The sequence below is a fragment of the Staurois parvus genome, unplaced genomic scaffold (genome assembly GCF_062004578.1).
Source record: "Staurois parvus isolate SC_StPar_1 unplaced genomic scaffold, SC_StPar_1.0 ptg001008l, whole genome shotgun sequence".
Lineage (NCBI taxonomy): Eukaryota > Metazoa > Chordata > Amphibia > Anura > Ranidae > Staurois > Staurois parvus.
This window is the reverse complement of record NW_028318804.1, coordinates 1493101-1621763: the sequence shown is the minus strand read 5'-3', so window position 1 is coordinate 1621763 and position 128663 is coordinate 1493101. Positions and strand designations below refer to the sequence as shown.

Genomic DNA, 128663 nt, shown 5'->3' with positions numbered 1-128663 from the left:
CCGATACGATTCCCCACCTACCTGACCATGCTTCTGCCTACTCCACCACCCCTCATTTACCCACTTCGCCAACCCTCCACCTACCCCACCACTCCTCTATTTATTCTAATATTTTTGCAGCTTTCCTCACCTCCCCCATCTACTCCAATACCATTCTACCTCCCCCACCTTGCCTCTATATATCCCACCTCTCTTCTATTTACGCCACTATACCTCCATCTTCCCCACTACTCCTTGACCTACTTCAGCTACCCCATCTTCCCCACCACCACTCCGTTTCTTCCACCTATCCCACAATAAATCCACTTACACCCACCACTTTCCTGCCTTTCCTGTCACCCATCAACCACCCCTACACCACCACCTACCCCCCATTCCTCTAACTACCTCACCACTCCACCTATCTCACCACTCCTCTGCCTAAACTGTCACTGCTCCACCCACCGCCCCTCTACCTACTCTACCTGCTCTATTGCTCCTCTACCTACCTTGCCACTCCTCCACTTACCCCACCCCCCTTTTACCTACTGTGCTAACTCTCTACTTACCCCACTGTACCTGTTAATACTCCACTGTACTGATACCCACCCCACCTACTCTTCCCCTACCCTGCCACCCCTCTATCTATCCCACTACTCCTCTGCCCCACCACTTCCCTTCCTAATCTGCCATCTGTTTATCTATCTAACCCTCCACTTACCCCAACATTACTCAACCTACCCTACCACAACTCTACCTATGCCACTACCCTCTTACTTACCCCTTTACCTAACTACCCCACCACTCTTCCATCTCTCCTTCCACTACTCCCTCACCTCCCCCACAACCCCTCCATCATCTCCACTACCCCTTTACTCTTTCACATAATCCACCACTCCTTCATCTACACTGCTCCTCCTCTATGTATTCAACCACTTTTCCCCCTACCCTGCAACCTACTTCACCACTTCTCCAACTACCTCGTTATTCCTCTACCTATCTCACCACCCCTTCACATTCCCTACCTCTCCTCCACCTACCCTGCCAACCCTCCACCTACCTAACCAAACTTTTCTATCCTCCACTGTACAGATAACTACCCCACTGTACCTCTACCTACTCCACTTTCCCTTCACCCTCCCCACCACTCCACATTACCCTGTCACCTCTCCACCGTACCTCTTAATACCCTACTGCGGCAACACACCCAACATATCTTATTCAATCACTTATTCAATCACTCTTCTTGGTGAACTCCACCTACCCCTTACCCCTCTGTACCTTTAAAATACCCCACAATACCTCCACAAACTCCTTTTCTTTCCCATCTTCCAGCTGATTACAAAACATGAGGGAGGCTCACCTCCAGAGAGATACTTCCACATGGATGAGATAAGAAGAAGGCAGAGAGTAGAAGTCTTCACAATAAAATTAATTAATCACAGATAGCCTCAAGAAAGGAAAATGTGTGGCAATGTGTTTTATTGGTTAGCAGAATATATTTTATATAGTGAATATATAGTAATCTTTGTAGAACGTTCAAATCTGTGTGAGGAACAGTGTGCTGATCACCAAGAAATCACTGACTTACATACATACTGTAAGTAGAGTAGATACCAAACAACAGGAGGAAGGGAAAAACAAGCAGATTGATGAGATCAGAATATACAGTATACTATATTCATACATGGCTTCATGTACTTAAAACACAATATTATTTTGTAGGGTATCCGTCACATATGAACACCCTACAGGCACAGGGTACTATGTGCTCATCATATGTTATCCTTATATAAATCCCTGTGTTCCCAGCATCCATCATTGTAAAACAATATGGTACAGGGTAGGTGATATAGAGCAAGGGTGGAGCACTGCTGGCATTGCAGCCTTACAATATTGATGGCGGGTAAAGCATAGTGGTCTACGGCTGACAAGTATTACTGTCTGGCACTGGTAGGCCGCCTTGGACTCAATAGGCAAGGGGCAGCAGCAGGGGCGGACTGACCATTTGGAAACTCGGGCACTGTCCGAGGGCCCGGGATCAGTAGGGGGCCCCATGAGATGCCCCTGGTACCTTTTTCATAGGCTTTTTTGAGTTTGGGCAAGGACACAGGGGCCCCATGATCCTCTATTGCCCGGGGGCCCCATGAGTTGTCAGCCCACCCCTGGGCAGTAGCCATCTGTATCCTTTGCATTAGGCATTTCTTTATAGTACAGAACAGCTATTCTCAACCAGGGTTCTATGAAATCCTAAGGTTCCTCCAGAGGTTGCTGGAGGTTCCTTGAGCTATAGTTAATTGACCTTACATTTGATGATGCCTGCATAATTCCAGGGCCAGTTCATTTGTCAGAGCTGGCTGCATGACACCAACAATCTTTGTAGCAGTCTGTAAGGGTGGGCTTTTCACCATCACTGTAAGGAGCATTCTTCCCACTGTACACCAATGTAAGAAACATCCTTACCACTGTACACCAATGTAAGGAGCATCCTTCCCACTGGCCACCAATGTAAGGAGCATCCTTCCCACTGGCCACCAATGTAAGGGACATTCTTTCCACTGGCCACCAAAGTAAGGGGCATTCTTCCCAGTTTTTATTTATTAAAAGTCTTGCAATCAAAAAACATAACATCATATACAGAATATACAAAAATAAATCATTATATACATATTTGCACAAAAACAAAAATAAATATAGCAAAATCTGCTGTCAGACAAAAGCAAAACTCTCAGAAATAAACCTGTCATTAGTGGGGGAAATAAATCTTACTACCACTCACATCACTACACCAGACATCAAACCTGAGAGGTCAAGAAACAACCCCGCACCTATTATGCATGCAGCCCTTCTTCCAAAAGAAGATCTTAACCAACAAAAACTAAGGGAGTAAAAAGAACAGGAAAAGAAAAGAGTCCCTCACCCAGAGATGGACAGTTCACCAAAGGAAGGTCTGATATTCCTCCACGCCCCTATCTAGACCGCCCAAGGCTCTTTGCCCTTCTCAAGACCCCAAATCTTCCCAACCTCACCCAGAATATTGTGCACCACCACCTCAACAGGGAGGACTTTCTTCCGCAGTCTGAAACCATGCATTCCATGTGAAGTAACGAACAACTATACTAAGTAGAAAAAGTGTGTCCAAATCAAAGTCCCAGTGAGCTGGGAATGCCCCTTACACCCACTCTGCATAACTCATGCGATAGAGAAAGGGATGCCCAGAGCCCTCCCCACCCTTTTATACACCTCTATGTTAAAGCGACACTGGAGCAGAAAGTGGTCCATAGACTCCACTTTACCAACACACTCCGCTCTAGGACAATCCCGATCATCCACACGGCGATGCTTCGGGTTCCTCTCACATACAGCCTTCCATGGAAAGTGAGCCAGGCTTGATCCCTAAACTTCAAAGGGATTCTCTCCAAATTAATTAAACGCAACCTCTCCCTCATTACGGAGTCTGGGCAATCCTTTAAGGTCAGTGACACACTGAAAGCAGAAGCCAAAATCCTCTCCTCCAGAAGCTTCCTGGGAAAGGACCTGATATTCTCCACTGTCACCTGCCACTGCCGAAGTCATGTCGGACTCTCAGACTTTTCACTTGCCCGCCATCTTCCCAGCAACGCAGAGAAGGCTTAAACCAAGACTGAAAAATACCCACTCGTCCCAGCGGGGTCTCTGCTAACATATTACCAAGATTGTACTTTAAAAAGAGCAAAGAAAAGAAAACTATCGGGTTAACCATTCCAAGGCCACCCTCCCACTTGGACAGGTCAGTTACACTGCATTTGATCAGGTTCACCCTATTTTCCCATAACAGTTGGAAAAAGCAGCTATAGACCCTTGCATATAGAGATACCGACAAAGTGGACATATAAAAAGATCAGGATCAGATAAGTTTTGATTAAGTCAACCCTCTCCCTCAAGGAAAGCCTCCATCTCTTCCAGCTTGCTGCTTTGGCATTGGCATCTACCAACCTGCTTCCCCAATTTCGATGACCATAATCACCAGGACCAAATTTGATGCCCAACGCTTTAATTTCCTGCTCGGGCTCCAGGAAGGCATCCGGAATTCCGAAGCTTTCACCCTCCTCACCCATCCAGAAAACTCTTTTCATGGTTGACTTTAGAGCCAGAAGCATCTGTGTACTGCTCTATCGCAGAGACCAGCTCCTGCGCCTCAGAGATAATAACAGACACATCATCAACATAGGACACAACCTTCAAAGGCGGCGCACCAGCAATGCCCAGAGGCACCCCGTACAATGATGCACCCTCTAGCCTTCTCACAAAGGGGTCGATTGCAAAAGCATATAGCAGGGGGCTCAAAGGACATCCCTGGTGCACACCAAAGCCAACCTCAAAAGGCCCAACCATTAACAAATGGGAAGCTCTCAGCCCCTCTATAAACCTCCCTTGCAGGCCATATCTACCAAGTAGCAACCACAGATATTCATGATTCACTCGATCAAAACTTTTGCCTGATCCACTGCCAGCAAGTACTTTCTCCATCCAGCAGCCCTGCATCGTTCCAAAGCCTCCCGGATAGCCAAAACTGCTGAAAAGGTACGTCTACCTTGTACGGAACAGTGCTGATGGCTGGACAACAAATCACCTCCTACTGACGACAAGCGCCAAAAAAGAATCTTTGCCAAGATCTATAAACATTGAGAAGACTGATGGGGCGCCATTTCTCATTCATTGAGGGGTCTTTTCCTTTGAACAGAAGAATCACAGAAGATTGCCTCATGGAGGGAGGGAGCAAACCCTCTTCTAGACAGTTGTTAAAAACCACCACTAAAAAGGGAGCCAGAATGGACTTAAAACACTTGTAAAATTCAGCTGTCAATCCATCTGGCCCAGGCGATTTTTTGGTAGCCAGCCCGGGGTTTGTAGGGGGCACCATGAGATGCCCCTGGTACCTTTTATAGGCTTTTTTGAGTTTGGGCAAGGACACAGGGGCCCCATGATCCCCTATTGCCCGGGGGCCCCATGAGTTGTCAGTCTGCCCCTGGTTCCTCCTGTCCCTTGGCACCATCTATTTCACCTTCAGTGGGGCCTGGGTTGGAGATACAAGAGAGGCTGACTTCGTCAATTCCGACTTCTATCAGGTACATGACAATATTCCTCTGATTGTTTGGAAACATCTCTGTCAGGTGTTTTCCCTTCATGTCTTCAGAGGGTTTCTCTATAGCAGAAAGACTAACAGCCGTCTCCTTGCAGAGCTCCTTCTCTTTTTGGTCCTCAGTTGGGACACCATTCACCACAGCCAGTGGGGCAGACATGCTGGAAGCAGCCATCTTGGTGTAGTGGGACTTCTTCACCAGTACTGGCTTTGCTGGTCTATACCTCCTCTGTCTATCCTCATCGGAAAAGGCAAACTTGTCTGCTCTCAGGGGTGACTCCATCTGCTGGAAGAATCTTAAGTTTCCATGCTCACTCTCAACCCCCTGGCTGGTTGCCGGTGGGGAGAGACGGGGGAGAGCCTGACATGGGGGGAGAGACGCAGAAGTAGATGGATCCGGGTCATCCATTACATGAGGCTGCTGATCCACAGAACTCATTGATGTTTGGCAGGCAAATCTCCTCCCATTATCAAACTTTTCTGTAAATGCTCCACTTCTTGCTTTTAGCTTTTCCAACAATAAAGATTGTTTCTTTACTTTTTCCTCCATCTGCTGTAGCTCTGGCTTTATCGCCAATTGATTCTTACGCCAGGCCTGGCAGTATTTGGCTCTGAAGGATTTGTGTACAGCTTTCAAAATTATGTTTTTCCTCAACTCTATCAATCTTCAAGAATCGATCAATAATCCTCTGTCTGTACACATCCACATCCTCACCAGGGCCTGGACCCACAGTCAGGCCCTCCACCTCCTCCTCCTCACTAGGCCCTGTGTCATCAGGGGGATCCTTCCCAGGGCCTCCCCCTGGATCAGGTATGGTTCCTGGGCCAAGCTAGCAGGCAAGGCCCAGGCTTCTCAGGGAGAGCTCCTTCAGTGTGTCCTCCTCCTTCTCCCCCTGACCATCAATGTAAGGAGCATTCTTCCTACTGACCACCAATTGGAAGGATTTTCTTCCCAAAGGCCACCAATGTAAAGGAAATTCTTCCCACTGTCCACCAATGTAAGGGGGATTCTTCCAACTGGCACCCAATGTAATGGCCATTCTTAACATTGATTACCAATGTAAGGAACATTCTTCCCTCTTACCTCCAATGTAAGGGGTATTTTTCCCATTGACCACCAATGTAAGGGGGATTCTTCCAACTGGCCCCCAATGTAATAGCCATTCTTACCATTGATTACCAATGTATGGAACTTTCTTCCCTTTTACCTACAATGTAAGGGTATTTTTCCCATTGACCACCAATGTAAGGGGAATTCTTCCACTGGCCACCAATGTAAGGGGGCCTTCTTCCCAATGACCTTCAATGAATTGGTTTAAGCAAGACCTGAAAATTATTTTTTTGGAATTCATCTGGGGTGAAAAGGTTGAGTAAGGATGATATATGGGCTTTTGACTATGTAGGCCTGGAAGCCTAAGAACTATATAATCTCATACTACATCATAATTTATTCCATCCAAATTCTCTGATCTTCACCCCACCACACTGAGTGATGCCCCACAGTCATAAAACCAGAGGGCCCAGGATGGGTCACGTACATTCCAGGGTATACGTCTCCAGTTCCCCATCTATACTCTCTGCTCTCCATACAGGAATTCTCCATCTGGAAATGATTGCTCCTCATCTCCTAATTGCCAATAAAACATTCCTATAAAACCTGTCGGGGGAAATATTTCTCATATATCAGATTCGGTGTCAGAGCTGCTGAGTACAATGTGCAGAGACGTTGTTCGGGGGAGAGTGCGCCTTTCCAGACACAGCTCGCTGGAATGCAATTATTAATTTTATTATTAATAAATAATTGGAAATGGGAGAAATCCTAAACTCCATAACTTTTCAGATAAACTAAGACCATAACTCTAAATGAACTTATAGCTTCCCGTTTAGTGCAATTAGATTCAAAACATTAAATAAGTGGAATGTTGGAGAGTAAAGAGGAATGATTATTTCCTATAAGAACTATTTCTATGATATTACTATTATTATTATTATACAGTATTTATATAGCGCCAACAGTTTGCTCAGCGCTGTACATTACAATGGGAGACAATACACGAGACAGTAACAGTAACAATACAATACACGAGGGGTTCGAGGGCCCTGCTCCTTGGGGCTTACAATCTAGGAGGGAGGGGAGAGTGGTACAGGAGGAAATAGCTGTGGGGGATGGAGTGGTGGGGAGAGTGGAGGAGATCAGCAGTTAGGTGAGGGCAGGGTAGGCTTCCCTGAAGAGATGGGTTTTCAGGGTGTGCCTAAAGGTGAGGAGGGTAGGTGACAGTCTGGCAGATTGGGGTAGTGAGTTCCAGAGGATGGGGGAGGCTCTGGAGAAGTCCTGGGAGGAGACCAGGGAGCTGGAGAGTAGGAGGTCTTGTGAGGAGCGGAGAGTACGTTTTGGGTGGTAGATGGATATCAGGTCGGTGATGTAGTTTGGGGCAGTGTTATGAACAGCTTTTTGATATTGGATGTGATGCAGCCTGGTGCCTATGGTATGTATTATGTCATGCATTACAATGTTACAATGTATGTCGTGCTGTATACAGCAATGTGTGAATTATTGTACATTGTAGTAGGTTTAGTGGAGTACGCATCAGTGCCCCCCCTGCCCCCAGCATCTGGAAACTGTCAGTGTCCGGTACCTAAGCTTTTTCTGCTCTTCCAGCCTCTTCTCCTGGTTAAACATCATATATCCAAAGTATAAACAACCAGAGAGCCTACGGAAAAACAGAGCACCCTTCTCCTGTATAGAGATGCAGATCATGGAGCGCCCCTCTTCTGTACAGAGGAACAGAGAATAAAACACCCTCGTCCTTTTTAGAGGGACAGAGCATGGAATGCCCTCCTCCTGTACAAAAGGGCAAAGACTGGAGCACCCTCTTTTTTTGCACTGAAGGACAGAGATTGAAGCAGCTTCCTTCTCAACTGAGGGAGAGAGAATGGAGTGCCTTTCTCCGGTACAGTGAATGGAGCACCCTCCTGTACAGAGCATGGAATGCCCTCCTCCTGTACAAAAAGGCAAAAAACAGAGTGTCTTCCTGAACTGAAGGGCAGAGATTGAAGCACCTTCCTCGTGAACTGAGGGACAGAGAATGGAGCGCCTTCCTCCAATACAGAGAATGGAGGGCCCTCCTCCTGTACAGAGAATGGAGTGCCCTCTTCTGGTACAGAGAATGGAGCGCCCTCCTACTATACAGAAGGACAGAGAATGGAGCGCCCTCCTCCTGTACAGAGAATGGAGTGCCCTCCTCTGGTACAGAGAATGGAGTGCCCTCCTACTATACAGAAGGACAGAGAATGGAGCACCCTCCTACTATACAGAAGGACAGAGAATGGAGCGCCCTCCTCCTGTACAGAGAATGGAGTGCCCTCTTCTGGTACAGAGAATGGAGCGCCCTCCTACTATACAGAAGGACAGAGAATGGAGCGCCCTCCTCCTGTACAGAGAATGGAGCGCCCTCCTCCGGTACAAAGAATGGAGTGCCCTCCTACTATACAGAAGGACAGAGAATGGAGCGCCCTCCTACTATACAGAAGGACAGAGAATGGAACACCCTCCTCCTGTACAGAGGATGGAGCGCCCTCCTTCGGTACAAAGAATGGAGTGTCCTCCTACTATACAGAAGGACAGAGAATGGAGCGTCCTCCTCCGGTAAAGAGAAGGGAGCGTCCTCCTCCGGTACAGAGAATTGAGTGCCCTCCTCCGGTACAGAAGGACAGAGAATGGAGCGCCCTCCTCCTGTACAGAGAATGGAGCACCCTCCTCCTGTACAGAGAATGGAGCATCTTCCACCGGTACAAAGAATTAAGTGCCCTCCTCTGGTACAGAGAATGGAGCGCTCTCCTACTATACAGAAGGACAGATAATGGAGTGCCCTCCACCTGTACAGAGAATGGAGCACCCTCCTCCGGTACAGAGAATGGAGAGCTCTCCTCCTGTACAGAAGGACAGAGAATGGAGCACCCTCCTCTGGTACAAAGAACAGAGTGTCCTCACCTTGTACAGAGAATGGAGTGTCATCCTTTGGTAAAGAGAATGGAGTGCCCTCCTCCTGCACATTGCAGAGAATGGAGCGCCCTCCTCTGGTGCAGAAGATAGAGCGCCCTCATCTGGTACAGAGAATGAAGCACCCTCCTCATTTTCAGAGAATGAAGTGCCTTCCTCCTGTAAAGAAAGACAGAGAATGGAATGCCCTCCTCCAGTACAGAGAATGGAGCACCCTCCTTTTGTACAGAGGGGCAGAGAAGAGATTGCCCTTCTCCTATACAAAGGGGCAAAAAATGGATCACCATCCTCCTATATAGAGGAGCAGAGTATGGAGTGTCTTCTTCCAGTACAAAGGTGCAAAAAATGGAGCGCCCTGCTGCTGTTCAGTAGGTCAGAAGTGGAGCGCCCTCTCCCTGTACAGTGGGTCAGAAATGGAGCGCCCTCTCCCTGTACAGTGGGTCAGAAATGGAGCGCCCTCTCCCTGTACAGTGGGTCAGAAATGGAGCGTCCTCCTCCTGTTCAGTGGGTCAGAAATGGAGCGCCCTCTCCCTATACAGTGGGTCAGAAATGGAGCGCCCTCTGCCTGTACAGTGGGTCAGAAATGGAGCACCCTCCTCCTGTTCAGTGGGTCAGAAATGGAGCGCCCTCTCCCTGTACAGTGGGTCAGAAATGGAGCGCCCTCTCCCTGTACAGTGGGTCAGAAATGGAGCGCCCTCTCCCTGTACAGTGGATCAGAAATGGAGTGCCCTTCTCCTGAACTGAGGGACAGAGACAGAGAGCTTCCTCCTTTTGAACAAAGGGACATAGAATTGAGCACCCTTCCTCTGTACAGAGGGGCAAAAAATGGAGCACTTTTCTGTACAGAGGGGCAGAGAATGGAGCGCCATCTACCTGTATAGATGGGCAGACAATGGAGCAAAAAATGGGGTGCCCACCTCCTGAACAGAAGGATAGAAAATGGAGCACCATTCTTCTGATAGGTCGACTTGGGTACAATCAATCTGCCCATGCATGGACCGAATCTGGGCTGAACCAGCTGAATTTCGATCCATATATGGCCGGCTTTACTTTCACAAATTATTTTTACAGAACATCTGTGCTGACATGTACATCTCCACTGCTGAGCTTCCCATCTGAAAATGCCAGACCTGGCTGTCATGCTGATCCTTTAGCTTTACTAACCCTGAACAAGTATGCAGATCAGTGTTTCTGACTTCAATGGCTACATGCTTGTTCCAGCTCTGTGACTTAGGTTACCAAAGGTGTGCACGTCATTCAGCCCCCTCCTGGGTTTTCGGCCGGGTGGGGTGCTGAGTGATGAATTCTGGTCCTGGGTGGCTTTCTACAGGTCACTGCACTCATCCTTGTATACCGACCTCAGTATTGTGTCATATCCTTTCATGCTATGATTCCCCCATTGTTTCACCACCGAGAGATTTCACCAATTTCTTCTTATCACCATTTTCATGTTTAATTACAAGGTGTGCATCAACAGCCTGGAACCTCCCATGCTGCAGCTGAGCGCAGGTTTCCTCACCCCGGACTCTCCGTACCGTCCCTCGCCATCCATCCGGGAAAACTGCTGACTGGCTCATCTGTGAGCGGAGATGTCTGTACATTCCTGCTGAATACAGACTTTGATGTAAATACGCTCCATTTATCTCTGCCAGAGAAGCGTGTGAAGTGTGTGAGATCATTGCTGCCTCCTATTTCTGTTTTATCGCAGGACATTTACTGACGCACAGCGTCAAGGGACTCCCCAACAACTCCCTGTTACCTGTCTTCATATGATGAGCTGTGTGCCGCACTATGCCTGGTCACCTTTCTTTAGCGAAAAGCAAAAACAAACAAAAAGCGCAACAAACCTTACGCATTACCTCAGTAAGCCAAAATATATTGATAACAGAATAATACTCACAAACACGGAAGTATATCATGCATGTAAGTCCTCAAAAGGACTAAGTCCCATCAGAGGAGTGGACACCCAGGGAACAGCTGACGCGTTTCAAAGGACGAACCTTCTTCATCAGAGCTTACCTTTCTTTAGCACCCAAGATGGAAAGGCCACAGTACCTATCCCGAGACAAATCTTTCCCAAGCTGGACTGTGTGGAATCACAAGTCCGGTGTTCTGGCTACAGTGTCCACCCTTTGCAGTATAAATCCATTGATAATAGCCGGCAACTCTGCGGTTTGTTTTTAATGCATTACAATATCCAAAAATCTAACGCATTTCGGCTTACAAAGCCTTCCGCATAATGTACAGTATTTTAAAATAAAAATCCAACATATATAGTGAAAGAGACCACCAAACACAGGTGTAGCAATGCATTGATTAAAAAAACTGACAATGATTGGTACCACTTGGAGAAAAAAGAAACAAATATAAGCTCCCAGGATCAGGGCCCTCCTATCCCTCTTGTATTGAACTGTATTGTTGCTGTATTGTCTCCCGTTATATTGTAAAGTGCTGAGCAAACTGTTGGCGCGATATAAATCCTGTATAATAATAATAATATATAAATCCTGTATAATAATAAATAAATCCTGTATAATAATAATAACAAACAAAATAAGGGGAGCGCAACATAGCACAAAACCTGCTAAAAATGTGTGTGTGTGTGTATATATATATATATATATATATATATTACATATAGAATATAATGTATTGTATTTAGACATTTTATATATATATATATATATATATATATATATATATATATATATATATATATATATATATATATATATATAGTCTAGATACAATACATTATATTCTCAAATCGTTATGGCTATGTAGGTGTTTTAGAGAAGAATGAAAAACGACTATAAGCATATTATGGTCATTTAAGAAAAAGATTGATGTCCATTTTGACTTTGTAATTGTTTTTTAAGCAATGCCATGCTACTCCTGTGTTTGGTGGGCTGTATCAATATATATTTTGGATAGTTATTTAAAAATTTTGTATGCTGTGAGGAAGGTTTTGCAAGCCAAAACGCGTTAACATTTTGGATATTGTACCTGCATTTATTCTAACGCATTTCGGGTTACAAAACCTTCCTCATAGCATACAAAATTTTAAAATAAAAATCCAACATATATATTGATACAGCCCACAAAACACAGGAGTAGCATGGCATTGCTTAAAAACAATTACAAAGTCAGAATGAATGTCAGTCTTTTTCTTAAATGACCATAAAATGCCTATAGTCTTTTTTTCATTCTACTGTAAAACACCTACATACCCATAATGATTTGAGAATATAATGTATTGTATTTAGACACTATATATATATATATATATAAGCAGGTTTTGTGCTATGTTGCCGCTCCGCTTGTTTTCTGTTTCTTTTCTCTCCAAGTGGTACCAATCATTGTAATCGTTTTTAATCAAATCAACGCTACACTTGTGTTAGGTGGGCTCTTTCACTATATATGTTGGATTTTAAGGGTTAGTTCACTTTCAGCAAAAACTGCCTATGCGGGTAAAGAATTCCTGCAGATAAAAGTGAACTATGCAGCTTTGACTTATCCCTGGTTCACACCTATGCAGTTTGCGTTTGATCCGTTTCTGCATTTTTGCCATGTTTTTGATGCATTTTTTTCTTGTTGCTAGGCAGATTAAAATGCAAAACGCAGCAAAAACGCACTATATGCTTTTCTGCAGCGTCTCTATTAAAGTCTATAGAACAAAAAATGCAACTTTTTGCATTTAAAAAAGTCCCTGACCCTTTCCAAAAAAACACACCGGTTGAAAACACGGCAATGTGAACGTGTCCCATAGGAAATCACGTTAAATGGACTGTAGTGCGTTTCCGCAAAATGCTGCAGAAGACTTAGCCCTGGTTCACAGCAGTGCGACTTGTCGTGCGACTTGGGAGTTCAAAGTCTCATGACAAGTTGCTCCCCATTACCAGCAATTGAACTATTCCAATCGGTGCAACTCAGGTCGCAGCGACTTTTGAAAAAGGCTCCTGCACCGTTTTTGTGCGACTTTATTATTATTATACAGGATTTATATATTATTATACAGGATTTATATAGCGCCAACAGTTTGCTCAGCACTTTACAATATAACGGGAGACAATACAGCAACAATACAGTTCAATACAAGAGGGATAGAAGGGCCCTGATCCAGGAAGCTTACAATCTAAGAGATTTCATTGCGATTTGCATTGACTTCTGGTAATGAAGTCGTAATGAATGTCGCCAAGCTGCAATGAAGTCGCACAGCAAAGTCGGAACACAGAGCCACGCGACTGATGTAAATTGGGGCTAAAGTTGGATAAGGTCCTTGCTATAGGTTTGCCTACTGAACCTCTACAAGCCTGGCTAAAAAATTCCAGAGATGGCACTCACCCCTCCTGCCTCGTTGCTAGGATTTTTCTAAGTCTCTCCCAGTCATTACTGCTCTCACCCCATCATCACAGGAGTGCACTCTCAACCCTCCACACATGTGCTGTTCACCATCTCCTCCATGGCAGCAGGGCTGGACTCACAATCAGAGAGAAAGCTTGTACCTGTGATAGTGTGGGTGAGCAGTAACAGCTGGGAGCATCTTAGCAACATCCTAGCAACAAGGCAGGATGGTTGGACACCATCTCTGGGAGTTTTTTGACCAGGCATCACAAGGTAGGGAAATGACGTTTGATCCGTTTCCGCAGTGCTTCTTGCGTTTTTGCATGTGTTTTTCGTGCATTTTTTATGCATTTTTTGGTTGCCAGGCAAATTAAAATGCAAAACACAGCAAAAACACGCTACATGTTTTTCTGCAGCGGCTCTATTGAAGTCAATAGAACCAAAAACGCAACTTTTTGCATTTAAAAAAGTCCCTGACCCTTTCCAAAAAACGCACCGGTTGAAAACATGGCGATGTGAACCCGTCCCATAGGAAATCACGTTAAATGGACTGTACTGCTTTTCCGCAAAACACCGCAGAAAATGTTTAGGTGTGCACCCAGACTTGACCCTGGTTCACACCAGTGTGACTTGGGAGTTCAAAGTCTCATGACAAGTTGCAGAGCTGGGCTCACAATCAGAAAGAAAGCTTGTACCTGTGATAGTGTGAGTGAGCAGTAACAGCTGGGAGCATCTTAGCAACATCCTAGCAACAAGGCAGGATAGTGGAGTTTTTTGACCAGGCATCACAAGGTAGGGAAATGGCCTTCACCTATAACAAAGGGTGTTATTCAACTTTAGTCCTGCGGCTGTGGCTGCTTTTGGTTTTTGATGTTTTTTTTCTACAGCCAGTAAACCCTCCAGCATGTTATCCTATGTGTCCATCCCCGGCATGTTCTCCTATGTTTCCATCCCCGGCATGTTATCCTACGTGTCCATCCCCGGCATGTTCTCCTACGTGTCCATCCCCGGTGTGTTATCCTACGTGTCCATCCCCCGCGTGTTCTCCTGTGTCCATCCCCGGCATGTTATCCTGTGTGTCCATCCCCGGCGTGTTATCCTGTGTGTCCATCCCCGGCGCGTTATCCTGTGTGTCCATCCCCGGCGTGTTATCCTGTGTGTCCATCCCCGGCGTGTTATCCGAGGTGTCCATCCCCGGCGTGTTATCCGAGGTGTCCATCCCCGGCGTGTTATCCGAGGTGTCCATCCCCGGCGTGTTATCCGAGGTGTCCATCCCCGGCGTGTTATCCTAGGTGTCCATCCTTGGCGTGTTATCCTAGGTGTCCATCCTTGGCGTGTTATCCTAGGTGTCCATCCCCGGCGTGTTATCCGAGGTGTCCATCCCCGGCGTGTTCTCCTACGTGTCCATCCCCGGCGTGTTATCCTACGTGTACATCCCCAGCCTGTTCTCCTACGTGTCCATCCCCGGCATGTTATCCTACGTGTCCATCCCCGGCATGTTATCCTACGTGTCCATCCCCGGCATGTTCTCCTACGTGCCCATCCCCGGCATGTTCTCCTACGTGCCCATCCCCGGCATGTTCTCCTACGTGCTCATCCCCGGCATGTTCTCCTACGTGCTCATCCCCGGCATGTTATCCTACGTGCCCATCCCCGGCATGTTATCCTACGTGCCCATCCCCGGCATGTTATCCTACGTGCCCATCCCCGGCATGTTCTCCTACGTGTCCATCCCCGGCATGTTCTCCTATGTGTCCATCCCGGTTATGTTATCCTACGTGTCCATCCCTGGCATGTTATCCTATGTGTCCATCCCTGGCATGTTATCCTATGTGTCCATCCCCAGCATGTTCTCCTACAGTATGTGTCCATCCCCGGCGTGTTCTCCTATGTGTCCATCCCCGGCGTGTTCTCCTATGTGTCCATCCCCAGCATGTCATCCTATGTGTCCATACACACATAGATTGTAATCAACGTTTTTTGGCTGGGATGTGTTAAATTGCAGCAAACCGGCGTTTTTGGACATTTTCCTTACCAAAAAAAATTTTTTTATGGTAAAAAAACTGCTAAAAAACACAAACGCAAAAAACGGCGCTAATGCAAAAACGCTAAAAAACTCGCATTTTTAACATGACTTTACACAGCTAACATTACCAGCACTATTAAAATGCCCCGTGTGCATGGAGCCCTATGCAGGCCATACATTGGTCGAATTCCGAACGATTTTTTTGTTCGGAAATCGAAAACGTTGTTCGCTCAGTAATCCGATGGTGCCATCAATGATTTCGAAAATCGGCCAACCAAGTCATAAAGTTCACCCCATATAACAGGCAAAACTTCTGTTCCTTCCAGGACACGGCTCATGCGCATATTCTTTTTGGAAAACCGATCATACGATTTGACTATCACTGAGTCCAAAAATTGGTCGTTTTTCACGAATTTTCCAACATGCTTGATCACCGAAAAGGGGAGGAACCACGAAAACCGGCCGGTGCTATTGACCCACTAACAGAGCGAAAATCGGCTGATTATTCTTAGGTCCGATTTTCGGACGAAAAATCGGTTGAATTTCGACCCATGTATGGCCGGCATTAGTCAAAGCTGCAGTTTTTTTTTTATCTACAGATACCACTTACCTGCAACCTGGCAATTTTTTGTTAAAGGGGAACTAACCTGAAGGTTGCATTTTGCTCAGCAGTCGGCCCTTCAATGTGAGATCGGCTGGGAAGAGATGGGGGGGGGGGGGTCAGTGGATATTGTTCCTTTTCCTGGAATATTCTTGATAAGGCCGTCTCCTTATGCAGGAAAACGGTGAATGTTCTCAGCCCTTCCGTCTTCCTTCCAGCAGAATCGCAGTTCCTCTGGGGCTCATAACATCCTCCGCCGCTGTTTGAGTTGGCGGCGGGTTCCCCGGAATCAATATCAGCAATCCAGTTTTGTTGGTGAATGTCTTATTATCTGCATGGCCACAATTTCCTGCCGTTATTGCAGGAGCTCCAGAGAGAGGAGGACGACCAGGACACAGGTATGCGACCTTGTGGTTAGACTTGTGCCTTGCAGCACCGGGGTCCTTGGATCAAATCCCATCCAGGACGACATCTATGGAGTGTGCATGACCTTCCTGTGTTTGCACTCCAAAAACACGCTATAGGGTTCATTGGCTGCTAAATTGTCCCTAACATGTGAGATAGAGACCTTAGGTTGTGAGCTTCTTGACAGCAGGGATTGCGGTGTATGCGCTATGTATACACAGAGATGGGCTCCATGTTTGCGTCAAACATAAGTTCAACTCGAACATCGGCTGTGTGTTCAGCGAACGCATGAACAGAAAGGGCGTTTGGCGGGCTGTTTGCCCACCACGCCCCACAATGCACTGCGCCCCGACAGTGCATTGTGATTGGCCAAAGCAGTGCTTTGCCAAACAAAAATTATAACAATTGCTTGTGAGCCACTATAATAGTGATAACTATTAAAAATGAATAATTGTTCGTAAAAATAAAATTGGTCGTGTTCTATGTTCTATTATGGTTCGCTGATCGCATCCCCCTGACGAAGCCACGTGACCCGGTGGCGCAATGCGTAGGGGAGGGGCTCCGACGTCACCACGCACTCGGGAATCAAACAGACGGCGAGTATGGGAAGTGCGGTCAGCACATACAGAGGAAGCTACATTGTATATTTTAAGGCGTGATTTGTTTTTAAACATCGTAAGTACACAACTTGCTACAAATAAAAAGGTGTTTTAAGGCTAAGGCACTATATTTCTCTTTTGTTTCATGTGTACCATCATATCGGGAGAAACAAGGAGAGATGGAGAAGTAAATCAATAGTGCTTTGCCAATCACAGCACATGACGACGCCATCACAGTATTTAAGAACTGTCATCCCAGCGCAGCTTTCAGACAGCGGGAGCCAGCGTCGAGAGGGGAGCGTTTTTTTTTACTTCTTTCGGGTCGCCGGTGGCGGCGGGCATGATAGAAGTTGGATCTACTGAGGCGGAGTTTTTTAATTTTTAATAAAATTAAGTTTTTTCCACAACACTAATTTTTTTTGTGAATGGGTAGTGGTACCATGTACCGCATACTCATTTACATTGGGGGGGGGGATCTGGGGGCCTCCTTTTTAAAGACCCCCAAAACTACCAGCCTGTGGGGAAGAGGCTCTTATCCCTATCAAAATGGGGACAAGGTGCTTTGGCTGCCCCAAAGAACCCCCTCTTCATATTGAGGGCATGTGGTATGGTATAGTTCGGGAGAGGGGGGCACTTGCACATTGCCCCCCTTCCTGACCTGCATGCTCAGACAGGAGTCTGGTATGGATTTTAAGGGGGACCCCTGCACATTTTTTTTGATTTTATCATGGGGGTTGCCCTCAATCCATACCAGACCTGAAGGGCTTGGTATGAATTGGAGAGGGGGCTTGCCATTGTTTTTTTTTAATTGCCAATTCTTTTTACATTCAGCTGTCAGCAGGGAACCCCACTGACAGCTGAAATATAAATGTCACTAGTACAATACCGCATGACTTAATAATATAACTCACGCCATACTTTATTAGCTGTGCAGGATCATACTCGGATGCGGCAATATACCGCTCAATAAATTGTCCCTGTTCGAAGTTCTCAGTCGAAGTTTTGGTAAGTTCGAATGTTCGGCCCCGATACAAATGGGGGAGTTCAGCCCATCACTACTATATAATATCGATGGAGAAAAGTTAGCCTGGTGTCTGCCACAGCAGCGCCCCCTACTGCTTGCACTGTACTCATTGCAGGTTCTGGTTAGCCCTCTGTATGCAGCAGCAGCGCCCTCCAGTGTCCACACTTCATTTCTTGCGACTTCTGGTTTTCTCCTGATTCACACTGATTGTTTTTATATCTTGATTTCTTTTTTTAACCCCTGCTTCACACCTATGAGACCGTGCGGGCCACGTTTTGCACGGTCACGGGAGCCCATTCAGTTGAATGGACTCCCGTGCCCCTGACACGTAGGGAAAAAAGTCCCTGCATTTCTTTGGAAAACGCAGCCCGCACGGGAACCTCGGGTCCGCAATTCTTCTGTGTGGGTGGATTTTCATGCGGATCTGCAGCCGCACCACCCACACAGATGTGAACCTAGGGTAAGTGTTTTTCCTTTCACAGTTCCATGATGTACATGTGTTAGAATCACTTATGTAACATCTGACTTTTACTTTCCTGTTGAATTGCAGCATGCGTACAGAAAAGCTTTAGAATCGTCTGTTTCTGCTATTCTAAAAATCCTATTCCCAAATTCACAATGAAAACTAAAAATACACTATAAATCATGTGACAAAAATAAAAAACATAAAAAAATATACATAGAAATGCAAATTGCATACAGTGTCACAATTTTGAAGTGTCCAGTGCTAAATTCATTCAGATGAATGTTAAAAAAAAAAAACCAAAAAGCTTAACCCCTTCACGCAGGTGCCTCCCGGCCTTTTAAGGTTTCCAGAAGCTGGGAGGCAGGAAGGGGTTTAGGGTCATGTGACCGCCGTGATGCGCTGTCACATGATCAGGAAAGGTCCTGATCGAAAGAGGAGATCGGGACCTTTCCGTGAGTACAGGACATGTGTGCTGGGAATGTGCAGGGCACGCACTCTCGGCACATATGTCCTTTTTTAATAGAATGCACATTTGTTTGTGGCCGGCGTGAAGAGGTTAATAATGGCATGCAATTTCTAAAGCAAGCAAAGTCCTCTCTTGTATTAACCCACGGGTGTCAAACTAGCGGCCCTCCAGCTGTTGCCAAACTACAAGTCCCATGAGGCATTGCAAGATTGACAGTTACAACCATGTCTCCCAAAGGCAGAGGCATGATGGGACTTTTCGCAACAGCTGGAGGGCCGCCGGTTTGACACCCCTGTATTAACCAGTTGCCCTCCTAAAGATTTCCCCCCCTCCCTGACCAGGCCATTTTTTGCACTACGGTGCTGAGTTATTTTAAATGACAATTGCGCGGTCATGCAACGCCGCACCCAAATGAAATTTCCGTATTTTTTTCCCCACAACTGGAGCTTTCTTTTGGTGGTATGTGATCGCCTGTGCGGTTTTTATTTTTTGCACTATAAAAAGAAAAGGCCAACAATTTTGAGAAAAACTATATTTTTGACTTTTTGCTATTGAACATGTCCAGTAAAAAAATTTAAAAAATCAAATTTAGTCATAAATTTACACCAAAATGTATTCTGCTCCCTGTCTTTGCTAAAAAAAATCCCAATACGTGGAAATGAACAGGTTTACGTGAAAGTTATAGCATTTGCAAATGGTGGTATAGATACTGTTTTTTTTTTTTTCATTTTTACTAGTAATGGCGGCGATCAGCAAAGTATAGCAGGACTGCGGCGGGCATTCTAACACTGGGGGGGGGACTGGCTTCCCCAGTGACACCAATACAGTGATCAGTGCTACTAAAAAGCAATGACACTGTACTAATGGCACTGGGCAGGAAGGGATTAACATGAGGGGCAATCAAAGGGTTAACTGTGTGCTGGGAGTGTTTTACTATGAGGCTGTGTCCGTGTGCTTCACTGTAATCACACTGCTCTCTAATGTGCACAGCCATCCACAGCAGTGTGCCCGAGCTGACAGGGAGGAGGACTATTCGTAAACAAAACAGTCCTCCTCCCCATCGGAGATCCTCGGAAATTACTGGGTGCGAGTACAGTTGATCCAGGGAATATCCGATTCCCTCTTGGGGGATCAGGAAGGCTTTGCTGGTTTTTTACCTTCCTCTGGATCAACTGTGGGTGTAGGATTATAACTTTTTTTTTTTTTTATGGTTGAACTGGATGGACTTTTGTATTTTCTCAGCCAGACTAACTATGTAACTGTATAAAAATTGAATAAAAAATTATTTATTTTTTACATAGTATCCCGGGTCAGTATCCCTGATCACCACACCAGTCATATGATGACATTGCACTGCTGACAGTATTTAAAAATAAAATTGTAAAAAACCCCACAAATTTTATTCAATCTCGTTTGTTTAAAAAATTGTGACAAAAAGAAAATACAACTTTAAAAAAACTTGCCATGCCTCTTACTAAATACCCCAGACCGTCTACTTTCCAAAAAGGGGTCATTTGAGGGATATTTGTACTGTCCTGACATTTTAAAGGCCTCAAAAAATATCGGCTGTCAGTACATCAGGATTGATTGATTTTCAAATGTATATATCAGTTTGTAGACGTTATAACTCTCACACAAACCAATTAATACACACTTGGGATTTGAGACATTTTGGCCTAAATTTATAGAGAAATTTAGATTTATTTTTTACGTTTTATAACAGAAAGTATAAAATGTTTTTTTTTGTTTATGTAATAAAAACCTCAGTGGTGATCAAATACCAACACAAAGCTACTTGTGTGGAAAACAAATTATATAAATTTAATTTGGGTACACAGTTGCATGATTGCAAGAGAGGGGAGAGAGCCGTTACTGATGGGCGTGGAGAGGGGAGAGAGCCACTACTGATGGGCATGAAGAGGGGAGAGAGCCGTTACTAATGGTCGTGGAGAGGGCCGCTACTGATGGGCATGGAGAGAGCCGTTACTGACAGGTGTGGAGAGGGGAGAGAGCCGCTATTGATGGGCATGGAGAGGGGAGAGAGACGCTACTGACGGCATGGAGAGGGGAGAGAGCCGTTACTGACAGGTGTGGAGAGGGGAGAGAGCCGATATTGACAGGCATGGAGAGGGGAGAGAGCCGCTACTGACGGGCATGGAGAGGGGAGAGAGCCGCTACTGACGGGCATGGAGAGGGGAGAGATCCGCTATCGACGGGCATGGAGAGGGGAGAGAGCCGCTACTGACGGGCATGGAGAGGGGAGAGATCCGCTACCGACGGGCATGGAGAGGGCAGAGATCCGCTACTGACGGGCGTGGAGAGGGGAGAGATCCGCTACCGACGGGCGTGGAGAGAGCCGTTACTGACGGGCATGGAGAGGGGAGAGATCCGTTACTGACGGGCGTGGAGAGGGGAGAGAGCCATTACTGACAGGCGTGGAGAGGGAGAGAGCCGCTACTGACGGGCATGGAGAGGGCAGAGAGCCGCTACTGATGGGCATGGAGAGATCCGCTACTGACGGGCATGGAGAGGGGAGAGAGCCGTTACTGACGGGCGTGGAGAGGGGAGAGATCAGCTACCAACGGCGCAATCATCAGATAAAGTTAAAGTAACGCAGCGCCGTATCACAAAAAATGGCCTTATCAGGATGGGGGGTAAATTCTCTGGAGGGCAAGTGGCTAAATAACATACGTATATCAACTCACCCCCACAATAAAAAAAAAATTAACGTGTCTATGAGCACAATGGTCGGGGGGAGAGGTAGGTTCCCAGGCTGGATATATTTGTTTTTATACCTCGGTTAAATTTATGACAAAATTGAATTTTTTAAATTTTTTTACAGGACATGTTTAATAGGAAAAAGTCAAAAATATTTTTCTCAAAATTGGTTTTTTTGTAGCGCAAAAAATTTAAAAACGCACAAGCGATCAAATACCACCGAAAGAAAGCTCAATTCGTGGGAAAAAGACATAAATTTAATTTGGGTGCAGCGTTGTATGACCGCGCAATTGTCAAAGTAACGCAGTGCTGTAGCGCAAAAACATGGTCTGGTCAGGAAGGGGGGTAAATCCTCTGGAGGGCAAGTGGTTAAACTTTGACAATACAACATGGATGCTGATTGGTTTCTATGCAGAGCTGCACCTGATTATAAACTCTCCACTTTTAGTAAATAAACTCCTATTGGGTTGATTTACTAAAGGCCTCTTAGATTGTAAGCTCCCAGGATCAGGCCCTCCTAACCCTCTTGTATTGAACTGTATTGTCTGCCTGTATATTGTAAAGTGCTGAGCAAACTGTTGGCGCTAAATAGCCCTCAAGAGTTGGTTGTGGCCAGTTCAGTGGATTGCTGTAGGAAAGTCCTGGATTGTTTCTTGGATACACAGAATATAACTGGATATAACATTTATAGGTAAAGTTGATCCAGGGAATATCCGATTGCCTCTCGGGGGATCAGGAAGGAATTTTTTTCCACTGCAGGAGCAAATTGGATCGTGCTTTGCTGGGGGTTTTTTTTGCCTTCCTCTGGATCAACTGTGGGTGTATGATTATATTTTTTTTTTCTATGGTTGAACTGGATGGACTTTTGTCTTTTTTCAGCCAGACTAACTAAGTAACTATGTAACTATATAAATACTGTATAATAATAATAAATAAGTGCACAGAGCTTAGTAAATGAGATGAAGCTTCACTTTGCAAAGAATACCCAATCACTTGCAAGGAAAATTTAAAAAACTGAATTTTTGCTAGCACATGATTGGATGCTGCAAGTCAGCAGAGCTTCCCTTCACTTACTAAGCCCTGGAGCAAATGCACTTGCAAATTCAAAATACTAACATTGACGTACAAAGCTGTTCATAACACTGCCCCAAACTACATCACCGACCTGATATCCATCTACCACCCAAAACGTACTCTCCGCTCCTCACAAGACCTCCTACTCTCTAGTTCCCTGGTCTCCTCCTCCCATGCCCATCTCCAGGACTTCTTCAGGGCTTCCCCCATCCTCTGGAACTCACTACCTCAATCCATCAGTCTGTCACCTACCCTCCTCACCTTTAGGCGCACCCTGAAAACACATCTCTTCAGAGAAGCCTACACCACCCTCATCTAACTGCTGATCTCCGCACTCCCCACCACTCCATCCCCTACAGCTATTTCCTCCTGTACCACTCTCCCCTCCCTCCTAGATTGTAAGCTCCAAGAAGCAGGGCACTCGAACCCCTCGTGTATTGTATTGTTACTGTACTGTCTCCCATTGTAATGTGCAGTGCTGAGCGAACTGTTGGCGCTATATAAATACTGTATAATAATAATAATAAGTGCATAGTCTATTTGCCTAATGCAGGCCATAGACGGTTCGAAAATCATCCGATTTTTCGACCGAAAAACAAATCGGCTGATTTTCGCACTGTTAGTGGGTTAATTGGTCGGCCGTTTTTCGGGTTATTTGCACTTTGAGATTATCGGTCATGTTGGAAAATTCACAGCCGATTTGGACAGATTTTCTCGGCAATGATGGCTAAATCAGCTGATCGTTTTAACAATAAAAAATCTGCGTGTGAGCCGTGACCTGCAAGGGACAGAAGTTATGGGGTGAACTTTATGATATAGTCGGCCGATTTTTTTAATCGTTGGTGGTAACGTCGGTGGAACAAACGATTTTTCTATGGCCTGCATAAATGAACCCGGAGATACAAAAAAAAAATACACCGATCACCTGCGTCTTGAACGTCTTTATTATAAATGACAACAAAAAACTAAACAAACACCACCACCTCTGTAGGATAAATGGGTTCTTCTACAATGAGGTACAGACTTCCCACGCAGGGCAGCAAGACTTGGCTCCACGTATACTGAGCAACCATTACAGACGGTGCCATCCTTGGCACGGAGCTTCCAAACAGAGAGGTGGACAGAAATAAAACACAGGGATACATTGCAGGACGGCCAACCGATTACACGTCAGCCTCTTCCCATAACAAACCACTTAGGGCCCAATTACATTTGTGCGGTGCATCGGGACAAACATTGACATGCGTGATGCCACGTGTTATCCTGTATTGCATCAAGGCCACCCGTTGAGAATAATGGGCTACCAAAACGCCAGAAAAATCGTACGGGTCACACAAATCTTATAGAAATGTGTTGTTTTAGTGTGCTGGACGGCTGCTTAAAATGAACGGCACAACATCACATCGATGAACGTAATGCATCCTAAGAGGAGCGTTTCCGCAATGCGTAGATCGGCATGGACACATGCCCTCCAGAAGAAAAGCCTCCACCTCCCCACCCATCCACAGTTCTCTACTGTCCAGCCAGAAATTGAAGATCCATTTATTTTTACGCAACTCCCATAACATGCGTTTAGGCATTGTGGTGCCATTCACTCTGAACATACTAAGGAAATTCACGTGTGTTGCAGCCCGCTAACACACCATAACGAGCTGCGGTATTAATTTTCAGGCTTGTCCAATCCTTGGGACATTTTGGTGTGTTAGCTGCCCATTAGTTTCAATGCAACGCATGTGCATTACTGCACTACTTGATTGTAAATGAGCCCCGAGTGATAAAAAACCGCAAATTCAAAGTGCAAAAAACATCATTAAAACGCTATAAACAAACAAAAAGTCGCCGTCTTTCTGATCCAAAAGACCTGTCCTTTGGAGGTTCAGCTGTACAAAGTAAATGTTCCCAGAAATAGGGATCATACGTGCTGGCGGGTTTGGCGCAAGGAAGGAACGTGCCCATGGCCAGCAGCCTGTCAATACCAGTGACAGGCTGTAACACGCAGCTGTTCTGAAGAGTACTCTCGCTTAAGGCGGTATGCATTCTAGAAAGTACACCTGGAATGCAGGAATTCCACATTTCCATGTCGCACCCCAGAACGCATGCGGTCCCAAATGCGAGTACTGCTCAGAACTGCTGCATATTCCAGCCTGTTCTTGATTTTGACAGGCTACTGGTAACAGGCTGTATACTGCATCTGTGCGTCGCTTGCACCCAAAAATGCCCATTTTTTTGGCACCAGCTGCACGCGAGAGCCCTTAGCCCTGGGTCGCACCAAATGCGGCTTTGAAATTGTGCTACTTCATGCGATTTCAAGGCCACCAATCAGTGCAATTTCATGTGCGGCTTACGGACATCAGTGCGACTTCATGTGCGGCTTACGGACATCTGTGACTTTATGTGCGGCTTACGGACATCAGTGCGACTTCATGTGCGGCTTACCGACATCTGTGCGACTTCATGTGCGGCTTACCGACATCAGTGCGACTTCATGTGCGACTTACCGACATCAGTGCGACTTCATGTGCGGCTTACCGACATCAGTGCGACTTCATGTGCGGCTTACCGACATCAGTGCGACTTCATGTGCGGCTTACCGACATCTGTGCGACTTCATGTGCGGCTTACCGACATCAGTGCGACTTCATGTGCGGCTTACCGACATCAGTGCGACTTCATGTGCGGCTTACCGACATCTGTGCGACTTCATGTGCGGCTTACCGACATCAGTGCGACTTCATGTGCGGCTTACCGACATCACTGCGACTTCATGTGCGGCTTACTGACATCAGTGCGACTTCATGTGCGGCTTACCGACATCTGTGCGACTTCATGTGCGGCTTACCGACATCAGTGCGACTTCATGTGCGGCTTACCGACATCAGTGCGACTTCATGTGCGGCTTACTGACATCAGTGCAACTTCATGTGCGGCTTACCGACATCTGTGCGGCTTACCGACATCAGTGCGACTTCATGTACGGCTTACTGACATCAGTGCGACTTAATGTGCGGCTTACTGACATCAGTGCAACTTCATGTGCGGCTTACCGACATCTGTGCTGCTTACCGACATCAGTGCGACTTCATGTACGGCTTACTGACATCAGTGCGACTTAATGTGCGGCTTACTGACATCGGTGCGACTTCATGTGTGGCTTACTGACATCAGTGCGACTTCATGTGTGGCTTACTGACATCTGTGCGACTTCATGCGCAGATGTCAATGCAAATCGCACATGAAATCACAAAAGATACTTCGGGAACCTTTTTCAAAGGCGGTGCGAGTCAGTCACTATAGTCGCGGTTCCACGCAACTTTGATCTGCCAACTGCGAACTGGGGGCTAAATGTTAAAAGCTGCCAACACAAAACCGACTTAAAATCTATCTCTAAGAGCTGTAAAAAGGAGTCTGTAAAAATTCCAAAGCGTAAAAAAAATAAAAAAGGAAGGAAAAAGACTTCGAAAAATAAAAAGCGCATACTGCTGTTGTTTCGGTAACAATGCCGACTGAACAGCTAGTTTATGGAGTTCTGATTTGGAAGGTGCAAAACTGGGCAACTGTCAATGAATACCCATCACCCGCAGTACCAGGGGCGGACTGACAACTCATGGGGCCCCCGGGCAATAGGTGATCATGGGGCCCCTGTGTCCTTGCCCAAACTCAAAAAAGCCTATGAAAAAGGTACCAGGGGCATCTCATGGGGCCCCCTACTGACCCCGGGTCCTCGGGCAGTGCCTGAGTTTCCAAATGGTCAGTCCGCCCCTGCGCAGTACTTATAACAAGTGGAAAACAAAAAGTGTTGCAATTTAAAAGAAAAAAAAAAAGGAGACTGAGGCTTTACTAGTCAAACCATCAGACAACTGTCCGCACACTGCTTACGCTCAGCAAGTGTCAGAGGACTAGAATGGGAACTGCGTAAAATATTGGAAGGCAAGATATCTGCCTCTGTAACCATCAAGAGAAAAACAAATCCTCTATACCTGGGAGGAAGTCACTCTGCACAGGTGTTCAAAGCAGTGTATGACGTGCAAAAACGGTTGCAATGTTTGGCGCGTGCAAAAACGGTTGCAATGTATGGCGCGTGCAAAAACGGTTGCAATGTATGGCGCGTGCAAAAACGGTTGCAATGTATGGCGCGTGCAAAAACGGCTGCAATGTATGGCGCGTGCAAAAACGGCTGCAATGTATGGCTCGTGCAAAAACGGTTGCAATGTATGGCGCGTGCAAAAACGGCTGCAATGTATGGCGCGTGCAAAAACGGCTGCAATGTATGGCGCGTGCAAAAACGGTTGCAATGTATGGCGCGTGCAAAAACGGTTGCAATGTATGGCGCGTGCAAAAACGGTTGCAATGTATGGCGCGTGCAAAAACGGTTGCAATGTATGGCGCGTGCAAAAACGGTTGCAATGTATGGCGCGTGCAAAAACGGTTGCAATGTATGGCGCGTGCAAAAACGGTTGCAATGTATGGCGCGTGCAAAAACGGCTGCAATGTATGGCGCGTGCAAAAACGGTTGCAATGTATGGCAAGTACAAAAACGGTTGCAATGTTTGGCATGTACAAAAAAGATTGCAATGTATAGCAAGTACAAAAACGTTTCCAATGAATGGCAAGTACAAAAACAATTCCAATGTATGGCAAGTACAAAAACAATTCCAATGTATGGCAAGTACAAAAACGTTTCCAATGTATGGCAAGTACAAAAAGTCACATGACTTCCACCATCATCTCCTGCCAGGTGTCTTCATCAACTGACTCCTGCCAAGAAGAATTTATAAGTGCTCAGTGTACTGTCCAGAGGGGCCTTATCCTTTAATCCGCATATTCTGATTGGTAACAGTTGGAATCCCGCCTCTTCTAGTTGCGCATGAGCGGACAGTGGCGACGCATTACCTGCACTGAGTGCTGCCAGTGCCAGCAGGAACGGCAGAAATACTTGAAGCAAACCTTAAAAGAGAAGGGGAAAATATTACACTTTTTTGCAACATTGTACATGTGTTCACTGGGCTGAGGGTCCTTTCACATGGGGAGGACGCCTTTAGCGGATCCGCTTGTTCAGCGGGGTATTTCTCTGCTGATCCCCGCTGAGCAAGTGGATGACAGGTGGTGCAGAGCGGACACAGAGCAGCTCGCTCTCCTCACTGGGCGGTTGGATGAAAACGTACCGCCTGTCCGTTTCCATCCGACCCGATCCCATGGATAGAAGGGGAACTGGATCCCCATCCGTCCCTGTTTTGTGGGTCGGATCGGATGTCGACAGGTGTTTACACCAGCCACTCCATAGAGGAGAATGGAGGTTCCGATCGGGTCCGTCTGAAAAAAACGGGCAGGCAAACCCAATCGGAATGTCCATGTGAAAGAGTCCTATGTTATAACCAATATGTGATGCAAATAAATACATTTCTATAATAACAACAGATAAAATTCAAAACACTAACACTGATGTATAAATCCGTTCATAACTCTGCCCCAAATTACATCACCGATCTTGTCTCTAAATACCACCCAAACCGGACTCTCCGCTCCTCGCAAGACCTCCTACTCTCTAGCTCCCTTGTCTCCTCCTCCCATGCTCGTCTTCAGGATTTCTCAAGGGCTTCACCCATCCTCTGGAACTCCCTACCACAGGCTATCGCCTACTCTGCTCACCTTTAGGCGCACTCTGAAAACCCATCTCTTCAGGGAAGCCTACCCCGACTCCCAGCTAATACTGGAATCCACTACTCCTCCTACCACTCCATCCCCCACAGCTATTTACCTCTTGTACCACTATCCCCTCCCTCCTAGATTGTAAGCTCCCAGGATCAGGGCCCTCGAATCCCTCTTGTATTGAATTGTATTGTTACTGTACCATCTCCCTCCATATTGTAAAGCGCTGAGCAAACTGTTGGCGCTATATATGTCCTGTATAATAATAATAAGTGTTCCAATAAAAACTGTTGCTGTTCATTAATAACCGCTTCCATCCGACCCGATCCGACGGATGGAAGGGGAATTGGATCTCCATCCGTTACTTTTTTGTGGATCGGATCGGATCGGATGTACACATGTCCGTTTACACCGACCACTCCGTAGAGGAGACTGGAGATTCCGATCGGGTCTGTCTGAACGTCCCTGTGAAAGAGTCCTATGTTACAACCAATATGTGATGTAAATAAATACGTTTCTATATTAGTGTTCCAATAAAGACTGTCGCTGTTCATTAATAACCTCTATCAGATCATCTGCATGTACTAATTATTATTATTACTTTTCTTTTACACAGAGCTGTATCCCCCAACCATCTAAAATAGTGCAATTACCCTTAACATACCAAAAAACATATGAACCAAAACTAAAAACAAAAGTCTTTCATAAACAATTCACCATTGCACTCTTAATCCATATGTGGTGTTCTTTGTGCTCCATGCAAACAAACTTTGAATGCTCTCCCTGCACTCCCAAAGATGCTGATTGGATAAGCGAAACGCGTCGGATAGAACTTCCGGTGACATCACTTCTGGCCCGTAGAGCGTACACCGAGGCAGTGCTTCTGGGTCTGCATGCAATTGTATTCTGCAACTTTTTATCAAAAAAATATTGTACTGCACTATGGTGGTTCCCCTTTCTGTTGCCCTATTATCTGTTTGAGAGATACAAGAGAGGTACAAGTTCCCAGGAGGACCGTATTCACAGACAGTGGTGGAAACGTGTTGGAGGATAACAGTGGAGGAGTACAGATGTGGAAAGTTATTACACTCACATAAGTTGTATTACAATCGCATTTAGACCCCGAAACACCGCCTCGGCATGCGCTCCACGGACCATAGATGACATCACCGGATGTTCCGTCCAACACATTTCGCTTATCCATTCAGCATCTTTAAGAGCTCCTGCAGATGGTCGTACAGGAAGAGCACTCAAAGTTTGTTTGCATGAAGTACAGAGAAGAACACATATGGATTAAGAGTGCACTGGTGAACTGTTTATGAAAGAAGGATCACTGAACGTTGGACGAGACTTTTGTTTTGTTTTAGTTCATATGTATTTTGGTATGTTAAGGGTAATTACACTACTTTTGCAACACTGACCACTTTCAAAACCAAAGCACTGGACTGAAGATAAAAACTACGAGGTGCGACAATTTAATTCCCAGAATGCTCGCGGCGTAGTGAGTCACACAGTCATCTGCACTTGAGCGTGTTGTGACATCCTCTAACTTGCACACGTCTGGGTCGCAGACCAGTTGACTCATGGAGAAGAAATAACACGTGTGGGCTGCACTGTTTTGCGTGAAAACCAGCAAATGTGGGAGTGAAACTTTAGCTTTGTCACAACGGGCTTATAGTGAACATTCCATGAAGAAATCGAGTGTTTTTGAATGGCAAAGGTGGTTTAAGGAAGGGCTGGGAAGATGTCCATGATGAAGCAACGGGCAACCAACTTTGTTGCTTGGAAGTTCTCACAAGTCAAATAAACTGGTGCTACACTAGTGTAGTGGCCAAAAAATACACAACCACATTGGAATCAACATAAAAGTCCTTCAAAGTCTCTTTAGAAGAAATATTATCTTGTGTACTGCTAGTGTGAAGATGCCACCCACCATCCGTGCTTCTGTGATTCATCTGTGTATAATGCCACCACCAGATGTACTCTCACCTGGATCCTCTGACCTCACATAACATGCTTGGTCAAAATGCCCTCTTCTGACCTCACATAACATGCTTGGTCAAAATGCCCTCTTCTGATATCATATAACATGCTTGGTCAAAATGCCCTCTTGTCCCTCTATGTGGACAATCCAGAGCAATCCAAATAATGGAAATCTTGTTATCCCAATCTTCCTCACAACAGCACTCTGCTCTTTCACTACTCCACTCAGCACCATGAAAAAAACACTATAGTAGTGCTTATCCTTTTATAAAATGTATTCATAAACTAGAAAAAAATTGCACTCATATTATACAGGTGCTAGATCGCACCAGATATATACAGCCCCATTATGCAATGTAGCAATCATGTGCAATATTATCACAATGCTTGTAAGGTTACTGCACTTCTGCATCAACTGAGCATCATGACAGTATCCAGGCCCTTCCCCGATGCGTTTCGTCACAGCTGTTCCAAGCCTTCTCCACACCTTTTTCTTCCCGTCATTCTGGTACAGATTAATCTTAGTTTCATCCGCCCAAAGAATGCTTTTTCAGAACTGTTCTGGCTTTTTTAGATGTTTTTTGGCAAAGTCTATTCTGGCTTTTCTATTCTTCAAGCTTATGAATGGTTTGCACCTTGTGGTGAACCCTCTATATTTGCTCTCATGAAGTCTCCTCTTGATTGTAGACTTTTACAATGATACGCCCACCTCCTGGAGAGTGTCCTTCACTTGTCTGAATGTTGTGAATGGGTTTTTCTTTACCATAGAGATGATCCTGCGATCATCCACCACTGTTGTCTTCCATGGACGTCCATGCCTTTTTATGTTGCTGAGCTCACCAGTGCGTTCTTCTTTCCTCACAATGTACCAAACTATTGATTTGTCCACTCCTAATGTTGCTGCGATCTCTCTGATGGATTTGTTTTGTTTTTGTGAAGCCTTACAATGAACTGTTTCACTTGCATGGACAGCTCCTTAGAACTCATGATGGAGGTTCACAGCAACAGATTCCAAATGCAAATACTACACTTAGAATCAACACCAGACCGTTTAACTGCTTATGTGATGAAGAAATAATGAAGGAGTAGCCCACACCTGGCCATGAAACAGCTTTTGTTTCAACTGTCCAATTACTTTTGGTCCCTTGAAAAAGATGGGATGGCTATTCTTAAGAGCTGTAATTCCTAAACCCTTCCTCCAATTTGGATGCACATACCCTCAAATTAAACTGAGAGTGTGCACTTTCAGCCCATATCCATTATATAACTATAGCTTGAATATGTGTTGGTAAATACCTGAAAAAATCTAAATTTGTGCGTGTGCCCAAATATATATAGACCTAACTGTATATATATAAAGGTATCTGAAAGGTCAGTTTGTCACGTCACCTCTAACTACCTACTCACGAGTCAAACATCTCCAAGTGTCATGATAATAATTTACAATTACCTTATCTCTGCAGAAAAATGGACCTGGCTGTATACTGCAAACCTGGCACATAGAGTTCTCCAGGTACGGGTCAATCTGAATCTGGAAAGAGAAAAACAACTGCCACTGAACCGCACTGCACCCTATACAATTCCATGAAATACAAAGCAACACAACTCCAGATCATGGGTCTCCAAACTACGGCCCTCCAGGTGTTCAGGAACTGCAAGTCCCATGAGGCCTTGCAAGACTCTGACCGCCGCAGGCAAGACTCCCAGAGGCAGAGGCATGATGGGACTTGTAGTACTTCAACAGCTGGAGAGCCATAGTTTGGAGACCCCTGCCTAGATCAATTCCAGAATCATCACCTGCTCCTCTGATCACCTCAATCTTTTCTGGCAGGCTGAAGACAGCTATGGTCTCATTTATAGGCATCCTTACAATATTTAAAGGTTTGCTGCACTGTTTCATACCTTGGGAAATGTCCTTTCCACCTGGCTGTTGCCCCATTCACTTGAATAGGTTGCGTTGAACACGACAGGGGGTGTAATTGCTGCTGCGGCTGCGAAGCAAAGCGTCGCGGCCATGGCATGTGTACACCCCCAGCTGCTGCCTCTGCAGCAAGAGTGCTTGAAGGGAAGTAAAAATATTGCTCAACCACAGGGTTTTGCCACCACAAAATCACAAGCGTAAAAGAGCCCTTAAAGTGGATTTATACCTCCACCAATTTTTCATTTTAACTGGGCCCTAGGAGCTTTTAGCCATAGTGTGCACATCATATTAGCACAGCATATTAGCACCTGGAAAGCAATCCCGTTCCTGCCTGCCTACTCTTCCTTCCAGGTGCCGACTCTTTGGTACCTTGGTTGGCCCAGTCCAGGATGACACCACTCATGCACACAGGGGCCAAGCGCAAAGCAGTGCCGTAAACGGACACTGAGCTGCGCATGCGTGCCCCAGTGTACACCAACACTGACAGGCAGAAAGAAGGGTTTATGACAGAAGATGCCAATAGGGTCTCTTCTGTCATAAAAATCCTACCTGTCAGCTTTTTCTTTTAAATTCTTTAACCTCTTCCCATCCGGCCCATGTATATAAACGGCCGGATGGGAGCAGTGCAGGAGCGGGTTGCTGTTCATAAACGGCACCCGCATTTTCAGCCTGTGCGCGCTCCCTGAGAGCGCGCGGCACCACAATCTGCTGCCCGCTGTGTCCTCGCTGTGTGTGTGTGTGTGTGTGTGTGTGGTTTCGATCATGTGATCACTGATCACATGAATAGTAGTAAGCAAGATGTACTTCTGACATCATTGCTTACTACCTGTGAAATCTGTGAATGATTACAGAGGTCACATGGTACAGGGCCATTCACAACAGCCTTGTACCATGTGACAAGCTGTGACCAATCACAGCTCACACAGTATTTCTCAATGGCTGCAGGAATGCAGCCAGAGAGAATGAGAAATGATTGCTTTTACAGCCTTTATGGCTGTAAAGCAATCAGTGTAAAAAAAAATCTTCATCACCCCCCACAAGTAGTAGTGTCACTATGGTGCCATTGTACTGCTAGGGTGACAGTATGGTAACAAAAAACAAATAATATAAAAAAAATAAAAAAAACATTTTGAAAAATTATAATTTTTGGTTATAAACTAATTTGGGTAATTTTTTTTTACTAAAAAGATAACTGAATACATTTTGTACAAGATTTATGATGAAATATTATTTGCAAAATTGTATAAGAAAAACAATTTTTTCAAAATTTTTGGACTTTTTCATTTATATAGCAAAAAAAATAAAAATCCCAGTGGTGAATAAATACCACCAAAATAAAGTTTTATCGGTCTCAAAAAAATGCTAAAAAATTCAATGGGTACAGTGTTGCATGACCGCGCAATTGTCATTCAAAGTGTGATAGCGCTGAAAGCTGAAAATTGGTCTGGACAGGAAGGGGGTGAAAGTGTCCGGACTGGAAGGGGGGGAAAGTGTCCGGACTGGAAGGGGGGGAAAGCGTCCAGACTGGAAGGGGGGGAAAGCGTCCGGACTGGAAGGGGGGAAAGCGTCCGGACTAGAAGGGGGGGAAAGCGTCCGGACTGGAAGGGGGGGAAAGCGTCCAGACTGGAAGGGGGGGGAAAGCGTCCGGACTGGAAGGGGGGGGGGAAAGCGTCCGGACTGGAAGGGGGTGAAAGTGTCCGGACTGGAAGGGGGGGAAAGCGTCCGGACTGGAAGGGGGTGAAAGTGTCCGAACTGGAAGGGGGGGAAAGTGTCCGGACTGGAAGGGGGTAAAAGTGTCCAGACTGGAAGGGGGAGAAAGTGTCCAGACTGGAAGGGGGTGAAAGTGTCCGGACTGGAAGGGGGTGAAAGTGTCCGGATTGGAAGGGGGTAAAAGTGTCCGGACTGGAAGGGGGTGAAAGTGTCTGGACTGGAAGGGGGTGAAAGTGTCCGGACTGGAAGGGGGTGAAAGTGTCCGGATTGGAAGGGGGTAAAAGTGTCCGGACAGGAAGGGGGTGAAAGTGTCCGGACTGGAAGGGGGGGAAAGTGTCCGGACTGGAAGGGGGGGAAAGTGTCCGGACTGGAAGGGGGTGAAAGTGTCCGGACTGGAAGGGGGGGAAAGCGTCCGGACTGGAAGGGGGGGGAAAGCGTCCGGACTGGAAGGGGGGGAAAGCGTCCGGACTGGAAGGGGGGGAAAGCGTCCGGACTGGAAGGGGGGGGGGGGAAGCGTCCGGACTGGAAGGGGGAGAAAGTGTCCGGACTGGAAGGGGGTGAAAGTGTCCGGACTGGAAGGGGGTGAAAGTGTCCGGACTGGAAGGGGGTGAAAGCGTCCGGACTGGAAGGGGGGGAAAGCGTCCGGACTGGAAGGGGGGGAAAGCGTCCGGACTGGAAGGGGGGGGGAAAGCGTCCAGACTGGAAGGGGGGGGAAAGCGTCCGGACTGGAAGGGGGGGGAAAGCGTCCGGACTGGAAGGGGGTGAAAGTGTCCGGACTGGAAGGGGGTGAAAGTGTCCAGACTGGAAGGGGGAAAAGCGTCCGGACTGGAAGGGGGAAGAAGCGTCCGTACTGGAAGGGGGGTGAAAGTGTCCGGACTGGAAGGGGGTGAAAGTGTCCGGACTGGAAGGGGGAGAAAGTGTCCGGACTGGAAGGGGGTGAAAGTGTCCGGACTGGAAGGGGGAGAAAGTGTCCGGACTGGAAGGGGGTGAAAGTGTCCGGACTGGAAGGGGGGGGAAAGCGCCCGGACTGGAAGTGGTTAATAGAAAACTCACGTCAATTATCCAATCACACAAAAAGCAAATTCATGTTTAGGTCATCTTCACACGATGGGACATTCGAAGCAAACACAGCTAGAATTTAATAGGTGAAGATTTTGAACTCTTTTATGGCACAAGATTGCTGCTTCTCTGAAAAGCGATCCATGCTTTGGATTGCTTTTCAGAGGCACATTATTACAGTGATTAGTGTATATTTTTAGCACTGATCAGTGTATTGGTGTCACTGGTTCCCACAAAGTGTCATTTAGTGTAAAAATATCCACTGCAATATCAGTCCCACTGTAGGTCGCTGATCTACGCTATCACTAGTATATACAAAAAACAATTCCTGTATATGTACTATAGTTTGTAGACGCTATAACTTTTGCGCAAACTAATCAATATACAATTATTGGGATTTTTTAACCAAAAATATGAAGCAGAATACATTTTGGCCTAAATTTATAAAGAAATTAGATTTTTAATTTTTTTTTATTGGATGTTTTATAACACAAAATAAAAAAAAATACTGTTTTTTGGGGGTTTTCTTCAAAATTGTATTCTTTTGCTTATAGCGCAAAAAAGTAAAAACCGCAACGGCAATCAAATACCACCAAAAGAAAGCTCTATTTGTGGGGAAAAAAAGGAAGTAATTTTCATTTGGGTGCTGTGTTGCATGACCGCGCAATTGTCAGTTAAAGTAACGCAGCACTGTATTGCAAAAAATGGCCTGGTCAGGAAGGGGGGGGGGGGGTAAATCCTCTGGAGGGCGAGGGGTTAAGTTAGTCTGGCCACTGAAATGCATTAATGCTCAAGCACTAAAAGTGCCTAGCGCTAATGCAACTTACTGAGTGTGGTTTTAAAACCTCACATATACCCTGTGAAGGGACTGACCTCAGGTGATACACAGAGATGAAACAAATCCTACATAAGTTGTACCTGTTTATCTATAGCCGTCTGTCCACTACAACCTTTCAAAGTGCAGAATTTACACAGCATTTCTCAGCTCTAGAAGGCAGGGGGCGGGGAACTAAAGTTAAGCCAGTGAGGAGAGCTCTGAGAGCTGATTGGAGAGAAGAGACACACCCCCTTCACACCACTCACCGGAAACACCCTGAAGCTGTCAATCACTGGCTGTGCCCTCCCCGTCACCATTCTTCTCTTGGTGTCAGGAAAGCTTGTTAGAAGTGACTCATATTTATAGCAGAGGAAAGAGGCAGTGGACAGAATTGACACTTAGTGCTCTGGACTGAGACAATTACACACTATAGAGGGATATGCTTTGTTCATATTTCACGCCTGAGGTTTACAAGCACTTTAAAACCAGCAAGTATAAGCAGCTTCAAAGCATTTGGCTTGGATGAGAGTCTACCACACCTACCTTCTTGATGAATTTTGAAGTTCTTACTTCCACAAAACCCGCACTCACCGCCTTAAGGTAACTGTGCTGGTTGTTGAAAATGACGCGTCCAGAACCTGTGCAAAATGAATGTAATAAACACACATCACACAAATAAAGATAAGAAAGTTCAACCCCAGCCCGAATCTGGATATAGTTTTCAGTACAATTAGGGATGAACGGGCGGACTGACAACTCATGGGGCCCCTGGGCAATAGGGGATCTTGGGGCCCCTGTGTCCTTGCCCAAACTAAAAAAAGCCTATGAAAAAGGTACCAGGGGCATCTCATGAGGCCCCCTACTGACCCCGGCCCTTGGGCAGTGCCAGAGTTTCCAAATGGTCAGTCCGTCCCTGGGGATGAACGCACGTCAATGGTGTGACCTGGGAGGAACAGTGCCAATGTCCTGAACCCGGTGCATTGCACTCTTTATTGAAATGTCAGATGACAAATGACATGACAAATGACAGAAGTTCATTATTGCCTATACTGTTGAAGAGATCACCTCCCACCCAGATGACAACTATAAGGGTGCAGGTATCACTGGGGTGGGTGGCACAGTGGCTTAGTTGTTAGCACATCTGCCTTGCAGTAAATGGGTCATGGGTTCAATTCCCAACTATGGCACCTCCTGCATGGAGTTTGCATGTTCTCCCTGTGCTTGTGTGGGTTTCCTCCAGGTACTCTGGTTTCCTCCCACACTCCAAAGACATGCTGGTAGGTTAATTGGCTCCTATCTAAATTGTCCTAGTTTCATCCCTGGCCATGTGGGATCTCCTGCATGGTGGGGGTTGGGGAAAGACCTGGTAATCTACCCTGTAAAATAATTGCTAAAATAATTCATGGAAAAAGTTGCTTCTGAGTCCATGCAATTGCCAAGGGTTGGATACAACTGAATGGATAGATAGATCACTGGGGTAGAAAGACAGAAGAATAATACCTGAAATGTTGTTACCTCTCCCCACTCAAATATGCTTTTGCTGCTATATGTCCCCATCTCCCTGCTGGGAATATTCCCTTCGCTATGGAATATTTTTCTGCTGGGGACAGAGGTTCTGACCTTCACCTAATGTATTCAAAAGTGGAAACAAAAATTTTGGCCAGAATTGGCTTTAACTTAAATAAAAAAACTGCTGCTCACCAATCGGGTACTTGTACCTATCAGTATCAATGCCGGCGTAGACCACTCCACCGAATAGGTCATTCATTATGTAGGCGAGGCCTTGAGCAATTAGCATGCCATGCAATGCACCAACAAACACCGTTCTGGTGCGATCCACGTGATGTGCTGAACTGAGTACAAAGCTGCTGTCTGCCAGCACCCAAGGAATGATTTGTATCTACAGGTCACAGAAAGACAGTCTGAACAAAACTGGTGCTCGTTAAAAAGGCAAAAAATCATTTTTACGGTTCTAGAATTCATCATGTGCCACCAGAAAACATACTGTAGTTTCCTGGTACTTCTGCTATACTGAGTTGTCAGGGTTACCTTCCTGTTGCGAAATCTTTGAGTTGACATTCTGTAGTAGCGTTCACTTGGCTCATCATATCTTTGCAAATTCAAGGTGCAGGAATGGAGTAGTGCTCGCACCGACCTCTCCGACTCAAAAACTAGATATGCATGGCCTGAAATGTTGAGAAATACAAATCTACAACACCACATCATTCACAGTTTTTGAGGGCCCTTGGGGCTCCCATAAACAGTAGTCTGTATCTTTATTCAATCTATGACTGTCTTCTGAAACATGTCTCCTCTGTATGGATGTTTCTAAAGCATGTCATCAGTCGATGGATGTCTTCTAAAGTACTGTGCGTCCCCAGTCTAGGGATGTCTTGTAAAGTACTGTATGTCCCCAGTCTATGGATGTCTTGTAAAACGTCTCCAGTCTATAGATGTCTTCTAACGCATGTCCCCAGTCTATAAATTTCTTCTAAAGTATTTCCCAAGTCTATGGATGTCTTCTAAAGCAAATCCCCAGTCTATAGAGGTCTTCTAAAGCATGTCCTTATTCTATGGATGTCTTCTAAAGCAAGTCCCCAGTCTATGGATGTCTTCTAATGCATGCCTTCAGTTTATGGATTTCTTCTTAAATATGTCCCCATTTTATTGATGTCTTCTAAGGCATGTCCCCAGTCTATCGATAACTTCCAAAGCAAGTCCCAAGTCTATGGATTCCTTCTAAAGTTTGTGTCCAGTCTATGGATGTCTTCTAAAGCAAGTCCCCAGCTGAGGGATGTCTTCTAAAGCATGTCTCTAGTCTAGGATTTCTTCTGAAACATGTCCCCATTCTACTGGTGTCTTCTAAAGCATGTCCCCAGTCTACGAATGTCTTCTAAAGTATGTCCCTAGTCTATGGATGTCTTCTAAAGAATGTCCCCGGTTTATGGATGTCTTCTAAAGCAAGTCCCCATTCGATGTGTGTCTTCTAAAGCATCTTCCCAATCTACTGATGTCTTCTAAAGCATGTCTCTTATCTATGGATGTATTTTAAAGCCTAGCCTCAGTCTATGGATGTATTTAAAGCATGTCCTCAGTCTATGGATGTTTTTTAAAGCATGTCCCCAATCTATGGATGTCTTTTAAAGCTTAGCCTCAGTCTATGGATGTATTTAAAGCATGTACTCAGTCTATGCATGTCTTTTAAAGCATGTCCCCAATATATGGATGCCTTCTAAAGCAAGTCCCCAGCCTATGGATGTCTTCTAGAGCAAATCCCCAGTGTATGGCTGTCTTCTAAAGCATGTCTCCAGTCTATGGATGTCTTCTAAAGCAAGTCCCCAGTGTATGGATGTCTTCTAAAGCAAGTCCCCAGTCTATGGTTGTCTTCTAAAGCAAGTCCCCAGTCTATGGATGTCTTCTGAAGCAAGTCCCCAGTCTATGGATGTCTTCTAATGCAAGTCTTCAGTCTATGGATGTCTTCTAAATCAAGTCCCCAGTCTATGGATGTCTTCTAAAGCAAGTCCCCAGTCTATGGATGTCTTCTAAAGCAAGTCTCCAGTCTATGGATGTCTTCTAAATCAAGTCCCCAGTGTATGGATGTCTTCTAAATCAAGTCCCCAGTCTATGGAGGTCTTCTAAAGCAAGTCCCCAGTCTATGGATGTCTTCTAAAGCAAGTCTCCAGTCTATGGATGTCTTCTAAAGCAAGTCTCCAGTCTATGGATGTCTTCTAAAGGAAGTCCCCACTCAGTGGATGTCTTCTAAAGCTTCTTCTCAGTCTACTGATATCTTCTAAGGCAAACTCCTCATCTATGGATGTCTTTTAAAGCCTAGCCCCAGTCTATGGATGTATTTAAAGCATGTCCTCAGTCTATGGATGTCTTTAAAAGCATGTCTCCAATCTATGGGTGTCTTCTAAAGCCTGGCTGCAGTCTATGGATGTCTTCTAAAGCATGTCCCAAGTCTATCAATCTATGGATGTCTTCTAAAGCATGTTCATATTCTATGGATGTCTTCTGAAGCATGTCCCTGGTCTATGGATGTCTTAAACATGTCCCCAGTCTAGGATTTCTTCTGAAACATGTCGCCAGTGTATGGATGTTTTCTAAAGCATGTCCCCACTATCTCAACCCTCTAACTGCCACTTTCTGCTAGATAGCTTGGTCTGTTTGGAAGCAGACAAATAAAAGGCTTAGCAGTTGGATCAACAGGTGAAAATAAAACTCAAAAATAAAACAAAAAAGAAAACAAATGCAACCACCACATCTAAAGATTGGTAAGCTGTAATATAATAGATTTTTGTTTTGTGGTTTAATATAGCTTTAGGTACATTTAGAACCTATGCTCTGGAGCAGAGCAAACTATGTGGCTTGCCATGGATGCTGATGGGAGGGCATTAGAGCTAAAAATTCATAACAGCAGTATTTACAATCTGCAGAAAAACTGATGTACGGTGGGGAAAATAATTATTTGACCCCCTGCAGATTTTGTACGTTTGCCCACTTACAAAGAAATTAAGGGTAAATAATTTTTATCAAAGGTGTATCTTAAATGATAGATGAGTAAAATAAGTATTTGATCCCCTGCAGATTTTGTACGTTTGCCCACTTACAAAGAAATTAAGGGTAAATAATTTTTATCAAAGGTGTATCTTAAATGATAGATGAGTAAAATAAGTATTTGATCCCCTGCCAAGCAACAATAATTTTGGCTCCCACAGACTGGTTATGTGCTCATGTAGTACACAGATTAGTCCTGTCAATTTAAGAAGGTGCTCCTAACGACAACTCATTATGTGTAAAAAAGACACCTGTCCACAGAATCTCTTGTAGACCTACATAAGGCTGGAATGGACTACAAGACCATCAGCAAGAAGCTTGGTAAGAAGGAGACAACTGTTGGAGCGATTATTTGCAAATGGAAGAAATACAAAATAACCATCAATCGCCCTCGGTCTGGAACTCCATGCAAGATTTTGCCTCATGGGGTAAGGATGATCATGAGAAAAGTGAGGGATCAGCGCAGAACTACATGAGAGAAGCTTGTGATTGATCTCAAGGCAGTTGGGACCACAGTCACCAAACAAACCATTGGTAACACAATATGCCGCCATGGATTGAAATCCTGCAGCTTCCACAAGGTCCCTCTCCTCAAGAAGGCACATGTACAGGCCCGTCTGAAGTTTGCCAATGAACATCTAAATGATACAAAGAAGGATTGGGAGAAGGAGCTGTGGTCAGATGAGACTGAAATTTGAGCTCTCTGGCATTAACTTGACTCGCTGTGTTTGGAGGAAGAAAAATGCTGACTATGACCTTAAGAACACCATTCCTACAGTCAAGCATGGAGGTGGAAACATTATAGTTTGGGATTGTTTTTCTGCTAAAAGTATGGGCCTACTTTGCCGCATTGAGGGGCCATTAGACAGGGCCATGTATTGTAAAACTTGGATGAGAACCTTCTTCCCTTAGCCAGGACACTGAAGATGGCTCATGGATGGGTCTTCCAGCATGTCAATGACTCAAAACATATCACCAAGGCAACAAAGGAGTGGCTCAAGAAGAAGCACATTAAGGTCATGGAGTAGCCTAGCCAGTCTCAAGACCTTAGTCCTCTAGAAAATGTATGGAGGGAGCTGAGACTTCAAGTTGCCAAGCAATAGCCAAGAAACTTTAAGGATTTAGAGATCTGTAAAGAAGAGTGGACCAAAATCCCTCCTGAGATGTGTGCAAACCTGATAACCAACTACAAGAAACATCTTACCACTGTGCTTGCCAACAAGGGTTCCTCCACCAAGTACCAAGTCATGTTTTGCTTGGGGATCAAATACTTATTTTACTCACTTAACTAAAACTCCATTTATAACATTTGTATCGTGTTTTTTTCTGGATTTTTGGTTGATATTCTGTCTCTATCATTTAAAATACACCTATGCTAAAAATTACAGACCCTTCATTTCTTTGTAAGTGGGCAAACTTACAAAATCTGCAGGGGATCAAATAATTATTTTCCCCACTGTATATGCCCTAAGAAGACAGCCAGTTTTTGCAGCTTATAGCAAAATCAGAAAGCATACCCAGTTCACACCATTATAAAAAGATTGTATACATATAATTCTGGCTTCCATATTAAACCTATACGTATAGCCCATTTCTAGCTTATCCAGCCTTTGCAGGAGGTCAAGGTTACTTTCAAATCATTTAAACGTGCCATAGGATTCAAATTCTTACCCATGTGGCCATGCCATGGATGGTCAACCAACAGGTACAGTTGTGTTCAAAATAATAGCAATGTGTTGAAAAAAGTGAATAAAGCTCAAAATCCTTCTAAGAGCTTTTATTTCCATCCACACAAATGCATTGGGAACACGACACATTCTATTCCAAATCAAAACATGAAGAAAAATATATCAGATTTGTGTTGTTCCTCTAAAACAAATTGAAAAAAGTGAATATTAGACGGTTCAAAAAAATAGCAGTGTTTGTATTCTTCTTTACAAACTCAAACACTCACTATATAAACTGAAAAATGTTTGAAGATTTTGCTTTCCTTTGAATGACTTCATGAATATTTGGTTGTAGTCGCACTGTTTCTGAGAACTGCTGTACATCTGTGTTGCATGGAGTCACCCAACTTCTGGCCCCTGTGATCAGGTATTCCAGCCCAGGATGATTGGACGAAATTCCACAGTTCTTCTCTATTTCTTGGTTTTGCCTCAGAAACGGCATTTTTGATGTCACCCCACAAGTTTTCTATTGGATTAAGATCTGGGGATTGGGCTGGCCACGTCCATCTTTTTGGTCTGGAACCAAGATGTTGCACGTTTACTGGTGTGTTTGGGGTCGTTGTCTTGTTGGAACACCCATTTCAAGGGCATTTCCTCTTCAGCATAAGGCAGCATGACCTCTTCAAGTATTCTGATGTATTCAAACTGATCCATGATCCCTGGTATGCGATAAATAGGCCCAACACCGTAGTATGAGAAACATCCCCATATCATGATGCTTGCACCACCATGCTTCACTGTCTTCACAGTGTACTGTGGCTTGAATTCAGTGTTTGGGGGTCGTCTGACAAACTGTCTCCGGCCACTAGACCCAAAAAGAACAATCTTACTTTCATCAGCCCACAAAATGTTGCGCCATTTTGGCAGATTGTAACCTCTTCAGCACATGTCTTTTTCCCAACAGTGGGACTTTGCGGGGACTTCTTGCAGATAGCTTGGCTTCACATAGGCGTCTTCTAATTGTAACAGTCCTCACAGGGAACGTCACACCTTCTTTCATCTTCCTGGAGCTGATTGTTGGCTGAGTCCGCGCCATTTTGGCTATTCTTCTATCCATTCCAATGGTAGTTTTTCACTTTCTTCCACGTCTTTCAGGTTTTGGTTGCCATTTTAAAGCATTTGCGATCATTTTAGCTGAGCAGCCTATCATTTTCTGCACTTCTTTATATGTTTTCCCCTCTCCAATCAACTTTTTAATCAAGGTACGCTGTTCTTCTGAACAATGTCTGGAACGACCCATTTTCCTCAGAATTTCAGAGAGAAATGCACTGTAACCAGCATGTACAACATTTGCTGCCTTCCTTCCTTAAATAAGGGCAATAATTGCCACCTGTTTGAATGAATGACCTCACTAATAGAACTCCACACTGCTATTATTTTGAACATGCCCCTTTCAATTAGTGATTCAATTACACAGAATCAGCAGCATGCATGTCATGACTGTTGGGTCTGTTGGATTTCTATTACTCTACTACACCTGCTAGTAAATTATTTGCCATGTAGAAATATAATTTCCACCAAAAACAGTGATTGATCAGGTTAGTGATGTCTGACTGCTATTATTTTGAACACAACTCTAAATTCAATCATATACTCATTTGATATTAATAATATAGAATGACTAACTGATGTCCAGAGTCAGACAATTATATAGCTGCTTTTAATTGGTTAATATTGAAAACCTTGTAGTAATCCCATCACCACATCCTAGAAGTTCCAGAGGTGGTTCATTGTGCAGCACCACAAAGTGCTCATATAAAGAAAGGTCCTATCACTCTATCATTACCTTTAGGAATATTACCTGCAGGAGAAAAATCTTGATAATAATCCCGCTTACTAGGCCACTCCACACTCACAGCACCAAACACACTGAATGTTTTTACCAGGAATGCTGCAAAGCAAGAGAGGCAAAGTATGATACACAACAGAAAAAAATTAAAGGACAATATCTTCTATCTAGGCTTGAAAAAAGATTCACTAAACCCATGACCCTGCATTCACTGTATCTGGTCTTCCACAGTACACACAACATGAAAATGAAATTATTTTAGTAAATATAAACTGCAAAATACTTTTTCTTGTCAGCAGTATATAGCAGCCTTCCATTAGTCTCCGACCAAGCACTGGTTAATCCTGTAGGAGGAGTTTTCATTCTCCTCTGACTGTCCTATGAGGCTGCATGACCCCGGACCCTCTGTCTAGACCATGGGTGTCAAAATGGTGGCCCTCCAACTGATGCCAAACAATGCATCTGCAAACTGCATCCGATTGAACAAGTCCCATGAGGCATTGCAAGATTAACAGTTAAAAGCATGACTCCCAAAGGCAGAGGCATGATGGGACTTGTAGTTTCGCAACAGGTGAAGGGCCTTCAGTTTGACACCCCTGATCTAGACAGTGCTGATTAGCCCTGTTCCAATCACATGCACTCCCCCCCCCAAAAAAAAACTCTTTAGCAATACACACCAAACAGGGCATGTGCAGACTTGCCACTGCTGCTCTGTCCTATGGCAGAAAGATTGGGGACAGTAAAAGAAGGGGAGGGACAGAGAAGACAGGATCAAACAACCTTTTTATACAATAGGGAAGATTAATCCTTTAGGTTCCACAGTGAGTATAACAATGCTTGCTTTACTGCAGATACAGACAGATTTTACTGTTGTGGGATTAGTATCATTTTAACATCTCAGGAAAGGCTTTTTACAATGTTACACAAAATTGGCAACCACCCTAATGTATAAATAGCTTTTAGAGTTAAAGTCATTAGGCAGCCTTCCAGCTGCTCCCACCAACAGCTGGGTAACGAGACTTCTCGGACTCCTAGTTGTTCTCATCAGCAGCAGGTTAACGAGACTTCTCAGACTCCTAGTTGTTCTCATCAGCAGCAGGTTAACAAATCTTCCCAGACTCCTAGTTGTTCCAATCAGCAGCGGGGTAACGAGTCTTCCCAGACTCCAAGTTATTCCCATTGGTAGCGGGGTAACAAGACTTCCCAGACTCCAAGTTGTTCCCATCAGCAGCGGGTAATAAGACTTCTCAGACTCTTAGTTGTTCCCATCAGCAGCGGGTAATAAGTCTTCCCTGACTCCAAGTTGTTCCCATCAGCAGCGGGATAACGAGACTTCTCAGACTCCTAATGGATCCCTTCAACAGCGAGGTAACGAGACTTCTCAGACTCCTAATGGATCCCTTCAACAGCGAGGTAACGAGACTTCTCAGACTCCTAATGGATCCCATCAACAGTGAGGTAACGAGACTTCTCAGACTCCTAATGGATCCCATCAACAGCGAGGTAACAAGACATCTCAGACTCTTAGTTATTCCCATCAGCAGTGGGTAATAAGTCTTCCCTGACTCCAAGTTGTTCCCATCAGAAGCGGGTAATAAGTCTTCCCTGACTCCAAGTTGTTCCCATCAGAAGCGGGATAACGAGACTTCTCAGACTCCTAATGGATCCCATCAACAGCGAGGTAACGAGACTTCTCAGACTCCTAATGGATCCCATCAACAGCGAGGTAACGAGACTTCTCAGACTCTTAGTTGTTCCCATCAGCAGCATGTAATAAGTCTTCCCTGACTCCAAGTTGTTCCCATCAGCAATGGGTAATAAGTCTTCCCTGACTCCAAGTTGTTCCCATCAGCAGTGGGATAACGAGACTTCTCAGACTCCTAATGGATCCCATCAACAGCGAGGTAACGAGACATCTCAGACTCTTAGTTGTTCCCATCAGCAGTGGGTAATAAGTCTTCCCTGACTCCAAGTTGTTCCCATCAGAAGCGGGTAATAAGTCTTCCCTGACTCCAAGTTGTTCCCATCAGCAGTGGGGTAACAAGACTTCTCAGACTCTTAGTTGTTCCCATCAGCAGTGGGGTAACAAATATTTCCAGACCCCTAATTGCTCCCATCAGTACAGCGTGGTAATGAGTCTTCCTATACTCCTAGTTGCTCCCATCAGCAGCAGTGTAACAATTCTTTCCAGACTCCAAGTTGCTCCCATCAGCAGCGGGGTATCGAGACTTCTAAGACTCTTAGTTGTCCCCATCAGCAGCAGGGTAATAAGTCTTCCCAGAACCCTAGTTGTTCCCATCAGCAGCGGGGTAACAAGACTTTTCAGACTATTAGTTGTTCCCTTCAGCAGCGGGGTAATAAGTCTTCCCAAACTCCAAGTTGCTCCCATCAGCAGCGGGGAAACAAGTCTTCCCAGACTCCAAGTTGTTCCTATCAGCAGCGGGGTAACAAGTCTTCCCAGACTCCAAGTTGCTCCCATCAGTAGCGGGGTAACAAGACTTCACAGACTCCAAATTGTTCCTATCAGCAGCGGAGTAACAAGACTTCACAGACTCTTAGTTCTTCCCATCAGCAGCGGGATTACGAGACTTACCAGACTCCTGGTTACTCACAGTTTTTGTTTAGCTTGCAGGAATCCATGTGGGACACACCGAATGCCTTCAGCTGCCATTGTGCTTTGATGGGCTTCTGATGTGTCCCTGTACCCATAAAGCAGAACTTCACCTAAAAGGCGACGTTCCAGTTTAAGTGCCCCTACCCTCCCCACACACACACACTATATTTGGCATGTATTTTTTGGGGGGGGGATCAGGTACCTAGTTTTGACAGATGTCTGTCCCCACTTCCACTCAGATTGCCTAGATGATCCAAGTGGAATTTCTCCCCCCTCCCCGCAGTCTTCTGGGACACATCACAGGTACCAGAAGTCTGCGGGACCATTCACTAAGCGCACATGCAATGGACAGCCAGCTAGGAAGCCGAAAGCAGTGTAGTCGGCTGCCCACAGTTAGGATGCCAGCGCCAAGAGCCCGAAGGCTAGTGAAGAACTAGCCTGGGTGAGGACAGCCCAAGATCCCTGGACAGGTAAGTGTTCTTTTATTAAAAGTCAGCAGCTACAGGATTTGTAGCTAATGACTTTTCATTGTGTTTGTAGAGTGAACAACCGTTTTAAGAAGGAAAAGGCTTCCTCCAGGCATATCTGTTCTTCATTTATCCATTGCTATATATTCTCCAGCATGGAGACTCTCATAGTTTAGATTTAGGACCACACCATACAGAGTGGCCATGACGAGGCAGTGCAGCTTCCACATAAAATGTTGTGCAACTAAAACCTCTGTTTTTAATGCTCTGATTTTGTTAACTCCATTTAGGTTAGGCAGGCCATACATTGTTTACTTTCTTCAGGTTGCGAAGGTGGATGAATCTCCTGCTGTGCCTATTGTATTTTGCCGGCTGTCCTCGCCACCTGTCAAAATACCCAAATAGTGGCTGCATCCGATTGGACCAGTTTCTGTCCAGTGTCCTTTGATTTTTCAACAGAGGGATGCGTGGCGGAAAAGGCAGACAGGTGTACAGCGCATGATCAACTTAACTAGTTGCCGACCACAAATAGCTGATTGACGGCTGCACTGCGGCAGGCCAGTTCTAAGTGGACGTCATATGACGTCCTCCCAAAACGCGCTCTCCTGCGCGCCCCCGGGGCACAGCTGATCACGTCATGTGGTAAAAGGCCAATCACAGCAGTCTTTTACCACGTGATCAGCCATGTCCAATGACACGCTGATCACCGGCAAATGCAATTGCCAGTTCTCGGCTGCATTTTCCTCATGCTGTCAGAGCGTGAGGAAAGTACTGCCGAGAACCGGCAGTTGTCAGAGCAGGGATCGGCACCGATCATCAGGGCACTGATGATCAGTGCCCTGATGATCAGTGCCCAGCAGTGTCACCCACCAGTTCCGCTCACAAGTGCCCAGCAGTACCACCTACAATTGACCAGCAGTACCACCTACAAGTGACCAGCAGTGCCGCCCACCTGTGCCCAGCAGTGCCGCCCACCTGTGCCCATCAGTGCCACCCACCTGTGCCCAGCAGTGCCACCCACCTGTGCCCAGCAGTGCCCACCTGTGCCACCCACCTGTGCCCAGCAGTGCCACCCACCTGCGCGGCCAGTCAGTGCTGCTCAGCAGTGCCACTAGTCAGTGCGGCCCAGCAGTGCCACCAGTCAGTGCCACCTATCAGTACCCATCATCAGTGCCAGCTCATCAGTGCCACCTATCAGTGCCCATCAGTGCTGACTATCAGTGCAGCCTCATCAACGCACATGAGTGAAGGAGAAAAATTACTTGTTTGCAAAATTTTATAATAGAAACAAAGAAACTATTTTTTCAAAATGTTTGCTCTTTTTTGCTTATACGCAAAAAGTAAAACGCCCAGCGGCGATTAAATTCCACCAAAAGAAAGCTCTATTTGTGAGAAAAAAATGATAAAAAGTTCAAATGGGTATAATGTTGCATGACCGCACAACTGTCATTCAAAGTGCAACAGCACTGAAAGCTGAAAATTGGCCTGGTAAGGAAGGGGGTATAAGTGCCCAGTAGGCAAGTGGTTAAGCAATGAAAACAAATTTATGGAAGGCCAAAATTCCAATTCCAACCTCGAGTTTATAATGTTTGTACAGCCAAAACTTTCTTCATTTTAGATTGATTAGGGAAGGATTTAAGCCCCTGTGTCCTGTAGGGGATATTTCCCTTCACTAGGGGTCCTGAAAATGCAAAAGGAAGTGCACCTTGCCTCCTTTTCTGGTAACAACTAACATTTTGGATTTCCCATCATTTTCTGTCTCGGTGACAATGGTTACCAGCACAAATAGGGAAGTCAATTCTTCCCAGCACAGGCCATCCGTAGCCAGCAATAAAAAAAAAATAAAGGATCTAATCCTTCGACGCTCCATCCAAAACTGGAAGAGTTTGGCTATACATACACTTTAACACTACAAATAAGCACAAGAAGTCTGGAGACACTAAAAGTCTGTATAATCCAACTGTAAGATCATCGGGTCTACTCACACTCTGTCATATCGAAGGGAAGGCCACCAATAAACACCTTGCAGGAGTAAACCTGATTCTTGTTGCGAGGAGGTAGGTGCCCGGACCATGTGTAAGCTGGTTCATTTACAGCTATAAATGGAATAATTAGTAATGACAACATTAACTTCTGCTTTAAACTTTTTTGTGGGACATTTATATGACAAAATTCAATATCAAGCTCCCGAGTTTTACATACATGTATGGATAAACATTCATTTCCTAAGAACAGCAAGAGTGCTAACCATCCTATAGCTATACTTCTATTATTCGGCCATACTGCTAATCTCAGGGGGGGACATCCATTCACCCTCACCACTCTCCATGGCTCTCCTCCATCCCCTCATTTAATCCACGTCTTTGTTATTCGTTACATAGTTAGTCTGGCTGAAAAAAGACAAAAGTCCATCCAGTTCAACCATAAAAAAAAAAGTTATAATCCTACACCCACAGCTGATTCAGAGGAAGGCAAAAAAAAACCAGCAAAGCACGATCCAATTTGCTCCTGCAGGGGAAAAAATTCCTTCCTGATCCCCCGAGAGGCAATCAGATATTCCCTGGATCGAAGTTACGTATAAATGTTATATCCAGTTATATTCTGTGTATCCAAGAGAGAATAAAGGACTTTTTTGAAGCAATCCACTGAGCTGGCCAGAACCAACTCTTGAGGGAGTCTATTCCACATTTTCACAGCTCTCACTGTGAAGAAACCTTTCTGTGTTTGGAGATTACATTTCTTTTCCTCCAGACGTGCTCGTGCTTACCTGAAATCTAGTCCTTCTGGCTGCTCCGTCCAAAGATTACAAGTTAAAACCCCAAAATGTTGTTTTACTTTATAACAACCCAATATACACTCACAAAAATAACACAAACTGTGCAAACTATAAAAGTTTAATTGTGTAGGAAAAAACCTCTGGAAAGCAGGCAGACAACTTCGTATAATTGACATTATAGATATCCCATTCTCCTCCAGATCTTCAGTTCCTTGCTATCAGTTCATAAAGATCCAAGTTCTCAAATAAGTAGGGAAGAGCGAGAGCTGGCCCTGGTTGACTATGTAGATTAGAGAGTCCCTCTAGCAAGGAGGGACCCTGAGGGATGATATGTACCATGAGGGGCTGTTCCTGTCCCAGGGACAAGGGCCTTCCTAAGGAAGTGAGTGGAAATCTGGACAAGGTCCAAATCAAGAACTCAAGCTAATATAACGACATGAGCAAGGGGTCTCAGGGTGGGAAGAACCCATATTGGGGAAGGTGCAGGGTTTTGTCCACTAGCACTGGTGGAGGGGATAAGAAGGAGCAACCGATGGGGGAAACACAGGTCAAGAATAATCTGTGGGTTGAAAAAGGGGCTCTCTGTACATTAGTGTCAGAGAAACCACGCAAGGGCCCACTCAGATACACAATCATCCCTCAACTTGTGTGGGCGCACCTTTATGCACACAGATTGGTAGACCTCTGTGTTCACACTTACTGGCTGAGCAGAAGTCCAGCTCAAAGGGCTTGGGAGCACCTAATGCAGAAGCAGACATGGTAGAAAGGCAAGATTCATACAACTTCTCCCTAGACTTTCTAACATGGGTTCTGAGCATGACATTAGTGATTACATTGTCCAGAGCAGGGTTGAAGTGACAACACTCCTTGAAGGCTAACCAAGGCTTTTTGGATATGTCAACTTCCGAGCAGTGCAACCACAGAGCCTTGCACATCTGTATGGCCATCATACTGATGCAGAACATATGTTTAGAAGCTTGAAATAAGCCACTGTAACTGAAGCATAAGGCTCCAGACATCTGCTACAATTCCCACCCCATTGAAGAGAGACACATTAGGAGGGAACTAACTCCCCTGGCAGTTTAGGGTCACTGCCCACATAGAACAGAGGGCAGAACAAGCAAAACTTGGATCTGAGAAGGGATTCTAACTGTATGTCTGTAGAATCTTTAACCACTTCCCATCCATAGGATGTACCTGAACCTTCTTGGGTGGGAAGGGTGATAGCTGTAGTGATCATGGATATATCATATTTAGTGCCAGCAATTCTGTTCCTTGTAAAAGTAATCGAGTGGCTAAAGAGCCGCTGGATGACTTTTTCAGGCAGTGGAAGGGATCTCCACCCCCTGCCTTTATTGGGCTCTCTCGGGCCATTGGGGAGTTGGTAAGAATGCAACCGAAGGTATCCTGTTTCCAAGGCATAGAGGGAGGAATGGATATCATTCCTCCCACTGTGTGGCGTCAGAAACTGGAAGCGACAAGAATTTAGTCACTTTCAGTTTCTGGCTCACGTAAACAAGCCAGTACTGGCTTGAACAAGCATAGGAATACACAGATCTTGGTGTGGTCTGATGCTTTGGAGGCCAGAGGAGAGCTATGGGGTCTATTAGACCCCAGATCTCTCCAAAAAGAGGATCCATCATGCTTTATTGCTATCACAAGGAATGTTTACATTCCTTGTGATCGCAATAAAAGTGATTAAAAAAATTAAAGTTACACTGTAAAAAAAAAAAAAAATAACATAAAAACTTTTTTTAAAGCTTCCCCGTCCCACCGTGCTGGCCCTCAAAGGTGAATGCATGCGTTGGTCCTGCACGCATATGTAAATGGCAGTCGCACCAAACATGCGAGATACTGTCACAAACGTCAGAGCGAGAGCAATAATTCTAGCGCAAGATCTCCTGTGTAACTCTAAAAAGATAACCTGTAAAGGCTTTTAAGGTGCCGCCAATAGAGATCGCCTATAGAAATTTTTAGGTACCCTAGTTTGGTGCCATTCCACAAGCATATGCAATTTTAAAGTGTGACATGTTTGGTATCTACTCAGCGTGACATCATCTTTTTATATTCTGCCACAAAATGGGTATTATACTGTGTTTTTCGTGCACTAAAAGTCATTAAAGTGTTTTGTTTTTCACTAAATTTGCATTAAAAAAACCGCTGCAACAAATACTGTGTGACAGAAAAATGTGCTACATCCACCATTTTATTCTCTAGGGCCTCTGCTTAAATAATATATAATGTTTGGGGGTTTTAAGTCGTTTTCTAACAAAAAATTATGTTTTTTACATGTACATGTCAGAATTGGCCTGGACTGGAAGTGGTTAAAGGTAAGCTCACCTGACTAGTGTTGTCCCTATTAACCTCCCTAGCGGTCTGATTATGTCCATATTTCTGTGCTCAAAGCGGTACATTGTTTTCAATGGAAATATGTTGTTTTTTTATTGTAGGCCTGTAATTCTTAGGAATAACTCACTGAAATCTGTCCGAACAAGAGTCTAGTAAACATCCCGGGTATGATAAAATTTTAAACAAGAAATCATAAATTATAATTTAATAAATAATCATAAAAAAAAATAATAAAATAATAAATTTAATTCAATAATATAATCAAACCAAAACACTGAAATTTGAAATATAGCGCCAAGTTCGCACATCACCGAGCTCAGTCGCAGAATTGTTTTCAGTGTCTGATGATGAATTTTCCCCACGAATCATTATCACTCAATTCTGCAAGTGGTTCTGATTTACTATCGCTGTTCTCTAGCCGGTCTAAAACCGATTTTGACCTAAAGGGACGCTTTTTGGACGCCATGGACGTTTCTCAGTTTCCAGGCAGAAAGAACTAAAAATGCAGGCAGGGCGCCGGACAAAGCACTCGGGACAAAATGTATGTGAAATGGTTTAATACAGGAATGTTATACTATGAGATTTTAGTGTATTGAGTGAATGTAAAATTTTGACATTTTTGAAATTCCCGCCGGTTCCATCCCCCGTACGTCCCGACGCTCCCAGGGAACTGAACCCGAAAGACGGATGCCGGCATCGGCCAGAGGACATGGCCGGGGACGCTGCAGGGGGGACATCGCGGGAGCGCAGGACAAGGTAAGTGAAGAAGAGATCCCGGAGCAACACTGCAGTGTATTCCCAAGTGTAGCTCGGGGTTAATGCTTCTGGTACTGAAAGTTAACCCCGAGCTACACTCGGGAATACCTCCAGGGAGGTTAAGGTACACTGGTTGACCCATAGTTGAAATAGTCCACTGTTTAAAAGATGCCCTCTCAAATGTAGACATTTCCAGCACGTTCTCAGGTGGAGACCAAGGCCCCTCTGGGTGCTTCCAGTCCACATGGCGGAATTTCTCATATGGCGGGTGTCTTTGCAGAATAGCAGAAGGTCTTTGCAGCTTTAGGAGCATTAAAAGACCTGATGCTGAATACAGCAGGCTGATCATCCAAATGCAGAGTAGAACGCACTGCATCAATAGAGTCAGACATACTTCTGGACCTGGAAAGCACTCTGCAGCTACCTTTTACCAGTACATTTAGATCTGTAAAGCACCATAACACAAAGTCCAGTGCCTAAAAGTCACATTTCAGGCTATCCATGCCGATGAAGTGGGATCTGGGTATGGCCTCCAAAGCTATGCCAAGGAAACACCAATCAGTACAGCTGCTATGTAAAGACCAACACCAGCAGCAATGAGCCGAAGAATATTGATTGAACTTGATGGAAAATAAATCCACAAATAAAAAAGTAGCTTGAGAAACAGCGCCCAATCCTTCAAAAGTAAAAGAGGTACAAAAGCAGTATAATGCAACTGTACATGGAGTCCTGTGCCCCTCAATGGAGACAAAAGAAAAAGTTTAGTTTGACCCTAAGAGAATATTCCCCTCAAAGTAAACAGGTAAGGCTAGGTAATTCAAGCTTGGAATTTGAAGTGCATAACCAGAGGCTATGTTGAGTGAAAACTGCATGTCAAAACCAGAAACACAAATAAACAGCTATAGATAGATATGTTTCATTTATTTCAGGTACTTATGTAGCACCATCAATTTACGCAGTGCTTTACATATATATTGTACATTCACATCAGTCCCTAACCCTCAAGGGGCGTGCAATCTAAGGTCCCTAACTTACATTCATACATACACATACTAGGGACAATGTAGACAGGAGCCAATTAACCTACCAGCATGTTTTTGGAGTGTGGAAGGAAACCCATGCAGGCACAGGGAGAACATGCAAACTCCAGGCAGGTAGTGCCGTGGTTGGGATTATGAAGCAACAGCCCTAGTTGGCTAACTTGTTCTGACCCTATGCTACCTCCTGTAACCCCCTACTGTCAGGCTACCCACGACATAAAGCAATCAACGGGATAGCAGGAAGGGCAGCTGTCTATCTCTGAACCTGTCTGTTTTGATTTCATCTAGACATGTGCGGTTCATTTCGTTCTGAATCAAAATTTTCGTTATTTGAAGATTCAGAAGCATCCAAATGTTCAAATTACAGTAGTAAAAAATTAGAACGAATCCGAAATAAACTACATTTCGTCCAAAATAACAAATTATCCCTATATGATTCGAATTTGAAAACCAAATTGAATTCGAAAACTAACTGAAATGGAAACATACTGCTGATGATTGTTGATTTCCTTCAAAGACTGTATTAGTGTTAATATAGCCGTTTTCCGAAATTCGAAAAAAAAAAAAAAACAGAATAGAAAATAAAAGGATAGAATAAAATTTAAAATAAAGGACTATAATAGAAAAGAAGAAAAAAATAGAATATAATAAAATATAACTATTTTTTCTATTTTAAATATAATCATCTTCCGAAATTTGAACTTTGAATAGAATAGAACCAGGTATTCTTCACAATGAATGTGGATCGATTCTATATTTTCAATTCAAATACGATTCGTTTACTTCTAATCCATTGGAAAAATTTGATTCCGATCGAGAACAAATAAACAAAACAAAACTTAACAAAATGAATTTTGTTATAAATGCAATGAAATGAAATTAGTAACTTAATAATACGATCTGAAACTAAACTAATTTTTTTTTGTTCTGCACATGTCTAATTTTGTCTTCCTTGCTCCTATGCAGAGTGAGTATAATGACATAGAAAGGATAAATTCCTCCTACATGTGTTTTAGCAGATATGGTGTCTGGAATTTTCAGCTCACCAGTATGTTTCAGCTTTTTAAAAACAGAGATTACAAGTGACAATGTCCATAAATGTCTTACCTGCAGCTTGTTTGTGCAGTCGAGCTTCCCTTTCAATGCTAAATGGATCATCTTCCGATTGTAAAAGGTTCCAGGACGGCCAGACAGTGGGGCCTGGCCATCTGTTGGACATCTCCATGTTGGAAGCAGCTGCTAAAGCATTGTCTAGAACCCAACTTGGGCCACTGCCCATCCTCAAAAGGTCTTGAGATACACCATCTCCTGAAGGCTGGGATGGTGGAGGGGGAGAAATCCGCACACCAGACTGGGGTAAACCACAAACATAACAAATTAGTCAACTTGATCAAATCAGATTGCAAGATAACAGTAACATTTATACAGGTAATTGAACAGCTAATACATCATAATATTTCCAAATCTTGCTTCTGGAAATTAATTTTTTTTTTTATTCAGTGGAAGATGGGCAACCAATATGCACATAGCCCTTAGTAAAGCCAACATAGAAAAAAAACTTACTAACAGTAAAAGAAAACTGCTGTTAACTTACAATCCTGTCAGCAAGATATTCTGAGCCAGAGCTGAACCCACTTGTCTCAGTACTTGAGGGGCTGCTGGAACGAGATTCTAAAATCAAACGGTTGTTTACTCGGGAGCTATACATCATCTCGGAAGGGCATTTCTCTACCATGTCTGAGCAAATGGGATCCAGTGGCCAGGAGCCAAGAAGTGGTGGATTTCCTGGAGCGTTATTGAGTAGGTCGAAAGCTAGAGGAAAAAAAGTTATAAAAAGTTGTGTTACGTCTTCATGTTAATGTTGTTTAACTAGACCATGCATGGGCAAAGAAGCTAAACCAGACAATCATGTTTTGGGATACATACTGTGATGCATCATTAGAAGGATTACTAGCAGGAGAAAGAAGGAGGTCCTGATTCCTCTATATAGATTTTTACTTATCACTAGAGGGGTCATCAGCAGGAGGGAGGTCCCGATTCCCTTATACAGACCTTTATTTATCACCAGAGGGGTCACCAGCACGAGGTCCTTATTCTTCTATATAGACTTCTACTTTTCACTAAAGTTATCACCAGCAGGAGGTCCTGATTTCTCTAGATAGATCTTTACACTCGAGGGGTCACCAGGAGGTCCTGACTCCTCTATATAGACCTTTACTTTTCACTAGAGGGGTCACCAGCAGGAACAGGAAGAAGGAGGTCCTGACTCCTCTATATAGACCTCTACTTTTCACTAGAGGGGTCACAAACAGGAGGAATGAGGTCCTGATTTATCTATATAGATCTTTACTTTTCAATAGAGGGGTCACCAGCAGGAGGAAGGAGGTCCTGATTACTCCATGTAGACCTTTACTTTTCAATAGAGGGGTCACAAACAGGAGGAATGAGGTCCTGATTTATCTATATAGATCTTTACTTTTCAATAGAGGGGTCACCAACAGGAGGAAGGAGGTCCCGATTTCTCTATATAGACCTTTACTTTTACTTTCACCATTTCAGTCTTCCAATCAGCAGGCTTGCCCCTTTCCAGACAGCATCTCACCTGACTTGGTTACTGATGGTGTGCTGGACTGCTCAGTAGCATTAATGTCCAGAGTGCCCCACACTCTGTCCAAACCAGTCAGGCCGAGAGAATGCAGACCAAGGCATCTATTTGTGTCAGGAGGGCCACGAGGGAATGGATCTTGGGCTGTAGGGGAGAACATTCTGCTGGCTGTAGCTCCCTCTGTCTTTGGTAAGTCTGCTTAGAAAGAGAAAGAAAAAGATGATTCTATTGAACAACAGGTAGCGTCCACTGCTTAGTAAGAGAAGCACCAATACCCACATCCTTGTATTCTGCCTTGCCTGTTATGTTGAGGGCTCATGAATCATTGTCTTAGCCCTGGTTCACATTGGGTCCGACTTTGAAATCATGCGACTTCATTTGAAGTTGCACATATTTCAACCGCATGTCAGTGAGATTTCAGGTGCGACTTGAATGACATCTGTGCGACCTCATGCACAGATGTCTTTGCAAGTCGAACTTGAAATTGCAAAAAAAAAAAGTTCAGGAACCTTTCTTTCAAATCAGTGCAGCACCGCAAAGTTGCAGTTGGATTTGAACTTGCCAATAGGGTGCGACTTTGAAACTGTCAAATCGCATGACAAGTCGCACCAGCGTGAACCAGGGCTTGGTGCCATACAATGTAGTACTGGGGATCGGAGAAGAAAAACTTTCATATAGATTTTCAGCTGATAAATATCCTGTGCACATAATCACAGATACTTTGCTTCAGCTGGCTCCGCCTTCATCCCTCTCACACAGACACAGGATCGGCCTTTATTAACCTTCTAGAGGGAATTATATTCAAGTCTCTGGAAAACCCTGCTAAAATCAATTTATTGGGGCCAGTGGGAAGAATACTCCTTACACTGGTGGTCAGTGGGAAGAGTATCCCTTAAATTGGTGGTCAATGGGAAGGATGTCCCCTACATTGGTGGTCAATGGGAAGGATGTCCCTTTCATTGGTGGTCAATGGGAAGGATGTCCCTTACATTGGTGGTCAGTGAGAAGAATGCTCCTTACATTGGGGGTCAGTGGGAAGAATGTCCCTTACATTGGTGGTCAATGGGAAGGATGTCCCTTACATTGGTGGTCAATGGGAAGGATGTCCCTTACATTGGTGGTGAGAAGAATGTCCCTTACATTGGTGGTCAGTGGGAAGAATGCCCCTTACATTGGTCCTCAATGGGAAGGATGTCCCTTACATTGGTGGTCAATGAGAGGGATGTCCCTTACATTGGTGGTCAGTGGGAAGAATGCCCCTTACGTTGGTAGTTGGTGGGAAGAATGCCCCTTACATTTATGGTTGGTGGGAAGAATATCCATTACATTGGCTGGTTGGTGGGAAGAATGCCCCTTACATTGATGGTTGGTGGGAAGAATGCCCCTTACATTGGTGGTTGGTGGGAAGAATACCCATTACATTGGCTGGTTGGTGGGAAGAATGCCCCTTACATTGGAGGTTGGTGGGAAGAATGCCCCTTACATTGGTGGTTGGTGAGGAGAGTATCCCTCACATTGGTGGTCAGTGAGAAGAGTATCCCTTACATTGGTGGTTAATGGGAAGGATGTCCCTTTTGGTGGTCCGTGGGAAGCATGTCCCTTACATTGGTGGTCAGTGAGAAGAGTATCCCTTACATTGGTGGTCAATGGGAAGAATGCCCCTTACATTAGTGGTCAGTGAGAAGAATACCCATTACACTGGATGGTTGGTGGGAAGAATGCACCTTACATTGGTGGTTGGTGAGAAGAGTTTCTCTTACATTGGTGGTCAATGGGAAGAATGCCCCTTACATTGGTGATCAGTGGGAAGAATGTCCCTTACATTGGTGGTCAGTGAGAAGAGTATCCCTTACATTGGTGGTTAATGGGAAGGATGTCCCTTACATTGGTAGCTGTGGGAAGAATGTCCCTTACATTGGTGGTCAGTGAGAAGAGTAATGCTTACATTATTATTATTATTACATCGAGTTTATATAGCGCCAAAGGGTTTGCTCAGCGCTGTACAATGGGGGGGGGGACAATACATGGCACAGTACAACAATAACAAACAACGTACGAGGGGTAAGAGGGCCCTACTCTTTCCAGCTTACAATCTAGGAATATCATAGGAGTATCCCTTACATTGGTGGTCAATGGGAAGAATGTCCCCTACATTGGTGGTCAGTGAGAAGAGTAACCCTTACATTGGTGGTCAATGGGAATAATGTCCCTTACATTAGTGGTCAGTGGGAATAATGCTGTCAGAACTTTAGCTCCGAGATGGTCAGGTCTCATGCACATTGTATATGAATTATGAATCATGTGAATTATGAATCATGTTAATCAAGTGAATCATGTGAATTATGAATCATTGTACTGCAGTTCAACTCTATTGAATCTTTTGATTCATTTTTATCCAAACGTATTTTGTAATAAACATTTAATGTTTTATATTTTCGTATAATTTGTGTTTTTTTGCCATACAAAGTCCCAGGGGGATATCGCTCTATTTTTTCTTGGTGTTCATGCATGGGATGTGGCAAAAACATTATTAATGGTTAGACATTTTACCAAATTTTCCATTTTTGCATTCTTAGCTCTGAGAAAATAATCAGTATTCAATTTATGAAAACAGGCGGGGATCCGACATATTTTGGAGGTCCCACCGAGATCTGCCTACATTTGAAACAAATAGAAGAATATAATTGTGCAAGTATATATATTTTATCATACAATACGAATGATAATACAATTGACATAATATTTCTGTCAAATAATAATAACACCATATACAATGTAAAGTTTATTATGTACTCTCTTCTTCCAGAGGTTCATGGAAGGAAAAAAAATCATTGTGAACAGTTCTTTTGTCCTTTGTTCAATCTTGACATGGGCTCATCCATTTGTTTTATGATTTGGTATCATGTCTAGTCTTTATCTTGTAGCTGTCTGATCTCACCATACCCCCCCAGATTTATAACCTGGGAACATGACTTTGGAATGTTCTTAGAATTTGTACAGAACGAAATGGCTTCCAGCACGCCCATGTAGAGATGATAAGTGCAGGCCTTCCTGTTTCATTGTATGAGCCCAGAACAGTTTTGACAGCACCTTACATTGGTGGTCGATGGGAAGAATGCTCCTTACATTGGTGATCATTTATTTAGCAGTTTATATTTACTAAAATAATTGCATTTCTGTGTTGTGTGTACTGTGGAGACCAGATATAGTGAATGAAGGGCCGGGGAGACCAGATATAGTGAATGCAGGGTCCGGGGAGACCAGATATAGTGAATGCAGGGTCCTGGGAGACCAGATATAGTGAAAGCAGGGTCCGGGGAGACCAGATATAGTGGATGCAGGGTCTGGGGAGTCCATGTTCTGTGTATTGTGGGAGATCAGATATAGTGAATACAGGGTCCGGGGAGAGCAGATATAGTGAATGTAGGGTCCAGGGGGGGCCAGATACAGTGAATACAGGGTCCAGGGAGAGCAGATATAGTGAATGCAGGGTCCTAGGAGACCAGATATAGTGAATGCGGGGTCTGGGGAGACCAGATATAGTGAATACAGGGTCCGGGGAGAGCAGATATAGTGAATGCAGGGTCTGGGGAGAGCAGATATAGTGAATGCAGGGTCCTAGGAGACCAGATATAGTGAATGCAGGGTCCGGGGAGACCAGATATAGTGAATACAGGGTCCGGGGAGAGCAGATATAGTGAATGCAGAGTCTGGGGAGACCAGATATAGTGAATGCAGGGTCCTGGGAGACCAGATATAGTGAATGCGAGGTCCAGTGAGACCAGATATAGTGAATGCAGAGTCCAGGGAAAGCGGATACACTGAATGCAGGGTCCTGGCAGACCAGATATAGTGAATGCAGGGTCCGGGGAGACCAGATACAGTGAATGCAGGGTCCAGGGAGAGTGGATATAGTGAATGCGGGGTCCGGGGAGACCAGGTATACTGAATGCAGGGTCCGGGGAGACCAGATATAGTGAATGCAGGGACCAGGGAGACCAGATACAGTGAATGTAAGGTCCAGGGAGAGTGGATATAGTGAATGCAGGGTCCGGGGAGACCAGGTATACTGAATGCAGGGTCCGGGAAGACCAGATCTAGTGAATGCAGGGTCCTGGGAGACCAGATCTAGTGAATGCAGGGTCCTGGGAGACCAGATCTAGTGAATGCAGGGTCCGGGGAGAGCGGATATAGTGAATGCAGGGTCCTGGGAGACCAGATATAGTGAATGCAGGGTCTGGGGAGACTAGATATAGTGAATGCAGGGTCTGGGGAGACCAGATATAGTGAATGCATGGTTCTGGGAGACTGGATATAGTGAATTCAGGGTCCTGGGAGACCAGATATAGTGAATGCAGGGTCTGGGAAGTCCATGTTCTGTGTATTGTGGGAGATCAGATATAGTGAATGCAGGGTCCTGGGAGACCAGATATAGTGAATGCAGGGTCCGGGGGGGAGACCAGATATAGTGAATGCAGGGTCCAGGGAGAGCGGATATAGTGAATGCAGGGTCCGGGGAGACCAGATATAGTGAATGCAGGGAAAAGGGAAAGCGGACATACTGAATGCAGGGTCCGGGGAGACCAGATATAGTGAATGCAGGGTCCAGGGAGAGCAAATATAGTGAGTGCGAGGTCCAGGGAGACCGGATATAGTGAATGCAGAGTCTGGGGAAACCAAATATAGTGAATGCAGGGTCCAGGGAAAGCGGATATACTGAATGCAGGGTCCTGGCAGACCAGATATAGTGAATGCAGGGTCCTGGGAGACCAGATATAGTGAATGCAGGGTCCGGGAGACCAGATATAGTGAATGCAGGGTCCGGAGAGAGCGGATATAGTGAATGCAGGGTCCGGGGAGACCAGATATAGTGAATGCAGGGTTCGGGGAGACCAGATATAGTGAATGCAAGGTCCAGGGAGAGTGGATATAGTGAATGCGGGGTCCGGGGAGACCAGATATAGTGAATGCGGGGACCGGGGAGACCAGATATAGTGAATGCGGGGACCGGGGAGACCAGATACAGTGAATGCAAGGTCCAGGAAGAGTGGATATAGTGAATGCGGGGTCCGGGGAGACCAGGTATACTGAATGCGGGGTCCAGGGAGACCAGATATAGTGAATGAAGGGTCCTGGGAGACCAGATCTAGTGAATGCAGGGTCCTGGGAAACCAGATATAGTGAATGCAGTGTCTGGGGAGACCAGATATAGTGAATGCAGGGTCCAGGGAGACCGGATATAGTGAATACAGGGTCCAGGGAGACCAGATATAGTGAATGCGGGGACCGGGGAGACCAGATACAGTGAATGCAAGGTCCAGGGAGAGTGGATATAGTGAATGCGGGGTCCGGGGAGACCAGGTATACTGAATGCGGGGTCCAGGGAGACCAGATATAGTGAATGAAGGGTCCTGGGAGACCAGATCTAGTGAATGCAGGGTCCTGGGAAACCAGATATAGTGAATGCAGGGTCCAGGGAAAGCGGATATACTGAATGCAGGGTCCTGGCAGACCAGATATAGTGAATGCAGGGTCTGGGGAGACCAGATATAGTGAATGCAGGGTCCAGGGAGACCGGATATAGTGAATACAGGGTCCAGGGAGACCAGATATAGCGAATGCAGGGTCCGGGGAGACCAGATCTAGTGAATGCAGGGTCTGGAGAGACCAGATATAGTGAATGCAGGGTCCAGGGTTTAGTAGCACTTGAAGTCAATTGTCAATTTCAGTTAGTTGACTAAAATCCAATGGTTTTAGTTAAACTGGAATGCATTATTTAAGCATTTCCCCAGAATTTCCAAACTCATATACCCCCCAGTGTAAAAATCTAGTACCATGTCATTATTTATGGTATTAAGGTTTGAACAAGCACTGCAGGTGCATATTTGGCCATCTGTGATATATACCAATATATAAATAAAACCAAGTTTCATAAACAAAGATATTACTTTTTGACAAACAGAAGTGCAACTTTAGGGCTTCTTGCACACAGCACTTAATGTTTGGGCATGTTTTTTAAAAATGTAATTTCAGGCACTTGTTTTGTACATATGCGTGCGCAGATATGTACATATTTGCATGCATATGCGCATTTACGCGCACACTATTGCTTTAAAAAAGGATAGGATAGCCTGGATTCTTTCTTACACAGAATATAACTGGATATAACATTTATAGGTAAAGTGGATCCAGGGAATATCCGATTGCCTCTCGGGGATCAGGAAGGAATGTTTTTCCCTGCAGGAGCAAATTGGATCATGCTTTGCTGGGTTTTTTTTCCTTCCTCTGGATCGAGTGTGGGTGCAGGATAACTTTTTTTTTTCTATGGCTGAACTGGATGGACTTTTGTCTTTTTTCAGCCAGACTAACTATGTAACTATATTCTCAGGGAAAATTCATTAACACTTATGCGAGTACTTGCGCTCATTTGCACACATGTGATATAAATTACTGACCAAAAATGCTGATTTTGCTGGGGGTTTTTTAATGAAGAATATGCATCGTTTTTTTATGCACCTGTGTGCAAGGCACCTTGTAAATAATGGGCTTATTCGCACACATTTGCACGCATGCGAATTAAATTACTGACCAAAAATGCAGATTTTCCCATTTTTACTGAGAAATAACCAGCGCTTATTTACGCACCTGTGTGCAAAGGCACATTGTAAATAATGGGCCTATTTGCGCACATCTGTACAACATAAATTACTGACCAAAAATGCAGTTTTCCTTTTTTTTTTTTTTACTGAGGAATACACACCTGTTTGCAAAGGCACATTGTAAATAATGTGCTACATTTACCTCTACAAAAAAACACTGTATTGAGCTTTTTCAAGCTGCAGTGTGCAAGAGGCCTAATATATATATATATATATATATATATATATATATATATATATATATAAAATAATAATAAAAAAAAAGCAAAAAACTGTAAACTCTATTAGCTATAATGCCAGGCTGCAAGTGGGGATGGGGAAGTAAATGGGAGAGAGGGAGTGCACAAGGCAGAGAACTGGAAAGACTGGGGAAGCTTTTATTTTACACAGTGCTTAGCTTAGCACTGCTACCTTACTGGGAAGGTGAAAACTCACCAAGCCACATCAAGACAGACACAAATGTGACGCAAAAGTTCTTGCCGATAGAGTACTGGAGATTTTAGTCAACTAAAATGTAATGGAGATTCTAGTTTTTTAGTTGCCTAAAATACAACTAAAACTAAAATGGCATATAGTCAAAAGAGTATAATTAAAATAAATCGAAATTTGACGCAAAAATTAACTGTGTGCACATGGATGTTTGCAGGCGCAAAGGAGCTCTAGCGTCAAACTCCCATACTCAAGAAATACATCACCCATGGGTAAATACCAATTCAAAAGAGCATCAGTGTTTCCACATGTACAACAGCCAACGACGCCCGTGCGACCGTGCAACCATGGCGACCTTCTGTTCCCAAAGCATGGGAAACCACCGGAAGGATTATGCTAGAGCTCCCTTGCGCCTACAAATGTCTGTGTCTTGAGAAATCTGAACAACACAGTTGAAGTCTTCAAGTGATACGAACCCAATCAAGTATTCTGCACAATTCCAGCCAACCTAAATTGATCGATCAGTTTCTGAGGATTGATCTTTTTACATACTATTAATGAGGTCATTTTAAATCACATTCACATACACAGAAGTAAACCCTGCAGGGGGTCACATTTACCATTGGACTTGGGAGGGGTATGAACAGCAGCGGCGTCCAGAAATTCGCCCAACATGGTATGTATCAGCCTGATAATATCTGCATTGCTGCATGTAGAATGGGATGGAGTTTCAGACTGGCATCCCCAGCAATCCCTTGTTCTCCCAAAATCATCTTTCTGCAAAAAAAAAAAAAATGCTTTAATTTTAATACACCAAACCATTTGGGAGATGAAGTCACAATGCACCTTCCCATTTCAACTCGTCTTGTATTCTTGTACCGGCATATGGCACCTTTTTAGAAATCCTTTCTACAATACTCACAAGCCGAAGAGATTTCTACAGTCTGAAAATAACCTGCAGTGGTCACCAGTGAAAAGTATACCTTATGGTGCCGCTCCAAGCTATGGATGGAAGGAAAAAGATCCCCCCACCGGCCAGTGAGAAGAGGGGAGCATGAGTCCGAGCGATTCCAGTGTCAGCCAATGTAAGTGAAGGGATGGACGCTGCTCAACTGACCCCAGGAGTCCAATGTTGAAGAATGACCTCAGCCGGCATCCAAACCTACGTTTGGCCAATCCCAGAGGGAAGGTGTCAGTGCCTGGTCAATGGGCAAAGACACAGGGGGTCCATGATCCAATGTTGCCCGGGGGGCCCTATGAGCCCCTATTGCCCGGAGGCCCCATGAGTTGTTAGTTCGCCCCTGCTCTGGGGGAGGTTTGCTCTCACGCCTGCAGCGCGCACATGGCTCCTTCGCGGATCCTCCCCTGCGGGAAGACACGTGACCACATTAACCCCTGCCTCCCTGCAGTAGCGCTCAGCGGTCTCTGCTCACACCAGGTTGCGGCACCATGCCATCGCGGCCTACAGCCCGCCCGACCGGGGCTGCCCGAGTATTCTCTCAGCAGATTGCGGGTCTCCGCTCTCTCATACCGGAATCGTTCTTCCCCCGGTAGGAGGGGGTCCAGCGGCAACTTACCGGGGGCCCAACATGGGACTCCTGTGCGGCGCTCCGCTCCCTGTCCATCCTTCTCCGCGGTACTGTGCAATAACAAGCAGCACGTGGCATGCAGCTCCCCAATGCCCCGCCCACCAAGAAGGATCCGCCTGGGATTGGGCTACACCCGCCCGCTGCCGCTGCAGGAATAACGTAAGGGGGAGGGGCTTACTGTGCTCACAGGTTCTGGGGAAGGGCCCATTGGAGGAATACTTATTGGGGCGGGGAGGAATGTTGGGGGAACACCTATTCGGGGCGGTAAGGAATGTTGGGGGAACACCTATTGGGGGCGGGGAGAAATGTTGGGGGAACACCTATTGTGGGCGGGAAGGAATGTTGGGAGAGCACCTGTTGGGGGAACACCTATTGGGGGCGGGGAGAAATGTTGGGGGAAATGTCTTGTGTGAGTGTGACCCACCCGGCCATCCATCACATGTGCAATGTGTCAGTGAGTGATGACACCATCACCATCCCACAGCCTGCTCTCCTAGTGCCTGCTGATCTGTGTCAGTGTTGGTTGTGGTGTGTTATGTCGGATCTGTCACTGTGTGGGATCGCTCAGTTCAGCTACCTGCTGTCACAGCGGTTTATCTCCCCCATTGCCTGGGGAATTTCAGTCTGAGATCTGTCAGAGTGTAGATCAGTCATCCTCCACTAACTGCAACTGTCACCCTGCCACTGCCATCCACAGATACAGTCCGTCCGTGACACGGATTTTGTCTTTAATATTGGTGCTAGTGGCATTTTATGGCACTTATTTTTGCAAATTACAAGAAATTTAGCAGTTTCATGCTTTGTTGATTAATAATTTCTACTGTTTTGAAAATTTTTATTTTTTGGGGGGGGGCCACAAGTAGTTGGTCTTGGCTGGAGCACAAGATAGTCTAGTACTGGCCCTGGCTGGGCCATTCTAGGAGCTTCATTTTTTTTCTTTGAAACCAATTGAGAGTTTCCTTGGCTTTGTGTTTGGGATCATTGTCTTGCTCAAGTGTCCATCCTCGTTTCATCTTCATCATCCTGGCAGATGGCAGCAGATTTTTATCAAGAATGTCTCCATTTTTCCATTCATCCTTTCTTCAATGATGTGAAGTTTGTCAGTACTGTATGCTGAAAAACAGCCCCACACCATGATGTTCCCACCTCCATGCTTCACTGTTGGGATGGTGTTTTTAGGGTGATGTGCATTTGACCTCCAAACATGGGGTGTGTTATGGCATCCAATTTTGGTCTCATCTGACCAGACTATATTCTCCCAGTATTTCACTGGCTTGTCTAAATGTTGTGCAGCAAACTCTAAATAAGCTTCAACATGCTTTAACTTCAGCAATGGAGTCTTGCTTAATGAGCGTGCATACAGGCCATGGCGGTGCATTACTTACAGTTTACTTTGAAACCATTATACCTGCTAATTCCAGGTCTTTCTGAAGCTCTCCACAAGTGGTCCTTGGCTCTTGGACAACTCTTCTGATAATTCTTTTCACTCAGAAATCTTACGAGGAGCACCTGGTCATGGCTGGTTTATGGTGAAATGATGTTCTTTCCACTTCTCCACTTCCGGATTATGGCCCCAACAGTGCTCACTGGAACATTCAGAAGTTTAGAAATCATTCTGTTACCAATGCCATCAGTATGTTTTGCAACAATAAGGTTGTGAAGGTCTTGAGGGAGCTCTTTGCTTTTACCCATTGTGAGATGTTTCTTGTGTGACACCTTAGTTATGAGACACCTTTTTATAGGCCATCAGTTGAGACTGAACCATGAACACATGAATCAACACTGGAGAAGGAAATGAGGAGGGGTGGACAGCAAGAAGCAGCACTGGAAGAGAAGAGAGGATGGACAGACAGCGAGGAGCAGCACTGGAGGAGGAGGAGAGGATGAGCACACAGCAAGAAGCAGCACTGGAAGAGAAGAGAGGATGGACAGACAGCGAGGAGCAGCACTGGAGGAGGAGGAGAGGATGAGCACACAGCAAGGAGCAGCACTGGAAGAGAAGGAGAGGATGGGCAGACAGTGAGGAGCAGCAATGGAAGAGGAGAGGATGGAAGGACAGCGAGGAGAAGCATTGGAGGAGGAGGAGAGGATGGAAGGACACCGAGGAGAAGCATTGGAGGAGGAGGAGAGGATGGAAGGACAGTGAGGAGCAGCACTGGAAGAGGAAAGGATGGAAGGACAGCGAGGAGCTGCACTGGAAGAGGAGGAGAGGGTGCATAGACAGTGAGGAGCAGCACTGGAGAAGAAATTTAGGAGGAATAGACATTAAGGAGCAGCACTGCAGGAAGAAGAGAGGAGGAGTGGATAGCAAGGAGAAGCATTGGAGGAGGAGGTGAGGGGGCACACAGCAAGGAGAAGCAATGCAGGAGGGAGCAGAAATATTGCTGACACAAATATTGGCTTAGATATTGGTTGACAGCAATTTATCTTTAACAGATTCATGAAATAAGTTTGACATGTTTAAAGAAACAGCAAATTGGAAAAAATGACACTTGGCTCCATCTCAAAAAGAATTTGAAGCACACTTGGACCCCACATATGCATCTGGTGCAACAGCATATGTCTATGTCAAGAAATGCATTAATGTAGCGTCATGTGCCACTTTTTTTGCTTGACACAAACCACGCCACATCATCATATGGTATTTGTGGGGCATTTCTTTCTGTGTGCCAACCTTTGTTAATTCCCTTCTCAGCATCTGTGCAGATTTCACTCTGGTGGTGGTGGTAGATCAGAGCGCTAGGAAGTATGATGTGACATAATATTCCCTATAGCCGGGAATTACAGTAGACTGTAGAACGTAGGAAGATCAAAAATGAAGGACCATCTGCTGCTCAAAAAGCCAGATAAGAAATTGTAAAACGGAAATATCAAATCTACAGACTTCAATCTCTGCACAATGTCTAATTACCTCTGGGGATCAGGCAGGAATTTGAATTTCTAGTGGAGCAGACTGGACAATGTTTCAGAGTTTTGAGGCTATTTTCAGCTATTTACTTTTGTTTTTTGGTTGAGCTCGATGGACACGTGCCTTTTTTCCACCTAATTACCTGTGCAACATATATGTGGTGCCTCTCCAACCAGCTGACCTTTCTGTGTTGACCTTGACAGTAAACATCTGATACATCTATAGAGAGTTCTAGACAAAGAGAACCATGTGGTCTCCAGTGAAGTGGGGACTCTTGGAGGAGATGGTGGTGGGAGATGTGACTGTAAGCTCTCCAGTATACCAGAGTCTATGGGTCTTCAACCTAACTTTTATTCCCCGTTCTTCCGATCTTTTGAGAATGGAGTCCTAAATATGAGAGCATGGCCTCCATCCATCAGTGGCGTGACTAGGCTGGCGAATTCATCTGCTAACTCCAGTGGTGTCAGAAAGGAAAGGATGTATTCGGTAATGGCTTCACTGGGGTTCTCTCCTGTCACCTTTCTCTGGATCCACAGAATGAGGTGAATCTGTCTTGATAGACATTGCTCAACCTGTTCCTGTGTGACTCAGCTGAAGGTTTCAGGCCTATACAGCACACTTGGTGACCATGGTGGCATACATGGTGACACTTGCAGCCAGGGGCGGACTGACAACTCATGGGGCCCCCGAGCAATAGGGGATCATGGGGCCCCTGTGTCCTTGCCCAAACTCAAAAAAGCCTATGAAAAAGGTACCAGGGGCATCTCATGGGGCCCCCTACTGACCCCGGGCCCTCGGGCAGTGCCCGAGTTTCCAAATGGTCAGTCCGCCCCTGCTTGCAGCACACATGGTGACACAAACAGAACAACTAGCACACCTTATGACTCACGACCAGGGGCGGACTGACAATTTAGAAACTCAGGCACTGCCCGAGGGCCCGGGGTTAGTAGGGGGCCCCATGAGATGCCCCTGGTACCTTTTTCATAGGCTTTTTTGAGTTTGGGCAAGGACACAAGGGCCCCATGATCCCCTATTGCCCGGGGGCCCCATGAGTTGTCAGTCCGCCCCTGCTCACGACTCACAGTACATGCATCATACATGGCAACCTATACAGCACACACCATTACACACACATGGGGGTTGATTTACTAAAGGCAAATAGACTGTGAACTTTGCAAGTGCAGTTGCTCCAGAGCTTAGTAAATGAGGTAAAGCTTCACTTTGCAAAGAAAACCCAGTCGCATTTTTGCTTGCACATGATTGGATGGTGGAAGTCAGCAGAGCTTCTGCACATTAACTGAACTCTGGAGCAACTGCATTTGCAAAGTTCTCAGTCTATTTGCTTTTAGTAAATCAACCCCAGTGATTCACACAGTACACTCAGCGACACATGTAGCACACATGGAGACACATGCAGCACAGACAGTGGCTTATGGCACATACAGTGACAAAGGCAGCACACACAGTGGCACGCGAAGCACACATGGTGACACACACAGTACTCGTAGCACGCTCGGTGACTGTCCATTGTGCCTTCTCTGCAAGACCTTCCCACCTGTTTTCTGCCATGGCACTTCTATACCAGATAACACAAGAGACAACACACACATATATTTCCTGTGAACCTTTTACTGAAAATCTTTCATAAAATAATAAATATAAAAATGTAAAACACACAAGAATGATAGACAGAGGAGATCATTTCGGACGCACAGCCCAGTGGTATACAAGCATGCTGGTTCATCTTCGCTTCCCCCACCCAGAAATGATCCCTTTCCAAATGCTCAGACAAGGCCCCTTTGGCTGCTCTGTTCTCTATTGTCATCATTCAGTAAACGTCTGTCCATCAGTCCTCAAGACTTGCTAACAGTGCATGTTTTCCTCATTACTGGATAGGAGCAGAGCTTTATTAAGTAATCCATAGACCTGAGATGACAGCCAACATGGTTGGACAGTGTGTCGCTCTCATGTCTTCGTTGGTACTTCAAATGATCTTGGGGGGAGGTGGGAAAATCTTAAATGATTGCTATTGTTCTCTCTGAGACAAACGACAGTAGCAATGACTCCATCCTTCTAATCCCATTGGCTTGTTAATGTAGGAAGTGACAACATTCCAAGAACAACAGTTATGGGGCCTATTCACATATGGTGGAAAGTCTGGACTTTTCCTGGATTTAAGCACTTTCTCTAGTTTACAATGCTGCTAGGAAGGTGGGGGGGGGGGGGTTACCTCTACTAATTTTCTCTGTGTTCTACAGAGATGACAATAACAAGCTCAATCTGATTGCAGATTGTACCCACTGAAACATTTCTCTAACTCTTTTCCTACAGCAGCTTCCAACCTCAAATGCGGGAAAAGACATCTTAACTGGCCAGTAGATCAAAGTCTCTGCATTACACCACTTCCAAACCATAGTGCCCCCATTACCGAGCAATCCCTCAACACCTGAAAATCTCAATCAACTCAACATTCCCCTATCATCCCTCAATCTCCCATCACTCCAGAATTCCCTAATGACCCTGCAATTCCCCATCACCCCACAACCCCCCATATGGCAAACACCCATCACTCCACAATCCCCCACTGACCCAGCAAACCCTCGTCATATTGCATTTCCCCTATCAGCCCACAATCCCCCATCATCCTGACATATCTCATCACCACACAACCCTCCATTACCCTAAAATCCCAAATTCATCCTGCATTCCCATGTCACCCCAACAATCCTCATACCCTACAATCATCTGGCAACCCCTATCACCCCAATCATTCCTTATACCTCACACAATTTCCATTCATTCTGTAATCCTCCATCATCCCAATAATCCCCCATACCACAAAATGTTAATTTATCCTGCAATCCCCCCTCACCCCAACAATTCCCTATTACCACACAATCCCTCATCAACCAACATTACTTTGTCCAGCAACCTCCCACAATCTGCCAATGACCCAATAATTCCCTATCTTCTTGCAGTCACCCCACAATCTCTCAATATCCCCTATTATCCATCACCCCACAATATGACATTAATCCTGAAATCACCTGGATAGTCCACCATCACCCTGCAGTCCCCATTATTCTGTATTCACCCCACCAACCCACCATCATACTGTAATCCCCCATGACCCAACAATTTGCCATCACCCAAATCCCCCCAACACCCCACAATCCCCCATCACACCATTCAGCTGATCTGCCATCTGTCATCCATGCAATGTATCGGAAACACATAAAAATAAGGAATATGTCAATAAGAATGTAGCAAATAATTTCACAGTAATAAAAGGCCTCCAGCATACAGAAAACCATCCCAACCGGGACACTCCATTTACATTCCATGTGTGGATTTCTCCTATCTTTCAGAATACTGACAGCTTGCAGGTTTGTTCCTAGTTAAGTTAAAATAATATCTCCAAATCTTCTCATAGAATACAATCAGGAGAATTGTACAATCAAATCTCATGGAACTGACTGGTTGGTGCAGAGTGAAAGCATTCTAAGGCTGATCATTGTCATTAGATGGCGGTCAAATGGACCTTCACCACTAAGAGATTTACAGTATAATGTGAAAGCTTGTGCCACAAATTCTCTCTGTAATGGATCAAACCAGACTATCCAGTCTTCCATAGATCACCATGTGCCAATCTATAGGTCTGTCTTTTATCTATCTATAACTGTTTTGTCTGATTGAAGCTCTTTAGTCAAAATTGTCCAACAAAGAAAATCTTCCATAAAATGTCTATAAATGTTCCTAATATAAAACATATCAGCTGAATCAAGGGCATTGTGCGATCCCGTCATATGAACTGATAAGGAATTAGGGCATCACATTCTGTATGAGGATCATCTGCCCAAAATAGAGAAAAACTCTGGCAAAACAAGAACAATAATGAGCTGGACAGACACGCCATATAGAATACGTCATTTCCTAATCTATGACTGCCAGTGAGGAAACTGAATTACTTCTCCCTGTACACAATTATTGTAGCTGGGCATATTTTAGATCCCGGATGTGGTGTCTCACCATTCTTCCTATGAGCTGGCAATTTCCTACCAATGCTTTCTCAGCTTATTAGACACCTCCAGAACTCTCCATTAAAAGTTTGTAAATGTATCTGAAGTGCCCCCTAAGTTGATGCCTCCTAAGTGCTGAATATACCCCTCGGCACCTGCTACACTGCTGTGCCAAGGGGTGACTATTGTAGGTGAAGCAATGTAATTTCTCATTTACGACTCTAAGGTGGAGATAGAAAAAGTATTCATGGAACACCTCTCAAACACTTCATTAGGCTACGTTCACACCTATATCTTCCAGTGCATTGCATTAATTCACATGTTCCCTCAATGCACCACATTGGAGAGGCGTGAATAGGACCTTAATAAACTTCTATCCCACAAAACAATTTCAGTGAGAGGGTCTGTTGGACTTTACAAAAAGCTTAGATTAGTCACTATGAATTGGACATTTTTATCTGCATTTATCATGTCTTCAGACATAAAGCCCATACACTTCCTCTAGGGTCTTGTATCACTTCCTGTAGGTTCTTGGACCCTTATGTTGTGAATAAATGCTGTTTATACACACTGAGCTATAATAATGTTCATCTGTACAAGGCATACAGTATGTTCTGCCATCTACCAGGACTCTATAGGTCACATAATAGGGTATATGTGATAGCCAATGGTCATTCACCTACTACACATTGGCGCTGTCCATCCTGCTCAATAAACAACCAAAAGAGAATGAGACCAATGAAAAGTTCTGTGTTAATGGTACAGTAGAACCTAAATACTGTATCCTCCCCATGGGAGAGGTTCCTTTCCGGCTTTTTGCTCCCACTGTAGACACAGCAGCTTGGGCTCATTCAGTGTGAAATTTGCATATCCTCTCAGGTGGTCCTTCAGGCTCTTCTTCTTGTCCCAATAGGAGTCCCCATCTGACTTTATACATTGGAAAATCCCTCATATGACATTTCTGAGGACCCAGGAGCTGGAAGAAGAGCGGTTTACAATACTGACTTCTCCCCTTTATGTAAACAGGAAATTAAGATTAAATATACTGCCACTTCTGTAAGAAGTTATAAATATCTGCATACATCGAGATAGAAATATCTGAATCGTCTAGTACAAATTCCTCCCCAAAGAAAGTCTTCCATTTGGTAACATATGGCTGCCTTGTGGATATTGGAGTTGTCCTCCGTCTCCAGTGAGCGTTGCCTCTATGGCGGCCAGCTCCACGACTGGCAACAGCAAAGATGGTAGTGTCCTCCCGAGCCTGCCACAGCCTCCGCCACTTGATATGCTGTGAAGGATCCGTCTGGTCAGGAAGTAAAGATCTCTGCTGAGTTCAGTAATCACTCACCACAGCCAGCTCCGAAGTTAGCTCTACCGTGATGTTCTTATATAAATGTTCATAGCTAATATGCGGAGAGTACTTCAGGTTGTTCAGGCCGTCAATGTTCTGACGCTCTTTGGATCTTCTCAGTAAAGTGTAGCTGAAGGGAGAAGACACATCTTATGAGACAGAGCGCACAATGAAGAATTCAGCAATGGCAGACATACAGTGACTTACTGATCCTCCATACACATCCACGGAGATTAATGGGAATCATTTAGGTTGATGCAGGGGCGGAATGACAACTCATGGGGCCCCTGGGCAATAGGGGATCATGGGGCCCCTGTGTCCTTGCCCAAACTCAAAAAAGCCTATGAAAAAGGTACCAGGGGCATCTCATGGGGCCCCCTACTGACCCCGGGCCCTCGGGCAGTGCCCGAGTTTCCAAATGGTCAGCCCACCCCTGGGTTGATGTAACTATGGACAATGTATGATATTGTACAGTACAGAATTAAGCAGACTGTATAATATGTCCATACAACATGGAGGCCAATTGCATAGATTTTCGGTATCTAGTGTTATGTTGGCACCTTGAAATCTTTGGGTTTTTATTGAATTTTTGGAGCCTAATCTGTAGTAATTAAAAGAACTTTACCTATAACAACTTGCTAAAAAATAATCACAAAAAACTATATGTTGCCTTGCGAGCTGCTATGTTTCCAATTCCAAACAGTGTTAAAATAGCAAATATTATAAACGAAAGCTGCCACATCCTTCACATTCTAATACAGTGCCTTGAAAAAATATTCATACCCCTTGAAATTTTCCACATTTTGTCATATTACAATAAAAATTGTAAATGTATTTTATTGGGATTTTATGTGATAGACCAACAACAAATTGGCACATAATTGAGAAGTGGAAGAAAAATGACAAATGGTTCTCCAAATTTTTAACTTTTTCTCCAAAGCATTGCTAGAGAGGTTTTTTTTTTTCTTTGGAGAGTGCATGTGATCAGCACAGAGCCAATCAGCACTGTCCAGACAGAGGTCAGGGGTTCTGTATTCTGTTAGAGCAAAAATAAAGCTCCTCCTACAAGCTTTAACCAGTGCTTGGCTGAACACTGATAGAAGTCACAAGACTGCTCTAACTGCTGATGAGAACAGGTATTTAACACTTTATATTTACTAAAATAATTGCTTTTCCATGTTGTGTGTACTGTGGGAGGCCAGATATAGTGAATGCAGGGTCTAGGGGAGACCGGATATAGTGAATGCAGGGTCTAGGGGAGACCGGATATAGTGAATGCAGAGTCCGGGGAGACCAGATATAGCGAATGCAGGGTCCGGGGAGACCAGATATAGTGAATGCAGGGTCCGGGGAGACCAGATACAGTGATGCAGGGTCCGGGGAGACCAAATATAGTGAATGCAGGGTCCAGGGAGACCGGATATAGTGAATGCAGGGTCCAGGGAGACCGGATATGGTGAATGCAGGGTCTGGGGAGACCAAACATAGTGAATGCAGGGTCCGGGGAGACCAGATATAGTGAATGCAGGGTCCAGGGAGACCAAATATAGTGAATGCAGGGTCCGGGGAGACCAGATATAGTGAATGCAGGGTCCTGGGAAACCAGATATAGTGAATGCAGGGTCTGGGGAGACCAAATATAGTAAATGCAGGGTCCGGGGAGACCAGATATAGTGAATGCAGGGTCCGGGGAGACCAGATATAGTGAATGCAAGGTCCATGGAGAGACCAGATATTGTGCATGCAGGGTCCGGGGAGACAAGATATAGTGAATGCAGGGTCCGGGGAGACAAGATATAGTAAATGCAGGGTGCGGGGTTTAGTAAAACTTTAAGGTACTGTTACAGTCTTTAAAGTAAACCTAAACTTTATTTATTTATTTCAGGTACTTATATAGCGCCGTCAATTTACGCAGCACTTTACATATATATTGTACATTCACATCAGTCCCTAACCCTCAAGGGGTGTACAATCTAAGGTCCCTAACTTACATTCATACATACACATACTAGGGACAATTTAGACAGGAGCCAATTCACCTAACAGCATGTCTTTGGTGTGTGGGAGGAAACCGGAGTACCCGGAGGAAACCCATGCAGGTACAGGGAGAACAGGCAAACTCCAAACTTTAAGCTTAGGTCACTTTAAAAAACTGTAAGCATTAGGGATTGAAGGGCCAGGGCATGAAAAGGAGCAAACCCTCAATTGTGTGCAGTAATGACAAGATCTCATAGAACCCTGGTTTCAGATCACATGGCCTAATTGGCAGTTGAGGTACAGGCTGTGTGACCTAACAGGCCAGTTGTATGTCACATGACCCTGAAGCGGAGTGTAGCAGGATCTTATTATTGGCAGGGAGGTACATTTTACAGTTGTTCTCATATCCCTCCCTCACCCAAATCTAAACTCTGAGTCTTCAGCATGAAGCAATAACAATGAACCAATTTTCCATCCTTTACTGACCAACATAGTATGAATTCTTTTCATTACAAGCAGCAGACTTACCGCCCCAGAAACTGGACCTCTCCTCGGTGGTGGTGGGGGATGGACTTATATTTTCCAATATCCCCTTCCGGACGTGTCACTGTATATCCGGCGTACTGCACCCTGGGAAGGAGAGAAGAGTCATATTTGAGCTTGACATACACCAAAGCCAGCGATCGGGCAGGCATTGCTGTGTGCCTACTGGCTTCACCTTCAGCCTCTCCAGTCCATCACCATCCCAGTTCTCTAATGTTCTTACCTGTTCCAGAGGTCATCATCCTCTCCTCCCCAACCCCAGAAGGCGTTAGGAAAACCATTAATGTTCTGGAACTGCTCCACCGTCAGGCCGCTCACACCTCCAAAAAACTCCTTATAAGGTAGCCTGGGTGGAGAATACAGAGAGCAGAGCAGCTATTAGCTGGCAGAAAGGGTATGTCTCTGTAAAGAGGACAGGGACTATCAGAGTGGGGATTTATAAGAACTATATAGATCATCATGCTGATCCTCTGACTTCAGTACTTTCTCAGCCACTGACCTGAGAATGCAGATTATGAAAGTCAGAGAAAAGTCAGAAATCCATATCTGCATCCTTGAGTCAACGTATCAAATTCAGAGGGTCAACATGGAAGCCAGGCACTTGGCATTTATAAAAGGGGAAGTTACCAATGACAATATCAAAAAGGGGAAACTCACAGGTACATGTATTTGTCCAGTTTTGCAGCAAAGTGCCGCGGCATATTCTGACAGCCATAATAATTGCGGTCATTCTCCGGAATGTGGTCAACGTCATGAAATATCAGACAGTCCCAGTTCAAATCCTTCATTGCCTCCATAAAGCCAACATTGAAAAGCATTGCTCGGTTAAATGGCTGATTTCCAGTCTGCAAAGAAAAAAACAATATTAGTTAGCAAGTTGCTGAGCAGGAACAGTGTGTTATGTATTGAGGGCCAAATGAAGTTCTAATGAAGTTTAGGATGTCTCATACTAACATCTTCCCCAATGTCATACACAAGAAATGAAGAAGATGTAAATGAGGGGATCATAGGTAGAAGGATCAGTTATATGAGATACGGAAACCAGAGATCTGAGGTTGGGGTGGAGATCAAAGGTAGGGGAAACAGAAATCCAAGGCTGAGGGATCAGAAATCCAAGGTTGGTGGGTCAGAAATCTTAGGTTGGGCTATCTGAGATCCAAGAATGATGGACATTGTAAATTCAGGGTAATTAAGCAGCAGGGGGAATCATGGATCTAAGGTTGGAGGACCAGTGATTCAAAGTAGGGAGATCTTAGATCCAAAGTAGGGGAATCAGAGATCTGAGATGTGTGTGTGTGTGGGGGGGGGGGGGGGGGGGGATTGAGAGTGAGGGATCAGGGATTCAAGTTTGAGAAATCAGAGACCCAAGGTTGGGGGAATCATAGTTCCAAGGTTAGGGTACCAGAGATCCAAAGTTGGGGATCACAGGTCCAAGGTTGGGGTACCAGAAATCCAAGGTTGAGGGAATCACAGATCTAATGTAGTGTTATCACATATCCAAGGTGGGGGGATCAGTGATCTGAGGTTGGGCTATCTTAGATCCTAAATTGAGTGATTTGAGTTCCATCATTAGGGGTTCATGGATCTGTGGTTGAATGATCAGAAATCCAAGATAGAGGGATCAAAGGTCTAAGGTTGGGGGGATCATAGATCTGAGGTTGAGGGATCAAAGATCTGAAGATAGAGGATAAGAAATCAGAGGCCTGAATTGAAAACAGTAGATGGCTGTCACACCTTCGTTCAGTGCTGAAGGTGATGAAGGTAACCTTGGTCAGATTTGTAAAACTCTCTTTCTCCACTAGGTGTCAGCAGTGTTCTTTATAACTTCCTGAGAAGTGCCATATACACCAACAATGGTCACCACATCTCAGCCGGAGGTGCTCTTCTTGTTGTACCCTGGTTCAGTTTAAACTCTAAATGTTGTTTAGTCAACAAGGAGAGCTGGAAAACAAGCTTAAATCCAACCAACCAACCAACCGCAGTTGGTTCAGTACCAGTATCTGATCTATTCAGTATGAAATGATCTTACCAATACACTGGGTAATCAATACAAAACATTATTCAATATTAATTCACCAGCACAAGAGCTGGGCAGAGTGTTGTCCTCTTACCTGTTCGATGACATAGAAGGCAAATTGCAGACGTTGTCGCTGCAGCATAGGAATGAGGTGTCTGAACAGAACCGGGAGATGCTCGTGTCGGTTCCGGAATGGGATAAGGATGGCAACCTGGAGACACAGGCAACACAGGATACACAAGTAGTTAGCTGCCCTGACTTGTGGTGTTGAATCTTGGGTTTGATTCCCAGCAAAGATACTAATTACAGTGTGTGACTGTTAAGCCGGCCATACATGGGTCGAATTTCAAATGAATTTTCTTTCGAAAATCGTAATTATGAATTTTTGTTAGAATTCCACACCATTAGTGAGCCAAAGCCACGGCCCTTTTTCATGCGGCCATCGAATTTGAGTGCTCAGGTATGTTGGAAATTTATTTTTAAAAACTAACAAATTTCTAATCAATGGTGAGAGAATCATGAAAAGAAATGAGCATGAGCTGTGACCTGGAAAGAAAAGAAGATTCCTGGCCATGAATTTTCTTTTCTGTAACATGAGGTGAAATTGAAGACTTGGTTGGTCGAATTTTGAAAGCCATGGTGGCACCATTGGATTACAAAACACACTAAATATGAGTCTTGGCAGCTCTAGTTTCTAGAGACTGCTCAGGACCTGCAAGTCATGTTATCACTGACTAGCACACATCATGGTTCATAAGCTCCCTCCTATAATAGTGGCTGTCCTGATGGTGACCAGAAGGAGGATCTTTACACTTGGTGCTTACCTTCCAGCGTGGGACACAGTCTCTGGGTTTCCAATGACCACCCAGTTTCATGGAGTCTTTATCAAAGGGTTGCTGGATGTCACTCATCTGCACTTCACTCATGTTCACTTCCATGGGGCCTTCTAGATTGTGGAAAGAAAAACCAGAACGGTCACTGGTGAACCTGTCCATGTCAGCGCCCAGTTATAAAGAAGAGCACCCCAATGTTACCAGTTTAAAGCCTCTATAGACACATCATAGATGAACCTATCTCAGTGGCTGTTATAAAAGAGAGCACCCTGATATTATGAGATCAATACTGCTATAGACGCATCATCCATGACCCAATCCATGTCATCTAAGTCAGTGCTCCATTATAGAGAACACCCCCATACTACCAGCTAAGCAGCTCTATAGACACACCATCAATGAACCTACCCATGTCATCTAAGTCAGTGCCCCATTATAGAGAACACCCCCATACTACCAGCTAAGCAGCTCTATAGACACACCATCAATGAACCTACCCATGTCATCTAAGTCAGTGCCCCATTATAGAGAACACCCCCATACTACCAGGTAAGCAGCTCTATAGACACACCATCAATGAACCTACCCGTGTCATCTAAGTCAGTGCCCCATTATAGAGAACACCCCCATACTACCAGCTAAACAGCTCTATAGACACATCATCCATGAACCTACCCGTGTCATCTAAGTCAGTGCCCCATTATAGAGAACACCCCCATACTACCAGCTAAGCAGCTCTATAGACACACCATCAATGAACCTGCCCGTGTCATCTAAGTCAGTGCCCCATTATAGAGAACACCCCCATACTACCAGCTAAGCAGCTCTATAGACACACCATCCATGAACCTGCCCATGTCATCTAAGTCAGTGCCCCATTATAGAGAACACCCCATACTACCAGCTAAACAGCTCTATAGACACACCATCCATGAACTTACCCATGTCATCTAAGTCAGTTCCCCATTATAGAGAACACCCCCATACTACCAGCTAAACAGCTCTATAGACACACCATCTATGAACCTACCCATGTCAGCACCCATTTATACAGAAACATACCCCAATATTACCAGCTCAGCACCTCTATTGATACATCATCCATAAACCTATCCATTTCAGTGTCCCGTCATAGAGGAGAGAAATGTGATATTACCAGTTTAGAGCCTCTACAGACACATCATTCATGAATCTATTCATGTCAGCCCCCAGTTATAAAGAAGCGCTCCCAATATTACCAGCTCACAACCTCTATGGACATGTAACCAGGTGCTTAGCTAAGAATGAAGAGTGAGAGAAACACTGGCTGCAGCTGCTCTCTGTAGCTGCTGCCCTGCAGTGCAGGACTCGTTAACAGTTATATCAGCAAGAGGAGGGAACTGCTGAGTTCAATACATTGAGTCAGGCAACACTGCACTGTGGGAACTGTAGTCCAGAGGAGAGAGGATCTGCTGTAATCAAGAACTTTTCAACTGCATTTCCCAGCGGGAGATTGTCATGAGGAGGAAAAAGAGCTGCATTTTCTCAAGTTAAAAGCTTTCCGTTAGGGAGTCCAGGGAGTGCACATCGCTGTCTAGTGTGCACCACCACTGCTGCATATTGGCGGCCTGAGCAGGGTACAGAGTGCTGAATCCAGATGTACCAACAGCCAGAGTCACCTGGGTGCTGAGCAGAGAGTGGACTAATCGCTGTGTGTGACCGGATGGTGAGTTGCAATAACTCTGTGACTTGTGAGCTGTTGCTGTGAAGAGAGACTGAGCCCTTTAAGAACTGACCATACAGCCATCTAGTAGCCTTATTGCTGTCTGCAGGCTTGAGGGGGACTATTCTCATGTGCACCAACAGTACAACTGGGCCCTTACGCCAGCCGGCTAAAGAGTTTGCTTTACAGCTGCTACACAGAGACCTTTATCTATTGCTGATGCTAAGTGGTACCTCTCAGGGGACATTGCACCATATCCTAGCCATTCTTCTACAGAGCACTCTAGACTAGTTGTAGTATTATTATTCACATTGCATTTAATGCTTATATGCACGGTTTATTATTGACTTTGCTAATTCATGAGTTAATCCTAGTCCAGTTGTACAGAATTCTAATCTAAAATACCTTGGCATAATGATTGTACTGTCTAGTGGCCTATGTCTAAACCTACTTTCTATGAATTCATTTATGCTTTTCTTACCTGAACCAATATATTGAGTTATTTTACCACTAAACACTCTTGTATTTATTTCCTGGTGCAAATTCACAGACGAGTTAAAGATATCCAAACGTGTTTTCCTGTAAGTGCTTGCAGTAACCTTCATTCAACCAGGTGTATCAGAGGGGCTGAGAGTGTTCTTGGAGTTTAGGTGCACAACAAAGAACCCAAACTAAGAAGTGCCTCCTTGGGGATAGTGCTACAGACACATTGTATGAACCTATCCATGTCAGCTCCCTGATCTAGAGGAGCACACCGTGATATTATCAGCTCAGCACCTTTAGACTCATCTTCCCTGAAACTATCCATGCCATTATCTCATTATAGAAGAGCACACCCCGATATTACCACCTCAGCATATCTATAGACACATCATCTATAAACCTATTGATAAGGAAATTGCATATTACATATCTTCATTTTAATGTTGTGCCTCATTAATGTTCAAGAATGCCTCCAAGCCTTGGTTAAAGGGCTATACAAGGACAAAGTATTGTAAACGGCCTATTTGGACAAGCCAAGCCAGACCACTAATCTCCCTTCAGGAATGTGTTATCTTTCTTAGAAGGTCATCATGAGGTTTGCAGTGGGGGGGCTGGATACCCCCTACATACAAGTCTAGTATATAACACACAGCTAGGCTGGAAATATTTAGTCTCAAACTAGAGCTTGCTTTCATGCATGCGTTTGACCCAAGTCGGCCATGCAGCAAAAAGCGGGCGGGATCTCCATGGTGAAATAATATCTTTAGTTAATTATTGTTATATTTTCTAATATTTTCTATTATCTGTAATTGTCATTACTTAGTTAAAGGTTATACTTACAAGTATTTATGTGATCTCTCTTTGCACATATCGAATACAACCCCAAAAACATAACGAAACATATCTATCCGTATGAGCACCAAATTATACAGGAGAGCACCCCAATATTACTAGAATCAGCACCTTATTACCACATCATCCATGAAACTATTAATGTCAGTGCTCTGTTATACCCCCAAGAGCACCCCAATATTACCAGAATCAGAACCTCCTCACCACATCGTACATGAAACTATTCATATCAGTGCTGTGTTATACCCCCAAGAGCACCCCAATATTACCAGAATCAGCACCTCATCACCACATCATCCATTAATCTATTCATGTCAGTGCTCTGTTATACCCCCAGGAGCACCCCAATATTGCCAGAATCAGCACCTCCTCACCACATCATCCATGAAACTATTCATATCAGTACTGTGTTATACCCCCAAGAGCACCCCAATATTACCAGAATCAGCACCTCCTCACCACATCATCCATGAAACTATTCATATCAGGTCTGTGTTATACCCCCAAGAGCACCCCAATATTGCCAGAATCAGCAACTCATCACCACATCATCCATGAAACTATTCATATCAGTGCTGTGTTATACCCCCAAGAGCACCCCAGTATTACCAGAATCAGCAGGTACTCACCACATCATCCATGAAACTATTCATTTCAGTGCTCTGTTATACCCCCAAGAACACCCCAATATTGCCAGAATCAGCAACTCATCACCACATCATCCATGAAACTATTCATGTCAGTGCTCTGTTATACCCCCAAGAGCACCCCAATATTGCCAGCTAAGAGCCTCTATAGACATATAATACATGAATCTGTCCATGTCAGTGCCCATTATAGAGGAGAACACCCCAATATTACTAACTTAGATCCTCTATAGACACATCATCCATGAACCTGTGTGTCAGCACCCTATTATAGAGGCTATTGCCGCATTTTAGGGGAGAGCACCCCTATTGTCAGGAGAAAAGGCAAGGAAGCCCTGGCCAATGCCCAATATGGCCGCACTAATTTGTGCAAAAATGTGCACCGGCACATGCAGGGTGCGATAAATGCTGACACTCAGTGGCCTTTATAAGGACTGCAGCTCTGCACAATAATTGATGGAAACTCGTCAGCCCCCTGTTCCTGTGTATACTGCTGATTACCCGTTACCAACCCAGCTTGACCCTGGCCTTGCTTTGGCTCGCCTCCTGGCTCCCTACCCCAGCTTGATCCTGACCTTGCTGCTCTGTGTATGACCCCCAGCTTGATCCTGACCTTTCTCCTGTATGCTGCTCTGTGTATGATCCCCAGCTTGATCCTGACCTTGCTTCTGTGCTGCTCTGTGTATGACCCCTGGCTTGATCCTGACCTTGCTCCTGTCTGCTGCTCTGTGTATTACCCAGGCTTGATCCTGACCTTACTCCTGTCTGCTGCTCTGTGTATGACCTCGACTTGATCCTGACCTTGCTCCTGTCTGCTGCTCTGTGTATGACCCCCGGCTTGATCCTGACCTTGCTCCTGTCTGCTGCTCTGTGAATGAGCCCAGCTTGATCCTGACCTTGTTCCTGTCTGCTGCTCTGTGAATGAGCCCAGCTTGATCCTGACCTTGCTCCTGTCTGCTCCTCTGTGAATGATCCCAGCTTGATCCTGACCTTGCTCCTGTGCTGCTCTGTGTATGACCCCTGGCTTGATCCTGACCTTGCTCCTGTCTGCTGCTCTGTGTATTACCCAGGCTTGATCCTGACCTTGCTCCTGTCTGCTGCTCTGTGTATGACCTCGGCTTGATCCTGACCTTGCTCCTGTCTGCTGCTCTGTATGACCCCCGGCTTGATCCTGACCTTGCTCCTGTCTGCTGCTCTGTGAATGAGCCCAGCTTGATCCTGACCTTGCTCCTGTCTGCTCCTCTGTGAATGATCCCGGCTTGATCCTGACCTTGCTCCTGTCTGCTGCTCTGTGTATGACCTCGGCTTGATCCTGACCTTGCTCCTGTCTGCTGCTCTGGGAATGATCCCGGCTTAATCCTGACCTTGCTCCTGTGCTGCTCTATGTATGACCCCTGGCTTGATCCTGACCTTGCTCCTGTTTGCTCCTCTGTGAATGATCCTGGCTTGATCCTGACCTTGCTCCTGTCTGCTGCTATGTGTATGACCCCCGGCTTGATCCTGATCTTGCTCCTGTCTCCTGCTCTGTGAATGACCCCGGCTAGATCCTGACCTTGCTCCTGTCTGCTGCTCTGTGTATGACCCTGGCTTGATCCTGACCTTGCTCCTGTCTGCTGCTCTGTGTATTACCCAGGCTTGATCCTGACCTTGCCCCTGTCTGCTGCTCTGTGTATGACCTCGACTTGATCCTGACCTTGCTCCTGTCTGCTGCTCTGTGTATGACCCCCGGCTTGATCCTGACCTTGCTCCTGTCTGCTCCTCTGTGAATGAGCCCAGCTTGATCCTGACCTTGCTTCTGTCTGCTCCTCTGTGAATGATCCCGGCTTGATCCTGACCTTGCTCCTGTCTGCTCCTCTGTGAATGATCCCGGCTTGATCCTGACCTTGCTCCTGTGCTGCTCTGTGTATGACCCCTGGCTTGATCCTAACATTGCTCCTGTCTGCTGCTCTCTGTATTACCCAGGCTTGATCCTGACCTTGCTCCTGTCTACTGCTCTGTGTATGACCTCGACTTGATCCTGACCTTGCTCCTGTCTGCTGCTCTGTGTATGACCCCCGGCTTGATCCTGACCTTGCTCCTGTCTGCTGCTCTGGGAATGATCCCGGCTTGATCCTAACTTGCTCCTGTCTGCTGCTCTGTGTATGACCCCCACCTTGATCCTGACCTTGCTTCTGTCTGCTGTTCTGTATTGATCCTGGCTCTGGCTACTGACTACTCTACTCATCCACCGGGATCCACGTGTCCTCTGGAGAAACGTCTCCTGCAACCCATGGGTTCCGTCTCATCAGGCATCACCAAGCAGCAACACCACTGGCAACCCGTGCTTCTTTGGGAACTGCACCTCCTGTTACCACCTCCAGGGGTGCACTGCACTTAGCCGTAAGGGGAGCCCTCTCTCTATTCCATCCTCTGGTCAGGTACGTGATACCTATATTGCCATCTGAGAACTTCCATAGACACATCTCCATGAATCTTTCAGTGCCTGTGTCCTTTATAGAGGCGAGCACCACAATGTTTTTATTCCAGAGCCCCCATTGACACATCATCCTTGAACCTGTCTGTGTCAGCACCCTATTACAGAGGAGATCACCCCAATATTACCAGCTCAGCTCCTCTACAGAAACATTTATATAGAAGTAATAATGTAAGGTCACCATAGTTAATTGTTCGGATTATTGCCTACAGTATATCAGATGATCAGAATTTGCTTTTATGGGGCTTTATGGGACAGGATTAAAAAACTTATACAGGTTCAGTGTGGATCAGATGGGTGCCCTACTGGGCACTGATCTCTGACTTACTCATGAATGGAAGGCGCTCTGGGCACTGCAGATGTGGCAGGTAGGTGAAGTCTTCGGGAAGGAAAGTCGTAGTCTGAATATAAGAGTCATTGTTGCTGAAATAGATGGGATATTCTGAAGATAAAAACACAGATGGAAAGGTGTGATTAGGATCCTGAATGTGACATTTATATCAAAGTCGCCATTTCTCTTGTGAGTTTGAGTACATAAGAAGAAGCATTCATTATCCTTCCACTGAGAACACTAGAGACCCTGCTAAACACGCTGCACATAATTCAATTTCACCACTTCCAGTCCGGACACTTTCACCCCCTTCCAGTCCGGACACTTTCCCCCCCTTCCAGTCCGGACACTTTCACCCCCTTCCAGTCCGGACACTTTCACCCCCCTTCCAGTCCGGACACTTTCCCCCCCTTCCAGTCCGGACACTTTCACCCCCTTCCAGTCCGGACACTTTCACCCCCTTCCAGTCCGGACACTTTCACCCCCTTCCAGTCCGGACACTTTCCCCCCCTTCCAGTCCGGACACTTTCACCCCCCTTCCAGTCCGGACACTTTCACCCCCTTCCAGTCCAGGCCAATTTTCAGCTTTCAGCGCTATCACACTTTGAATGACAATTGCGCCGTCATGCAACACTGTACCCATATGAATTTTTTAGCATTTTTTTTTTGAGACAGATAAACTTTATTTTGGTGGTATTTATTCACCACTGGGATTTTTTTTTTTTTTTTGCTATATAAATGAAAAAGTCCAAAAATTTTGAAAAAAATTGTTTTTCTTATAAAATTTTGCAAATAAATAATCTTTCTTCATAAATCGTGCCCAAAATGTATTCAGTTATCTTTTTAGTACAAAAAAAAAAATAACCCAAATTAGTTTATAACCAAAAATTATAATTTTTAAAAAAAAAATTTTTTTACATTTTTATTTTTTTTTTCTATAATATTATTTATGATTTTTTTTTGTTTAACATACTGTCACCCTAGCAGTAGAGTGACACCATGGTGACACTGTACTACTTTTGGGGGGTGATGGAGATTTGTATTTTTTTTTACACTGATTGCTTTTACACCCATAAAGGCTGCAAAAGAAACAATTTCACCTTCTCTCTGGCTGCATTCTTGCAGCCATTGAGAAATACTGTGTGAGCTGTGATTGGTCACAGCTTGTCACATGGTACACTGTTGTGAAGAGCCTTGTACCATGTGACCTCTGTGATCATTCACAGATTTCACACGTAGTAAGCAATGATGTCAGAAGTGACATCTTGCTAACACCTATTCATGTGATCACTAATTGGCCAATCAGTGATCACATGATCGGGACCTCACACAGAGGTCACATACAGCCATCGGTGTTCAGCCGCGGTGCCGCACGCACCCGGGGAGCACGCACAGTCCAAGATGGCGGGCGCCGTTTATGAACGGCAACCTGCTCCTGCACTGCCACTGTCCGGCCGTTTATATACATAGGAAGACAGGAAGTGGGTAAGGGCATTATAAATCTTCTTACCTGTACCGTTTGTTTTTAACCTGCATGAGATGTGCATTGATCATGTTGTTTCTTGGTGTCATTTGTTACCCTGCACACACAGCCTATAGGAGATAAAATCTTCATATGTCAGAAGTTTGTGCTAGTGTTCAAACATGAGGCATGCAGCATGGCTCTGCACAGGTTAATGCACAATCTCTAGCTCCGGAAGACATCTAGTTATGACGAAACGCGTCTGGCAGAGCCTACCTACTGACGTCATCATGTAAGAATCACCATTTTATAGCTTGTTTTTGCTGATTGATGCTTTTAATCTGCTATGCTTTTAAATTCATTTTCGTTTACCTAATAAATTAGTCTTTAACCTACTACACTATGAGAGGCACCTCTTTATTTCATATGAGTACATGTTGATCCCATAACATGGGGACGGCTTGAGGAGCCTCTGGTGGTGCACATGATCTGACATGAGACACATGAGCCTGGACAGAATTATATATAACGGGCGTATATTGATCCCCTATAATTAAGGGGTCAAAGGATCTGGTAAGCCTCCAATTTGATATAACGTTGTTGCAATCTCATGTTGGTGGTTTAGGATTTTTTCCCCTGCAGGACCAAATTGGATCGTGCTTTGCTGGGGTTTTTTTGCCTTCCTCTGGATCAACTGTCAGTGTAGAATTATAGCTTTTTTTTTTTTAATGGTTGAACTGGATGGACTTTTGTATTTTTCAGCCAGACTAAGTATGTAACTACGTAACTATATATTGGAATGAAGATTTTTCATTACTCATCACAGAATAAGGGGACTGTTCTATACACTTTATAAGAACTGTTTCACATATATGTATTCAAAATATTTATTTTTGGCAATGGTTCACTTTTGAGCACTTTTTGTTTATCCTTTATTGGACATATATTATTTGTGTATTATTTATGAATTTTTTGATGTATGAATATTTCACTTTGCAACACGAGCTATTTATTTACTGCATGATCTCTGTCTGTAGTCTGAGAACTGACAACTGTGAACTGAACTGTGAAGAAACTACATATCCCATAATCCTGGGCTCTCTCAGTCTAGCATGTCTGCCTTAAAAAACATCTGAGTAACAGACCAGGAATAAGTACTCTGTAAATAAATGTCAGAAAAGTGTCAGAATTCCTTATCTCTGACCTTGCCAGAGGCTCAGAAAGCCATGAAGTCAAAGGATCAGCATGATGGCCAGGGTAGTACCACGCAAAAAAAGTAGAGGTCAGTAGGGTATGCAATTTTCTTATGACAAGTCCACTTCAGTGTACCCAATCTGACCCTTCTATACAGTCGCAGACACCAATCAGAATTGCAGGCCGCAGTCCATACCAGAAATGCAGCTGCCCCTTGGCCCCAGGGGGATACATGTACTTGTGATTGGACAGGAAAGTGTGATATGAAAATAGAAGACACTGGGATTGACTTCCAGCCTCTTGTGTGATGGTGGTCACCCCTGTGTACCTACCTGTGTCATTAATGCTGTTATTCCTTCGTGCGTATGCGCCTCGCACCATCTGCTCGTACACCTGCGCTCCTATAGTGCGCATGTTCTCCCGTATGAGGATGCCACGAGCTTGCATCATGAAAAGATACGTGTTCACTGCAGAGACACAACAAGGAGATATGTACAAAGCTCAGAAAAAATCATAATGGATCAATGTCATAAATGGAGGAGATCAACCAATCAGATGGCTGCGTTTACTGCATACTCTGTGTAGATAAAATGCTGCATTAAATCTGAATGGCTGTTAGGCAAAGCACAGACTTTTTCCTCTCCTCCACACAATGGGGGAAAGTTATAATAATCTTTCAGTCTCCTTATGTACTATCACTGACTTGTCTGCTGACAGTGATAACTATGACAAGATCAGGCCAAGGGTTTTCTGTATGTGGAATCTACTGAGAGATTTCCAGGACAAGAAGCAGGAGGATGATGATGAAGAATTACACAGATGGCACAGCGGTTGATTAAATATCTTCCACACAGTGACAGCTGAACATGTTACATGACATGAAAGCTGGGGGGTGGAATTCATGAACAATGAATAAGAAACATGAGAGGAGTGCAGACAGATCCCCTGTGGCCCCTCTGTCCTCCCTCCTTTATACACCTGTGGCCCCTCCTTCCTCTCTCCTGTATACATCTCTGGCCCCTCCGTCCTCACTCCTGTATACACCTGTGACACCTCTGTCCTCCCTCCTGTATACAGCTCTGACCCCGCCATTCTCCCTCCTGCATACACCTGTGGCTCCTCCGTACACCTGCCTGTATATACCTGTGGTCCCTCTGTCCTCCGTCCTGTATACACCTGTGACCTCCCATCCTCCCTCCTGTATACACCTGTGACCTCCCATCCTCCCTCCTGTATACACCTGTGAACCTCCCGTCCTCCCTCCTGTATACACCTGTGACCTCCCATCCTCCCTCCTGTATACACCTGTGAACCTCCCGTCCTCCATCCTGTATACACCTGTGACCCCTCCATCCTCCCTCCTGCATACACCTGTGACCTCCCATCCTCCCTCCTGTATACACCTGTGAACCTCCCGTCCTCCATCCTGTATACACCTGTGACCCCTCCATCCTCCCTCCTGCATACACCTCTGGTCCCTCCGTCCTCCCTTCTGTATACACCTCTGGTCCCTCCGTCCTCCCTCCTGTATACACCTCTGGTCCCTCCGTCCTCCCTTCTGTATACACCTCTGGTCCCTCCGTCCTCCCTCCTGTATACACCTGTGGTCCCTCCGTCCTCCCTCCTGTATACACCTGTGCCTCCCCCCGTCCTCCCTCCTGTATACACCTCTGGTCCCTCCGTCCTCCCTCCTGTATACACCTGTGGTCCCTCCGTCCTCCCTCCTGTATACACCTGTGGTCCCTCTGTCCTCCCTCCTGTATACACCTCTGGTCCCTCCGTCCTCCCTCCTGTATACACCTGTGGTCCCTCCGTCCTCCCTCCTGTATACACCTGTGGTCCCTCTGTCCTCCCTCCTGTATACACCTCTGGTCCCTCCGTCCTCCCTTCTGTATACACCTGTGGTCCCTCTGTCCTCCCTCCTGTATACACCTCTGGTCCCTCCGTCCTCCCTCCTGTATACACCTGTGGTCCCTCCGTCCTCCCTCCTGTATACACCTGTGGTCCCTCCGTCCTCCCTCCTGTATACACCTGTGGTCCCTCCGTCCTCCCTTCTGTATACACCTCTGGTCCCTCCGTCCTCCCTCCTGTATACACCTCTGGTCCCTCCGTCCTCCCTTCTGTATACACCTGTGGTCCCTCCGTCCTCCCTCCTGTATACACCTGTGGTCCCTCTGTCCTCCCTCCTGTATACACCTCTGGTCCCTCCGTCCTCCCTCCTGTATACACCTGTGGTCCCTCCGTCCTCCCTCCTGTATACACCTGTGGTCCCTCCGTCCTCACTCCTGTATACACCTGTGGTTCCTCTGTCCTCCCTCCTGTATACACCTGTGCCTCCCCCCGTCCTCCCTCCTGTATACACCTGTGGTCCCTCTGTCCTCCCTCCTGTATACACCTGTGCCTCCCCCCGTCCTCCCTCCTGTATACACCTGTGGTCCCTCTGTCCTCCCTCTGTATACACCTCTGGTCCCTCTGTCCTCCCTCCTGTATACACCTGTGGTCCCTCCGTCCTCCCTCCTGTATACACCTGTGGTCCCTCCGTCCTCCCTCCTGTATACACCTGTGGTCCCTCCATCCTCCCTCCTGTATACACCTGTGATCCTTCTGTCCTCCCTCCTGTATACACCTGTGGTCCCTCTGTCCTCCCTGTTGTATTGTATACACCTGTGGTCCCTCCATCCTCCCTCCTGTATACACCTGTGATCCTTCTGTCCTCCCTCCTGTATACACCTGTGGTCCCTCTGTCCTCCCTGTTGTATTGTATACACCTGTGGTCCTTCTGTCCTCCCTCCTGTATACACCTGTGGTCCCTCTGTCCTCCCTGTTGTATTGTATACACCTGTGGTCCTTCTGTCCTCCCTCCTGTATACACCTCTGGTCCCTCTGTCCTCCCTCCTGAATACATCTGTGGTCCCTCTGTCCTTCTTCCTGTATACACCTGTGGCCCCTCTGTACTTTCTCCTGTATACACCCGTAACTCCCCCCCACCACCACTACCATCATCCCTCCTGTATACAGTTGCAAGAAAAAGTATGTGAACCCCTTGCGATTACGTGGAGTTTTGCATGAATTGGGCATAAAATGTGCTCTGAACGTCATCTAAGTCACAACAATAGAAGAACACAGTCTGCTGAACATAATACTACACAAACATTAGATGTTGCCATGGTTTAATTGCACATAACATGTAAACATTCACAGTGCAGGGAGGAAAAAGTATGTGAACCTTTGGACTTAATAACTGGTTGACCCTCCTTTGGCAGCAATAACCTCAACCAAACGTTTCCTGTAGTTGCAGATCAGACCTGCACAACGATCTGGAGTCATTTTGAACCACTCCTCTTCACAAAACTGTTTCAGTGTAGCAATACTCTTGGGATGTCTGGTGTGAATCGCTCTCTTAAGGTCATGCCACAGCATTTCAATGGGGTTGAGGTCAGGACTCTGACTAGGCCACTCCAGGAGGCGTATTCTGTGCTGTTGCAGCCATTGTTTTGTTGAATTACTTGTATGCTTTGGGTCATTGTCCTGTTGCATCACCCATCCTCTGCGGAGCTTCAGTTGGCGGACAGATGGTCGTACGTTTTCCTGCAAAATGTCTTGATAAACTCTGGAATTCATTTTCCCATCAATGACAACAATCCGTCCAGGCCCTGAGACAGCAAAGCAGCCCCAAACTATGATGCTCCCTCCGCCATGTTTCACAGTGGGGATGAGGTTTTGATGTTGGTGTGCTGGGCCTTTTTTCTCCACACATAGTGTTGTGTGTTCTTCCCAAACAACTCAATCTTGGTTTCATCTGTTCACAGTATATTCTGCCAGTAGTGCTGTGGAACATCCAGGTGCTCTTTTGCAAACTTCAAACGTGCTGCAATCTTCTTTTTGGACAGCAATGGCTTCCTCCGTGGTGTCCTCCCATGTACTCCATTCTTGTTTAATGTTCTCCTTATTGTAGATGTGTCAACAAAAATGTTAGCATGTGCCAGAGATTTCTGTAGGTCTTTAGCTGACACTCTGGGATTCTTCTTTACCTCATGCAGCATTCTGCGCTGTGCTCTTGCAGTCATTTTTACAGGACGACCACGCCTAGGGAGAGTAGCAACAGTGCTAAACTTTCTCCATTTGTAGACAGTCTGTCTTACCGTGGACACATGAACATCAAGGCTTTTGGAGATACTTTTGTAACCCTTTCCAGCTTCATGCAAGTCAACAATTCTTGATCGTAGGTCTTCTGAGAGCTCTTTTCTGTGAGGCATGGTTCACATCAGACAGTGCTTCTTGAAAGCAGTAAACCCAAAACAGGTGTGTGTTTTTTAAGGGCAGGACAGCTGTCAGCAACACATCCAATATCATCACACTGATTGGACTCAAGGTTGGCTCACTCATGGCTCCAATTAGCTCTGGGAGAAGTCATTAAGCTAGGGCCTCACATACTTTTTCCTCCCCGCACTGTGAATGTTTACATGTTATGTGCAATTAAACCATGGCAACATCTAATGTTTGTGTAGTATTATGTTCAGCAAACTGTGTTCTTCTATTGTTGTGACTTAGATGACGTTCAGAGCACATTTTATGCCCAATTCATGCAAAACTTCACGTAATCCCAAGGGGTTCACATACTTTTTCTTGCAACTGTATACCTGTGGCCACTCTGTACCTGTATATACCTGTGGCCCTTCTGTACTCCCTCCTGTATGCATCTGTGACCGCTCCATCCTCCCTCCCTAATACAACTTTGACTCCTCCATCCTCCCTCCCTAATAAAACTTTGACTCCTCCATCCTCCCTCCCTAATACAACTTTGACTCCTCCATCTTTCCTCCTGTATACACCTGTGATCCATCCATCCGCCTTCCTGTATACACCTGTGTTCCCTCCGCCCTCCCTCCTGTATACACCTTTGGCCCCTCCAAACTCCCTCCTGTATACAGATGGGTCTCTTGCGGACCTTCCATTCTCCATCATTGTAAAATCATCAGGGGCCACCCCACACACTGAATATTTTAGCTTCATCGAAAGCCAAAACTAAAACCTGCAAGTATAGTTTTTGTCCCACTGGGCAGACTTCCCTTCACTTCCCGTCCCAAAGAAGCAACAGGAAGTGAGAAAAAATCTTTCACAAATGAACTGAAATCCTCTCTTGTCGCTGGAATGGTCCACCATTGTAGGAAGAATCGTCCTCACTTTACTTTTTTTATACCACAATACATACCGTATTGGTGCGCTGAACCTGCTTGTGGGTTACTGCAAATTTTACCGACTTGCAATAGTATGAATGGGCCCTATACCACTCAATCACTATAGATCCTAACACCTACACTAGCATACCACACCTTAACCTCTGACCTTCACCTGAGCCCTGCCACTAACCTGTACCTACCTTATAGTTGTTTGTTGCAATGCAGGCCTCAGTGATCCCTCCTGTTTGGGGGCGGACTGACCATTTGGAAACTCGGGCACAGTTGGGGGCCCCATGAGATGCCCCTGGTACCTTTTTCATAGGTTTTTTTGAGTTTGGGCAAGGACACAGGGGCCCCATGATCCCCGATTGCCCGGGGGCCCCATGAGTTGTCAGTCTGCCCCTGCTCCTGTTATTGCAGATGTATGATTGTTTTATCTGCTGCTTTTTGCTTGCAAAGAGACCGATAAATAGGACACAGGGGACACTTCAGCACCGCATAGGAAACTGACTGCGAGCAGAATAAAAGGCGCTGTCTCCCGGGAATCTGTGAGTGTTTTCCCTCACCAGCTAATAGAAAGAGACACTCAGCAATGGGACGATGTAGGGTGACATGCTTCGTTTTCCATTCACTAGAAGCACCTTGCAAATATTGGCGCAACTGGCACAGCTGATCACCAAAAGTATATATCCCAGCGCCAAAAAAAGAAAAAACTATATGATTATGCAGCTGTGCACCAGTGAAAAAACACCAATAATAAACAACACAAAAACAGCACAAAATCTAAAATTAAAATAACACAAATAGATAAACACTAAATTTATAATAAGTGTCCGTGAAAAAAAAAATATACTGTATATATATAAGTCCTTATTCCCATAAAAAAACAATAAAAAATCAATCAAAAATCTTCCAAATGTGCTTCCACCTATTCACCACGTGAGAAATAATGTTGACCGCACTCACCAGATGGAGGTGAGTAGTGAGCCTTATAGGATATAAGGGATCCTATAACCCCTCCAAAGGAACTCAAATCTCCTTCTTCACCCTGCTATGGTATAGCCCTCGTCTCCACTCTATTCCTCCATGGATTCCTCAATGGTGTGCAGAGAAAAAAACTACATAGTGTAATACTGCCACTCCATATAGAATATAAAGATAGAACAAGGCCACTCATGTTTAAATAAAATTAAAAGCCTTGTTTAATAGCCTCAATGGCTTCAAGATAACACATTTTCAGAATGTAGCTATAGGGATCTCACGCTTCTATAGTCACTGCAGAGGATGAACAGCCTTCCACCTCCAAGATGGCCGCTTGAACTGCATAAGCCGGCGTGCGTTCCAAACACCGGAAGTGACGTTAAACCAGAATGACGGCGGACCGGAAGTGCGTCAACGCGTTTCGCCCCACCCACAGGGCAGTCTGGATGGGCCGAGCGTCCACCCCCATTCCACCTAAGCTGGATCATCCACTTAGGGCAGCAGTCCAGGGCCCAGTGGATCTCCATTCTTCCTTAGGCCTCATTCAGACATGTGGTCAGGGGACGTCAAAAGCAGGTGGTTGAGCCAAGGTTTTACTGCCCCCCAACTGCTTAACGTGCAGCCACTCAGGGTTGTACACATGCTGCGATGCTCTGTTTCACAGCCATAGCAAAAAATTACATCCCCTGTGGCATTCGGCCAGTGATTGACACCCATTAAAGTTAAAACGGCCACCCCACAACCACCCTGCAACTGTTGCAGCATGGTCAATTGCTCTTTTTGGGGTTTAAACAGGCGATAGCATAACATCTATCAGCTGCCTGTCATCTGCCCTCTGAAAAGTGCTTCACTGCAGGCACATGTTAATGAGCCCTTAAAGTGTAATTCAGCTTTTGTAATCAAATTTGAGAAAACCTAACTAAATGTTTGTTATTATTATTATTATTTTTATTATACAGGACATATATTTCCAATAGCTTGCTCAGCATTATGTGTTCCCACTCACATAAAATACCTAAAAAAAATTTTAATGTTTCTTACCCTTTGGATGTTTCTTAGTAGAAGGTGTTATGGCAGATTGCAAGCATTTCTGAAAGTCAGTGCATTCAAATGTTTTGGATTTTTTTTAATTACCTTTTGTAGCCACATTGTTTATGAGGGGCCCAGGAACCTGTGTTTTCCATAATTAGCCTGGTTTGTACTGTGCTGGCTGATCTTATTATTAGTTGTAACCTAGATTTGAATACTGTCCTGATATCGGAGAAGATATTAGGCATTTAGTACAGACCAGGCTAATTATTGAAAACACAGGTTCCCGGGCCCCTCATAAACAATTTGGCTGCAAAAGTTAATAAAAAAAACCCCAAAACATTTTAATGCACTGACTTTCAGAAATGCTTGCAATCTGTCCCAAAGGTCAATCTTTCCCAAATGAAAGGTTTAGGACTGGCTGAGTCTTCTCCGATATTAGGACAGTGTTCAAATCAGCGGCGTGCACCCGGCGCTATTGGTAATCGGTGTGTCCTACGGACATAGCTGATCATGTAATAAGGTAAAAGGCCAATCACAGTGGCCTTTTACCATGTGATCAGCTGTGTCCAATGACACAGCAGATCACAATGTAAATACAGTTGCTGGTTGTCGGCTGCACTTTCCTCACGCTGTCACAGCGTGTGACAGGGGGGATCTGCACTAATAATCAGTGCCCTGATAATTAGTGCCTCCCATCAGTGCCTAGCAGTGTTGCTCATCAGTGTCGCCCATCAGTGCTGCCCAGCAGTACCGCCCAGCAGTGCCACCTGTCAGTGCCATCTGTCAGTGCTTCCAGTCGGTGTTATCAGTCAGTGCTGCCCATCAGTGCCACTTATCAGTGCTGCCTATCAGTGCCACCTATCAGTGCCCATCATTGCTGCATATCAGTTCATCATCAGTGCCTCCTCATCAATACCCACCAGTGCTGCATCATCAGCGCTGCCTCATCAGTGCTACCTATCAGTGCCCATCAGTGTTGCCTATCAGTGCCTATCAGTGCTGCCTCATCAATGCACATCAGTGAAGGAGAAAAATTACCTGATTGCAAAATTTTATAATAGAAACTAAGAAAACCTTTAATTTTTTCAAATGTTTTGCTCTTTTTTCATTTACAGTGCAAAAAATAAAAACCCCAGTGGAGATTAAATACCATCAAAAGAAAGCTCTATTTGTGTGAAAAAAATGATAAAAATGTTGTTTGTATGACCGCACAATTGTCATTCAAAGTGCAACAGCGCAGAAAGCTGAAAATTGGCCTGGGCAGGAAGGGGGGGGGGCGGGGGGAGTTCCCGGTAGGAAAGTGGTTAAGAACTGACCATACAGCCATCTAGCAGCATTATTGCTGCCTGAAGCTTGACTGGGACTATTCTTATGTGCACCTATGGTACAAATGGGCCCCAACACTAGCCAGCTGAAGAGTTAGAACTAAAAACTCTCCCTTTATAGTCGCTACACAGAGACATTCACCTATTGTTTATGCTAAGAGGTACCTCTCAGGTGACACTGCACCATATCCTAGTTATTCTCCTAGAGTGCATTCTAGACTAGTTATAGTATTGTTACTCACATTGTAGTTAATGCTTGTATTCACGGTATATTGCTGATTTTGCTGTTTCATGAGTTAATCCCAGTCTAGTGACACAGAACTCTAATCTAAGTTACCTTGGCATAGTGATTATTCTGTCTAGCGGACTGTGCCTGAACCTACTGTACCTTCTGTGTGTTCATTTATGCTCAAGTCACCATTTATTCTAATCAGTACTATTACATTGAGTTCATTTACCACTAAACAGTCTTGTGTCTCTTTCCTGGTGCTAATTCACAGCTGAGTTAAAGGTATCCACATGTGTGTCCCTCTAAGTGCTTGCCGGCTGTGTGTTATACCCTGGTTGCTACCCCTTCCTCCTGGCAAGTGGCAGAGGAACCAATCAGGAAATGTTGGAGGAGGATCATGGGACATGAGAGTGCACATTTCTGTCCAGTGTGTGCCACCACTACTGCATAATAACCACCTGAGCAGGATCCAGAGTGCTGACTCCAGATGTGCCAACAGCCAGAGTCACCTTGGTCCAGTGCAGAGAGTGGAAAAATCCACATTTGGGACTGGAAAATGAGCTGCAATAACTGGTCATTTACCACTAAACAGTCTTTTATCTATTTCCTGGTGCTAATTCACAACCAAGTTAAAGGTATCCACACATGTGTTCCTCTAAGTGCCTGCAGTAACTTTCATTCAACCAGGTGTGTCAGAAGGGCTGAGGGTGTTCTTGGAGTTGAGGCACAGAACAGAGAACCTAAATTACCAAGGGGGCTCCTGCGGGGGTAGCACTACACATGGAATAGTCCTTAGGGGATGGCTCAGGTCCTGGGGTGTCAGGACTCCTGGAGCTATGTGTGTGGAATAGACCTTTGAAGGGATGGCTCAAGACCTGGGGTGGGGGACCTCCTGGAGCTGTCTGTGGAACAGACCTTAGAAAGAATGGCTCAGGTTCTGGGGTGGGAGTCCTGCAGGAGCTGTGTGTGGTGTAGACCTCAGAAGAGATGGCTCAAATACGGAGGAGGGAGACATCTTGTATCTGTGTGTGGAATAGATCTTAAAAGGATTGGCTGAGGTTCTGTGGTGGGGGTACTTCAGGAGTTCTGTGTGGCGTAGACCTCAGAAGAGATAGCTCAAGTACTGATGAGGGAGACCTCTTGAAGCCGTGTCTAGAATAGACCTTCAGAGGAATGGTTCAGGTCCTGGAGAGGTGGACTCCTTGAGTCGTGTGTGGAATAACCTTAAAAAGATGGCTCAAGGTCTATACTGGGGGAATCCTTGGACCTTTATGTGTGTGGAATAGACCTCAAAAGAGCAGTTGAACAGTTCAGGTCCTGGAGTGGATCTGCATTATACAAGTGATTTGTCAGAATTTTATTATCCAAATATCATGTTTGAAGGTCTTCCAGAAAAGTTGACAGGTGGCAATCTGCACACTATTAAGCTCTATAATCTTCCTCATAAAAAGAGAAATTTGTTCCTTTTTACTACTGTATAGAGTGAAATCATTATGACTCAGCATGCTGTCCCATGGAGCTAACACTCTAATGTAGAGAAGGTTCAGAGTTCAGTCTCCAGCAGGGGTGGACTCACAACTCATGGGGCCCCCGGGCAATAGAGGATCATGGGGCCCCTGTGTCCTTGCCCAAACTCAAAAAAGCCTATGAAAAAGGTACCAGGGGCATCTCATGGGGCCCTCTACTGACCCCAGGCCCTCGGGCAGTGCTTGAGTTTCCAAATGGTCAGTCCGCCCCTGGTCTCCAGTATTTGTGCTATGTGTTAAGCTGGCCACAAATCTGATTAGACAATCTATTTAGGGAAACTTTATGTTCCCTAAGCATGTAAACTTAGCGGTACCTTCATATTCTGATCTGTCAGATGTTCAAAGGAACCCCTTTTGCCAAACATGAACATTTAACAGCTCTTTTACTAATATGCAGATTATGACTTTTTTATATAGTACTTATGCCCTCTAACCACCAGCTGCTGGCCTAATACATGACTGTTATAGGGCAGGAAATATGTAATTGATATCCAGGCTGATTGATAGCCTATCTTCATCTCAATGTCCTGTATGAGAAACAATATTGTGGAGCCCAGTAAAGAAATAACTAGGTCTCTGGGACAGACTGGAGCACAGTTTGGGTTTAATGATCATGAGTTGTTTAGATTTAGGATAGTTCTGTAAGCATCAGCAAGAAAAATAATTACATTACAATTAGATTGCACATAAATCTACGTGTGTGATCTCATAAGATTTTATGTAGTTATAGCATTATGTGAGATTTATGAAGCAGTGATTTGTTATACTTGATAATCTTCCATTAGATCAGAGCAAGATGGTAAAGCAACATCAAACCTTACTTTATTCTTTCATTTTTTATTTTTTTTAGTCTTTACGGTAAAATATTTTATTTTGTAGTTTTCTACATAAACTTAGTAAATTTTATAATTAGTCTGTAACCTGTATGGCCAGTTTTAGAACATTTATAATCATGTACAGGGGCAGACTGACCATTTGAGCACTTGGGCACTGCCAGAGGGCCCAGGGTCAGTAGGGGGCCCCATGAAATGCCCCTGGTACCTTTTATAGGTTTTTTTGGGTGTGCTTTGAGTGTGGTCAAGGACACAGGGGCCCCATGATCCCCTATTGCCCGGTGGCCCCATGAATTGTCAGTCTGCCCCTGCCTCAGCCTATACCCCTTAATGGTTCTGGGGGACTTTTTCCAGTATCCCCAGAAGGAACCAATGCCTGTAATTCGAAATCTGGGACTCATAGGGGTTGATTTACTGAAACTAGAGGGTGCAAAATATGGTGCACCTCTGCATAGAAACCAATAAGGTCCAGGTAAGACTTCCATAGCGATTTGTAGGGAAACACCGATCTTGATAGCTACAATACAGAGGCCAGCTCAAATAGTGAAGCTTTTTTGGGTGTGCTTTGAGTGTGGTCAAGGACACAGGGGCCCCATGATCCCCTATTGCCCAGGGGCCCCATGAGTTGTCAGTTCTCCCCTGATCATGTAGTACCATCCTAGAAACGTGCTAGGTTAGGTAAATTTAGTTCTAGGCTCATAGTAATCACTGTAGCTGTATGTGATTAGTTTGGTCTGTTCCATATTTCACTGGCTGCAGTGTTGATGGTTTCCCCCTGTCTGGCTGGAAATGGGCTGGAAGATAATATGAGGGAAAAGTCAAATTAGCAGCTGATTATTTATGCAGCTGTGGCCAATCTCTGGGAATAGTTGCCCAGATGGTGGCTGAGAGTGTGTATAAATACACTGAGACCTGGAACTGAAGTGTCTTGTCCCTAAGGAGGAAATCACAGCCTAGAGGGGCTGTTTGCCCCTAGGCAGGTGTGCCATGCGTTTGCTGTTCATAGAGGTAACAGCTGGACAAACAAGGGGGCCTACTTTAATAAAAGTTGCTGGAGCTGACTGAGGGGCATTTCATCTGTGGATCTAGTCTGGTATCACTTGAAGAAAGGGCCTGGAATATATTGGAAAGAGGTCACCAATTATCCAAGGACATTAGCGAGTACAGGCTGGTGTCAGAGAACCCTGAGACTATGTGCTGTTGCCACCTCTCTGGTGCTATAGAGTTAGCTGTGTTCAAAGGGAACATTGTGTCTAGTGTCCTGAAGACCTCAGTCCATTAATTCCTGGTGAGAGGACTGTGCTCATATCTGCAGGAGGAAGATTATTCGCCTCAAGTTGCTACTACAAAGCTCAAGCCGCCATTTCCTTGTGTTCATATCTTTAAAGGAGAGAGTTAAGTGTTCTCAAATTGCTATTAAGAGTTACTGGAGTATTCCACAATTACCCCGAACCTATCCAAGTTCAGGTTCTGCAATAAAGCATTATAAAAGTATACTTCTAGACTGTTCATTGAGCTAAAGTAGTGACTGTGACTGTGTGCCTGGCTTCAGGGCAACTCTGGGAAAAGACCTAAGGGACCTTTAATACTGTGATTCCTACGGGGTTACTGTTAACCTAACCTAAGACTCTTAAAGTAAAGAAGTCAGATAATATGAAAAGGTTTCCAGTACATCCCCAGCCACAGATCATTCACACAGCTCCTAAAGGCTTATGGAGGTCTTTGTGCACCTCAGATGGGGTCAGGTCTTAGTTCTTGAATACAACGCATATGACTATTCTCCACCATTTACTAATCCCATCCAAATTTTCCATTCCAGATCACCAAATTTGTGGACCTAATATGACTGCAGAGATATACAGTACCTTGTAATATAGGCCACGCAGTGATATATCTAGGGTTTCCTGAACAGGCAAGGGCTGCTTCCTTTTCCTAGCACCATGTATCAGCAACATGTTTCCATTCTCCAGCAGATGTGACCAACTACTTCCTGAACCCAGACTGACTGAAACTCTGTCGGATGAATGTTTTTATGAGCGTCCTGGTCACAGCAAGTCCAGTCTGGGTGTGTGTATTCTTGTCCTGCTTTCTGAAATGCCACTGGATTTTCTGGCTCATTAAAGATCAACTTAGTATCAAGATCAATCAAGTATCTATGAAGGCTCCCCCTCATCCAGGTCATGGTTTACCAGTAGTATTTGGTCTCATTCAACTGGATTTTCTCTGTAATGTGAACGCATTTCACTACCCAACCAACTACCTTCCTTAGCACTTATGAATGTCAAGAAGTTACCCCAGCATTTAAAGTCACACAGGTAACTCAGCGTAATCCAATCACCATGGAATGTCCCTTGGCAGATGATGATTGTTCCAAATCATGATGTAAGATGTAGAAGTGTGTAAAGCCACCATGTTCTAATTACATAATACAATCACTATGTGGCCATGAAGCCAGGACAGGTAATAATCATTTGAGTTACATGGCTGGGGTGTGTGAATTGGTATTAAATGGTGGTATCAGATTGTGTTGATGGCCCCCACCCCTGTGTAGGGATGGTTGTTCCAGACTGACGTAGATCTTTACATAGAAGCCATAATGTGCACGTCATTGACCTTGAACAAATGTTCATTCTCCTTTCCTTTCTCCCCCTGTATGAAAACCATGTGTATGATTGACACCAGTTTCGGTGTTGTGCCTTTATTACCCTCATGACATTTACAAAGCACAGCAGTGGGGTCATCACTGTTAGACGCTGTTCTGTAGAAAGACTTCTAAGTCATGACCTGAAGAGTTTGACTCCCTAGTATACAGATCATTGCAGTCCTGGCTATACTCGACTGCATATACCAAGTTGCATCGCTTGTGTTTGGTTGCCAGGTCCTTTGTATGTACAAGCTTCTGTCTCAATAGGGTGGATTTATTAAAGGCACATAGACTGTGCACTTTGCAAGAAGAGTTGCTCCAGAGTTTAGTAAATAAGGTGAAGCTTCACTTTGCAAATAATATCCAATCACATGCAAGGAAAATGTAAAAAAAAATGCATTTTTGCTTGCTCATGATTGGATGATGGAACTCATCGGAGCTTCCCCTCATTTACTAAGCTCTGGAGCAGCCACACTTGCAGAGTGCAAAGTGCACAGAGTATTTGTCTTTAGTAAATCCACCTCAGTGTGTTGCTGGGCTTGAAACACACAGGAGTTGGGCTATTTGCTAAAAATCCTTCTAAACTTTTGAGACATTTCAGCCACTAAAGAGATGACTATATTAGAGTTGCTGAGGCTACATAAATAAGTAATGAAACATCTGCAACATTACTGCAAAAGTCCAGCTGAATATGACTACTACTTGATATCATTTTGGGCCAATTTCTAGAATTGTACCCAACAATTTTCCACTTCTTCCCTTATCTTCTCCCCTTCCACTATTTTGGGCAGTGATTATAGTAAAGCCCTTTAGGTTGGCATCTCACCTTGAATTGCTTGGCCCAGTAAGTAGGCTCTTGAGTGCTGCAAGCCTTCTGTTTGGCAAAAGCATTCTTTTCTTGGGAGCCATCCATAATTGGAAGTAATCAGGCACTATTTTACATGGGCTTCCCCTTGGAGAGAAGTGTGGAGACTTCTCCCATTATGGGAGGTAAGGCTGATTCTGTTCCTACTTTGGAGGAACATTGGGACATTCACTAACCCGCTGCTAGAACACACTTCTCTTTACACCTCTCTCAATGCATTATTAAAGATTTTTGTAACTCATATAAGTGTGGTGTCACCATTATCTTTTATGACTGTTTATACATATGATCGATTTCAATAAAGTCTTTTTGCTGCTGTCAAGGAGCCTTGAGTGGACTGTTTATTCAGCAATGTGGGCCTACTCTTGGACATGGTCTCAGGTCTGGAGAAAAGAACAGGACAAAGGCCAGTGTGTAGATTGGATTGGATAGAGGTGCTGAGTTCTGGACAGGACAGGCTGGGCCACCCACAGGGTGTCACTAGAGGATTGAAACCCTGGTGGGCTAATTTCTAGAGAACCTCAGGGACCTTGTGGATCGCTGGCAAGCAAAAGCTTACTGCACACTATAAGTGGTCCTAGTACATTAAATGCCTACCCCAAGTACCTGGCTCAGGGTATCAGGAGGTCAATGAAGAATTATTTGGTGCAGCCATTGGTAGATTTTTACTTCCAATCCCCCCCGTCCAACTGCCTATCCCCAACTGAATGGCTAGTTCTAATATAACACGATCATATTAAACACAGAGCACACTGAGGCGGGGGCAGAGGGACTAGAGGGCAAACTATCACTTCACTCTAAAAGTTTGGTTTTAGGTCAAAGGACTTGGAGTGGGGGATCTGTAAGTACACAGTGCACTACTCCACCAATAAAAATACAAAAAACAAAGTGTGGGGGCAGCAATTAGGACCCAGTGGGACAGATTAGAACCTTTTTTATAATATAAAAATAATACTGAGTAAGCGATATGTGGGTGGCTGTCTACAGCCACTAGAAGCCTTGCCACCCAAGGCAATCACCTATGTTGGCTATGCTATCTGGACTGGGGTGCAGCAATATGTATTTGGATGGCTGATAGCTATTATTCTAAAAGCTGCACAACATTCACTCAAAAATGTGTATTTCCGTTCCTTGAGGAGGAACATTGAACTGATGACAGATGACAAGCAGTCAGTAGGAATAGATGGTAAAAGCTCACAAGATGTGCTGACTTCTTTTTCATGTTACGGATAACAGAAACGCCGGATTCATACTAATAAATATAAGGCTGTCTTGAAAGTACAACCGCAGCGTGAGGATTTCCTTTACAGGCCTCATTCCTCTGCATGTCTTTTTTTCAACAGAAAAGTATTCATCTCCTTGAATGGGTGGAGGAAACATCTATTACACCTGCACAGGGGGAGGAGTCATCTACATATCCTCATTACACCTGGACAAGTGGAGGAGCCACCTACATATCATTATTACTCATTTGCATGGGACGTCATCTACATATTATTTTTCCTCCACAGGGGACAAACCATCTACATAATATTATTACACCTGCACAAGAGGAGGAGCCATTTAATATCCTTATTAGACCTGCGCAGGGGGAGGAGCCATCTACGTATTTTTATTTCACTTTTACATTGGAAGAAGTTGCTTATTTATTATTATTACACCTGCACAAGAGGAGCAGCCACCTACATATCATTATTACTCATTTGCATGGGCAGTCATCTAAATATTATTTTTCCTCCACAGGGGACTGTCAGGGCAGGAGCTGAGGAACGGACAGGCAGGCCTAATAACAATGTAACGCACTGGCTGACGACAACCACCACCCACAGACCGAAGTCCCTCAGGGAGCGGAGTCTAAGTCCCAGGCTGCCCTTCACCAGGGCCCCTGATGGTGGGGATGGACTTGACGCAGCCAGGAAACAGGTCGCGGCCCCCGAGACACCTCAGTAGCGGTAATGGCCACCGCCAATGGCGTGTAGCTGGTGGAAAAGACAATAGAGTAGTCAGGCAGGCCGGGTCGACAACAACGGGACAAAACGGTACAGGACAGCAGACAAGAATCACAGGTCACGAGCCGGGTTCAGCAACAGAGGGTCAGATCAAAGGAGAACACAAAGAATAGTCGAGTACAAGCCGAGTCAGATTCCAGGAGAGACACGAGAGTCAGAACAGAGTTATAGCAACACAAAGACACAAGACACAAGTGCAAAGAGCATGTGCGGACCACAGGCTTATATGTCATCAGCCACACCCCTCTGGGGCATGGACCTCAGAGACCTGAAGGCATAAAGGATTCCCACCATGCTCAGCAGAAATCCAAGATGGATGCCAGCACATGGAGTAACATAACCTCTGGGAAAAGGTAGGACCTTGACAGGGACAAACCATCTACATATTATTATTACACCTGCACAAGAGGAGGAGCCATTTAAAATCCTTATTAGACCTGCGCAGGGGGAGGAGCCATCTACATATTTTTATTTCATTTTTACATTGGAAGAAGTTACTTATTTATCATTATTACACCTGCACAGGAAAAGAGACATCTACATATCATTGTTACTGCTTCAGAGTGGGAGACGTCATCTATATATCATTATTACACTTGCACAAGGGGGAATTGACTATATAAAATTATTACACCTGCACAGGGGGAGGAGTCATTTAATATCATTATTAGACCTACACAGGGGGGAGGAGCCATCTACTAATTGATATTTCACTTTTACCTGGAGAGGAGATATCTACAGTGGGTATAGAAAAGAATCACCCCCTTTTAAAATAATCACATTTTGTTGCTTTTCAGTCTGAAATGAAGACAGACACAGTTTTTGTTTTATCCAGCTGTTTTTACTCAGTGAAACTTATAAGATCCAAGTTTAAGATATAAAAACCAATATGTCAAAAAAAAAAATTCAAAAGCAGAATCAACCCCCCCCCCCCCCTCCTAAAAATGACACTCAATCAGGTGTAGCTAATCACCTTCTTAATGGCATGCAAAGCCATTTGACTTTCAACTGTCATCAGCTGTGGTCATTTTGATTAGGTCAACATGAAAAGAACTTTCCTGGAGCATTTCAGTCCCTGATAGTGCACCTGAAGGCAACAATCAACTATGGGTGGCAAGGCAATGTCAGAAGACTTCCGGGATCAAATTGTGGACAGACACAAGTCAGGAGATGGATACAAAAAAAATGCAATGCCTAGAATGACAGTGAAGTCTATTATTAAGAAATGGAAGGTATTTGGTACAACACAGACCCTTCCTGGATCAGGACGTTGCTCCAAACTGGATGAAGGAGGAAACTGGTCAGAGAGGTTACCAAGAGGCCTACAGCAACTCTGAAGCAGTTGCAGGAATTTATGACAGAGTGAATGTGACAACAATATCACAAATTCCCCACAAATGTGGCTTGTATGGGAGAGCTGCAAGAAAAAAGCCGCTCCGCAAGAAAGGCTACATGCAGTCATGACTGAGCTTGAAGATTCTAAGGCCAGATAGAAAAAGGTGTTCTGGTCAGATCAGACTAAAATTGAATGATCTGGCCTCAACACTAAACGATATGTCTAGCGGAAGTCCAATACAGCTCATCATCCAAATACCACCATTCCTACAGTGAGGCATGGAGAGGGTAATATCCTGTTACGGGGTTTTTTTCTGCAGCAGGGACTGGAGCACTTGTCAAGATAGAAGGAAAAATGGATGGGGCAAAATACTGTCAAATTCTTGAGGAAAATATGTTACCCTTTGCAAGAAAGTTGTCAATGGGAAGAAGGTTTCCCTTCCAACAAGATAATGACCCAAAGCACACAGCAAAAATGACCACACAGTGGTTAAAGGAGAAAAAGGCGAATGTCCTTGCATGGCCTAATCAGGGCCCAGACTTAAACCCCATTGAAAATCTGTGGAATGACTTGAAGACTGCAGTCCACAAACCGTCACCATGAAATTTAACTGAACTTGAGCAGTTCTGCAAATTTCGCAAAGGCTAGATGTGCAAAGTTAGCAGAGACATCCCAACAGACTAAATTCTGTAATTAAAGCAAAAGGTTGATCAACAAAATACTGACACGAGGGGGTGATCCTTTTTCCAACTTCTGTTTTCGAATTTTTATTTATTTATCTCTGACATGGTGATGTTATATCTTTCACTTGGATGTTATAAGTTGCATTGAGTAAATAGAGCTGGATAAAACAAAAACAGTGTCTGTCTTCATTTCAAAGCAACAAAATGTGATTATGTGGGTGAATCTTTTCTATACCCACTGTACATATCATATTTATACCTATGCAGGGAGATGTCTGTAAATCACCATTACACATGCGCAGGAGGAGGATCTATCTCTATATCCATGATACACATGCAGGGTGGAAGGAACCTTTAACACAAATTACTGTTATATGTATGCAGGGGGATTAGCCATACCTATATAATTATTATTCCTACATCATTATTATACTTTAATAGGCCGATGAGCTGTCTATGTTCTATGATATTATTATGAGCGTGGTGGGAGGAGCAATATACATATCATCATTATTATACCTACGCAGGAGGAGGAGTCATCTGTAGAGCATTATTATACCTGCGCAGGGAGAAAGGCTGTATACATTTAAGTTTTACACCTGAATAGGAGGAGTCATCTATCATTATAATACCTTCACCTTATAGTGAAGCACTGATGAGAATCCTGTATCTCCCATCCCCCTCTATGGATGGAGGAAGAATTTCCATGGATTGGAATATCCCTTTATATCACTTGCCGGAAAAACTGATAAGGGGACCCTCCTCCCTCCCTACTGAGCACCACTGCCCAAGGCCCCTATCACTATCATGAACATTTATAGTACAACACTCAGTAATGTATAGTGCACTGTATTACATTAGCATTCACACACTGCTAGGTATAGATAAGTCCCTATCACTTGCAACATTCGTCCATACACACATACATGATATGTATAAATGTCTCTTACCTATTCCTGGCGCCACATAAATGAAATAAAGGAAAGAAGAGGACAAGCAGAAGAGAAATATGACTGCCAACACAGATCGGTTCGGAATTCGGATAATCTTCCTCATGGCACAATATGAAATTGTCAAAAAAGAGATGTAGAAAGAAAAACGTGCAGTTCCTGGAAAGAGGAAGGGGGTCACATCCACATATTAATGGGCTCAGGGTGACAACAGATAACAATCAGTGGTCATATCTGAAAATTAGAAGTTATTAGGCATTGTAATATAAAGGGGGGGGGTCACATCCATAGACTGTGTGGCTGTAATAATGAATGATGATCAGACGTCTCCTGGCATCAATAAGGAGTCTCCAAATGTAGAAGAGGGATATCCCACAGATATCAGGGTCTCTAGATATAGAGGAGGGAATATAGCACAGATATTGGAGTCTATGGATATGAAGGAGGGATATTCCACAGATACCGTGGTCTATAGATATGGAGTAGGGATATCCCACATATATTGGGTTCGCTATATATAGAAAAGGAGATGTTCCACAGATTTTGGGATCTTCAGATATACAGGAGCAGATGCTCCAAAAATATCAGATTTTCCAATGAAGAGGAGGAGGTGTTCCACAAATATCAGGGCTTCTGATTCAGAAGAGATGTTTCACAAATATAAGGATCTTCAGATATAGAGGAGGAAATGTTTCACAGATTTTGGGATCTCTATATATGGAAAAGGATATGTTCCATAGATATCAGGGTCTTCAGATATAGAGGAGGAGATGGTCCATAGATATTGAAGCCTCTGTATAGAGTGGGGTCTTCCACAGATATTAGGGCCTCTGCAAACAAAGGAGGGTATGTTCCACAGATATGAGGGTTTTCAGATACAGAGGAAGGGATATTCCATATATATTGGGTTCTCTGTATATAGAGGGATGTTCCACAGATGATTGGGCTCTCCAGATATAGAGAGATACTCCACAGATGTCAGGAGTCTTCAGATATAGAGTAAGGATGTTCCACGGATGTCAGGGGTCTTGAGATATAGAGGAGGGGATATTCCACAGATGTTGAGGATCTCCAAATATACAGGAGGGATATTCCACAGATTTCAGGGGTCACTGGATATAGTGAAAGAATATTCCACAGATAATGGTATCTCAAATAAGGCAGGTCCACACATGCTGGAAGTCTCTAGGTAAAAAGGACATGACAGATCCACCGATGACAGGACCTCTATGGATACTGAAGAAAAAGTAAGTCCACAGATAATAAAGAATCAAATTGTTGAGTCAGTAGATTCGCAAAAGGTGAGGGTCTCTGGACATACAGGAGAGGGCAAATCCACAGACAATGGGGGTCTATAAAAGAGAGTAGATCTACAGATGACAAGGGTCTCTGGACATAGAAATGATGAAAGATCTACACATGACGAGGGTCTCTGGATATAGAAGAGGTGAAAAATCTACAGATGATAAGGGTCTCTGGATATAGAAAAGATGCTGGATCCACAGACGATGGTGGTCTCTGTATATAGAAAGGATGGTAGATCCATAGACAATGGGGGTCTCTGGATATAGAGGATACGGTAGATGTGGAGGAGCCAGTGATCTTAGTGTATGAATTAAAGGTAGATCCACAGATGACGAAGGCTTCTGGATACAGAGGAAGAGGATTGTACTGCAGAGCAGAGGTAGAAACACGAGTAAGTGGAGGGATGGAGATAAAATAAATGGTAATCCCAGAGAAGGCTTTGGAGTCTGTGACAACTCCTCTGCAGGTGGGTAACATCCACAACAAAGGGGGCCCTGGGCAGTTCCTGGGAAGGGAAAGTGATAGGGAAGGACAGTGAAGAGAAGGGGTTCCCCTAGCTGCTAGTCTAATGCTGAGCAGCTCATGAATGGGAAGAAAGAAGACGGGGAGGGGGAGCGAGGAGACAGGGAAGTGGGTGTGTTCTGGCAGAGACTGTCTACAAACTGCCAGCTGCAGCAGATAGCAGACAGGTCAGAGCTATGTCCTCTGCAGAAACTCACAGCAGCCAATCAGAAATCTGTCTCTGCCTCTTTCAACAGATCAATGCCATTAGGAAGGTTTCAATTGTCCACCGTAATGGGTTGAGGTGATGAACAGAATATTCAAAGTGGACACAGGCAGATGTACGCTGTGCAACGCACCATGCAGGACTGCAAAGGAGAACAAATGCCTCCTTTGTAGCTACACTTCATCTTATCTCAGTTTAGGGTCTACTATTTGTATCTACATGCATCCAGGGGCGGACTGACCATTTGGAAACTCGGGCACTGCCCGAGGGCCCGGGGTCAGTAGGGGGCCCCATGAGATGCCCCTGGTACCTTTTCATAGGCTTTTTTGAGTTTGGGCAAGGACACAGGGGCCCCATGATCCCCTATTGCCCGGCGGCCCCATGAGTTGTCAGTTTGCCCCTGCATGCATCCCACTGCCACGGAAGAACTAAAGGGTTAAATCCTCATTTCAGGATAAGTTGGGCCAATTATTCCTTTTTACCCCTCAAAAAATAACTGTACATCCACAAGGGCTGGTATACAGCATAATACAGATACAGCCTAATACAGAACACTTTATGCTCATCTGTACACAGGGTGGATAAAAATCGATGATTTAAAAAAAGAAAAAAAAAATATTTTTAAAAATTTAAATCAGATTTTTTTTTTTTAATCAAATTTATTTTAATAAAATGCTTTTGGAGTAAAAATATATCTAAAGATAGTTTTCTATTTAAGATACATTAATAACAGTTTATTCAGCATGAAATGGAGCTTAGTTATGTAGCATGAGCAGGGGCGGACTGACCATTTGGAAACTCGGGCACTGCCCGAGGGCCCAGGGTCAGTAGGGGGCCCCATGAGATGCCCCTGGTACCTTTTTTATAGTCTTTTTTGAGTTTGGGCAAGGACATAGGTGCCCCATGATCCCCTATTGCCCGGGGGCCCCATGAGTTGTCAGTCCACCCCTGAGCATGAGCAGAGGCAGACTGACAACTCATGGGGCCCCCGGGCAATAGGGGATCATTGGGCCACTGTGTCCTTGCCCAAACTCAAAAAAGACTATGAAAAAGGTACCCCATCTCATGATTCGCTGTCACGGCGGTCACATGATCGGAAAAGGTCCCTATCACAGGGTCAGTTCAGGTGGAAGGCAGAAACGTGGTTTAGAAGCAATCCGGATGGCAAGCAGAGGTATCGTCAATAAACAGGTCAATGTCAGTTCAGGTGGAAGGCAGAAACGTGGTTTAGAAACAATCCGGATGGCAAGCAGAGGCATTGTCATAAAACAGGTCAATGTCAGTTCAGGTGGAAGGCAGAAACGTGGTTTAGAAGCAATCCAGATGGCAAGCAGAGGCATCGTCAATAAACAGGTCAATGTCAGTTCAGGTGGAAGGCAGAAATGTGGTTTAGAAATAATCCGGATGGCAAGCAGAGGCATCGTCAATAAACAGATCAATGTCAGTTCAGGTGGAAGGCAGAAACGTGGTTTAGAAGCAATCCGGATGGCAAGCAGAGGCATCGTCATAAAACAGGTCAATGTCAGTTCAGGTGGAAGGCAGAAACGTGGTTTAGAAACAATCCGGATGGCAAGCAGAGGCATCGTAAATAAACAGGTCAATGTCAGTTCAGGTGGGAGGCAGAAACGTGGTTAGAAACAATCCAGGCGGCAGGCAGAGGCATCGTCAATAAACAGGTCAATGTCAGTTCAGGTGGAAGGCAGAAACGTGGTTTAGAAACAATCCGGATGGCAAGCAGAGGCATCGTCAATAAACAGGTCAATGTCAGTTCAGGTGGAAGGCAGAAACGTGGTTTAGAAGCAATCTGGATGGCAAGCAGAGGCATCGTCAATAAACAGGTCAATGTCAGTTCAGGTGGAGGGCAGAAACGTGGTTTAGAAACAATCCGGATGGCAAGCAGAGGCATCGTCAATAAACAGGTCAATGTCAGTTTAGGTGGAAGGCAGAAACGTGGTTTAGAAGCAATCCAGATGGCAAGCAGAGGCATCGTCAATAAACAGGTCAATGTCAGTTCAGGTGGAAGGCAGAAACGTGGTTTAGAAATCCAGGCGGCAGGAAGAAGCATCGTCAATAAACAGGTCAATGTCAGTTCAGGTGGAAGGCAGAAACGTGGTTTAGAAGCAATCCGGATGGCAAGCAGAGGCATCGTCAATAAACAGGTCAATGTCAGTTCAGGTGGAAGGCAGAAACGTGGTTTAGAAACAATCCGGATGGCAAGCAGAGGCATTGTCATAAAACAGGTCAATGTCAGTTCAGGTGGAAGGCAGAAACGTGGTTTAGAAGCAATCCGGATGGCAAGCAGAGGTATCGTCAATAAACAGGTCAATGTCAGTTCAGGTGGAAGGCAGAAACGTGGTTTAGAAACAATCCGGATGGCAAGCAGAGGCATTGTCATAAAACAGGTCAATGTCAGTTCAGGTGGAAGGCAGAAACGTGGTTTAGAAGCAATCCAGATGGCAAGCAGAGGCATCGTCAATAAACAGGTCAATGTCAGTTCAGGTGGAAGGCAGAAATGTGGTTTAGAAATAATCCGGATGGCAAGCAGAGGCATCGTCAATAAACAGATCAATGTCAGTTCAGGTGGAAGGCAGAAACGTGGTTTAGAAGCAATCCGGATGGCAAGCAGAGGCATCGTCATAAAACAGGTCAATGTCAGTTCAGGTGGAAGGCAGAAACGTGGTTTAGAAACAATCCGGATGGCAAGCAGAGGCATCGTAAATAAACAGGTCAATGTCAGTTCAGGTGGGAGGCAGAAACGTGGTTAGAAACAATCCAGGCGGCAGGCAGAGGCATCGTCAATAAACAGGTCAATGTCAGTTCAGGTGGAAGGCAGAAACGTGGTTTAGAAACAATCCGGATGGCAAGCAGAGGCATCGTCAATAAACAGGTCAATGTCAGTTCAGGTGGAAGGCAGAAACGTGGTTTAGAAGCAATCTGGATGGCAAGCAGAGGCATCGTCAATAAACAGGTCAATGTCAGTTCAGGTGGAGGGCAGAAACGTGGTTTAGAAACAATCCGGATGGCAAGCAGAGGCATCGTCAATAAACAGGTCAATGTCAGTTTAGGTGGAAGGCAGAAACGTGGTTTAGAAGCAATCCAGATGGCAAGCAGAGGCATCGTCAATAAACAGGTCAATGTCAGTTCAGGTGGAAGGCAGAAACGTGGTTTAGAAATCCAGGCGGCAGGAAGAAGCATCGTCAATAAACAGGTCAATGTCAGTTCAGGTGGAAGGCAGAAACGTGGTTTAGAAGCAATCCGGATGGCAAGCAGAGGCATCGTCAATAAACAGGTCAATGTCAGTTCAGGTGGAAGGCAGAAAAGTGGTTTAGAAACAATCCAGGCGGCAGGCAGAGGCATCGCCAATAAACAGGTCAATGTCAGTTCAGGTGGAAGGCAGAAACGTGGTTTAGAAACAATCCAGGCGGCAGGCAGAGGCATCCTCGGTAAACAGGCCAGGGTCAATTAACGTGGAAAGCAGAGGCATGGTCAATCAAGGCAGGCAAATGATCAGCACAGATTTTAGAAACAGGGAAATGGCAGGCTGTAGAAATAAGGGAAACGAGTATTTTAGTGCAGTGTGATAACGTTGGAAGCAATCTCCGATGCGCAGACTTGGTTGGGAGGGCCATTGGGGACAATGACAACACTGGTGCAGGGGCGGACTGACTATTTGGAAACTTGGGCACTGCCCGAGGGCCCGGGGTCAGTAGGGGGCCCCATGAGATGCCCCTGGTACCTTTTTCATAGGCTTTTTTGTTTGGGCAAGGACACAGGGGCCCCATGATCCCCTATTGCCCGGGGGCCCCATGAGTTGTCAGTCCGCCCCTGCACTGGTGTCTCTCCTAACTCCTCCTCTGCTGCATACCCAACATTTTTTTGGTGTCTTCTTCCTTATTCTGTGTGTGGAATGTTCCCTGGAAAATGTTGCTCGTGAAGTCTGCTCACGCAAACAGAACAAATGTTTTCTGGGGGGGGATCCTTGCTGGTAGATAAGGGCAGTGATGATTTCTTCTATATATTTGAGGAAGGTAGTGGGTCTTTCTGTTGACTTTTGATAGATGACATATGCATTGTAAATGGCCAAATGGAAAAGGTCAATTACAACTTTTTTATACCAGTAGAGGGACATTCTTGTTGAAAAATGGGACTGTAGCATCTGATCATATAAATCCAGCCCCCCCCATTAACCGATTATAATCATGAATGGTGGACAAGATGTACACATCTCACTTATAATCATAAATCCCCAGCGCCAAAGAAATGTGTATACCCAATTAATAAATAAATTAAATGTACACAAGTGCAATAAACACCAAAAAATTTAAAATCATCATAAACAGCGCAAATAATAATAAAAACAAATAAAAATAGATTGAACAAATAGTCCCACTCCAAAAATCGTGTGAAATAAAGTGTCACAAAAATATATTAAAAAACAACAAAAAATATATATATAATTAAAAACAAAACAAAAGAAAGTCTTTGTTCAAAAGAAGTGTGCTTCCACCATGAACCAGTGCTCCAACCAACATATACCGCACTCACCAGATACTGGTGCAGTAAACACCTTGTAGGTATTTTAGGGATCCTAGACCCTTCTTTTCAGCCTCCAGAACTCTACTCCACCACATGAGACCTTTAATCCACCTTCTGATGCCTCCAAACTTCTCCCAGACAGGCTCCAAATTAGTGTAGGAAAAAATAAAAACACATACAGTGTAATACTGCAACACCCAGCATGCAATAATGTCAAAACACAAGGCCACTCACATTTGATAGAATAAAAACCAGCATTTTTTATTGCCTCCAAAAGGCTATCACAGCTCTCAATACATCCAGGACAGCAACAGAAATCCCACAGCTTGGCAGAAGATGACAGAATGTCTATACACAGACCCACAAGATGGCCGCTTGGAACGCAGCGCTTCGGCGTGCGTTCCACTCACCGGAAGTGACGTAGGACGGCAGACCGGAAGTGCGTCGACGCGTTTCGTCCCTCCCACAAGGTGTTTGCAGAGTTTTCAGAGAGGGTCTCTGAAAACTTTTTGTTTTTAATTATAAATTTTTTGTTGTTTTTTTAATATATTTTTGTGACACTTTATTTCACACGATTTTTGGAGTGGGACTATTTGTTCAATCTATTTTTATTTGTTTTTATTATTATTTGCGCTGTTTATGATGATTTTACATCTCACTTATCCCTCCACCAGGGGCGGACTGACCATTTGGAAACTCGGGCACTGCCCGTGGGCCCGGGGTCAGTAAGGGGCCCCATGAGATGCCCCTGGTACCTTTTTCATAGGCTTTTTTGAGCTTGGGCAAGGACACAGGGCCCCATGATCCCCTATTGAGGGCCGGGGTCAGTAGGGGGCTCCATGAGATGCCCCTGGTACCTTTTTCATAGGATTTTTTGAGTTTGGGCAAGGACACAGGGGCCCCATGATCCCCTATTGCCCGGGGGCCCCATGATTTGTCAGTCCGCCCCTGCCCTCCACTTTACAGCCAACAATCCTGCGTTCCTCAGACTTGCTGATTTCTCCTTTTGTAGCCTTGTGGTCACTAAATTTTGTGGGAAACCCTTTCTGTTTTTTCTGGTGGTCAAGGTAAAGGTTTTTTCATGGTATGGGTGGCTGAAAAGCAGCAGACTGGTATGGTAGCAGGGGCGGACTGACAACTCATGGGGCCCCCGGGCAATGGGGGATCATGGGGCACGTTTGTCCTTGCCCACAATCAAACCACACCCAAAAAAAGCCTATGAAAAGGTACCAGGGGCATCTCATGGGGCCCCCTAATGACCCAGGGCCCTCGGGCAGTGCCCGAGTTCCCAAATGGTCAGTCCGCCCCTGTTTGGTAGTTATCAAAGTAGATATGATAACCTTTTGGAATGCCAGGTCCCAATTTTTCCACTTGTGCCAATGTAGGTTGGGCACTCAGGGTGCTGGAGGTGGGAGTCTTTGCCTTTGTACATGCGGAAGGTATGCACATATTCTGTAGCTCCTTCACAGAGCTTGTTGATCTTCAGTCCATACCTGGTCCTTTTACTGGAAATGAATTGCTTGAATCCCAACCAGCCAGTGAAGTGGACAAGGGATTCGCTCACACAAATGTTTTGGTCAGGAACATAAAGTTAAGCAAATCTCATAGAAAAATCATTTTATTAGTGGGCAGATTTTGTATAGTTTGTCATAGTTGGGATGATCTTGGGGAGGGCACTGTGAGTTATCATTGAAATGCAGGAAACGCATGATCATGTCAGAGCGTTATCTGGACATTACAGCAGAATAAATTGGCATGTGATGGATGGGGTTGGTGGACCAGTAGGCATGTCATTCGTTTTTGTTTTTTTTGTAAGCCCCATAATTAACGTAAGACCCAAAAAACAATTTAAACTCCTCCACAGTGAGATGTCTCCATTGAAAGGGACAGGCATAGGATGAATTGGGGTTGTTATCAATATATTGCTGGGCAAAAAGGTTAGTCTGGTCCACAATATATTAAAGTAAATCGGCAGAGAAAAACAAATTAAAAATACTGGCTGTGCGGTGAAAGGGGATTAAAGCTGATCCTGAGCTGGAAGGCAGCCATAATGGGTTTGCCAGGGCAGCAGGAAGATATGCTTGGGCCCAGATTCTTGGGTTCTGGTGTGATATTCCAGTGCTGGTACTGGGCCTTTCACCCTTGGGTTTAGCTCCATTGGTGTTTGCTGATTGACCATTGGGGTGTATGGCATTGCTGGTGGTTGCCTAGTCTTCAGCATGCTGTATCCTTTTAGGAAGGACTGTTTCCTACTCCCATTCAGTCAATGACCTTCTACTGACTCCTACTCTGAATCTGAATCAGCTTCCCGCTGCTCTCATCCATCATGCTGAGGATTTTGAGTGCCTCCTCACTAGTAAAATATTTTTTGAACATTGTGGCTCTGGTGACTGCGCCTGTATGACAGGTAAACTGCTGATGGGCGGCACTGATGTCGGCTCTGCGACGGGTACACTGATTAGGCTGCACTTATGGCTGCAGTGACAGGTACACTGATGGCTGCACTTATGGCTGCAGTGACAGGTACACTGATGGACTGCACTGATGAATACACTGACAGGTACACTGATGGCTGCACTTATGGCTGCAATGACAGGTACACTGATGGACTTCACTGATGAATGCACTGACAGGTACACTGATGGACTTCACTGATGAATGCACTGACAGGTACACTGATGGACTTCACTGATGAATGCACTGACAGGTACACTGATGGACTGCACTGATGAATGCACTGACAGGTACACTGATGGCTGCACTGATGAATGCACTGACAGGTACACTGATGGACTGCACTGATGAATGCACTAACAGGTACACTGATGGACTGCACTGATGAATGCACTGACAGGTACACTGATGGCTGCAGTGACAGGTACACTGATGGATTGCACTGATGAATGCACTGACAGGTACACTGATAGACTGCACTGATGAATGCACTGACAGGTACACTGATGGACTGCACTTATGGCTGCAGTGACAGGTACACTGATGAACTGTAATGATGAATGCACTGACAGGTACACTGATGGCTGCACTTATGGCTATGGTGACAGGTACACCTATGGACTGCACTGATGAATGCACTGACAGGTACACTGATGGGCTGCATTGACAGGTTCACGGATGGCTGCACTGGCAGGTCCACTTATGGGCTGCACTGACAGGTCCACTGATGGTTGCACTGACAGATCCACTAATGGGCTGCACTGACAGATCCACTGATGGCTGCACTGACAGGTTCACTGATGGCTGCACTGACAGATCCACTGATGGCTGCACTGACAGGTTCGCTGATGGCTGCACTGACATATCCACTGATGGACTGATCTGACAGATCCACTGATGGGCTAATCTAACAGCGACTCTTTATTTAGGGCAGTGTGGTGCACTGTAGTAAAGGGGTTAACTGGTAACTCACTGTTCCCGGGTTCTCCTCCTTACCCAGAAATGTTGAGTTACCGCTGTTTGTTTATATTTATGATTGTCTGTGATTGGACACAGCCGATCACATGGTAAATTTCATTGGCTTTTTACCCTGATTGGGGATGTGCTGTATCTGAGGGACACAGCTCATCACTGATCGCCGCACTGTGCGCTCTCAGAGGCACGCACAAGCAGCGCGATGAGAAGGATGTCATAGGACATCCACTCAGAGGGATGAACAGCCTGCCCGGCTGTCAATCTTGTATAGACAGGGCGGGAACGTGTTAATGGATGCTAAAGAATACGCTTATTCACCAAAAATATTCCATACACAGACACTACTTAATGGTTCTGTAATTATTCTAACGAAATAGTTTCTGACTGTTTTTCTGCCTCCTTGTAATGTACTCCATGAGTTCCCGAACTTCTCTTTTTCACTCTCACTTCTGTTTGGAATAAACATAGCATGTTGGTTGTGGCCATGTGCACTGCTCCATTGACACTACACATTCCACAGTCCATAGCCCATCTCAGAATCCAGCAAGAGAGGGTGGCTATGTTCCTACATGCAATAGGACCCTAGAGAATGAATGTAGTGACCCTCTAACAAGTTGGATCACAGCAACAAAAAAATCGAGGATAGTCTACAGAAAATGGAAGTCTCGGAACATAGAACAAGGTATGTTCTACAAATATTAAAGTCTCTGCATTGAGAGAACCAGATAATTCCCAGATGTCAGTGGTCTTCAGATATAATGGAGGAGATATTTCACAGATATCGTATTCTTTGCAAAAAGAGAAGGGGTGTTCTACAGATAGCATGGTCTCTGTAGATAGAAGAGGGGATGTTTCACAGATATTTGGGTCTGCAGAAATAGAGTACGGCATGTTCCACACATGTTGAGGTCTTACTTCATTGAGAAGGATATTCTACATATGAAGGGGGGTCTCTAGATGTAGATCGGGGAATATTTTACAGTGGATGGGGAACTCCAGATGTGAAAGAAGGGATTTTCCACATATATCAAGGTTTCTGAATACAGAGGAGATATGTTCTACATATAATTGGAGGTGGGGGGCTGAGAGGGGAGTTAGAGCAGCAGCAATGTTCCACAGATGATGGGGGTCTTCAGATATGGTGGAGGGGCTATTCTGCAGATACCAAGGTCTCCTGATATAGGAGAGGGAAATTCCACAGACAATACATGTTGCATAGATATCAGGATATCCTGATATTGAGGAAATTATATTCCACAGATATTGGGAGTCTTTGCGAATACATAGAATGAATGTTCCACAGATATCGGGATTTCCAGATATAGATTAAGGATTTTTTTAAATATAGAAAAGTGAAAGTTTCACAGGCATGGGCAACTCTGCATATAAAGAAGGAAATGTGCCATGAATATTGAGGTATCTAGATATAGAGAAGGGATTTTCCACAGATAGCAAAGTCTCCCTATATAGAGGTAGGTTAAACGTCTGTCACCGTGTATGAATTGGCCCTTAATCAGGTTGGCAATCTTAGTCATATCCTTTCTGGCAGAGTGTCCCTGATATCAGTGTTGTAGACTATTCTGACTTAACCTGCCACAACTTGCAATGTGTACAGTTTTGAGGTTAGATTCCTTAGTCACAGGTAGCAGGTTGGTCAATTACCATCATTAATGAACAGATCAATAAGCTAGCTCATTGCATATCTCTGTAAGTAAACAGTTCACTGACAGTTGAACACTTGTGTAACATATGATGCTTCTTATATCAAAACTGTAGCAGAATAAACAGTATTAGTGCATTGTACCACCATAAAGTAAAGATTGTGAATGTGAAAAAAAGGGGTGAATTCAGAATGTGTATGGAATTTTTGGATCATCCTTACCAAATCACCTGTTCTCCCACCATGTTGTAACAGTGTCAGCCATTATAGTAATATGACCACCATTTCAAAGATGTTTTCAAATAGGTTTAACCACTTTCCGCCTGCCATATAGTACAATGACGGGCGCAAGGTGGTTTTCTCGTTCTGATAGGACGTCATATGACGTCCTTCCATTCTCACTGCGCATGCGCGGCTCAGGGAGCACACAGCGCGGCGATCGCCGGTGCGCTGTGTCCCTCGGACACAGTGGATCACGGAAAGAGCCGAAGATGTTGGCTCAGTCATGTGATCAGCTGTGTCCAATCACAGCTGATCACATTTAAACACGGAAATGCCGGTTATTGGCATTTTTCTCCTCTCGAGCTGTCACGCTGACAGCTCGAGAGGAGAGGAGAGCCGGTAATCGGCTTTCCGCGGAGGGGACATGTACACTGATCATCAGGGCACTGATGATCAGTGTGCCCTGATGCCCCAGAAATGCCACCTGTCAGTGTCCATCAATGCCAGCAGTCAGTGCTCATCAGTGCCACGTGCCAGTGCCCATCAGTGCCACATCAATGCCACATATCAGTGCATACCAGTGCACATCAATGCCACAAATCAGTGTCCATCTGAGCTGCTTTTCAATGTCACCCATCAGTGCCAGTCAGTGACACCTATCAATGCCAATCAGTGCCACCTATCAGTGCTGCCAATCAGTGCCACCTATCAGTGCCAGTCAGTGCAGCCTAACTGCCAGTCAGTGCTGCCTAACAGTGCCAGTCAGTGCCACCTATCAGTGCCAGTCAGTGTTGCCTATGAGTGCCGCCTATCAGTGCCATATATCAGTGTCATGTATCAGTGCTGCCTCTCAGCGCCCATCAGTGATGCCTGTCAATGCCCATCAGTGCAACCTACCAGTGCCTCCTCATCAGTGCCACCTATCAGTGTCTATCAGTGCAGCCTATCAGTGCCCATCACTGCAGCCTCATTAGCACACATCAGTGAAGGAGAAAAATCACTTATTTACAAAATTGTATAACAAAAACTAAGAAAAGACGTTTTTTCTTCTAAATTTTCAGTGGTTTTTGGTTTGTTTAAGAAAAAATCAAAATCCCAGAGGTGATTAAATACCGCCAAAAGAAAGCTCTATCTGTCTTGACTTGAAAAAATGATAAAAATTTCATATGGGTACAGTGTTGCATTACCGCGCAATTGTCATTCAAAGTGTGACAGCGCTGAAAGCTGGAAATTGGCCTGGGCAGGAAGGGGGTATAAGTGCCCTGTAGGCAAGTGGTTAAAGGGGACGTGTGGTAAAAAATAAACACACATGCTAACCTTTAACAAATATACATAAACAGCGCAAAAATAGACCTCTAAATGAAATAAAAATATATATATTTTTTTTTTACATAAAGTGAATAATACTAATAAATATATCATAAACCATAAATTAATAGTGAATATTATTATTATACAGTATTTATAAAGCGCCAATAGTTCGCTCAGCGCTGTACATTACAAAGGGGGACAGAACATGTGACAGAACAATACCAATACAATGCAAAACATGAGGGGATCGAGGGCCCTGCTCTTTCGAGCTTACAATCTAGGAGTATCCCCAATATTAATAAACACCAAAAGTCCGTGTATGATGAAAATAGAAATTCCAAAAATTCTTCAAATGTAAAGAAGCTTCCACCTTCCACCCGTGCAAACCAACATCAAATGCACTCACCAGATATTGGTGAATGAGAAGCCTTTAGGGATTTTAAAGGGATCCTAAACCCTCTTTAGCATCCACTCTATGGAATTCTTCACCATCAGAATAGGCTCCACCGTTCAACCGGGAGAAAAAATCTCAAATAGTGTAATATTGACAATCAACAATATAATTAAAAGCGTTTCGCCCCTCCCATCCTGGGAGAACGCCCGATGGGAGGGGCGAAACGCGTTGACGTATTTCCAGTCTGCACTCTGTGCGTCTGACGTCATTTCCGGTGAGTGGAGCGCACGCTGAGCGGTGCGTTCCAGCGGCCATCTTTGGGAACTGTGCTGGTCTCTGTGTGGATCCTCTGCTCTATCCTGTGGCTGTGATGTGGGATTCCTGAATTAGGAGTCTGTAAAGTGCTCATTTTCCATTTGGAGGCCATGGTTTCAATAAATGTGCTTTTTAAAGTTGCTGACATGTGAGTGGCCTTAATCTTTGCTTTTAATTATATTGTTGATTGGCAATATTACACTATTTGAGATTTTTTTCTCCCAGTTGAACGGTGGAGCCTATTCTGATGGTGAAGAATTCCATAGAGTGGATGCTAAAGAGGGTTTAGGATCCCTTTAAAATCCCTAAAGGCTTCTCATTCACCAATATCTATTATTTGTGTTTTTCGCATTGCACAGCGGCAGTTTAGACTTTGTAGTTTTTTATTGGCGCAGAAATAGTTTTTAGTACACATGCTAACCTATCTGCTGCAGCATCGGTCTGATGCTGCAAGCTGTCCCCTGCCGGCTCTATGTCCGAGAACTTATTGCTTTGTTCTTGGGTCCACTCTGAGCAGAGTGGTGACTATCAATCACCGCTGTCTGCTTTGTCCTTCCAGTGCTCACTGGAGTGCCAGACTGGAGAGGGGGCAGGAGTGGATGGTTCAGGCTCTCAGCAATTTGCAGCAACTTGAGAAGTGAAAATTTTACCATATCTACCATGTAAATCTATTAAAACCCTGGATAGACCGAGAGCAGGTAGCTGCCCTAGCTGAAATGAGTTTGAAGCCCCATGTAGGGGTGGATCCAGTCCCAGTGACCCCCACCTTGTCCAAACCACAAACTCAGCAGGTAAAAGAGTTTTTACAGAGAGATCAGGAGATTTTTCCAGATCTGCCCAGTCTTACCAGGGTGATTGAGCATGGTATTATCATGAAGCCTAATGTAAAGGTCCAAGTCAAACTTTATTGCATTCCCAAGGTACACAGGAAAGCTGTATAAGAGGAGGTTCAGAAAATGCTTGAACTCAATATCATTGAAAAGTTTCAGAGTGAATGAAGCTCCATTGTGTCAGTACTGATGCCCAATGGAACTCCATTGTGTGGTTTTGTAATGATTTCAGAAAGCTTAATGAGGTATCAAAGTGCTATATGTATCTGATGCTTCAAGTAGACAAGTTGTCAGAGAGGTAGAGACCAGTCTGGTATGTTACCACGTTAGACCTCACCAAGGGGTACTGGCAGAGACCTCTAACCAAGGAAGTCAGAAATAAAGGGCATTTTCCACCCTAGAAGGTCATATCCAATATAAAATAATGCGATCCAGGCTGCACCCTTCCCCAGCTACTTTACAGAGAAGGTAGGATAAAAAACTACGTCCTCATCAGAAGTACATCTCAGTATACCTTGTTGCCATTGTTATTGTTAGTACAGACTGGGAGTCTCATTTGCCCTAAGATAAGGCTGTGTTGGACTCTTAAAGAAGGAGGGGTTTACTTTAAACCCTGAGAAATGTGCCATTAGGACTGAAGAGACCAGAAACCTGGGGTACATTGTGGGTAGGGGTTTGATAAACCCTTAGATGAACAAGGGCTTGGCCCTGCCTCATCACAAAACAATTCCTGGGCATAGCTGGGTACTACCAACAGTTTGTCTCCAACTTTGCCACTATCCCTGCACCAATGACTGACTTGATGAAAGGTAAGAAGTTGGCCATGGTTGGGAGGAAAGGCTGAAGAGGCCTTTCTGGAGCTAAAAACAGCCCTATGCAAGTATCCAGTGCTGGTTGCTCCAGAGTTTTTAAGGAGTTTGTTGTCCAAATAGATGCTTCCAGCCATGGGTTAGGGGCTGTTTTGTCTTAAGAAGTCAATAGGGAAGAACATCCTCGTGGTCTTTCTCAGCAGGAAGTTAACAGCCAATGAGGAAAACTATGTCATAGTGGAGCAAGAATGCCTGGCCATCAAGTGGGCTTTAGATTCTCTGCACTATTTTCCGGTTCCGGTTGGTGCCAGACCATACCCCACTGACATGGCTGAGGCAGAGCAAGCACACAAATGCTAGTGCAACCAGGTGGTTCTTGGCCCTACACATTTTCTGGTGCAACACAGGCCTGAAAAGCAACACAATAATGCTGATGCCTTCTCTAGGGTATACTGTAGAGTGTCCCACATTGCATGGTTAGCACTTCCGCCTGGCAGTACTAGGGTCGTAGGTTCGATTCCCAATCACGGCACCACCTGTCTGGAGTTTGCATGTTCTCCCTGTGCCTGCGTGGGTTTCCTCTGGGTACTTCGGTTTCCTCCCACACTCCAAAGACATGCTGGTAGGTTAATTGGCTCCTGTCTAAATTGTCCCTAGCAGGGGCAGACTGACAACTCATGGGGCCCCCGGGCAATAGGGGTTCATGGGGCCCCTCTGTCCTCGCCCACACTCAAACCACACCCAAAAAAGCCTATGAAAGGTACCAGGGGCATCTTATGGGGCCCCCTACTGACCCCAGGCCCTCGGGCAGTGCCCGAGTTCCCAAATGGTCAGTCCGCCCCTGGTCCCTAGTATGTGTATGTATGAATGTGAGTTAGGGACCTGAGATTGTACGACCCTTGAGGGTTAGGGACTGATGTGAATGTACAATATATATGTAAAGCACTGCGTAAATGGACAGCGCTATATAAGTACCTGAAATAAATAATCACACACCTTTGCGTTGAGACATGTACAGGATGCCAGGGATTGGTCCTGGATGGGAGATATGTGTCCCTTTTGTTTGTGTTGTGGTCCCTTCAAGGGGATGATAAATAACAGAATGTACTCAGGGATTCTCACATGCAGGGTGAGGGGTTCCAGGATGGTCCAGCAGGGAGGGAAAAACTGATCCACAGTTTTCCCAGAGTTGGTAAGTTCTCATATGAAACCCGGAATTCTGAGATTTCAGTGATCAGAAACCCCTGAATATCATAGTCTTATGAGTTATAGACATGATTCAGAGTTATCAAGAGGGAATTTCCATCAACATTAAGAAGGTGGCAGCCTTATTTTGGGCAACATAGCTTGGGGCATGGCAGTCACATGTGTTTTATAACTGATGTAATGCTAACCTACGATTGGATGACCACGTTGAATAACTACAGTACAGTAAGTACAAATAGTATTATGGTTTGTGTTTATCTTAATTGTGGAAACTAATAAAATACCATACGATCTGCTCTAATGGACAGCGGTTGTTTTGCTGACCACCCACACTTGTGTACAGAATGTATCTAATAAATCCTTATCTGATTTGAACCTTCTCACAGCTTGTTGCTGTTTGTTTTTAAAAGAATCCCTATTCAGAAAAAGTAAGATTGTCTTGTTTTATCCAACTTTCTCCAATTTATAATGAACTCTGTTTATGTATCCGGTTTATTGAAAGAGAGGGACAGACATACTGTCCTTGTGAAATATCTCCTTTCTCATTACAGGTTATTATCAAAAGATAACTCTATCTATGTGATCTGCTACTTTATAGATCTACTGATCTCAACACCAAAACAGGCAGATAGAAACCGATAACCAATGTTGGATGTGGACACGTAATACTATGTGCACATGTGCAATGAAATACTGTATGTCACTATCACTATTCATGATATATTCCAGTTATGTTAGATATTGTAATATACTCTTTGGAGGTACAAAGTCATATCCAACCTACTAAAGACAGGAGGCAACACAGAGCTCCACAAATGTTTAGCACAGAAACACTGCTCTGGCCATATACAGTAATGACTTTAGGCTGCTCCTGCTCCACTCACAATCTATTCATGGATCTCATACAGATTTCTCTTAGGGACCAAGGCATGGATCTCATACAAGTCCCTCTCAGGATCCATCCAAGGATCTTATACAGATTCCTCTCAGGACCCATCCATAGGTCTTATATAGATTACTCTCATTATCCATGGATCTCATACAGATTCTTCCCAGCACTCATCCATAGATCTTGAATAGATACAAATTCCTTTCATGGCCCATCCATAAATCTCATAAAGATTCCTCTCAGGATACATCCATGGATCCCTTACAGATTGCTCTCAGAATCCATCTTTGGGTCTCATACATGTTCCTCTAAGGACCCATGGATATCATACAAATTCTTCTCAGGACCCATCCATGAAGCTCATACAGATTCCTCTAAGGATCCATATACAGATCTCATATACACTCACCAGCCACTTTTTTTTAGGTACACCTGTTCAATTGCTTGGTAACACAAATTGCTAATCAGCCAATCACATGGCAGCAGCTCAATGCATTTAGACTTGTAGACGTGGTGAAGACAACTTGCTGTAGTTCAAACCAGGCATCAGAATGGGGAAGAAAGGGGATTTATGTGGCTTTGAACATGGCATGGTTGTTGGTGCAAGATGAGCTGGTCTGAGTATTTCAAGAACTGCTGATCTTCTGGGATTTTCACACACAACCATCTCTAGGGTTTACAGAGAATGGTCCAAAAAAGAGAAAATATCCAGTGAGTGGAAGTTGTGTGGACAAAAATGCCTTGTTGATGTCAGAGGAGAATGAGCAGACTGGTCGCTGTGACATTCAGATGATAGGGCCAGAATTTGGTCTAAACAACATGAAAGCATGGATCCATGCTGCCTTGCAGCAACGGTTCAGGCTGGTGTTGGTGGTGTAATGGTGTGGGACAGGGGCGGACTGACCATTTGGAAACTTGGGCAATGCCCGAGGGCCCGGGGTCAGTAGGGGGCCCCATGAGATGCCCCTGGTACCTTTTTCATAGGCTTTTTTGAGTTTGGGCAAGGACACAGAGGACCCATGATCCCCTTTTGCCTGGAGGCCCCATGAGTTGTCAGTCCGCCCCTGGTGTGGGAGAAATATTCTTGACACTAGCAAGGTGTACCTAATAAAGTGGCCTGTGAGTGTAGATTCTGCTCAGGACTGATTTCCTACAGATTGCTTTCAGGATCCATCCATAGATCTCATACAGATTCCTCTCAGGACACATCCATTTATATCAGATTCCTCTTAGAATCCATCCATGGATCTCAGATTCCTCTCAGGATCCAGCCACAGATCTCATATAGATTCCTCTCAGAACCCATCCATGGATCTCATACACATTCCTCTCAAGATCCATTCACAGATCTCATACAGATTCCTCTCAGGAGGACCCATCCACACATTTCTTACACATTCCTCTCAAGATCCATTCGCACATCTCATACAGATTCTTCTCAGGAGGACCTGTCCACAGATCTCATACAGATTCCTCCCAGGATCAGTCCATGGGTCTCATACAGAATTCCTCCCAGTATCCATCTACACTACAGATCTCACACAGATTACTCTCAGGAGGACCCGTCCAAAGATCTCCGCTGTCATTGCTGACAGGGCTTCCATCTTCACCTGGTTCTTCTTCCGGGTTCACGGACTCCGATGGCTTGAATGGTGGAGCCGTGATGATGTCACTCCTGTGCATGCGTCCGGGAGTAATTTTTTACAGCACGTGGCTCTGAAGGAACAGCACGGGCATGCTGGTCATTCAGAGCAAATGCGCCAGTGCTCCTTTACAAGTAAATATCTCCTCTGCACATTTTGGAGATATTTACAGTACCAACAGGTAAGCCTTATTATAGACTCACCTGTAGGTACAAGTGAAAAAAACGACTTTACTACCACTTTAAACTAGAGCAGTGGTTCTCAGCCTTCCTAATGCCGTGACCCTTTAATACAGTTCCTCATGTTTTGGTGACCCCCAACCATAAAATTATTTACCCAGTAATTATAATTCATGAAGTGTCGTTTTATCTCCAATACTGCTGCTTTCAACACAGTAGCTGCTTTCAACACAGCAGCTGCTTTCAACACAGCAGCTGCTTTCTACACAGTAGCTGCTTTCAACACAGCAGCTGCTTTCTACACAGTAGCTGCTCTTTACCCATCGGAAATATGTGTTTTCTGATGGTCTTAGGCGACCCCTGTGAAAGGGTCATTCGACCCCCAATGGGGTCGCGACCCACAGGTTGAGAACCACTGAACTAGAGGTTAAGACCCGTTTGTGTTGACTGATCAGGTATGTGAATGTTTTTCTTGTTTAACTGTCCTTTTATAAGTGGTATTGACACTAATTCAGTACACACATCATTTTTGTGCTAGGAAAAACTGTAATAATTATAAGAAAGGATGTCTAATGTCAAACCAAGACTCTTGTAACTCAAACCCAGCCATCCAAACAACTATTCCTATGTTAAATAAACCAATTCTGAAGTAGCCCAGTGGATCTGGCAATGAAAGAACCTGTACATGGACACACAACTATCATTTCTGTCTACCTTTCAGGTTCAATAGTAGATGACTGTTGGTGGCCTCAACTGACAGTATAAAATATAATCCCCTAGCAGAATGCTGTTATTTGACTTGGCAGTTGTCTGATTCTTGAGAAAGACAGGAAGGGAGTGTGTCTTCGAGTTGTTTATGTGCTCTATAGTGCCGTTATACCGCCTTTTCCAGCTCTGTGAAGTCATAATGCTGCATTTATACCCCCCTGACCTGTGCCTGGTATAACTCTGTGACATCCGATGCATCTCTGCCTGTGACACCAGGAGAGCTTGCCCAATTCTAAAAACTCATATAGGTAATAACAAACATTCTTGTCAGAACTTTAGCTCTGAGAAAATAATCTGTATATAATTTATGAAAACAGGCGAGGATCTGGAATTAAGGAGATTCCCTACTAATTCTCATAAATCAACTGATAATCCGAATTCATTATTTGTGCTAAATTGTAGAAGAAATAAAAAGCAATAATGTGCAAAAATATATATTAACATTAAAAATCAGTGCAAAATGGTAATCAAATATAATAGGTGATGATAAATAATAAACAATTCACAATAACAGTATAATGCTCTAATCCAAAATAATGGTTAGAAATTCAAACCAGCAATTACTTTCAAATATTTATGAATTAGAACCAACTGTCCAGAAATCAGTAACTCATCAACATATGACAAAAATATGCAAATCAACCACATGATCTTTCTACAAACAGACATTCAAAGCTCAACTAATACCCTGGCATGAATTGATTTAGAATACCATACACAGATCAATCCAATCAGCTT

At 44.8% G+C, this 128663-nt stretch overlaps 2 protein-coding genes across 2 annotated transcripts; both read right to left on the bottom strand.

Annotated features, from left to right (window-relative positions):
* Positions 1-27337: 27337 nt before the first annotated feature.
* Positions 27338-56838, bottom strand: LOC149441279 (cytoplasmic polyadenylation element-binding protein 1-B-like). The gene is made up of 10 exons (XM_089657560.1): positions 56638-56838; positions 55630-55847; positions 55143-55386; positions 49100-49210; positions 44046-44135; positions 38010-38146; positions 37662-37860; positions 36504-36598; positions 31904-31984; positions 27338-27768 (listed from the first exon to the last, which is right to left on the bottom strand). Exons 1-10 carry the CDS (start codon positions 56798-56800, stop codon positions 27679-27681), a joined length of 1428 nt encoding a protein of 475 aa, XP_089513686.1. The 5' UTR covers positions 56801-56838; the 3' UTR covers positions 27338-27678.
* Positions 56839-69836: 12998 nt separating this feature from the next.
* Positions 69837-109614, bottom strand: B4GALT5 (beta-1,4-galactosyltransferase 5). Its single transcript, XM_089657547.1, has 9 exons — positions 107703-109614; positions 88442-88576; positions 85451-85564; positions 78957-79078; positions 78227-78343; positions 76773-76960; positions 76339-76461; positions 76101-76202; positions 69837-73725 (listed from the first exon to the last, which is right to left on the bottom strand). The coding sequence occupies exons 1-9, from the start codon at positions 107806-107808 to the stop codon at positions 73578-73580; spliced, it is 1155 nt and encodes a 384-aa protein (XP_089513673.1). The 5' UTR covers positions 107809-109614; the 3' UTR covers positions 69837-73577.
* Between the last annotated feature and the right edge of the window lie 19049 nt (positions 109615-128663).

Bases quoted from the DNA above. Each gene is read 5' to 3' on its own strand.
- B4GALT5 (XM_089657547.1), bottom strand. From the start codon at position 107,808: ATGAGGAAGATTATCCGAATTCCGAACCGATCTGTGTTGGCAGTCATA. The intron at 78,344-78,956 runs GTAAGCACCAAG...CTGTGTCTCCAG, and splicing joins ACTGTGTCCCACGCTGGAAG to GTTGCCATCCTTATCCCATT. The intron at 76,203-76,338 runs GTAAGAACATTA...TCTCCTTCCCAG, and splicing joins GATGATGACCTCTGGAACAG to GGTGCAGTACGCCGGATATA.
- LOC149441279 (XM_089657560.1), bottom strand. From the start codon at position 56,800: ATGTTCTCCCCTACAGCCCAAGATCCATTCCCTCGTGGCCCTCCTGAC. The intron at 55,387-55,629 runs GTAAGTTAACAG...GGTTTACCCCAG, and splicing joins AATATCTTGCTGACAGGATT to TCTGGTGTGCGGATTTCTCC. The intron at 36,599-37,661 runs GTGAGCAGCAGT...CATTTTGCACAG, and splicing joins TAGGTACAAGTACCCGATTG to GTTCTGGACGCGTCATTTTC.